General features: G+C 36.8%; 7 protein-coding genes and 1 non-coding gene across 11 annotated transcripts; 6 read left to right on the plus strand and 2 right to left on the minus strand.

The window, feature by feature from the left end:
* Nucleotides 1-3,496: 3,496 nt before the first annotated feature.
* Nucleotides 3,497-8,733, minus strand: LOC134792340 (thiamin pyrophosphokinase 1). The gene is made up of 6 exons (XM_063763609.1): nucleotides 8,508-8,733; nucleotides 7,908-8,064; nucleotides 7,406-7,572; nucleotides 6,539-6,629; nucleotides 4,494-4,766; nucleotides 3,497-3,660 (listed from the first exon to the last, which is right to left on the minus strand). The coding sequence occupies exons 1-6, from the start codon at nucleotides 8,688-8,690 to the stop codon at nucleotides 3,497-3,499; spliced, it is 1,035 nt and encodes a 344-aa protein (XP_063619679.1). The 5' UTR covers nucleotides 8,691-8,733.
* A 692-nt stretch (nucleotides 8,734-9,425) lies between these two features.
* On the plus strand, nucleotides 9,426-20,040 carry LOC134792185 (charged multivesicular body protein 5). Its single transcript, XM_063763422.1, has 5 exons — nucleotides 9,426-9,613; nucleotides 11,104-11,255; nucleotides 16,947-17,112; nucleotides 17,506-17,629; nucleotides 18,219-20,040. The coding sequence occupies exons 1-5, from the start codon at nucleotides 9,545-9,547 to the stop codon at nucleotides 18,386-18,388; spliced, it is 681 nt and encodes a 226-aa protein (XP_063619492.1). The 5' UTR covers nucleotides 9,426-9,544; the 3' UTR covers nucleotides 18,389-20,040.
* Nucleotides 12,584-12,687, plus strand: LOC134792558 (U6 spliceosomal RNA). Its single transcript, XR_010144454.1, has one exon. It is a non-coding gene; the product is annotated as a U6 spliceosomal RNA (small nuclear RNA).
* Nucleotides 20,041-20,651: 611 nt separating the features above from the next.
* On the minus strand, nucleotides 20,652-37,176 carry LOC134792186 (synaptic vesicle glycoprotein 2C-like). Of its 2 annotated transcripts, none has more exons than XM_063763424.1 (11): nucleotides 36,978-37,176; nucleotides 29,766-29,819; nucleotides 26,787-26,948; nucleotides 25,581-25,743; nucleotides 24,596-24,717; nucleotides 24,018-24,259; nucleotides 23,561-23,766; nucleotides 22,867-23,126; nucleotides 22,221-22,380; nucleotides 21,837-21,964; nucleotides 20,652-20,801 (listed from the first exon to the last, which is right to left on the minus strand). In XM_063763424.1, the coding sequence occupies exons 1-11, from the start codon at nucleotides 36,979-36,981 to the stop codon at nucleotides 20,746-20,748; spliced, it is 1,557 nt and encodes a 518-aa protein (XP_063619494.1). In that variant the 5' UTR covers nucleotides 36,982-37,176; the 3' UTR covers nucleotides 20,652-20,745. The 2 variants fall into 2 exon arrangements, with proteins under 2 accessions (XP_063619494.1, XP_063619493.1); XM_063763423.1 differs by lacking the exon at nucleotides 36,978-37,176 and adding an exon at nucleotides 29,945-30,118.
* A 20,985-nt stretch (nucleotides 37,177-58,161) lies between these two features.
* LOC134792506 (proton-associated sugar transporter A) lies at nucleotides 58,162-77,228 on the plus strand. Its single transcript, XM_063763779.1, has 9 exons — nucleotides 58,162-58,399; nucleotides 60,153-60,415; nucleotides 60,745-60,984; nucleotides 65,020-65,121; nucleotides 67,795-68,051; nucleotides 68,935-69,135; nucleotides 73,224-73,354; nucleotides 76,084-76,258; nucleotides 76,972-77,228. Exons 1-9 carry the CDS (start codon nucleotides 58,197-58,199, stop codon nucleotides 77,188-77,190), a joined length of 1,791 nt encoding a protein of 596 aa, XP_063619849.1. The 5' UTR covers nucleotides 58,162-58,196; the 3' UTR covers nucleotides 77,191-77,228.
* A 15,876-nt stretch (nucleotides 77,229-93,104) lies between these two features.
* LOC134792187 (uncharacterized) lies at nucleotides 93,105-107,755 on the plus strand. 3 transcript variants are annotated; one of them, XM_063763425.1, is made up of 10 exons: nucleotides 93,115-93,466; nucleotides 97,121-97,308; nucleotides 97,663-97,826; nucleotides 98,277-98,530; nucleotides 99,208-99,304; nucleotides 100,221-100,320; nucleotides 102,249-102,356; nucleotides 105,058-105,222; nucleotides 105,942-106,404; nucleotides 107,327-107,752. In XM_063763425.1, the coding sequence occupies exons 1-9, from the start codon at nucleotides 93,349-93,351 to the stop codon at nucleotides 105,996-105,998; spliced, it is 1,251 nt and encodes a 416-aa protein (XP_063619495.1). In that variant the 5' UTR covers nucleotides 93,115-93,348; the 3' UTR covers nucleotides 105,999-106,404; nucleotides 107,327-107,752. The 3 variants fall into 3 exon arrangements, with proteins under 3 accessions (XP_063619496.1, XP_063619495.1, XP_063619497.1); XM_063763426.1 differs by lacking the exon at nucleotides 102,249-102,356 and having other exon boundaries at nucleotides 93,105-93,466; nucleotides 107,327-107,755; XM_063763427.1 differs by lacking the exon at nucleotides 97,121-97,308 and having other exon boundaries at nucleotides 93,334-93,466; nucleotides 107,327-107,746.
* Nucleotides 107,756-117,212: 9,457 nt separating this feature from the next.
* LOC134792190 (uncharacterized) lies at nucleotides 117,213-125,753 on the plus strand. Its single transcript, XM_063763430.1, has 9 exons — nucleotides 117,213-117,441; nucleotides 118,636-118,826; nucleotides 119,386-119,549; nucleotides 121,380-121,633; nucleotides 122,653-122,749; nucleotides 123,667-123,766; nucleotides 124,376-124,483; nucleotides 124,992-125,156; nucleotides 125,681-125,753. Exons 1-9 carry the CDS (start codon nucleotides 117,324-117,326, stop codon nucleotides 125,735-125,737), a joined length of 1,254 nt encoding a protein of 417 aa, XP_063619500.1. The 5' UTR covers nucleotides 117,213-117,323; the 3' UTR covers nucleotides 125,738-125,753.
* Nucleotides 125,754-125,848: 95 nt separating this feature from the next.
* Nucleotides 125,849-128,129, plus strand: LOC134792507 (uncharacterized). Its single transcript, XM_063763780.1, has 2 exons — nucleotides 125,849-126,199; nucleotides 127,606-128,129. The coding sequence occupies exons 1-2, from the start codon at nucleotides 126,080-126,082 to the stop codon at nucleotides 128,017-128,019; spliced, it is 534 nt and encodes a 177-aa protein (XP_063619850.1). The 5' UTR covers nucleotides 125,849-126,079; the 3' UTR covers nucleotides 128,020-128,129.
* Nucleotides 128,130-141,164: the final 13,035 nt, after the last annotated feature.

The raw sequence follows: 141,164 nt of genomic DNA on the forward strand, positions 1-141,164 counted from the left end.
GTTTAACCGCTCGTGCTAAGATTGATACCCGAGCAAGCGAAAGATTCTAAAATTGAACCACGAGCGTAGCGAGTGGTTCGAAAAATGGAATCTTGAGCGTTGCGAGGGTTTCAAAGCACGAGGGTTAAACAAAATTTGCCCCCGAGTGAAACACAAAATTTTTCACCACACCAACCCGAAGCAAATATTAAATGTAAAATATCAAACAAAATCAAACCGAATCAAATCCAAATGAATGTTATTAAATATTTGTTATCCAAAATCATCATTTAAAAGTCAATTCTACCAGCAAACATAAGAAAACAACTCAAAATTTGCATTTGATTACTTTGCCTCACATGTGAATAAAATGCAACTTTGTTATCAGTTTTTGAAGTGCATAGTAAGCCTTTACGGGCTGGTGTGGTGAAAACAGTATTTAGTAGGTTGGATATTTTTTTCTGATAAACCGTGTGGTAATGATATGTCAATGACTTAGATTTTATCATTGTAATTGCAAAAGCCTCTTGGCAATGTTGTAGCTATGTTATGCATTATTCATAGTTAATTATTCTCATTAAAGTGGCAGAGGACACGCAATAAAGTCATGTATTTTTCAACTGAACATATTGTTTTTATTTGCTAAGGCAACTAACATTACACAGTGTGGTGGGAAACATTAGTTAAATAGGTTTTAGGTAGTTAAACAATAGGAACTAAAATAGGTATGTGTAAGTATGATTGACAATATATGTATAATGCTAAAAAATCCATGTAAATATCAACCTTACTGTATATGCAAGAAGATTCAAATTGGTAATTCAGTTTAGAAATTATGGTGATCTTAATAATTTTAATATGACAATCAGTAAGTAGGCATTTTAAGTAAATACGTAGATGAAACACTTATAATAACAAGTGTACAATAAAAATATATATGTTTTATATGTACTATTAAGTATTTTCTATTGCTAAATCGCTAAACATTAAATGCAAAAATATAAGTAACAAAAACACAAAACTATCTAAAATAAAATAAGTAACAAAAAAAAAAAAAACACAAAATACATCAAATCAACGGCTTAGCCGCCTCTATTTTGAGCGCTTAAATATTTGAGCCAATAGGCAAATAAAACATCTTTGATTTACAATTATACATTTCATGTAAAGGAGAGAATTTGTATATTTAAAAGGAGGAAGTTTGTTTTTGAAAACTATAACTAAGATCTAATTACCTACCTACTATAACTCATTTACATGTATGAAATAATTACTATAACTCATACACATGTAGGGGAGGTAGGGGACCATTGGGCATCGGGACGGTTTACAAGGGGGTGCCCGAGCCTCCCGTCTGCCCAATGGCCCCCTTTCTCCCCTATGTTTTAATTACTATAAGTACATAGGTACTTATTTCATGACTTACTAAGACTCACTCACTAACCAAACCAAACAAAACAAGCACAATGTTCCTGGCCCCTTAAAAGTATGTATAGGTTAAACACTTAGCTATATAAAGCCCCTCATGTATTAGTTGTGTAATATAAATTTAAATAAATGATATTAACATTGACAGCTATTCCTGTGAAATCTTCGTTACAAATATTTAAATACAAGATTGATCAAACTTCTTAGCATATTAAATAATGAGCCTGCAAACCTTATGGCATATTAAAAATTTCAACCATGTAAGGTGTATCCAAATACTTGAAACACTTCACTGCTACATAAATAAAAAATGGGCTTGAGCTAAGTTTTTTACCCAAACATTATTACTATTAAAACTATGATAAGTTAATCATAATAAATATTGGTTTATAACTTGTCATCAGCGAACAGAGCTGTCGATTTGGGTAACCGAGACCATACAGCAAAAACGTAATTTCTACCTCTCTATCGCTCGAATATTCAAGAGCGATAGAGAGACAGATAATGTTTTTAGATTTTGGCGACAGGCCCTCTATTTCTTCAACTATTAAGGTTTCAAAATAGACAAACTGGTACATCGTAAACTGATCAGCAAATGTTTGATATTTTGAGCTTTGCGTTTATCTTTCGTAAAATAAAGCACCTGTACGTAAATTACGTATTAATTACGTATTCAATTCAAGATTAAATTACATTAGCTTTGGTAGTTATTGTGAAACAGGAAATTATAGGACTCAGTCCAAATACTACCCGTAACTATACTAACTATATTTTATGATGCATTAACTATAGTCTGTATCTTTAGGTATTTAAATAAAAGTAAACAAACAATTTGTAAATTTTCGGGTAGTTATAACATTTATTGGTTAACCGACCAATTACAAAACCGCCTGGATCAGTCACTGAACGACCTGTATTTAACCTACATTATTTGATCGTGTAATGTTTTCATCTACCCTCAACTGGCTTAAGGAGCCATTGGAGGTAGATCTTGTTTAATTTTATTTAAATACCTAAAGATACAGAGTTATAAGCTACAACCCTAATAATTTTTAATTAGAATATAGAATAAAACTACTTACAAGAAAAGCATGGTAAAAATAATATACCATAACTATAGACGAATTAACTATGTTCTGTAGTTGATTTACTCAATTTGGTATCTTCCATGAATCCTTATGGACTTGTAACATTGGATAAAAACTAAAAGTCTACTTCTACTTCTATATCTAGTAGCACTTTGACATTTGTTCCTTTACTAATTTCTTTTCAATGTTAATGTTGTTTCATGAACCTGAAATAGAAATAATGTAAGAAACTTAGAGTAGGTACAGTCGCCATCAGATATATCGGAGCGGCCAAGGTGCTCACAAATATCTGAACACGCCTCTATTGTCAGGGCGTTTAGTGCGTGTTCAGATATTTTTGAGCACCTCGGCCGCTCCGATATATCTGATGGCGACTGTACCTGGGTGGATCAACTAAGTTCTTATTTCTACTTGTTATTCTGTCCACTCAATCAGGGAACAATATTATAGTAGTAGGTAGTAGTATGGAATGTTGTACAACGATCTACTAACGTAAGGAAAGACCTTTTACCACAAAAATTCATGATTGGGTAATTTAAATATCATAAAACCGGGGTTCCTAACTAAAAGTTCCGATTTTTATTTATTATGAGATCGGTCGGGACGGCACAACTAACCCCGCTATGAGCTGGTTGTTCCGTCGTTCCAAATTCTAACTTATCCGTCAAAAATTACTTTTAGTCAAATATTACGCACGCAAAAAAAAACTGAAAAAAGTGTCTTGCAATTCATACAAATGCGAGATTATTTTTTGTGTACAATTAACAGTTAATAAAAAAAACCGTAAATATATATGGCTCGGTCCTTGTTTACCTATTCTCATTCCGGCACTTTTAGGCCCGCTCTCCCCTAGTTTATATCGCGGGCGAGATACTTATGCGGCGCTCCTGTGCTAGGCCTACTTGAGTACTATTCATAAACATCTGTCAAATGTTACAAGCCGTTGATAATCGATTTGTGTTTGTTATAAAGAGACAAAATTATCAAAGGTTTGCTAAGTTTTATGCATAACGGGGGTATAGCTTTACGTGTAAGTACTTACTTTGTAGACTGGGCACTTTCATAGACCACAGAAGGGGGTGGCTGCATTTGACCGTCACTGTGTCCGATTCCGTGAACGTGTTAGACGAACTGACTAGCTTTCCGAACGCTAAGATCTGATTGTCTGAAACAATAGATAGGTAAAGTTAACTTAACAAATCCATCAGACATATACATATTAAAAATTGGATGTACGATAAAAAAAACCACCGAGGGTTCCGTACCTTTTAGTATTTGTTGTTATAGCGGCAACGGAAACACATCATGTGAAAATTTCAACTGTCTAGCTATCACGGTTCATGAGATACAGCCTGGTGACAGACAGACGGACAGTGGAGTCATAGTAATAGGGTCCCGTTTTTACCCTTTGGGTACGGAACCCTAAAAATTAGAGAACTAACTGATCAAAAAGTATGAAACTGGGAAAGTTTTCGGACGTACATGTTTTACGTTACTCACCCAAGTATGACGCGTTCGTAAGAAAAATTCAACAGGAAATAAAGGACACCAGGGTGTCTTATTAGCCGGGTCCACACAGAGCGAGCATTTTCTCGCGCACAAAACGGCCAGTGTAGACGTGCCTCGCGCGCGCCGCCTCGCCCACACCACGTCACACTACACTAACAGTACACTACATCACACACTACACTAGCCGTTTTGTGCGCGAGGAAATTGCCTCGCGCGTATGCTCGCTCTGTGTGGACCCGGCTAATAACTATCATCTGCGGGCTCAGCACGGTTCCATTTTTATCGACTATCACTATGCGCGTCCCTTTCGCACTTACATACTTGTTAGAACGTGACAGGCATGGTGACAAGAGATAAAAAGGCGACCGTGCTAAGCTGCCTGATCACCCGGAGATATTGAAGATACATTCATCAGGGAGGGACGTATTGTGAGTGCCTCACGATATGATAAGAAGACCCAATACATTAACTACCTACTGTGGTACTCACTCAAATTCCATTTCAGTCCAGTAGTAGTAACAACACAAGGCTCTCCAACAGGCACCAAAGAACACCAAGCTTTTTTATGCTTCTTTGATTCTTGTGGCACAGCTATGACGTGATCTCCCGGAGAAAGTAACCAAGATACAGCATCTTCAGATATCAGGTACAGTCTGGTTGTAGGACTGAGGAGCTGGTTCTCTTTAGCCAGGAACAATGTTTGTACGTTGCCGAATATCTGGTCTATCCTTCGGGACGATTGTGCTATTGCTATGACGTGTTCTACCTAGAAGAAAAATATTAATTTGATGTGTAAAATTATCAAAGTGAATTTAACTAGTGAAATTCATGAAATACAGCATGTGACATTAGGCAGGTACAAACAGCGGAGGTTTCCTCCTCTCATCCCAATCTTCAGTATTTGGGGATGGATTAAAGGAGATCGTAGCCAATCAGGACATCAGTTTCTCCTATAGGTACGATGTTATGCAATTTATTCCGGTTTTCGGCAGCATTGACTGAGGGCCTACCGCGAATCACGTTTGACGTGTTGCCTCTCTGTCGCACTTGTAAATTCGTACGTAAGCTTGTGACAGGGAGGCAACACGTCTCCTCCGTCCCTCTGCTTTGGAAACTTTAATGTTGAGTGTGATGCGGACCTAATCATTCCAGCGCATTGGACTCTTTTTTTATACCACATCGGTGGCAAACAAGCAAACGGCCCGCCTGATGGTAAGCAGTCACCGTAGCCTATGGTCAGTCACTCTCCCCTCCCCTCTCTCAAAGCTGGAGTAATAGGTTTATATTTCTCACCCTTGGGGTACAGAACCGGTATCGTCTTGGGTCGTCCCATTCGTTTTTCGTCAAGTTCTTAAATTAGTCCTATTCTGCTTTCGTCACTCATTCTACATTGAAAGCCACCGACGATTGTGACGAATGTAGAATAAGTGACGAAAGCAGAATAGGACTAATTTAAGAACTTGACGAAAAACGAATGGGACGACCCAAGACGATACCATAGAACCCATAATATATAGTGGCCACGTTTTTATATGAATGTTGTTCAAAGGTATGATCCGATCCCTTATACACCTTTTTATGGACAAAGTAGCAATTTTAAAACAATAAGCTATTTCTTAGGACTCGATTCTCAAGCAATATGACAAGTATAATTAATTAGAGTCAGTATATTCTACATACAAAGTGTGAAACAGTAGAACACGATTCAATCGCGAGCCTCGGGAATGTCGTGAGCCTATAATTACGTCCACATGAAGCGATAATGCCTGGAGGTCACGCATTGGATATGTTGTCGCAAATGGATCTCAAATCACTTACATCAATATACGACATCTATTTATAATATACTTATACACAGATTTACATAATGTTACGACATAGTAAGTGCATTTAAGCTTACCGTACGGCCACAGTAATTCTTACACCACGTGATAGTTTAGTTTAGGTATTTCATCCATTAATTAGGTACATCACACGCTTAAGGGGAGGGAGGGGTGCAAGAAAATGTAACATGTTGTGACAGGGGGGTCAATTCTTGAATTTCGTGTTACGTATAAAGTATAGCGCCATTTACTTTTCACCCTCTCAAAGATATCAATATACATCCCTAGAAAATAACTATAACTTTCGTTGACCGAGCGAGCGTAAAGCGTCTCCGTTTCAGCTTGGTTTACAATGCTTTCGTATGTTTTGTCTAAAAATCACATTTCTCAACTGATTCTTGTAAAAGTTTGTGAGCTGGTTCGATAGTTTTTTTTAATTCAGTTCTTAGCTTTCAAAATGGCATAGCCATGGGTTTACACCTGTGGCAGTGGTAAGGCAAGGCCAGTTGTAAGATTTAACTTACTTCTCTCTAACTAATCGGAATAATTAATCAGAGTAGGTAAGTCACGATTTAATTGCCCATCTCTCTTGAAATAGTTTTATTTTATTTGAGTTAATAAAATAAATAAGAAGCTACCAAAATGTTACTAAAACCACGATGTGTAGTGATAAATTTGGCATTTTGCACGAAATAATTATAAATGCTGCACGCACATCTGTGTTGGTTTCCCGGCAATGCGTGGATAATTCCATCAAGGCCTTCGTGAAGTCCGTGTGGTTCTGGTCTGGCGTGTGGCACACCTGTAAGACAATGGCACGTTAATTTCGCTTACAATGAAGGTGGTGATTGGTAACACATGTTGGATTTAATGACATAATTTAGAAAATGAGCAGGAAGAATTTATATACTTAACTAAAAAGTGGTCGTATATTTGAGTTTTATATTATAGGGTATAAACGGATTAAAGGTGTAAAAGTAAATTATAGGGCACATTTAATTATTTGCATTACAGTGAAATAAAAATAAACTATATGACAATTATATACTAATACATAATGTATCATAATCGAATAAGCATTTATTTTTCATACATTCTGACTTGAATAAAAATAAATGCTTATTAAATAAATGAATAACAGAATTTAACTGTAATTTTTTCAACTTTTATATATTTTAATTGACAAATAGTACTGCAGTTGGTCCCAGATACACACAATGTAAATAAAATAGTCAACTAGCCTACTGAAATTGTCTGAAATTCCCACCATGCCTAGTATTCAGATAATTGAGTTCTACTGCTTCAGCAATTTAACAGCTTCACAGAGAAAATGATAGTCAAATTAGCTACTTAACTGTTATAGGCTTATAGGCAAGGTGGGAATCAAGCTCTATGGCCAACTCACTGCTGCAAATATGACTAGGTTCATGACAGAGTACCTTGTCCTATTGATCACCCATTTTTGATGGTGGCTGATGTTTGATGTTAGGGAAACAGTCAAGGTCATCTACTTTGTTGTAAAATTGTAAATAAATAAACATTCAATAAATTAGTAAGATTATTGTCTAAATAAATCACCTTACAACCTTTCTTTCTGTATTTCTCTAAGTCATCTTGAGAAACTGAATCAAAGTCCCCTGTCACAAGGTCTGGTAATTTAATGTCATTTTGTATTTTTTCTGGACAATTATTAATAAATGTCTCCCATCTCTTGATACCACCATCCACTGTTATTCTTAGTTTTGCTAAAAATAAAGAAGTTCATTAGACTATGTTAACTTAATATTTTGTTTAACACTCATCAAAGAAGGCTCTGTCAATATAAACTGTCTTTATTTTTTTTGCACATTCATCAAGTAGATTATATCAATCAACCCAATACAATTGTTTTAATTATTACATTTCTTCAGGTTATATTATGACTACAAGATAAGACCAACTATAGTGCATTATTATCAAGTTTGATTGGATATATGTAATAATAAATTGATTGATTAGGTCAAATAAACAACGGGTGAACTAAAAAAAAATATATATGAAACATGTTCAGATTGATAATTTTATAAATTGCATAACTTACCACTATTCCATAATTGTGTGAAAAATGTCTGACTCTGTGTAATTGGAGTATTAAGTACTAGGACCGCATAGTTGACTGGTTTGGTGTGATATATAATGGGGCTGACATCCCATTTCCAGCACTGTACAGGATTGCATTGAGAGTTGCATGGGTTATGCTGAGCATGTAAAAAATAGATTAACAGAAATTAGACTCAAAATAGCACCATAAGCCATAGACGGTTTAGATTATATAACAGATAATTGACTCAGGATAAAACACAATGTTCAATGTAGGGACACATATTTTCATGTATGAGGCGTGAATGTACAAATGATTCTGAGTAAAATGAGCCCAAGAAGTCAATATTTTGAAGACATGAATGAAATGTTCAGTTTTGGAAAACGCTCCTTTATGTATACTGTAAAGTAAAGAATACATACAATAGGTTACATAGATATATTGTAAGCATGTTTACGTCCTACGCACGTGGACTTGCGATAGAAATTGGTAGCGTAGGCATGCTTAAAAGTACTTCATTTCCCAAGTGTTTTAAGTTTATTTTCGTTTCAATAATAATACCATAAGAACTAGCAAGAAAAGGTTCTAAAGAGTACTTACTATACCATTCACTGTTACTCCTCGTAGAGCCATGCCAAAATGTTTGCGTATTACGCACGCTACTTCACGCACTGCAAGTTTCTGTATCATTAAAACAATTACAATATATTTAAGTAATAAAGCTTGATAGTATATCACCTTTGTAACTCGTAAATTACGATAACGGATATCAAATATAGGCATATAAATCCCTCGATATTTACAATTTAAGTAAAGTATGAATGAATATAGGCCGGTTATTGTTTTGACTTCGATATAGTGACATATGACATTGACACTTGTTGGTTATGTTGGCTACCCTGGTGCTGGTGTTTTCACTGCAAAAATATTTTTAAGGGTAATGTTCGAAAACTAATAGTCTCTCTAAGCGTTTTCTACAATCGCATGCGTTTTGCAATACATCGTATTGCAATATAAACTTGGTCAAGCAGATCTTGTCAGTAGAAAAAGGCGGCAAATTTGAAAAATGTAGGCGCGAAGGGATATCGTATCATAGAAAATTTGAATTTCGCGCCTTTTTGAGAGAGAGATTTGCTTGACCATCTATATTTATACATATTGCGGCATTTGATCGATGAATTAAATTCGTTCTACGCTACGCTCCTACCCTACTTTGCCAGCATTTTTTTTAAATCGCATGGAATTTGTTGCAAGGTCTGTAGAAGGCAGTTTGCGTTGAGTCCATTCTAAAAGTGATAGCCACTGACTTAATATATCAATGGTGATAGCACACTATCGCACCGCGCCGCTAACGAGAAAGAGATATCTGTTTCTCGCTCTCACTTATGGGTGCGACGCACCAAGGTCGCGGTGCGGTGCGATAGTGTGTTACGGCTATAAAAGCATATTTGGATTATCTAGATGTACATTATTTGGCTGGTCATTATACAGACTGCGGAAATGTCAATTGTCAGTGTCATTGAATAGGATTTTGTTATGTCGATTATTGGTTGAGTGAGATCAGGGAAATTTTCGTACTTAGATACTTTGTGACCAAGAATTTATCGTAAGGAAAAAGTTCTTGAAAACTAAACAAAATGAATAGAATATTCGGCAGAGGAAAACAAAAGACTCCGGGTCCAAGCATAACGGACTGCATTGGCACTGTAAGTAACGTTTAATAGGTTTGTTGTCATGGAGGTAGGTAGGTCTTAGTACTCTTGTTGATGATTCATGCGCAAAAACGAGTTATTATTATTAAATCACTCGCCAGAGTTAATATTATTATTTAGTATTAAGCTTTATTTGCCACTTTCATACCATTTATGGACAATTTACACAAATGTTGCATCACTAAACTTAAATTACCTATTAGACTCTAATACACAACTACATAATATCTGTTTGTAGACTTGTAAAATGCATATCTACTAACTATTTCATGATTTCTATAAGAAAATTACCAGACAAAGAAAAGATCATGTTTTTTGACAACTAAGGTAGTGTTTTTTTTATAGGTATAGGTACTGTCTAATTTTAGCAACCTCTACCAACAAATGGCTTGATAAACTTTAATGTAGTGTGGAGCTGTTGCTGTTAATGTTATTAATTTCACCTTATAACACTTAAAACTCGCGTTTTGTACACATACAGTGTACAAAACTCTCGCATTTTGTACACATACAGTGTACACTCCATATGTCACTCAATATAATGATTCACTCCCAATAATGTCGACATTTGCTGGCTATAGTTGCTTTACTTTCATATTAATTTCTCTCTATATAACTAATTTTCTCTATTGCGTCAAAAACGTCCGGTCCTTTGAGTGTAGAGTATATAGAGTTTATATAGAGTTTACACTGTATTTAATTACACAAACGGGTCCCCCGCAATATTCATTGTTTTTGAAATGATGTTATGAAATAAATAAAATGATATAGCGGTAGACCCGTTTGTGTAATTTTTTACAGTTTAGTAGATAGTTTCACCTTCACCACAGAATAACTAATAGTACTACCGTACAGAAAATTCACTCCTTCACAAAAGTCAGATTTAGGTATAAAATTATACCTATACTCGCTGCCTGCAACAAAATTGAAACTTATAACCGCACACGAACGGTGAATCTTCTTTACGCGAGCGCCACGTGACACGACTATCGTGCGGTCGAGCGGCAGCCCACTATACCTGGCGCGCCGGCCAAATGTACCTAAACTGCGTAGTGACACCCCCCTGCCTTCACCTTAGCTGTGTGAGCCAAACTTCTTTCTTGTTTCCACATGATTGAGGGCCGCTACCACAGGAGGTAGTTGTTTTGTGCACCAAGGCTCTCATTTCTCCATTGTGAGCCAAATTGGCTATTTCAAAATAACACTATGTATGAGATTTCTTTTCATTTTACTCCCTAAATTGTATCCCGCTTAGGGATAAGTTCGCCCTTGTACAGTCACCTGCAATATTATGTTACACAACGAAGGCCGCAAAAATATCTGACACGATCTTGTTCGTAGAGCCATAAGAGTGTGTCACATATTTTTGCGGCCTTCGAAGAGTAACATATTATTGCAGGTGACTGTACTATATTTATGTTCTATCTGATGTACCTGTATTCCTCTCTTCCGTACAATAAAGTGTTACTTACTTAAATCCACAGGTGGATGGTCGAGCAGATAATATAGAGCAGAAGGTCAATAAGTTGGAGACAGAACTGAGGAAATACAAAGACCAAATGGCTAAAATGAGAGAAGGACCGGCGAAAAACTCTGTTAAACAAAAAGCTATGAGGGTTTTAAAGCAGAAGAAAATGTATGTTTTGATACACAATATTGCTTTCTAAATAATATTATCCTCATTATCCTGATACTTGGTCTTTAGAAACATTCAAAACCCAATCTGAAAATGAAGGATTTTTTTGTCACTGTAATATTGTCACTTGTAAAAACACTTGTCAGTTGATATTCTTGCGAAATGAATTGTAAACTGACAGTAGAAAGTAACGTAACCTATGTTAGATTACTTATAAATAAATTAATGACTGCACAATCTCAGGGTGTCATATTTATTAAGCTTATTGTGGGATTAGGTTGATCTGTGTATAATAGGGTATTTTCCTACTAGTCAGTATCAGTATCAAATCAGTAACTTTTTTAGAACTGACAAAACGATTTACTAATATGGAATTTATATTAAACAACTGTACCGATATTCGAAACCTAAGAATAATATTGAGAATGGCAACATTGTGTTGTCGGTCGTATTGTCCTTTTCTAGCATATACGTCCCTCTCTCTCTCTCACATTCCCACCACAGAGCAGTTGGTTTTGACAGGTGTTTGACAGTTACCGCCAAAACAAATTTCCAAGTCATTGGCTTGCTGTTTTTCCATCTGGAAGGTCGTGAAGCTAAACTGCTGGTGAGTTTTTGAATTTGTACCCCAGTTTAGCTGACTATATTGAAAAACAGTTTCTAACGGCTTTTGCCGTTCGAAATAAATATTTAAATTTAGTTGTCCGTTAAACTATCTAGCAAATAAAAACGATCCGGAATAGTGATGTGCAAGTGTTTTCAAAGGCTGCCTGCGCGCACCGTGGCTATGCCAATGAAAATACTAAAACACATGTTAGAAAACACATCGAGCTGGTAAAGCGTGCACGTGTCACCATTATAATTTAATTTTATACCTACATTAAGTCTCTTGAGAGTCTTGTTAGTTTAAATCTTTGTGTGTGTGTGTATAATAACTAATAACGGTTGAAATTATAATACTTAAATGGTGATCTGTGGAGGCATACCCTTCAGTTTTCAAGTGATTTGTGTTTTCGAATACGAAAGGATCGGATAGTTAATACGTGTTACGTAGAACCTACGTATGAAGGTAGAAGCTTATAGACGTGTGTGTAGGTTTTATCTGTCCAAGTATCTATCAGCAATTTGTCTTTTTATCCCGTTCCGGGTTAATATAATATTTATTGCAAAATTTATTTTTTGGTAATAAACTTGCTGATAAATAATGTGTACCCGCTATAGGAGTCGACGAAGCCCCGCTTCGCGGGGCTTCTATTTCCGCTCTGAGGGACACAAGGTAACGAACAAACCTACATCGCAAACATTGCATCTATTTTTGTGGAAAGTGAGTACTTCGGCAGTACATAAACTTAAATCTGACTAGACATAGAGAGAGATTAGCATGGCTCTGCGCAAGAATGACATGCGAAATCGTGAAGTATTTCACTCTTTATCTACCAACTTATATCTCTCCAACTAGATCTTTGAAAAAAAAAAAAAAAAAAAAAAAGGTTAAAATGTAGGTAGGTACCTACTTAAATAAATAACTTAGCAGGTACTTACAGCCTAAAAAGGTTAAGGAAAGAACTATTGCATGTAGATGCTATATGTGCTTGTGTTATTTTGGATTTGAATAATTTGATTATTAATTCTATACGTAACTACATACAAGATGGTCAATTCTTAAGCCTACCTACCTACCTACATAAATAGTACACTTGTAAACGTTTCAAATAAAATCGGAAGCCTGTGATTTAGAAGGGCATTAACGATACGGGAATCTTTAGATTGATTCATTGACGAAGACGCATGGTTTGGTTCATATTGTCAAATTATATTAGTTAACTGTAGAGTTAAAGTTTAGTTTTGGCAAATCTGCGCGTCACCGTGAATGACACTCTCTAAAAGTGCCTGTTAAAGCCTGCTTAAAGCCTTTCACCTTGTCGAGCAAGGAACCCGCAACTAAGGGAATATTACCCACAGGGTATTTGATTTGAATGATATTCTTAAACCTACGTCTGTTATGGTTCCACCTGCGTGAGGTGTGCCTAAGAGAATCTTTTATTCGTTCACAAACTAACGTCATGTTATTTGTGATAAAACCAATATATTATGTACCTATCTAAGCCTGCGCAAGGCTGCCATGTTTCCACCTGCGTAAGGTGTGCCAAAGAATCTTTGATTCGTTCACAAACTGACGTCAAGTTATTGATGATGATATTATAACCTATGTAAGCCTGCGCAAGGCATGTCAGACATATTCACAGAAATATAAATGATATGGTTATAACACAATTAAGCGAGCGAGTAGGCCACAATCAGAAAAATATTACAAAGATGAATTTGTAAATATCTCCTCTTAGAGAAAGTAAAAAGGGCGACAGAGCTTACGATTCCATTCTGAACTAAGCTATGTTTACAATATATATTACTCATAGTGTGAAACAAACAGCCGGCTCAAGGTGTACAAAAGGTCCGTTTAACGGCCCTATGAATATCTAAAAACCTTTGAAGTCTAGGCCTGCTAAGGCAGACTAGAAATAAATACATATGATCCCAATGTAAGAGCAGCTCACAGTTGCATAAATTATATTTGCCTCGAGAGCACTAGTCTTTCAGTTAACATGTTTACGAGTACCTACCTATGTACACGATATGACCAAGGTTACCTACCTATTTAATTATTATATCTCTGACTGCCATGGTATGGGAAATTATTATGTGCTGGCGGTGCTGCACAAGCATGTTTGAAATAAAATATAAAAAACTGGCCTAACGGGCGTTTATGAATTATGTATTTTACACCCTTATGTCTATATTGTGACCCTGGAAGTTTTAAACCACCTGTATCGTAAGTGCTCCCATACACGGATTAAGTTTATTATAAACTACCCATGCCCTAACCTCAAGGGCAAGTGCTTCTATGCACGGACCAGATACTGTTACCACTTAATTCACTTATCATGACTTGTCATAGTTTGATACTACACGTTTAACAAATTTAAGAACGTGGAATGTACCCACTACAAAAGGTTTTTAAAAACAGTGACTGAATGGTTTGCACGAAAGGTTCTAGCACAACTTCTGGGCGGTCACGCCTAGGGCATGACCCTCTAGTTCTCAATTTATACAAAATTATAGCATTGTGATACTGTTCGCTTGCACAATAAAATAGAGAAACAGGAGCACGCCTTGCGAAAAGGCGAAGCTATTTTGAAACGCCAAACTTTCAAAAATGGATTGAAATATATAAATATGTCTTTGGTGTGGAACATGTACACCCAAACAAATGCAGTCATTTATTATATGTTGGCAAAACTCTGCCAAAGTGTTAGTCTGTCTGTACAGCGTAACCTGAAGGCATCAATGCACATGAATCTCTTGAAACATGGTGGATTAATTAATTTACACCCCGCCTGTGTCTTGCTCTTACCAAATCCACAAGTTAAGGACCTCAACCTATCTAGGTACCCTTCTTGCCCGAGACCTGAAAAAATGTTCAGTATAATCTCATGCAGTCAAGTGTCGGAAAACTAGGTCCACACACTTAGCGCTACTGTGAATATATATCTAAAAAGTCTGTAGACTGCCTTCCAGGAGGCGGGATGCTAATAGACTAGCCTATATAGTAGGCCAGAGATATAGTATTCAAAAGCACACTGGTCCAAATCCAGTTATATTATATGTATTTCAAAATATAAAATAATTGACAATTCGGCGTATATCTGATATCAAAAAGTTACAATTATCCTTAGTTCATAAGGAGGATAAGTATACATAAATATCAAATAGATTCGACAAAGTGTTGACTCTAGCATTGGATGAAATAGGTCCCTCTTAAAGGGCCTCTGCGCTGTTGGCTTTGGGCCCACGGGTGCCCGGCAAAAGGTCGGGGACCCCATGGTCCGCACAGTTATTGCAAATAATGTATGATCACTAAATAAACACACAAATTTGCATTTTGGTTAAAAACACATATGCGATGAGCTAAGGTTTCGAATTAAGTACCTTATTCTTAATAATTTACACACTGGAAAGAGGAAACTGAATATTCAGAATTAAGCAATGCTATGAATGGTTTACAACAATTAAACCACTTTAGCGTTCAGAACCAATCAAGCTTATGCCTACTAGTAGGCACCAGATAAGGTAAACTAATCTTACTGCATATATAGAAATTAATGAGTACAATTAAGGTCACTTGATGATAGCTAAACATGAATATAAGCAGAATGAGCCTGCACCTTTACAAATATCATTGATAAGGTTCTGTGGCATTTCTATATTAACCATTTGAACGCCAAGAGCACCAAAAAGCGTCATAACTAGGCGTGCCTACATGAGTGTTTAAGCTCTCAAAGTAACCTTCACAATTTTAAGTAAGGTTTGTTTGGGTACATTAGCTCGCGTTCGCGTTAGTAAAGCGTACAAAGGATTAAATGCATTTTATAGCTATAACCAAGTATATAGCTCACACTGACTCACGGTCATTAAAGGAATTCAGTAATTCCCTATGACATTTTAGTAAGTAGGTACCCAATATTAACTTTGTGGGTAGTGATAGTGAATTATAACGAATATTTAAAATATTCGTCTACTTAATCCCGAGGGATTCTGGAAATAAGAAAGGTCTTGTCTTTGTTATATTCCTGCAACTGCTTACTTTACTAGATAATTATTATCAAATTTGTTAATAATTGGGAGTTATAAATAAAAACTACTCGAGTACTTTATGATTTTATTCTTTTCATACTTGAATTCCATCACTCCTTATCACAGATGTTGTATGCTCCTTGAAGAGTAGACTGACTTATGTCATCTTCTTTTACCTAGTTTTCATATGCATATAATTAAGTAAGTATAGCACCATGTGGTGACTCATTTTTTCTCTTTGAACATTTACATTACATTAAGTACGTATATGAAATGTAAAGTTAGTAACATAATATAATGGTATATCAAATTGTATGCTTTACATAATACCTCTCTCCTCACAGGTGTTAAAATAAAGGGTGTACTACATAATTAATTAAACACTCGTAATATAATAATATTACATATACATAATAAGTACATGTATAATCACATTGGCTTGGCGTCTTCCCACCACCAGGCGATAACAAACACGTCTCAATATTATTCTTAGGTTTCGAATATCGGTACAGTTGTTTAATGACAGCGTTTTACACAAAAATAAAACGCTAATTAAATAACTTACCATATTCGAAACCTAAAGTTTTAATCCTGCCTGGTGTAAATATGTATAATTTTGAGACAATGACTTGGAAATTTGTTTTGGCGGTAACTGTCAAACACCTGTCAAAACCAACTGCTCTGTGGTGGGAATGTGAGAGAGAGAGAGGGACGTATATGCTAGAAAAGGACAATACGACCGACAACACAATGTTGCCATTCTCAATATTATTCTTAGGTTTCGAATATGGTAAGTTATTTAATTAGCGTTTTATTTTTGTGTAAAACGCTGTCATTTATGAAACATTACATTGTGACGTCAGGGTCAACTCACCTACTTTTTATATTTCTATCCGATTTATTAAATAGAACTTGTGATTAAAAATAACTCCTATCTGTGTTTTTCTAATAATTATCTGGTGCTTTATTTCATGCATGGTGTAAAGTAATTTTATTTAAATACAGTATAACATCCTATCATACTTTTTTTTTCTTGATTTTGTTATTTATTAAATTCAGGTACGAACAACAGCTGGAAAATCTCCGAGCTCAATCATTCAACATGGAGCAAGCAAACTACGCCACACAAACACTGAAGGACACACACGCAACCGTCCAGGCCATGAAAGATGGCGTCACTCAGATGAAAAAGGAGTTTAAGAAGATCAATATAGATAACATTGAGGTAGTGTGCTAGAGTAACTCATCAACATCAATGCTGCTTTCTTCTGTAAAGGCCAATTGTCATAAAAAAAAAGTAACCAATGCCATTTAAATAAGTACCATTTAGAATATCCTATCTGTATTGCTATACAGGTTTCAAATTACACATAAAAAACAGCATTGATGTTATGTCATCTAAGATCTTAATCCTATTAGGGCATTTATTGCGCCCAACCAGGTCAACCTTATGTTGTTGGTTATACGGTTTATTATGGCTATGAACTTGTGGTGGTAATTAGTGAGTTTGGGTCAGTGTTGTCACAATTAACTATAAAACTATTCTTTCATCACAAATCTACTTACTGCCCAGAGCTTAATATTTTTTTTTAACAAATATCAACTATGTATGTTTCAGGATGTGAACGACGATTTAGCAGACATGTTGGAGCAAGCTGACGAGGTGCAGGAGGCGCTGGGCCGCCAGTACGGCATGCCGGAGATCGATGACGACGAATTAGCTGCTGAACTTGATGCCCTAGGTATTTTGTTCATATTTTTCATCAAATTTATAGAAAGCATTTTTGAAGTACAGTCAGGAGCAGAAGTTGCTAAGCGGGTCAGCTGTTCAAAATGATCTTGACGCGACTTTATTGTTAAGAGAATAATATCGTGTCAAGGTAATTTTGAACACCTCGCCCGCGTAGCTACTTCTGCTGCTGACTGTACAAGTGTGTAAACACCCAGGGGCCTATCTAAAGTTACAATAGTTATAGAGAAAACACCTACATCCCCCGCGCACCCGCAACACCAGAGGGGTTGTAAGCGCGTTGCTAGAAGATTCCCATCTTACTCTAATCCCTCCCATCTTAAACTCTAGCAACGCGCTTACAACCCCTCTGGTGTTGCGGGTGTCCGGGGGATGCATGTAAATGATTAAGTAACTTTTCGTTCGCATTTGTAATTCCGGTAAATGTTTACTTTTCGATTGGAATTCTTCGATAAGTGATTGTAATTTGGGCTATGAGTTACAACCCTAGAGCTGAGAAAGAGTTCTACGTATCGCTTGGGTGATCTAAAGTTCTGGTGCACTTTTTGAGAACACATATCAATTTAATTTTATATTTCTAGGCGACGAGATAGCCCTGGACGACGACACGTCGTACCTCGACGACGTGGTGAAGGCGCCGGCCGCGCCCGACAAGGAGCCCGGCGCGGACAGCGTGCGCAACAAGGACGGAGTCCCGGTCGACGAGTTCGGCCTGCCGCAGGTGCCCAGTGCGGCGCAGACCTCGCGCTAAACGGGACAAGTGAGCTGTAGATGTTGCTCTTGTATTTCAGGAAAGGGGAGTGAAGGGTGCGTACAGATCTGACGAATGCGACGCTAGTACATTATTCGCGAACCGCTCGCGCTGTACGTACGTAGGTACAGATGTAGTGCGTAATTGTTTTCCTTCTTATTTTCTCGGAAACGTTCGTATTCAGTCAACATCAGTACTTTTTGTACTTAGACTGACTGAAATAGCAAGACACGTTCGTACGTTTGTCGTTTCCGTGAAAATACGAAGGAAAACAACTATGCACTACATCTTTACTACCTACGTATTTATACTCTGACAAGATTTTCAGTGGTACTAATTTATGAGATTCTTTGACAGGCGTTGAAAGTCATCGAATGTCTCCAATGTAAACAATAAACGATTTCAGAATTCGATGCGTATTATTGTCATATGTAAGCTGCTTGTAGCGAAAATATAATATTGTCAGGCTAAGGGGTTAAATAAAATATTGTCAGGCTTTACGTACAGGTCCTACAATAAGGAAGCATCTCACCACAAACTGCCTAGGAACAGTTAGTAATCCTGTCGCAAAGAGCGCGCGAGCGTCGCATTCGTCAGATCTGGACGGACTTTAACCAAGATAGACTTTAATATGATAATAATAAGAGTTGAAGTCAACAAACACCTCTTTGAAATGCAAGATCCACCTGTTTCATTTGCATTAGCCTTCACTGATAATCGTTTTCGTTGTCATTGTTAAAAGAAAGAATGAAAGATAAAAGAAAGAAGATACAATTACATAACTAGCTCAGTGGTCCTACTAGGCTAGGCCTGTATCGTGGTATTTTTGATAATGTGCGCGTTTTGGTCTATAAACATGACCTATGAATACAATCTGTTAGTTTTGGTACTAGGACACAACTTACAATCATTTCAGTGAGACCTAATAAGTTTTTATACTTAGTCCATATAAATCAAAGAAAATTATAATAAAAGTTAAGTTACTCGTTCAAATGATAATTCGCTTTCTTGTATGTGTACGTCTAATACACGTTTATTCCCAAATAACTTTTCTAAAACAGGGAATAGCTATATTGGCACATGCTTGCACCTTACTTGGCTGAATGGTTATAAGACTGTTCTCAATCTTTAAACGGCACCATCGAACCACACCACACAAATGGATATGTAGTATCATATAAGAATCCATCAAGCTTAATAAGATGTGCTAAATATTTAATAATAAAATATTTTCTGTTAACTGCAGTATCAAGTGTAGTTAAACTTTATAAACGTAATATAGCTTCATTTATTGGGAGCGGATTTTTATTCCAATTATTTTCTTAATTATGTATGTAGGTACTTTGCTAATGTATAATTGTCGACTCATTTAACTAACCATTCGTGAACCTTATTCCAACGATTTAAGGTTCATAGATAGTTAAGTATGTTGCTCTTAGTAGTTTACTGCATTCGTAATAAAGTGCATAGTATCGTTCTAGTAATCGCCTTTCACAGACATGTTGCGATATTGCGTCAAAAATATTTAACTTGATTAACATGTAATATGTTGAAGAAAATTAATGTTTAATTTTGTTGCTGTATGTCTGATTTTTATAAAATATTGTATAATCTAATGTATTTTAAATAAATGTAAGTTGTTTAATATACAAGATACTTTTATATGGAAACATAAAACCTTATTCCTTCGATTCCAGGGAAATTTGTACACCCTTTATCTTTTGATTGAGATATGGTTTTATAATTTGATTTCCTACCTTATCATGACAACAATCAATCACGACACTATTATAAGGCTATTGGGTGGAATATTTTAATTAAAAATCGACTTTCTTATATCTGTGTTAAGGTAGAAATTCAAATGGAGCTTGGTTGCATAGATCTAAATATAGAGATAGAAATAAAAACAAAAATATAATTATAAGGTAAATTGACCTTTAATAATAATAATAATTTAAGGGCACTGTAATATCAGTCAACTCTAAAATACTGTTACGTTCATTTCATACATTACATTAATAAGGCATTTTAAATACTGCATTCAATCACAGTAGTAGGTAACGAGCGTCGGATAGGTACCCATTCGAATCGCGACACAATATTCTAAGTATCTCGATAATAAATAATACTTAAGTCCTCAATATTTACATCCTAAATGATATGTACACTAAGGCCCTTGCCTGACTTGTCAGTACGCTATGCAGTGCTCAATACTTCGCCGCGATTGGCCAAACTGTTTTCCTACTATTTTGCGATTGGCCAAACTGTTTTCTTACTGGCAAATCAGGAAAGGGCCCAACTCCGGAGTGATTTCTACACAGACAGTCTAAGTCACTAATTGATGGCACGTTGGTAGTTTAGTCCAGTGCCTCTTGGCCTGTCTTTGGCAAGAAGAAGCAGAGGAACGCAGCCACTGTAATAGAAAATAAAAGTTAATATTTTTATTCATAAGAGTATTTTTAGCAGTAAATACAATTAAATCATAGACTAACGAATAGACGTGCAAAGTTAGACAGGAATTCATGACGTTAGGATTGGTAATAGTTTAACTTAAATGAATGTTTTTTTTAAAGTAGGTAATGTGATTTTCAATAATGGGGTTGGCCGGTGGAAGTTTTTAGCAGATGGCGCCATCATAGCTTGCCCCGTCAATCCCTAGAATTGTGTCAAATTTTTGTTTTTTTAATACCCTGGATGCCAGCTCTTTAAGCCAAATCTCATAGAAAAAGGGGCAAGCTATGATGGCGCCATCAAGGCAAACCTTTGACAGTTGCCAACCCCATTGGCGTTAACCGATTCTACGACTACTACTACGGGCATAAAGGTACCTAAATAAAAAACCGGACAAGTGCGAGTCGGACTCGCCCACCGCGGGTTCCGTACTTTTTAGTATTTGTTGTTATAGCGGCAACAGAAATACATCATCTGTGAAAATTTCAACTGTCTAGCTATCACGGTTCGTGAGATACAGCCTGGTGACAGACGGACGGACGGACGGACGGACAGCGGAGTCTTAGTAATAGGGTCCCGTTTTACCATTTGGGTACGGAACCCTAAAAATACGTGAGTCGCCGCGCCGCCTCATTCAATTTAAGGAGAATTAACTAGCAGAGGTAGGTACCAGACTGATTTGTGTAATTTACTATACAAATATATACTGTTCTTAGTTCTGAATAGAAAGTCTAATCTAAAATACTGTAAGTCGCCTTGGACCTTAAGATTTTTTCTGACAGACATAAATCTCGTCACTGGCACTGAATTCTTTTATATAATGACATATTCACACAGTTGACAGATAGAGGTCGGGTTTGAGCCATTCCCCCCTCGAGTTGTGAATGTATGCGTACCGCACGTAAACACAAGGAATTCGGAGTTTTGAAACTCGGTTAGCGGCATAATGTATTAAACTCTATGGACATAGTGCTGTCTCTTGTTAGCTGATACTTACTGAAGAGTAGGAATGCGAAGAGCGCGATGGGCACCACGCAGTTGATGTCGATGAGGTACCCGAAGGAGAGGTTGCCGATCAGCCCACCGCCTCGGCCCGCCGTCAGAGATAGCGCGGCAGCCATTACCCTGGGACAAACGGATTTTTATTATAATTTATATAACTAAAAGTACTAAAACTCCACAAGTTCAGAGTCATAGTGAACCGTACTAGTAACAACACTAACAACGTCTGATGTTACAGAAGACATAACATGCTGAACAAGACATAGCGCTTATGCTGAGGCCCAACTCTCCCCACTACTTTTTGATATATTTTATATCTAGTAAATAGGTAACTAAGTCTTTAGAATCTACAGCCTAAGCCTTTTTTTAAAGATCTTACCTAAGGTTCGTAGGGAACAAATCGACAAGCACGCAGAAGACGAGCGAGATGGCGAGCGAAGTGAGGGCTTCAAAGATGCAGGACATCACCAGGTTCTGGGTGGAGTTCTGCACGTAGTACATGGCGACTGTGACGATGCCGGCGACCGTTAAACTGAAGACTGCAGGGTAAAATAACGCGTTAATTACGTTTATACAAATATAACAGTTAAAGGTGCGTCCAGACATGGCGAGTTTTTGTGAAAGGCCTGCTAACTGCACGCGTGCATTACGCAGTGGGTGCACAAATGATGCGCAAGCGGCGCATTCGCCAAATTTGGACGTAACTGTGATGTTCAGTTGACACAAATTCTTGGATACGGGCCGCTTAGAATGTGAGGTTCGATGACAATAGATAAATAGGTAAGATACCATACCACATAGTTTCAGGTGTTTTAATCTATTTTCAAAGTTGCCCGTTGTTTGGGTGGTTATATTTAGTCATACTTGAGGTACCTGTCTAAGTTGGTACCATTAATTTATAGTGGTTATTCTAGGTTTAGAGGTATGTAGCTCCTGTAAACTTGCGGAAATTCCGCAATTAACTTATGAAGTAACGAGCAAGAAAAGTATAAGAATGTACGAGCGTATGGTCAGGCGATACTCACTCAAGAAGAATTTAGCTCCAAGCTTGTGGACGCATAGGGGCAGCCAAAGCGACGTGGGGATGCACGCCAGACCGACGATCAGAGTATGCATGTACACGCTGGATTCAATGGTCTTCAGGCAGTCGAAGGGATCGTCGTTGGCTTCCTCGGTGACGATGCCAGATACGTCGCAGACGGAGGCGGACACGTTGGGAAACTTGTGCTCGAATTCCTCGTAGCGGTTGAACAACTCGGGGAACCAGACCATGAGGGTGTAGTAGCTGGAATAGATGACGTAGATGAATTGTACACGGATAAGGTCAACGTCCGAGTGCTCATCACTGTCGCAGTAAATTTCATGTTTTAACTTGAGTACATACGTCATTAGCAATAGAGGTGACGGTTAGGTACCTTACAAGCGTTTGTTTTAAACCTTTGTGCTGTGAGTAAAAACCTGTGGGTATGGGAGTAGATAAAATAAACTTATTGCCTACACACTGAGCTTCGCACGTTTGTTAGACAGCGTAGCTCTTTTGTATGAGGGCGCACTGTGAAGTTGAAACCCAAAGCTTTCGATTCGATTCAAAAGTAACTTGTAAGAATGGGTTAGGATTGGCCGCTACAGGCGTAATGCTGTTGGGATCAAATTCAGTGAAATTGTTTCCCAAGTTCTTATGTTTGATGACTGGTTTTATGAGAAATAGCGTTAACTTACGCCGTAGTGAGGCCGAACTGGATAAGGCAAGTCAGCACGGTGTATTTGAGGTAAGGCGGCTTGCAGAGCGCCTTGGTCTGGGCCCAGATCTCGCTGAACAACCTCTTGAGGTCCTTGGGTTTGCGCATGCTGAGGCTGCGCACAGACTTCTGTGAGTGCTGGGACGCCACCGATATGGTTCGCACTTTCTCCTTGAGGCTCTTGATCTGGAATTGAAAGACAGTTACATAATTACATTTCTTCGTGAATTTAAGATCTCTTCGTCGTCTCTTCATGAAAATCATTAATAATAATAATTCCCTCCATGCAAGGAGGTCGAAAGCAATGTGAGCTGCCATTTGCACACAAGCCTGAGGCCCGGCTGTATTGAGGTGTGCAATAAAGAGTATTTGATTGTAGTGTGTATACTTTTGACTATATTTCTGAATGGAAAGCTAGAGAAAGTAACTGAACTTACGGGATAGTTATCGGGGTCGTCGCCGGTGTTCTGCTTGTAGACGCTCTTGAGGCACTTGAGCGCGTCATCGTAGTCGCCGCACTCGATCATGAACTTGGGGCTCTCGGGGAAGGTCAGCAGCCAGAAGCCCAGGAGGAGGGACGGCACGCCGCAGGCGGCCACGAACCAGTTCCAAGAGTCGTAGGAGAAGGAGCCGCTCTCGATGCGGATGCCGGTGATGGGGATGATGGCCCAGGCGATCACTGTGGGAGAGGAGTTCATGTTAGGTGAGTAAATCTTTGAGTAAGGGTGCTTCAGACTTCAACTTTAGGTAGGAGTTTCTGATAGAAGCGAGTATCAATCCATATAAATTATCAATATTTGGAATTTTTAGTCTGATAAATATGGCGTGTATAAAAGTTACAATTATTTGAAAGTATGTTTTTGTTTTAAAACCGTTAACTTTGGAAACTAGTAATTGTTTTAAACTATTAAATACTTGCACTGCACATTGTTTAAAATATGGATTTATGAAATAACAATCCTGCAAAGTTAACGCCCCTTTATAGAACACACGGTAATAATATATATATACGTACAAGGAAGCAAGATGACTCCTAGAGTCCAGAACATTTCCATCCAACAGAGGATCTTCTCTCTGTATTTAGTTTGCTGGAACTCTCCCAGGTACGGGAAGCAGATACCCATGGCGCCGGCGACACTGGAATAAACCAGAAATTTATTAGGAAAACAAATAGGTATATGCACACCCTGGAAATAGAAGTCAGATGCTCAGATGTGAGATTGTTACGAAGCGTGATAGGCTCACTAAAGGCACGTGAGAGTACCCTTGTGATCCTAAATTAAGAAAATTAGGTAGGTATTAAAATTGATACCCTATTTTTAATAGCGTTTTGAAATTATGAAAAACGCTTTGGACATTATACATTTTTAGCGGCCACGATCGAAAGAAGATGTCGATTTTCAGATGTCACAGACTACGAGTATCTACAGTCAATGGTCAAGACCTATGTCATCTCTATTCCCATTGTTTTTCCTTAATGCCATCAATTAAAAAAACGACGGTCTATTATTTTACGATCTAGTAATGGTCGTGGGAACTCGGAGAGCGATGTTCAATAGAGCAGATATGACGCGTGAGTGTTCCCTTCGCTCTCTGAATACAGCGTTTCAGTCGTAACAATATAAGTAGTATCTCGAGATCCGTAACAATTATGTGCAATCGAGGATCACATAATAGTTCATCTGAGAAGCTCTTAGGAATAGCCGTTTAGAATTTGCAGGCTCATCATTGTTGCGAAGTGTCAAACGTGACATTTTTCCATCGCAGTTAAGCTTCGGCAGGAAATATCACGTGTAGATCTATCGATGCTACCTACGATGCTAAGTTCCTAATGCTATGACGCATTTTCTGCAATGCATTTTTGTGTTTGACCCAATGGTTGAATAGCCATCAAGCTGCATCCCTAATAAGGTCGTCATAGGAACGGCTTAGATACGATCTAGCCGTTTTACTTAGTAAAGGAGGTTTGTAATGCAAAAGGCTTATAAAAAAAAACATACGCAAAGCCGTTGATGAACCGGCAAGCCATGAAGATGGAGAGGACCTGCACGAAGGACGAGACGATCCCGCAGAAGCCGTCCAGCATCAGCGTGGACACTAGCACGATCTTGCGGCCCTTGGTGTCGGCCAGGCAGCCCCAGAAGTACGAACCGATCACCATGCCTGCAATAGAGTAATACGACTTAGAAATATCTAGTGATTCAAAAGACTCGAGCCTTTTATCTCTTTTTTTAGGGCTCGCCTCATCTCTTGACGCCTAAAAGGCTAAAAGCCTTTTCTATTTAATTAGTAATATAGGCTTTTAGCCTTTTAGGCGTCAAGAGATGAGTCAAAGTTCTTTTGGATCACTAGAAATATCTCATATGCCTTTAGGTAGGCCACCCAGAAGATGCTACTCATTTGTCAGCATTGTTAGGACTTGGTTCGACCTATGCACACGATCATTAGCGCGGTTGTATGCGTCTGTGCCTAAATATAGCTCTTATGATAGCCAACCGGTAAAAGATGGCACAAGAAGACGAAAAAGAAATGTAGGGACCTATGCCTTTTAAAGACCTCTCTTTGATACGATTTTATTATGACGTTTAAAAATTCAGGCTGCGATCACACATTTGGACTATGCCTACTGGTAATAAGTATGCCATCTACTAAATAATTGATATAATTTTCTTAAGTAAGTAAAAGTTCACAAATTTCACGACTCCGGAAGAATAATCCTCTAAATTCGCATTTCAAATCTCATTTGCAATTCAGATTCAGGTACATTATGCAGATTTGTTCGCGCGCTTCAAATAAGACTGTAATAACCAAAATACCTATGTATGTTTTAAATAAGTACCGACGTGTCAGCAGAACACTTCGGCTAAGCCACAGCTGAGAATACATTTGTACCTATTAGTCAAAGTCTTGACTGGAATATGTTGCTGATGACGAAATTTAATAAGGTATTTTTCTTGTCGTAGACTGAATTAGTATCACTCCAGTTGACAATATGTAATTATATTAATTATTAACAGCTTATGTGCATTAATGAAAAAGGGGTCCTTACCCCTTTATGTAGATAAGGATCCAATCAGGAAATTAGGCTGTATAGCCTTTAACCTAGTAAATATATGGCCTCAGGAGAGATCCCACCGACCACCGACCGTCTCTCCTACCTACAGAGTTATATGACCCATATACATATACGTACAACCGGCACTTACCCAACATGGGGGCAGCAGTAAGCCAGCCCTTATCGGCGGAGGTCATGCGGAAGTCGCAAGTGGCCGCCGGCAGCACGAACGACACGATGGTGATGCCGATGGCCGTGTTGGCGTAGATCAGCCCGGTGATGGCCAGCAGGCAGAAGTGGAAGCGGCCGAAGCCTGGCCAACAAAAAAAACATTTAGGAAAAAGTAAGCAACGTTTACAATGTATACGCGCGGAAAATATTTTTTTTTTTGTGTTTGAGAATGAACATATAGACTTGCGCCGGAAAATGATATAAGTACCTATGATAAACAGGGTATTAAGTATTGCTGAAATGGGATGGTACCATCCCGGTTTTATAAGTTGGTAAACATGAACACTAGGCACATGTTTTATTTTTTGGCAGAATGTATTAATGTAACTCGTTGGAAAATGTTCACCTATACTTTTGAAATTTATTACTTATCTATCAACTCTATTATAATAAGACTTAGGTAAGAGTCTTGTTAAATAGATTGTGCTCAGCAAGGTTAATTATTTACACGAGGGCAGTAATCGTTGGGACGAAATTATATATTTGAACAGAAATGTCACAAACCTTATCCCATAAGCCTAACCTATATCATATAAGTATGTAAAATTACCGGGATTTGAACCCAGGACCATCGGATTCATGTTACCTAATGTTTTTGATAAGTACATACATAAACTTAAAGGACCTAAGGTAAAGGGCCCCTGAGGGCCTACCGCGAACCACTTTTGAGGTGTTGCCTCTCAGTCACACTTATGTACGAATTTACAAGTGCGACAGAGAGGCAACACGTCAGACGTGGTTCGCGGTAGGCCCTCTGTTTCGGCAGGTTAAGGCTCTTGAGAGTTTGTATATATTTTTTTTAAATAGTACTAAGCATATCAATACCTTGAAAGCTTTTGAGTAAGTTATATTAGTTCTTTGTTAATAATTTAATGTATAAACTATAGGGTTTTAGTTGAAACTTTTTTTTATATGAATTTTTTCGTGAACCTCTTATTTGGCTCCCATTTCGTGATACAAATTTAGCTCAGCTCCTAAGTTCGTGAATTCGTGTCCCCTGTTTCGGAATACATTTTCTTAGAGTAATTGGTGATAATTTGCTGATAATCATTTTAAATATTTAACGGTCTTACCTACTTACGAATAATTGTAAGGTCAAATTAAAAATAATATTTTAAAAATATGTTAAATTGAGAGCTAAGCTTAAAGTTTTTTGTACTCGTCGACTTTAATGGTTGAATTAAGACTTTGTAAACCATATGGGTAGTTTAATACTTGATTAAAAGCCGAACTATATAAAAAAAAAAAAATATATATATATATTTACTTATAAAAAAAAATTACTATCTTATACGTTAAATATAAACATACACAAAAATAAATCAAATAAATTGAATTATAAATAAAATTGTGCTAGTAGTTAATATGAGAATATACGTGAAATATACCTTATAAAATTTTACTCGGGTCACATTTAAACTCGTTTTATGAGAATTCTAGATCTTCGTTGTTATATTTAAAAAAATCGGGCAAGTGCGAGTCGGACTCGCGCACGAAGGGTTCCGTAGCATATAAAAAAAAAACAAAAAAAAAGCTAAAAAAAAAAACGGTCACCCATCCAAGTAGGTACTGACCACTCCCGACGTTGCTTAACTTTGGTCAAAACTCACGTTTGTTGTATGGGAGCCCCATTTAAATCTTTATTTTATTCTGTTTTTAGTATTTGTTGTTATAGCGGCAACAGAAATACATCATCTGTGAAAATTTCAACTGTCTAGCTATCACGGTTCGTGAGATACAGCCTGGTGACAGACGGACGGACGGACGGACGGACGGACAGCGAAGTCTTAGTAATAGGGTCCCGTTTTACCCTTTGGGTACGGAACCCTAACAAGCACTCAAAATGTATCTAGAAAATCCTTGATTCGTTAGTGGCACGAAATAGGAGACACACGTAAAATAAAATGACCGCTATTTCGTCAGTCGATTTATTGAAATTTTAAGGTATTTCTATGCATATATTCAATATTTTTTCTTATCAAATCAATTACTAAGGAACCCACAGAAACACTCCCAAAAACTTTTATTCGAATGGGTTTAGCTTTTCCTTCCTATAAGCTTAACAAGTCAGAGCGCGCACCTTACGCCTAAAAAAAGTGCACGCATACAACACAGCTGTTCGCGGCCGCCTGACAGTTTCGACCGTCGTATTACTCTCAGTTTAATCACTAAAATATTGGTTATTATTTTATTGAAGAGATTAAATAATAAATATTTTTTTCATATGTATAACTTGAATAAAAAATATTTGAATTCCTTATTATTTGCGCCAGAAACAAAACTAACGAAATAACGTACTAACACGAACTTGGGGCCCGTTACCTTACAACGATTTGCGTTAACAAAGTACAAAATAATACATTTTCAGAGGAATAAACATAATATTCCGAAAGACAAAAAGACAATATAAGTATGCCTAATATTTAGCCTCCAGCCGCATTAGTTTTGGTAGTAGGTAGACCACCTCCGATTACTTCGTACATTTTCTTAAGGTGAGGTGTTATAATTTAGTGTTTTGTTTATATCGATAAACTTTAAAGCGGATTGTATATTTATTATAATGTCTTTATCACATAGTGATTGTTATTCGACAACAGGAAAAAAATGCAAATTTCACAGGTAAGTAGGTAGATCTATGATCTTTTATTGAGTACAGTTAAATTAACGCGTTAAAAATATTGTGCTACTCGTCTTACCATAATATTCAATCTAATTTAATATGTACCATACTATGTATACATTAGATATAATATACCTACATATACAATATTATTATTATATATATAATATTAATATAATATATATATTATGCCTAATGTATACATATATGTTGCAGACAACAATAAACAAAAATAACAACCAACAACTTTTTTTTTTTGTAATGTCGTGTTAAACTAACCTGTTGCCGAAATGGCTGCCTCGAAGTCCGCCCCATGCTCTAAAAAGTCTAGACCTGTAAGAAAAAAAAAGAATTATAATTTACAGCCAGTACGAATTCAGGTTAACGATACGGTTAATGTTAATTAGTAAGTTTATGGAATACGGGTGATAGTATTTATTTAACGCCCGGACACTTATCTACTAGAATTGGCTTGTCAACGTATGTAATCACAGTGGTCACTAACTCCTCGCTCATTTTCGATTGTAAATCGCACATTCATGATGCGGAAATAACACTAAAACGCCCGATCCAATCGATAGGTGTAAAGTTATTAAACAACACAATTTCTGTGTACGTTTATTGCGAGTTGTTGTTAAATTACACTTCATCCACAAATAACTAAATAATTGGCACGACGCTTCGGAGTGCTTCGCGTTTTCTTACAGCCAATATTCGATGACACGAAATAATTAGAATTCCGCACTGCAACATACGCCCTATTGTGTTGTTGTAACGTCTGCTTTTGATCAGCTAACAGGACTAGATATTTAAAAGCATTTGTGGGTAGGAGTTTATCAAAGTAAATTAAGCTTTGTGGGGGTTTCCAAACAATTTCACATAGCTGTACCTAACCATGACGAGAAAATTTCTATACTTAGTTACTTCGGTATAATTGGGAAAGTTATATTTAATAAGTAAGCTTTTAAAAATGTACAAAGTGTATTTTTAGGTTTAAAGAGAACAAAGGGTAAACAATAATTCTATTATCTTTTCCAAGGTTAAACAAAGGCAGTTGAGGTACAAGAAAACATACGATATTTATCCGAAATCTATGACAGACTGAAGAGAGACTGAAGTATTTATGTACTTAAAATTTATCTTACGGAGTGTAGATAATGTCATTGTTCACGTTACGGATAAATATTTATCTTTTAGCCAAAAGTAGAAACCGCCATCCCTTAGCCATTCTACCTGTGTACCAAGCTATGTCGTACAAACAGACAAGTAAAAACACTGAAAAATATCAGATCTAGAGTAGGTATAGCACATGTAATGGATATTATAACCTTCTCAAAGAGTATCATACATTCATCATTGACTTATTTCGAAGTTACTGTTATCTAAACATTTACTAATGTATTGGTAATAACCATAAAAATTGTTTATCTGCCAAAAGTATGCTATTAAGTACATAATATATGTTGTTAGCCCAAAACTATAACAAGGAAAATACTTACAGAAAATATAGCCTAGGTACTTACATATTTAATTAAACTTCTGCATTTAAACCAAAAGTAGGTTATCTCGTTTAATTAAAGTTATTAAAAATAAAGCCTGTGCAAATATGTATAAACTTATTAATTACATGCGTACTACACTTATATAGGTACTTGTACAGCTTCTTCAACGCTCTTATCTTATCTTTACGAAAATAAACGGTAGCGGTATTTACAATACGGAGTGCATGATTAATCAATTTTAAAATGAATGCGAGATGGGGCTTTTGGCGTCGTAAATAAGTCAGCAGTGACATGTCTAAACACGGGGTGTTATCAGTGTGGTAGTGCGTGCGCTGGCAAATATGCTTGACTGACAATGACACGACCGTGTGGCATTGTCAGGCTAAGGTTACCATTTCGAAATACTGCGGAGTGATAAGGAATAGAGCAGGAAAGGCTCACGTTAGGCACCGTGGGTGACCGTGGCGAGTCCGTGTCTAACAGATGATTTTGACTTGGTAGATTCATCAGTTAAGCCGGGAAGAGCTCTACTCTGGAGTAACATTAGAGGTTAATTGACTTTTTAGCAATTAAAACTTTGCTTGTTTTACAAGCTACTAGCCTTCGTAAATCGGTCCTTGATGGTCGGTTTGCCACCTATCACTAGAAGTTAGGTAAATGGTAGCCATGTCACCTTCTGTCTCTTTCTTGAGTCAAATTGGGTTCTAAATAGTTTCGAGATTCCAAATTCTCTGGGCAATCAATCGTATTGAATGTGCTCTGTCTGCAAGTGTTTGCACAGTTGGATTCGGCTCGTTAGCAGGGCAGTTAATAAAAATTATGTATCTAAAAGTGTGTGTATGCATTTTGCAACTTACCACCCGCGTTCAAGGTGAGTCTAGCAATAAACGAGCCAAGTACGGGCGCTGAATGGGTCATCATCATCAGATAATTAATTACAAAGTACCTAGACAACACGTGAGATCCCTGTAACGCCATCTACTTGTAGCCTTAAGGACATATTTAGATTGTAAGTACGTACTTTAATTTCAGATTACATTAGAGGCGCTATGCTTGATAGCTTGTATGACTGATATGGTAAATTAAATTAAATTAAAATTAAAATTCATTTATTTCAAGTATCTGTGACTCATAAATACGTAATTCAAATGTAAAATGTCCATACATCAGCCACTTAATTTTAAATAGGTATATCTGATTTTAGGACATATTATCACCACACTAGCGACCCGCCCCGGCTTCGCACGGGTTAACAAATTATACACCTCAACCTTCCTCAAGAATCACTCTATTGATAGGTGACTCTCGTATGAAAATTCGTTCAATAGTTTTTGCGTTTATCTCGAACATACAAACAAACAGACAGACGCGGCGGAGGACTTTGTTTTATAAGGATTAAGGTGTAGTGATAGCGATGTACCTAATTTATTTTTCATCCTTCGTTTTCAGTAGCAAATACTTTATTATACCGCTGAAATAAAAGGAATCATGTTATGTTTAAAGGTAGACGTCCACAGGGTCGCACGCCACGCATTGGACGCATCGCACGCAACGGATTTTAGTATTCTTTGTATTAAGAAAGAATAGAAAGTCACACAAGTGCGTCCACTTATTCGCACCGTGTGGCCACCGTGGGAGTAGTGTCCCACTGATGGGCAAAGACCTCCCTCCTCCACGCGTGACCCATTCTAGACCCGTCTCCCACCAGTTCCTAACAAAGGTATACAGCTACCTAGGTGGGTACGTTAGTTGGTAACACATACCAACACTTCTTTGTTTCAGTACTTTGCCTGAAGATTCCCTGTCTTATTATTAACATGTCTCTGCCTCGGATATAAATGATACTAATGACGACTTATGGTTCTTGATTAGCTACGGGGTCTCGTGACGGCGGCGTAGGGCTTTGCGCTGGGGTTGGGACAAACACACGCAATTCAATGGACAAATTAATTTGCAGTCTCCTTGAAATAATTGACGCTTCTCAGAGCTTTAGGGCAAGTATGAGTAGGATCATGACTCAAACATTAATTGATACCGACTCTGACAACTAAAAGGCGCACCACACATTCTGAGTAACGATCTACAAGTCGATATACATATACATATATATTATTATTTACTACTACCTGACCTTAAAAATATACATATGTATTTTTTTTTCTGATTGCTGGCCTAAACAAGCGTCCAGGTGTCTCGCATACTGTGAGACTGTGAATAAGTGAAGATTTGAAGAATAATTTCTACACCGTTACTTATAAACAAGTGTGTTAATTAATATGAATAAATTGCAACTGTAACTGGCGTAAACCGTTCTTGTAAATAAATATTATGTAGGCTAAAATTATCAGAAATTACTTTACCGGAATTTCTATGGCCACGGAATAACATCAGATTATCTATCTATGGCATCTGATACCCGAAAATTATCTGCCATAGACAATATTTATGCATTTATTTATTTTATGTTTTTTAGTTCGTGTGTAATTCGTAATTTGTAATGCGCCTAACGTATGGTTCGCGTAAGATCTTATTAGGCTTAACGTCACGGACGAATTAAGACAAATTAGGATTACATGAATACCTACATACGTTAAATTGAACAAGTTATTTGGCACGAAGGCTGTGAACAATAGTTTTGCATATGAATATAAAAATTAATGATATCTCTTTGACAATTAGCAACGACGTTTTTGGGCTTTGTAAGTAAACTTGATTGATGCGAAAAGAATACGCAGATTGTTCATGGCTATGAATTTATTATTAGGTTTGGTGACTGCTTTTAGTAAATTACAATTTATTGTTTTTTGATTTACAATTCAATGAATCAAAATCTAAATTGCATTTTGGAAAAAAAATTATCTAGTATTTTCTTCTATATAATACAATTTATTGTTTTTTGATTTACAATTCAATGAATCAAAATCTAAATTGCATTTTGGAAAAAAAATTATCTAGTATTTTCTTCTATATATATATGTACTAGATTAGTTTTTAAATTGCTAGTTTTTATCAGACTATCCATTTGACTACAATATGCTTAATTAAGTATCGTGTCATATTAAACAGATACTCAACTTCGGAGCAAACAGTTGTTTCATTAAGTGCGGGTCGAACCATGCATAATGGAGGGTTCCTTACCGTAATACCAACAATATAAAAAGCCACTTCGAGGCACTTACGTCGTTTTAATAAGAATATAAGTTTTTGGAAAAATACAATATATTCAAAAAAACGCTCTTTAAAAACCTTCATATTATTTTACGTTTACTTTACGTTTTAGTTATATGTTTGGAGTCCCCCCCCCCCTCTAAATATATATTTTTTTATAAATTTTAACTTCTAAACTAAGTAGCGTACTTATTACAAAATACACCTACGTTTAAAATTTCATTAAAATGTATCTTAGTTTATGAGTAAAATGGCTGTGACATACGGACAGACGGACATGTCGAAACTACAAGGCCGTCAGCAGGGTGTGAGGATGAATATCCTCACACCCTAGAACCTGGGATGTAACACAATACCCCTGGGGTTGCAGGCGTCCATAGGCTACAGTGACTGCTTAATATCAGGCGGGCCGTACTAATTTACCCCCGACGTGGTATTAAAAATAGGGTTCCGATTTTGCCATTTTGGCTACGGAACCCTCAAAATTCTACATGTGTCAAACTCTATTTATCTAAGTATGTAATTACGAACGCTAGTAACACTTAATAGATAATTGTTATCAATTTCGTGACAAATAACACTTAATATGACCCATACGAAACGGTTTACCTGGTTCTAGTTTAGGCGTCCTATTTATCCACGTTTTATTACCTAAGTACAAATATAAGTTTTTACACTTACCTAATTATTTATTATTTTAACACTTTTAAGTACTTTTTAATTTTAAGCTCCATTTTTTTTACTCGTATGTACCTAAGTTAACCCAAACCCAAAGCAACCTCTTTAATATAATGTATATTTTTTTATTATTATTTGTATCTCCTTGGATATCACGGGCCTATAATCCCGGCTTTTTGATAGGCTTGCGTGGGGACATAATGTATATTTTTTTATTATTATTAGTTAATACAGCATCCTAACATGTGATTAGTTCTGTCTAATGTGTTGAAACTTGCGGTGAAAGCATATTTCCTGTTACAGGTTAATACATTTTAGTAACTATCGAGAGCTTAAAATTTATCATTCATTATATTTAGAATACAATGGATTTATATGTTTTTAACTTTTTATGTTAATATTCTGTTTAGATGTCCAGTTATGCCAAAAATTTCTATATACTTAATTTTGGCTGACACTTGAAGACAATATCACTTCCTCAAAGCTGCATTGTTTTTTTAGCAAAAAATTAAGCTAATGCCATGTTTAAAATCGAAACAGGTGTCAATTATTTCGAGGAACAGTTAAAATTTTGTCAATGTCCAGGACAGGAGATGTCGCGATGAACGACAACCGAGAAATCGTTTTCGGTTCCATCGATCCATTGCTCTGCTTGACTCACCGTGTAAACTTCATTACAATTTAAAACTAAATCATGTAAAACAAGAACAGGCAACAATCGACTTTGTATCTATTAGATAACGTCCAAAGTTAAGAGGAAACATGAGAAGGAGGTTACATGAGGAAAAGATTTTCCTGCTACTGTTAACCATGCTAGACAAGAACTGTTCGTGTACAAAAGCCATTGTACACCAAAATGTTTAAAAAGTATTAAGTATAATTGCTTTGAATTTTTTTTGATGCTAATGTTTGGTATATAATATACGTGATTGTCTAAGCGTAGCTAATAGTTATTCATCTAAACTGTGGTCATATACAGACATTACCTACTACTAAAATGGTCAGGTAGATGAATATTTTTTGAAAATCACAATAAGTTTTACACGTTCCCTGGCCGGGTGCCCCCAATTTTTTCAGGAGTCTGTGCTTCCACTATGGGTTCACAACTTCAAATTGGTAGCACACTTGGACGTGCATTGGGACAGTGAACGTGTTAATGTTATGTAATAGACAAATTCTTGAATGAAATTGGTAGAAATATTTAGCAAAACGATTTGCAATAAATACAGGGCATATTTTAAGTCTACGTAATCACCGATCAGTCGTCATAAAAAATGACGTCGGACGCCTCGACCTTCCCGAGTCATCCTTAAATCGCTACTCTTCTGTGGTCTGTACCATCTTTTGGATGTCTTACATTATTTAATTCACTTAATTAAATTGGAACTGTGCTAATTTTAAGCAGAACCAAGACATACATTCCTAAATGAATATTTTTTGCGTTGTGACTTAACTCACAATAAAATGTATAAAAATACCTTTACAGTACATATGGTCCTATTTTCCCGCACTAATGCGAAAAATAGCACTTTTCGTGCGATGTCAAAAGTTTAAAGGGCCATATGTACTGTAAAACGTTGTACGATACATGTGCGAATTTCCTCTTTTCCGCACTTGTATCGTAAATAACTATTATACCCTGCAAGTTCAAAAAGTGAAATGTAATAATAATGAATGAAACTTTCATGAGTTGTTTCACACAATATGTTAACAAAATAGAACTTGTCCCGTAAACTTAGAACATTAATTTACTTGAACGTGATGTTTTTCGTTTATTATTTGACGCTGGAAAACTGGCATATATATACTAACAACGGCGGATTAATATCTATTTATACGCATGAGTTTGCATTGACCTACCCTCATCATGCTTAATTAGTTTAACCTGTTCGTGACCTACACATAATGATATTTTTGATGGAAACTCGCTATTCGCGATTACTTAAATATTAAATGAAGTTAGTTTTTCGATATGTGGGTAGGGTACCAATTCCAATGATAAATGTGGAATTTTGGAGGTATCGTTTATTGCTTTCTATGAATTTCGGAGGTACACTTGAAGATGTAAATAATGAATACATATTGATGAAAGTGATATGTTCGCGTTTCTCATTAAAATGTGATAAATTTATAGACTGCTTACCCATTTTGATTCACACGTTTCACTTCACTTTTATAAACGTCCGATATGAGATCACGTAATCGAGATATGTCGGCACTACCGTTGTATCATCATCACCCTCGCTACATAAGAATGCGCGTACGCCGGTACCTCGAGAGCCTGCCTCAAGGGTGCGCGTGCAGTCTCCGCAGACTGTCCTATGCGAATGCGTCCCGAGCTACCGCGGCCGTCCAAGATTCCTTCCACACGTGATAACGATAAGGCCCGATCGCTCATCTCGCTTATCTCGACGGTGACCATCGATCAGCGCGCTGACTTCTAGGCCGACATTGTAGCTGTGCTGGGCTGGCTGATTTTGTAACGTTGCGTAACGGTGACGTCACGTACCCTCCCGACATTAAAGGCCAAGCCACACCGGATGCGTATGCGTAGACGTGCACGTGCACGTACGCGTCCCGATGCGTTGTATAATACGAAAACTCATACGAGAGGACACACCGCTTGCGTGACGTGTGCGTGACGTGCGCGTACGCGTGACTTGCACGCAACGCAGCTCCGACGAGACAAACCGGCTGCGTGCTGCGTGCACGCGTCCACGCACCGGAGCGGCAACGTCGCTTCGTTGCGTGCAGTGATGACGTTGTGTTTAACTGCGTTCCCTATGAGAGGGCGAACCGAGCAGGTTCGGACACGCACAGCTCGGTGCTGCATAGGTGCTGTGCGTGTACACGCGCAGCTCGCTTGTATTTATTTACAACTCGGCCGGTGCGCGTGCTGGTTTTTAATATGGATTCAGTGATAAAAGAAAAACTAATTAATATATTCGTCAATACGAATGTATATTTACAACATATAGCACAAAGATTCCAAAAAAATACGTCTTATAAAAATTTGGCCTGTGGGAACAAATCGATGTTAGGTACTAATAATACTATTGGAAAACAAGGTTGTTGTATTGTGAACTGAATAATAATATTATGTACTCTGAATTATCTCGATTCAAATATGAGACATTTTTTTCCTCTAATTGCAATGTCGGCATTCTGTGAGCTGCTTCCATTTGCAACAGGAGTATAATAGAATAGAATACCATTTATTTCAGTATAAGTAACAGTATAATAACATGATGTACTGGCGCAGGAGTGTATTTTATTTTACTGCACGCATGACCGAGCTGCAGCGTGCGCTTGCGTGACGTGTACAGCACACTGCGTGGCGTGCGCTGCGTGACGTGCGCGTCACCCGGTGTGACAGGGGTGCTGCGCACGTCTACGCTTACGTCGACGCACACGTGCTGCACACGCAGCCGGTGTGGCTCGGCCTTTATCCTTTGAAAGAGCTTGGTCGTGACCGTGACAAGGTACGAGTAGCTGCAGCAAACCTTTGTAAACGTTCAGATAGCAGCTTCAGAATCCTCTAGCAATTTGGCAAACCAATCAGAGAATGTTAACTTTTGTAGTACTTACCTCAGGATATGACTTGTGTATTGTAATGTAACTAAATTGCTGATCTGGCGGTCTAGCATGAGTTGCGTTCTCGCGCGCGACTCCATACATCAAGCGCGACTGCAAGTATGGACTCCGCGCGAGAACGCAACTTATGCTAGACCGCCTGACTGGTTCGCTGCTGGACGACCATTAATGAGATCCAGACGGAACAATTTTTTGCACATTCTGATTAAATTGGCAATTTGATTGTCCCGTCTGGACTGGCCTTTGGAACCGTGAACGTGTAATTTGATTTCGTATTATCTGATAATAGCATGTGCAATGTTTAGGTAAAGATGTTTAACCTAATATGTCCCTTCACAAGTTCTTTTGACTTCCAACATTTAATTGGTGAATACAATATATATACAGTGGTACTACTAAACGAAATTAATAACTAGCTTAAATCTAAAATAGGCCCTTGAGGCATTGTACCAAGGATGCTGGCGGCATTTCCTCGCTGTATCGCAATGCTGATACGTTGTGCGAGGTAGCCGCCAGCTCTTCGGTCACCAGTTACGTCAACCAGACGCTTCGCGATTTCTGCGAACAACTTATGCGCGCTGGGACCCCATGGACCTAGAGTTTCAACACCAAATGGTACAAAATGGTACTCTCTACCGAGGCTCTTATATTTGTTACGTTTTAGAATTTCGGCGCTTTCCGCCGCTCCGCCCGCTTTTACAGTAGTCCGTTGGAGGTGGGACGGTGCCAGTGTGTCTACGCAGGTAGCATCCCACACCAACATCCGTCCCAAGCTCCAAGGAACTAAGGACACTCCATCGGGCCTCTTGCCATCATCTCTGATAATGCCAGTCGGCTCAAGAAGAGCAGGCACATTGATGGTGGCAAGAGACCGACGGACTATGTCATTAAGCGACGCATGTCTCGAAAAACGGCCTGCACTTTTTTGACAAGATAATCCGTGGTGTCCCAGTCGGTCCACGTCCGTGCCACAAGAGCATATGTGTGGCGTACACACCGAAACCCCGAGTCGCAAACCAGTCGCCAGTCTAAGGGAGGCCGGATCCAAGAAAGTACCAGTATTGGGCGAAGGATGGGCATGTAGCCAGTAACCGGCTTCCCGGGCTCCGACCGCCAAAAGCCTCGCGCGGTCTGGACCTGTACAGTTGTTTAGGAGAGTATTGTAAGTTAAATCACAGTAAACATTATCCCAACTCCTTTGTGAATTTGGGTTGTCTGGAAATTGTTTGCCTGGGCAAGCAATTTTAAAAGCATTTTTGGCGTCCTCAGAGCCCGCAATCTCACAGTTTGTGGGCAAAGCCCTTAAGATATTTCCTATGAGACCAGACGTGCTATGAGTGGACGCCAAAAAGGCTGGGGAAGCCACACTGGAAATTTTGCGAATTCCTAAACCTCCAAACCGAATGGGGAGGGACGCTTGAGACCAGGAAGGCTCACTTAGCTGAATGTTTAGAATCGTCTCTAAACTAATTTTGATCAAATCATCTATGGGCGACAATAAATTTTGATGTTTCCAGAAAGGACAACAGCGGAGCACATACGTAAATTTAGGGACAAAAAGGCAGAATTTAAGAATCACAAGAGCATAATGAGGGCTAATTTCGAGTAAGCGATCCGTGTGACTTTTGAATTTAGTTATGGAGTTAGAAATATAATCGGGAAAAGATTCTTCGAATATAGGAGAACCCAGGAGGCAAAGAGAATACTTGTCTACTGATTTGATATTGGGAGTCAGATCGTCAAATTTGGGTTGTATTGGTGAATTAGTACATCATGTTTCATTTAAGTTTGATACGCCTGAGAAAGTACTTATACGTCATTTATTCGTTAGAATCATTCGAGTATTGACTATGTGCAAATGGTTTGGTGGTTATCTAATTGGTGATTACACGTATTGGTTATGAGCTAAACTAACGGTTTTGTTACTGCCTAGTAAGTGCGAACTTAGTGTGGTCGGAGTCTTGACTCACGGCACGCCTAGGTCCTAGGTCCTAGGCGTGCCCCTGATGGCTGCTCTACATGATAGGCCATCATACTGGCCCACTAAGATGGGCCATCGTGTAGAGGAGAAATCACCATCGCATGGCCATCTCGCTGGTCCCGCGCTGGGCCATCGTGTAGAGGAGCTATGAGGCGAACGCTCGCACTGTGTAAGCTACGACAACAACAACCCCCTGACGTTGAGGGCTCGTTACAGCTGTCGGCTGCTTCAGATTGTTATTTTCCTGCGTCCCTCCCGGGGGCCCTCGCCTAATGAACTGCTCATAAAATCCTGCGCTAAGCTTTCTTTCAATAGGATTGAAAAATGCTTGTCATCTATTTAATTTAAGAGCGTTAATTTTGATTTGAAAACGTTTCTAAGGCAGAATTATTATTTTTCAGATTTTAATAGTACTTAAATCTAAAATAGATAGTGGTCAAGAAGTGGCAGGCAATAATAGTTGCCTTATGTGACATAAGTTATGTCCCACAAGATTTTTTTTTTGGTTAGGTGGGCTTTAGTCATTATTTGTATCGCATACAAATAAATAAAGTAACAAAATACATGGCACCTCTTTTTCTACTACACAAACACTGCAATACAATATTTTGAAAACAGTATTGTTTTGTGGATATCCCGTAACTCAAGGCTATTAAATTCAATACTATCACACGAGCTGGCTTGCTTAAATAATGGAACATATACATGAAGTGCCACTTCAATATTTCAGTATTAGTGCCTTGTCAAAATGCACCCACTAATCCTGATATGATAGTGTGCAGCTATCGTTTTTCAAACGTTGCCGTTTTGTACTTATATTTTATCATATCTTTGACTACTTACTTGTTTGAGTAGGGCAGGCAAAGTTGTTCCTGATCATGAATCTAGCAATCGGGACGTACGTAGACAAGTAGGGAGGGTTTCCTAGCTTGGCCCTGCGATAGGACAGACGAAGTGCAAAAGCTTTATAAATCAGCTCCCTGCAAAGTCTGTCGACCTACTAGGTTGCCAAGAGTGTAGTGCTAATGGGGCACTTTCTATACTGGTCCTTTGAGGTTGTGGCATATAAGTAGGCCAAGTGTCACAAGGTAGTTAAATAAACCACCTTGTGACACAACCCCTGTTTGTGCTCATGTGCTCTGCCAGCCACCCATTCGCCATGACACTTTTCAACGGAGTGAAGCTGGCGGGTAGTTTTTATTGTACCCTTATTTTGTATACGTCACAGAGCTCGTCATAAGATCGCAACACTGGACGTGTTTTCAGCGTGGCGTTCGCAAATGTTGACGATGACAGGTGGGTGTGTAGTGAAATCCCGAAATCGCACCCGATATTGGCTCTGCGTGAGGTGAGTAGCCGCCGCCGCCGCAGCGTAGCTAGCTTACGGCGCGATTCGGGAAATATTATTGCGGCGCTATGCGACGTAAGCGCCAGCCGCCATAAGGTAACTTTTGCTGTGGAACGTCACAGATCTTTACTATTTCATATCTAATTCATTTCCCGAATCGCGCCGTTAGTCTCCGCTTCTAATTAGCGCAAAATCAAAACAAATTAACCTGTTGAATAGTTGGTAGGTATCTAAGCTTGGTATTAACATATTGTTTGCTGTATTTTATATGGTAGTACCTATAGAGGGGACAGGCGGCACTAGGAGTCAAGTGTTTCCGTAGACAGATAAATATACCTTATCAACTTGAAGTCTGCTTACCTGTTTGCAGACCGATCGATCACAATAGTGTGTAAAATAATAAAGTCAGTGATTTGGATAGTACAGTACCTACGTGCAAGTGTTATTTTAAACGTCAAACTTCTAAGAAATTATGATGTTTATTAAAATAATACTTGCACAGTCTGTGCTATCAAAATCGCTGCCGGGTTAGCTTGGTCTGACTGTAATACATTTTTTGATATGGACAATATCAACATTATGAATGCCCATTACAATCAAGCAGCAACTACACCTTGAACCGAAATGATAAGGATACATATAGTTCAATTTGAAGTGAGTAACAGTCCTCCGTACGGTATCGGCCTGTCAGTTGTTCGGAACTGTCAAAATTTTGTTCTAACTGACAGGCCGATACCGTCCGGCAGCTTGTTAATCAGTGGGCCCCTTAATGTTGCCGCCGGGCGCGTCACTTCTTTCTGTCAAATCGAGTCTTACTTTGCAACCATCGCAGCCTGCAGTTCGATATGGATTTTATGTAAGTATTTAAAAAGAAAGACACAATTGATAGAAAAGGAAACAAGTGAATTATTTCAAGGCACCTTAATTTAGAATAGCAAATAGATGACCCGTTTATCCTGTGCCACGAAAACATGATTGTGTATTCAGAACGTCACTTGTATGGCCTTAGGGGGCGATTACGATATTTAATGGAATTCTTTGCCCAAACCTTTCAAGCTACAGATCTCTTGGTCACTAGATGATGTACGACGACTCGCACGCACCACAAATTGGTACCTAATCTAAAAAGCATGAGAGACTCGCCACTGTAATCGCTAATTATAGCGCGTAGTTAAAGAAAAAATATTAATGATATTCGGTTCTAGAGATAACCATGGAATGTTGTAGATGTAGAATAATATCGCGTCTCTCGCCGTAGAAGTTTACAAACATGTTTAGGGTCCGCAGTCAAAAGGAGCGCCAATGTGTCTCATGTGTGTCCTTCAGAATGAGAAGTCTATTGGTAGGTAATCTTTTATTTCAACTTGGCAAGGTTCGGTGAAGGTTAGGTTATGTTAGGTTATAATAAACTTATAAACTATTATATAGCTATTTTGGAAAGTTTTGACTACCCCGACAAACAAATTAGTGTATCTGTGCAATGCTGAAAGGACTTTAGTCTAAGGGACCTTTAGAATACTGTGTGAGGGCTAAAGTCTAGAGTCTTTTCACACTGCTTGATAAGATAGCGAATTCGAAGTTAGTCTCATGTCATGGTAAAAGTAGCTTAGGTATGAGCTATATTTTACTTCACAAGAGATAAAGTGTTGAACAAACATCCTGTATAAAGGTATAGTTTCACATTGCTGCGACGATGCCTATAATATGTAAACCATTCATCAAGATATCACAATACATTATCTAACAAGAAACCACGTAACAGAGGGTCGCCTGTTCGCGGTCGCCTAAGTTCGCGCCTCGAATCAATAATTTGATTTGAGGAAATACGGCGGCAAGTGTAGACCTCGACCTCTTTGCATAATATTACCAAGGAAATAAAAATGACTTATGACCCACATAACAATCGACAATAGGTATCTTCTTGGTATTTCGAGAATGTAGAGGAAAAAGGGTTTGCGAAAATAAAAGTTCAAAATAAATTATTCTTCGAAAGATACGGGTAGGTACTTACTTAGTAGTAAGTGTCGTAGTGAAGTACAAGAAATTAAAAGATTATTCGCATTAGGTGTCCACGCAGTAGGCACGCGATTGCACCTTGGACTAGTGCAGAAAAGACACTTTATAGTTTAGTTTGCGGCCATTGCGAATAGTATCGCAGAGTGAATTAATGTCACATATTTGAGTAACTGAGCATTCCGCTCACGTTTCCTCAGAAATTTGTCACTAAACATAACTCGATAGCGTTGTTTGTGCACAATATAATGTCCGCAAACAAGAGACACAGAGTTCCGGATAGTTTCCTGCACTGACCGGAAACCGTACTGGGTTGTCTATTTCCGGAATTCGATTGACAAGTAAAATCGCCATAAATGATATGGCGGGTAATAAGGACGTGATAACTTTCGTGATTTATATATATATATTTAATAGTTTTTCTATAAAGGTGTTAATTTAATATAATTATATTGAGAACTGGCATGAAACCTGCAAGGGCGCAGGAATTCTATTAATAAATAATAAGTTGTATGGGAAGTATGCTAAAACGTCACGTAACGTAACGTGATTCAGTTTAAAACTCGCTTATAATCTTATTAAAAATATTAAGTTTTCGCAAAGCGCGCTTAAAACTTATTTTAAATTGGGTTTAAATCTACAGGATGGTCCAGACCTTGACGACCAAAATTTTTTTTAGATCCTTCACGTCGTGGGCTATCAGAATATACCACATGTCTGTTAGCCGATTTTCTGTAGTTTTCGATTTATGATTTTTTATACTTTTAACTTTTGTTATGAAAAATAAATTTACCCTCCCTTAGAAAATAGACCAGCCAAAATGTATGAAACAGTGAAATTTTTTTTTCGCGATTTCGGGGTTGGCCCCATAGTAAAAGTTGCTCAGTAAATAAATCCCAAAACCTCCCTGGCAATGCTACCTACAACATGGCCTACGGAAAATCCAAATATCCTACGATACCTATTGATATCTTAGATATTTCCGACAACTTAGATATTTCCGACAACATGACAGATAATTTGTCACTGACGTCGTCTTGAACATCGAAATTTTATCCTTATCGGTTTTGAATAATGTTGGCCTGAAATAAAATCGAGATGTAGGTACCTACCTACTATAATAGGTAACGTAAATTAATTTTCGTAGGAGTAGAGTAGTTACCGCGGTTCGATATATTCTTTTGTTTTTAACGACTTTTATAACATAATTATTAATAATAAAAACACTAAGTATCTGTGGAAAGCTATAAATAACATAACAAATCGTAAACCTAAAAACACAGAGAGCAATCAACTACTCGATATCAAAGACTCTCCAACTGATGCTGTGAACACGGTAAATGAGTATTTCGCCGGTATCGGAAAATCTTTAGCTGAAAACATTTTAACAAACAATTCTAATATTTCTTACAATTTTAATCAGCCGGTAAACCCCTTACTATCTTCTTTTGTATTATTAGACACTGACTCCAGGGAAGTTTACACGACTTTAATAAGTTTGAAATCAAATAGTGCCCCGGGTTGGGACAACATTTCTGCAACTTTTTTGAAAATGGCCAGTGCAATAGTTGTTCCTATTATAACTCACCTTATCAATCTCTGCTTTAAGACCGGAACCTTTCCAAACGCACTTAAAAAGGCAATAATCACTCCAGTGTACAAAAGTGGAAATAGAGATGATACATCCAACTACAGGCCAATTTCCGTTTTACCCGCTATCTCTAAAATATTAGAAAAACTACTTAATAACCGCATTCTAAACTACCTCACAAACTTCAAGATACTATCAGACAATCAATATGGCTTCAGAAAAGGACTATCTACAGAAGATGCAGTAACAGCTCTCACGTCTCTGATTGTAGACAAAATAGATAAAAATAAAAAATGCTTAACAGTATTTTTAGATTTAAAAAAAGCATTTGATAGTGTTTCCATTCCTACCTTGGTGTCAGTTTTAGAAAATATAGGTATTAGAGACGTCCCACTACAACTTTTTAAAGACTATCTGCAAAACCGTACGCAAAAAGTAAAAATAGGAACCTACATAAGCGAAGAATCAGATATATCTTTTGGTGTGCCACAGGGGAGCGTCCTTGGGCCAACCCTATTTCTAATATATATAAACCAGCTCTGTAATATGCACATAAACAGAGGACACATTTTTACCTATGCCGATGATACTGCCATTGTCTTCACTGGAGATACTTGGGAAGACGTGAAACACTCTGCAGAGTTAGGTTTATCAGAAGTTGCCTGCTGGCTCCGCTCTCGTCTCCTTACATTAAACACAACAAAAACAAACTATATTTGCTTCACAAACTACAATAGCTCACAACCTGGCCCCATTTATAATATAAAAATCCACACATGTAATAACAATATACAAACCTGTGCCTGCTCTATTATAAATAAAGTTGAAAGTGTTAAGTATTTAGGGATACTCGTTGACCAACGCCTAACATGGCACTTACAAATAGAGCTGCTCATGAGCCGAGTCAGGAAGCTTATATGGGTCTTTAAAAATTTAAGACATATCGCTAATTCACAACTTCTTAAACAAATATACTTAACCCTAGTTCAATCAATTATTAGTTACTGCATACCGGTCTGGGGAGGCGCCACTAAAACCAAATTTTTAGAGCTCGAAAGAGCCCAGAGATCACTATTAAAAGTTATGCATTTTAAACCATTCAGATTTCCAACCGTACACCTATATAAGCTTTCTGATGTATTAACAGTAAGAAAACTGTACATATTATTTGCAACTTTAAAAATACACAAATCTAAACCATTTACACCTACCATACGAAATACAAGGAGAAACGGTAACATAATTCCAACCACTTCAATAAATACCACATACGCTAGTAGACAATTTGTCTATAAATCTGGCAAACTATACAATGTCATACATAAGCACTTAAATATATATCACTTACCATTTTATGAATGTAAAAAAATGATTACAGACTGGCTTAAATGTAAGAGTTATTATGACACAGAAAACTTAATCCAAAGTGTTTTAGGACTGTAAACACACACACATTCACACACACACACACACACACACACACACACACACACACACCGCACACTCATTAGGACTTGCAAGTCCATATTCTCATTAGGTTAAATTAAACTTACTTAGTATAAGTAATTATTTTTGTTATTCTCGGTGCGTAAATTTTATTTCATTTAATTTCTATGTTAATTTAATAATATACATATATTGTTGTTCAATTACCGACTAAGGAAGAGCGGTGCCTCTTAACACAGGTATTTGTTACTTAAAAAGAGGCGCCAACACTTACAACTGTATAAGTAATTCTTAAACTGAATAAATATTTTTTCATTTTCATTTTCATTTTCATATTTATCTTTTATTCTTTTTGACTTTTTTTATTTACAATAACGGTGGTGATGATCTGATGATAGGGCATTTTCACTTAACTGTGCACCTTTAACGGCCGGTTAGCAATCGTTACAAAACTGACGGTCAATGTCAAATCCCATACATTTTGTCAGGAATGTAACGGTTAGACGTTACTGAAACACGACTTAAGTCGCGCTTTAAAGTACAAGTTAAATGAAAATGCCCGATAACGGCATCACCCCAAATATATTTGTTGTTGCCTACTCCTATTTCTTATACTAGTAAGCACTACTTGTATCAAAGTTCGGCTCAGGTTTTACCATTTTCTAATTAAGTATTTCATAAGATATCCTTTGAGTGTCTTAACCTACCCATATTTGTACGTACAGGTTGTGTTCTAGTATAATTTGCATACGTAAGTAGTAGGAGACGTCAGTGACGTCGAAAGCCGAGTTTAGCCGGGTCTGATGAAGCCCCGCGATCAATCCTATTAACACGCCATCGCTTAGCTAACTCTGTGAGTAAAGCCGGTGCCTTAGCGAAGTTACGGAAATTGTAGATTGTAGAAATGAAATGTTTATTCAAGAGAGACGTTAAATCCAGATGTGGAAGTTTGAGCGTGGCGAGTTGGCGAGGGATTCAAGTACTTCATGTCGCTCTACATACTCTTTGTATGTTTGTGTAAAAATAAAAACGTATAAAATTTAAATTGATAAGTAGGTATGTTTGTGACCTAAAAAGCAAATATTAAAACAATAAACATTATAATTAATTGCTGCTTTAAAATGTTTTCGGCCGATTTAATGTTTTTCTTTTAAGGTATATTTTGGGGTTTTCACAAAGTTAGTTAATCATTATAGTCATTATGTTGTGAAAATTCGTACCTATTGACGGACAAGATAATAGATAACATTGAGTGTCGCTACAAGTAAGTATGGTTTATCTAGGTATATGTACCTATTGTATTTACCGCATTAGATACTATACAATATCGTGATTTGCTGTCAAAAGGTTTTTAGTCTTTATCAATTAACTATAACTATCTACCTACAAATGCGGCTATACAATTAATTAAAAAAATTAAAAATGCGAAGCGTGATGTAAAACTCTATGCTTTGCGAAGAAAAAAAAAGGTCTCTCTGTGTAGTTTGCGAAAAACTGCAAAAAAATATTTTCAGTTATTGCAGTTTTATTTAAAAACTAGGTAAGCGTTTTTGACATAAGTTGCTTTGCAAAGTTGAACGCTCAGTATCTTTGGAATGCTCTAGGAGCTACCTACGGAAATAGGTTTGCAATTTATAGAGCAATGTAATCCCTCAAGTTAGTGTGCCATACTATCATTATTAATTAATCCGGGCGCCTGGCAGCTGTTCAGCGGTGGGTGTGACAGTGGTTGGGCAACAAAGGGGTTGTAAAAACAATTGAAGGTGTGCAATTAATAGAGGGGACCGAAAACGGGACCTTATAGTAATAAGGTCCCGTTTTGACCCTTTGGGTAACGAAACACGATAAAATTGGTACCAGTAAATGACTTGACTTGGCACTTCTTGGCGCATCTTGGACGTCACCTGGCACTACTTTTCCCCCAATTAAAACGCCTGGCAATGTTATATTCGAATTAAATACATAATTAGCTATTATATTATATCACACCAAACTCAGAGCTCTATCAATTGTACACCTTCAATTTATTTGACACCTCTCACACCCACCGCTGAACAGCTGCCAGGCGCCTGAATTAAGTAATTAATAATGATAGTATGGCACACTAACTAGAGGGATTTCGTTGCTCTATAAATTGCAAACCTATTGCGGTAGCTAGCTCTCCGTCTAGAACAGGAAGCAGCTTATGCCTAAAATCCTAAAAAAAAAAAAAAAACAAAACTTATTTTTACTTGCAAAATATAAATATCATCCCTCCACGTACCTAGTCACAATAACATTCCAAAATACACCTTCACATCACGCTTGCATTTTAAGTAAAATTTGACTGGCTAATTAAGACAACAATGGATGACCGCTTTTACATACAAACGTAGCCCCATTTTCCTCCCGGGATATTGACTTTATGGAAAATATTTATACACAATTTATTGTATATTCATCATAGCTATTTAGCCTCTTCGTTTGACTTTTTTCGAGTTTTTTATTACCTTGAGAAAAACCAAATTCCATACAATTTTTTCCATACTCTAATAACAATTATCACACCGAAAAAAAAATTTAACATAGCTGTGGTTAAATTTACCTACATCAAATTACGTATTTTTTTAAAATCCTGAGTGTAAAACGGGATATTTATAAGAAGCCGGATATTCGCCAAAGTATATTTTCCCAAATGGCGTTATAGTACTAATTGATATCCTCGAAATGAACTAAGTAAATATACCTAACAGGTAAAATACAAGCTAGTTCCAAATAAATCAAAAGTAATAAGGTATAACATTTTTACTGTCGCTCTTTCTCAGGTATCCGTGCCATTGAATAAAAGGCTTTTCGTAACTAGATATAAAAGCACAGAACACGAGAAATACAAATCACTGATCTGCTTCGTTATTTTAACCTACTTACTAACTATAAACTAATTCTATTTTTATTATAATATATATTTATTAGGCATTATAAGCGAATAAGTCCCGTGTAAGTAATTAATAATGTGTAAATATTTTGAAAGTTGAAATCAATGTTTAAATCTTACCTACTTATAGATATTTGTATGAAAAGTCGACAATTCTTTGATATCTTTATGAATTTTGTGGCCTAAGATAGAATGCAACATATATTCAGACAGGTTGGAGAGAGTTATGCACACCGGAAGCTTTATCAAAGTTAAAACAAACTTTAGCTGATCCCGCTGACGTGACGTTTGATTCGCAGAATGACAGTGACGTGATACACCGTCGTAATGACAGTGATGACACAAGTACTTACCTACAGTATAAAACTGCTGATACACAGGTATATGATCTCACTTAGACATCGGTTACACGCTAATTCTGGCGTCATCTCAGTCCATCAGTCTGGTCAGAATGACGGGAGAATTATCGTGTAACACGCGGACTGATGGACTGATGGTCTGGACTGATGAAAATCTAAAATTTTACATAATATTCGTCAGTCCATTTAGAATGACAGATAACTGATAGGAGACTGATCGTGTAACCTGTTTGTGTCATTCTCGCGTCAGTCACCATATTAGACAAGACTAAACGGCGACTGTGTCGTAATTTTATCAGTCTGTTGTCAGTCTGGACTGATCGTGTAACCGTGTCCATTTTCCATCATTTTGGAATCTATAAGACTTATGACTGAACTGACGCCAGAATTAGCGTGTAACCGATGTCTTACGTGAAGAAAAATCTTCATGTACCTACAGCCGCCATCAGGTATTTGGAATAGCCAGGGCGCTCACAAATATCTAAACACGCCTCTATTGTAAAGACGTTAAAGAGCTTGTTCAGATATTTTTAAGTACCTTGTTTCCAATATATTTGTCGGCGATGACTGTACATACAGGATCATACACTGTACTTACATTTGTATTTCTGTACCTACTCAAAAGAGCAATATTTCTATGGAGGCAAATTAATTCAGTTAATGTACCGAGATCCATAGAATCTTAGAAAATGTAGGTAGTAGGTATATAGTTAAATAACCTGAAAACAATTAAGTAACAATTTCTATTTTAGTATCTCTCCAGAAATCAAGATTGAATTTCCCAAGCCCCTTTTTTTCGCGGGACTCGTGTAACGTCTTTGTTTGTATTAAAAGCTTAAAATATCTACGTAGCAAAATTAGTTGGCAGTGCTCCTCCCTATGAAACTAGTGGTCTAGGTCCAAATCATAAAGATGTTTGCTATCAGCCGAGGACATAAAATGCGAGTGCAAGTGCAAGTAGGAGTAAGTACGAATGCTTTACTCGCACATAAACACGATGAATTGTGTATTAAATGCAAATAATTTATTTGAAGCATCAAAACTAAGTGTAGGTTTTATCTCAGAACGAGTTCAGTCGGATAAGGCTGGCGTCGTTATCAGTGAGATGTTTTTATAAGAGTTACAACCGACTGTCACCTGTCGGCTTGATTGATACACGAGGACGGATGATATGGAAATAACCGCAGGGTTGTACTGGCCTTGAAATTTCACTAATCTTCCCATTATCTATTGTATGCCGCTGATTGTTTATTGAGTCGAGTGAGCTCCTTATGTAGATCATTATTATATAACATCATACCTACTTTTGCTAGGTAGGTACCGAAATTTATTCAAAATAGGTAATAAAACTGTTTTTCAATACAAAATATGTACAACTTTTTTTGCTAAGTAAGTTTTAGGTAGGTAGTTAATTATTTGTATACCTATGCCTACATAGGTATGAGCGTAAACAGTTGGATTTGGGCTGTAGTGTAGTAAATGAAGCAAGTTGTTGTATGGAGACCCATGCATTAATTTCTCAGTCGATGAAATTTAGCTTGGTTATTGTATAGTATGAGCCGAGACTAACATTATAAATATCCAAAAAAAAAACACTCCTAAGTTAGGTAAAAACACAAATCTGATTATATATTGAACCGAGTAATTCCTCAGTCCAAAATTATTTTACAAAATAAGTTATTTGTATCAGTATGTGATACTAGAAAAAAATCTAAAAGTTTTGTCAAACATGTGAATATTTTTTTATGATACTTCCTTTTTTTGACGCTCATTTTCATCGGAAAATTGCTCTGTCATTTTTTTTTTCTTATATGATCTTAGAATATAATTTGGCGCAGTGAGTAAAAAAATCCAAAAAAAATGCGTATCGAAATGTATGTATTATAGAACTATTAAAAACTGGGAGTGGAAAATTTTTAGATTTTCATTTTGTAGGTATAAAACGGCAATAAAATGGCATTCCAGTGAAAAAATTAGACTGAGCAATTTTCCGGTCCAAGACACGCAAAAAAATTTTATTTTCTTAATACTGGTATTTCTGCTGGGATATTTTTTTGATATTTCATATATTGTTGCAATACGTTACATGAATATGTCTTGTGAAGAAAGTTTGAACGGAGCATTTTTCCGTAAAAAGATATTAACGATTTAAGACTGTAGGTATTTACTTTAATTCTATTATTATTATTCTTTGGAAATTTATACAATACTTTTTATTTATTGATATTTTATCATACTGTAAAGTTTTTTCTGGCTGAGGAATTACTGCGGGGTCCACTACCTTTATTTACTACACTACTGCGCTGCACACGACCGGTCTTTGTGGTGACCCATATGAAACAAGGATGAAATAAGTAATGAGGCAAGTAAACACATCGTAATTAACATTAAAAGCTACTGTAACATCCCCACTGCAAAAAAAAGTAAAAATATTCACGTATTTTTTAATACCCATGGTAGGTGGTACTTCTAGGGTCATATCATATCACTCATATCCGATTTGACATTGATGAAAGTGGTACACCTTTGACAGCAATAAATTAAACTGAAACCTTCAATACAGTGCTTGTTATTATTAGGTAACCACTTCTTCAATTAGTTGACTTTGTTTTTCCGAATTTTCAATGCGTGACCACAGCCTTTATCTCATACAAATTCAAGGTATAAAGTGTCAAACGAGACTGAAATTAATCAACTTTTGTAAGAAAACCGCGAAAACAAAATTTGCATCTACATACGTAAAGGTCGTAACGAATGCTGAATGCGAATTTAATCTATTTCAATTTATCAGCTCGTGCGTTTGCTTGCGCATTTCCTACTCTAGAAGCTTCTGTCGGTGTTCCTCACAAAAGTATTTAAATGAGTTGTTCTCTGTCTTTTTGTGTGTGTGTCACGAAGCCGTGCAGTGGGCAGCCTTGTCACGTTCGCGTGACACTCGCGCTTGTTCGTAACCCATTGTGACACCCTCACAATGTTCTGTTTATTTTCCTCACTAAACAAATAATATAATTTATTAACGTCCACATTAATAGCTATTTGCAACATGATATTTTGAAATGGGAAAATATGTGTTTTCTGATATCATTGATTTAAACAATGGTTTGTGTGCTTTGAAGATTAGTTTTACCAATATTATGATGCCGGCCCGGTGCCAGCATACTAATTATACAAAACAAAGTAGTACCAGTTTAAAGCATAACCTTTACAAAACCGCTACATTATAATCTTTATAATCTTTGCAGGAATTTTGTTACTTAGTTATTTTCGCATGCATATAATACGTACCTACTACATATAACGTACCCATTGAAAAGATACAGCGTAGTAAATACTAATTCTACTACAATAGGCTAGATGACAAATTTTCATTTACGATATCAATCGATCAAGTTTGTTTTTAGGATCAAATGTCTATATGGGACCCATTGCAATAAAGTAATACAAAAGTCAGAAATGATAGTCAAAATCTGACAATCGTACTTCACTCGCAAAACGCCCCTAACAAAACGATAAGTGACCGTGACGTCAAGGTCACTGAGAGTCCATCTTGAAGTATGGACTGTATGGAAAAAACAAGATAATTGCGTTTTTGTCGGTGAAATATTGCGTTTATGTACATAGTTGCTGTACAATCTTTTTTTGGATAAAATTTAAGGAATCGAATGGTATCCTTACTTATTTCCTTCTTGGAAGTTAAAAAAAAAACTTAAATTTTGGAACTTTCAGGTGCTGTATTTTTGTATTATTTCCATATATTATTTTAATATCTACAACCACATTATTGTGATAAATTGCTCATTTGCTATCTATTTTACTAGGTTTTTGTTATAAAATTCAACATGTGTCATCATCCCAGGGGATTTTTGTGTTTACTCGAGCGCATCAGATTAAGATATGAGTGACATCTTGCTACCCCGTGTACCCCTTTTAGCCATCTATGTTGAGCCCTTGGTTGGTGGGGGGTTGGTGGGGGGTTGGTGGGGGGTTGGTGGGGGGTTCAACAAAATGTTAAGCAGATTGTGGATTTGGTCATATTAGTGCAAATTAACGCTATAATTGTGCTATTACTAAATCTGATAATTATTTGCACGCATTTCCTTAATCTGACGGTTACAATGTAAAAATTAGGCGTCAAACTTGTGTTCGTCAGATTAAGAAAATGCCTACAAATAAGTGTTATATTAAGATATAGAAAAAATATAGCATTAACGTGGACAAAAACGACCAAACCCACAAACTGCTTAACGATTTTTTAACCCTCCACCAACCCCCCGAAATTAAAAAAAAAATTGTAGACGCTTTCCGGCTCGCTGGAAAAAAAACTTTATATAACTTTTTTTTCTTCTTATCATCGAATATTTCGATTCCAATAGGTCTGTACGACGCTCGAGTAAGTACGCATTTAGCATCGTCGGCTCCCCAACTACAAGATCAACAGGCGGAAAACCGATTAAAGTTCCATTTTCACGAAGCACATTGGCACACAGCCTAAGCGAGAGACTTTTTGTAGTTTTTCATGGGGCGTACTCGTATTTCACGAATTTGTCAAACATGCCAAACAATCCATTACATTAAATAAAAGTGAAAATTACTTGTACCTATATGAATATTAGTTATAGAAAATAACTTGATTGAAATGTATTGCATTTATTCTAAGCAGATTGTGTATTAGGCAGTTATGCCTTTACACAAAATCAGTACCAATCGGGCACAAAAGTCACCCCGTAAATCGTTTACGTACATTACATTTGATCTCACCCAATAAAGCGTGGATTCACATTTGATCGTGTCAAATGGGCCGCGAGGGCGTGGGAGTAATAAGGCGATCTGTTTGTTTATATACGGTATCGGAGGAAACAATCAGCCGCGAATCGCGTCCTGGGACGCAATAAGCGTAATCCCCGAGGCGGGTTGCGCTGACAAACATAGATGATGCAGAAGTGGCTTTTTAAAGTGTCTATTTTTATTTCTCCCTGGATAGGACCACGGGGCCATGCAAGCGGATGTCAAAGAGCATGCGACGTAAAGAAAAATATTAACTATGCCAGCAGTAGCTAAGGATAAATCAGAGATAAAAGCGTAGACAGAAATAGATCAATTTAATTTCATTCGGTGACTTTCATGCTTGGAAAGTATGTACATATCTAGAGTCTGTGCGGAAAGAGAACAGTAGTGGAATGTATTGGGCCCCATACCTACATTCCACGACTCTTCTCTTTCCGCACAGACTCTAGTAGGCGGGCGAATTAACTTTTAGACCGACACTTTTCACGTCTCTGGGCTGAGTTACCAAAAATGTTTCTGGATTAACCAAAAAATCACGTTTCCAATTTAATATTTGTCCAAATTTTAGGTCTATCCGAAAGCAAATTGCTTGTTTTAAAGTATAACTCAATAACTATGTACCTAGTACACTTATTACGGATAGCTAAAAATTAAAAGTACATACTGCGTATCTTTAGTTTTAAAAGAGTTTTTTCGCCTGTCCGTGTAATAATTATTAGATTTCTTATCGTCAATATCTTTATCTTTTGCTAGTTAAGTGTCTAGTAATGTCTTTCTTAACGATAATGAATGTTGTAGAAAGGCACATATAAATTGTGTATCAAACTATACACAATTTATACGTACCTTTAGTTATGGTACAACCTACCATATAAATTCAGATAAATATTAGAGATTATATGATACGAACATAGCATAATATTATCAGTGTTATATGTACGAATCATAGATATAGAGAATATAAAAATTTCCAAATTCTGGCTCTTATAGCGTTATAAAAACGAAATTTTAGAAGACGTTACATAATGAACCCACTTCCATGGTCTAATAAAACATGGTCTTCCATTCCCAGAGTGACACGGGCCTACGTCACAATAACATTGCCACTTTATTTCAACATAACATGTTACATGGGTACATTATACCTATGGTTAATAAGTTAAAATATTTCTTTATAATTTTATAATTTTCATTTATATGTATTTTAGCTTAAATTTTACAATAACACGTCATTTTTAATTACTCGTTAGCAATATCTTCCGATTCACGAAAGAAATTTCAGACTTTCGGGTAATTCTGTTTATACTACTAGCAACACAGGATAGCGCTGTGCACATTTGACAATTCGGAACTAGATAACTTTATGCCCTGACCGTCATCCTTGTCGAACGCGTGTTAATTGTTATTTCCTTCTCGCTCAGTGTCAGCAGTCGCAGTGTTTTCCAAACTTTTCACGTCGTAAGCTTGGTAATTAATGTGTAACTGTGAATTAGTTTTTTAAACGTTTGTCTTGTATAGATAAATAAAGTTTAATTTAATACATTAGATTTGTTTTATTTTACTATGTTTCTACATGAGTAACTTAAAATTAATGCCGTTAAAATAATTTTCACCGTTGGTTAAAATTCTCCCACATTTCAAAGTTTGAGAACCTGTAAACAGCATGATGACGTAGGCGCGTGTCAGTTAGGTCATACGCGAATCTCGGAATGGAGTACCAGGCGGAGTATATTATTATACCATGCCCACTTCTATTTAGAGTTACTTTCAACTGACACATAGTTAAGTTTATTGTACTTAAGTAAATATTTAATATTTAACTGCGAGCTGCGTGTTGTTATTGTATGTTGTTCCTAAAATAAAAAGTTTACAAAAAAATGACTGAGAGCCAAATTAGTTGAAATAGCACGAATGGCCGATCACAAAAAAATAAGCTCTTCTATTTAAGTCCCATGTCTTAATTTCGGTATCTGTTAATAGCCATAAAGCTTAATAAGATAATAAGCAGTAGATAGAAATTAATCGTCTGTTAAAATTTACAAGTCACTATACCCCAATATATTGATTTAAAGTTTAAACTAACACGATTTTCACTCATAATTTTATAACCAACACGGGACTTAATCGCATAAAACTTACGTAATAAACGTAAGTTTTAAGAAGTCCGGTGTTAGTTATAAAATTATCACTATACTCCTTTTTTTTCAGATTAGAAATTTTATACTTAACCTCAAAGTAGTGGTAACTTTTTTCCTCCAAAATTAAATCTGAGTAACTATATGCACTAAATTAGGTAGGTATAAGGTAAACGTACTGGTGCTCGTCGCGGTCCCAGTACATGTCATCTTGAAACTTAAGTCATTGTCAATAGAGGTGACAGCAAGGTGTCATCTATTAGGCATTAGCATGTCGAGCACTAGTACGTTTACCTTAGTATCGTTTACATATTATTGGACCGCAATATTAGATATAATAGGAACCCTAGCTTTTCAGAAGAAAAAGCAATTACCTACCACAATTTTCTTTGGTTCGAAAAATTTTAATCTATAAAAATAGGGTATACAACACGGCTAATAATGGAAAGGTTATTTGAAATTGTTGTACGGAATCAGTAAATAACAACATTTTAAAATCAAGTCACCTTCAGCACCACTGAAAGGCGAATTCTCGGAGCTCGTCTGAAAGCGGAAAGATGTAAATAACATAAATAAAGCCTATTCACGCGCCGAGATTACTTTGTGGAATATTCTTACACATTTGTGCTCTACAAACCTAACTTTATTTTTCAAATAAATTATTATTTCCGCAGTAATGTAGCGTGACCTTTTCGCTTTTTAGATATATCAAGTCAAATAGATAAACCAACATATCATAACACCTATTGTTTAAATAATATGCTATCGAAGTAATATTCCGTATATGTATGTATGTGATACGCATAACTCTCGCTATATGTAAGATCTTCAAAACTGAGATTTTTTTTGGAAGTTACATGATATTTACTAGAACTTGGTAGGTATAACGTATTTGCATTTAAAAGTTGAATCACCAAGTCTTTTCCAGTGCACTTATACATCTTTTGTAGTTGTCGCGCAGGGCGGGCGGGCGTCGGCGAGGGCGGCGCGCGCGCCCAGTCCACTTCCGCTCGCCGGCCGCGATAACTACTGCCCACTGCCCAACTAAACTACTTCCAAACTTACCTCGTTACCGACTCCAAGTGTTATCAAAACAACAGTTAAAATCTTCCACAAATAAACACCAAATCATTCCAAGGTTTTAGGGACATTGTGTTGTTGGAAATTCCCCTTTCATGAGATAGTGAGGACTAGTTATGGCTGATAAGTTGCATGAGTATCAGGGGGTAACAGGCCGACTGCACGGGGTTAGGGATAAGTGTAAAGAAAAGTGGTCGCAATGGAAAGAGGAGCATCCTAAAGGAGTGAAGGAGACTTTTAAGGATTCTCTGTTTGGGATCCCTCATTCTGAAGGTCCAGGGAGAGTTTGGCAGGAAAGCGTGTATAGCGACACATTCAGGTAAGTATTATAAAAACTCTTGCTAATTTGATTATCCATCTAGAAATGCCATGACCTATATAAACATCTACTATTATCTGTCCATGAGTTTACAAATCCTATAATCTTTAAAAACGTATAGCAAGTCTATTTCATTTCCAAACCAAAACGACGTTCTATTCCACAATAATTAAATTTAATATAAAAAGGTCGTTTCAGTTTTAGAAAGTAAACAGGTATATTTCGCAAGAATAAAGTCATTCTATTGAAATCAGAACAAACTTTAATATAGTTGAAGAGGGTTTGGCGTTCTACTGAATAATATTTAAGGCAAATTTGGAAACTCGAATATCTCTGTTTAAATAAACGAAAAGCAGAGTTAACGTTTTAACCCTTAGAAGAGAAACGTTTCATGTGCTTATGTGGTCCATAACCTGTGAGCCATTTTTGTACCGAAGGTTGAGTTGTCGAAGGAGTCGGTCCCCCTTTCATACCTATAATAACTTTGCAAATTGACTGAGATTGATAGCGGAACCTGAGAGCACCCGAGAGGGAGTTTTATAAAAGTCAACACGTTTACTTTCCGTAAGTCGTATATTACACAACTGCACAATTATAAAAGCAACCTTGTTATCTGCTATATAAAATTCACGGTCTAATACAGATAAATTATTGATGCAATAGTTTTATAATCCCTATAATAAAATATTTATTGTAGGTACCATGCGCTTCTGTTATTTTCAAGTGGAAATCATTTTAAAATAATAATACCTACCAGTTTAAAATGGAGTAGTGCACATGTTTATAGGTAATTTAATTTAATCATGTGTTTAAGTTTTCAAGTGAGTAAGTGTAACTTTTCAAAGGTGGCTAAATACTGTTATTTGTTTGTTTGGTGTGACATTGCGAGGAGGGTTTTCGCCTTTAATACACCTACACAATAAGTTGTCAGATATGTTCTGGCGGTTTTGGTATTCAGCTTTTTAAACTTATCTAGAAATACGCAGCGCAAATACAGCAAGATTGAGTTAATGACAAACTTATGAGATGAGCGCAGCGCGCGTTTCAAGCCTATAATTAGGTTTTTAGCTATTTCATTACTTTCATTGTCTGAGATGACGTCTAAAAGGGTTCCCGCAGATATAAGAGACGATATCGGTAATGCATAATAAAGTAGATAGGTCTACAACTCAACAATAATTATACTGCTTAGTCCTAGTACCTATGAGATAAACAAAAACAACACTTCTTCGGCACAAGGAGAATATGTAAATAATGTAAGAACCAAGATTTTCTTCTTAAATTAACTCATCCGTCCTGCCCGAGTCTTTCCTCGTGTAGGCAGTTGTTGTCTCTGATGTCCTTACTTGTTAGCGACGCATTCAGAGAAAAATAATACCTAACTTTAGTTTGGCCAGGGACTGTCTCATTTCAAACATAGATAGAGAGAATCATACTGTCTTTGTCTTACGCTAGTATGTAGGTAGCACCCAAAAAAGGGGATGGTATAGTTTTTTTATTCTTATTTACTAACCAATTGAGTTTGCCAGACTATATAAACAAAAGAAGTAAGTTGTTTTTTTCAGAAACGTGTTAAAAGGAAAATCACAAGCTTAACTCTTAATATATGCTTTTTTTAATTGAATAAAAGTAGGTACAGTTCTACTAGGTATTTAAGCTTGTGCTTAACTTCATTTTATCGAAAGTTTTTACTTGTATCTAATCGAAAGCACCTGATAAAAAATGTGGTAATTTGTAAATATCTGATATACAGAAGGAAAAGTCGGATCGAGCTGATGAGGATATCAGCGGCCGTGATGGGCATCGAGTTCTCATACGCCGGAGAGACCGCGTTCGTCTCCCCGACCCTCCTCCAGATCGGGGTGCCGCACCAACAGATGACGCTAGTGTGGGCCTTGTCCCCACTCGTGGGCTTCTTCATGACGCCGCTGCTGGGCTCCATCAGTGACCGGTGTCGCTCACAGTTCGGGAGGAGGAGGCCGTTCATTGTTATGATGTCTATTGGCGTTTTATTAGGTAAATATTTTGTGTTCACTTTCCGCTCTTTGTGTTTAATTTTTGAAGTATCAAGCGGTCTAAATATCTGACTCAATAGATGACAATGCTGTTAAACGGTGAGATAAAAATTTCAAGGTCGTAGAATGGCTATGTAATATTAGATAATGACATTAAGATTTCACATCTATGCACTATTAGTTAAAAACCTAGCACGTCGTTAAATTACTATTAGACCTAAATAACCCAATTTCAAAGATACTGATATTACTGTCCTTTGATTTAACCAAAGGCGCATTTTTTTATTTTTGGCAGTGTGCTTATACTACCAAAAATCCCGTATTTTTCAGGGTTAATTTTAGTGCCAAACGGCGAGGCCATAGGATACGCGCTTGGCGACGAGAGGCCGGCCAACCGCACGGAAGCACCCTCGGTTCTCGGCCCACGGAGTTCCATCCTGGACTCCACCGACACCAACTATCATCCCTGGGGCGTGCTATTTACGGTGCTTGGAACGGTCTTTTTGGATTTTGACGCTGATGCCTGCCAAAGCCCCGCAAGGGCTTACTTGCTGGATGTCACGGTGCCAGGTATGTATAAAATATTGAAGAGAAATGAAAATAAGGACTTTTTTTATCAATACGGTTCCTGGAAGTAGGTATCTTAAACGGATATGAAATAGCGATGTTAATTATTGAACTGGATTCATAATTAAGAAGTATGAGAAATTAACATTAGTTAATGTCGAAGCATTCGAAGTTATTAATAGAATAATTTACTTAAATATAAAACATGTCTAATAATACCTACTGCTACCGCTGCTGCAGATAATAATACAGCTACAATCACATCCTTAAAGTTATGTAAAAAACATAAATAGTACCTAACAAAAACTACTGTTAAAATAAATAAAATAAAACAATGTTTCGTTTTAAATAAAATCTTGACAGTTAATGTTAGGCACATGGGTAGGTACTGTAATGTAACCCTGCTAGTTAAATTCTTATTTGGGGTTTTCCATGTAGTTATCTATTATTAGGTATACTTAAACTTGTTTTATGTATACCATCGTTTAGAAAATAGGATGGGATTATTTCATTTTAATGTAATCAAAGAAAATCTATTAAAACTAACACAATATTCTGAAAAATCCAATGCACTACTCGACCACGATGATTAGTTCTAACATTTTTTAAGTAGTTAGGTACCCTACTTACATATAAATTATACGTATAATAATATAGTAAGTCTTAAGTATTCACGTACCTCAATCGTATGTTAGGTATGGTTAGTTTACACACATATTAAATTTAGTTAAATCATTCTTTTTCACCTATGGATTTTCCGTCTCGTTCAGTTTTCTCAGTAACGGAGAGCCTTATAATATATTATAACAAAATATACCTAACACTGAGTAGTGCTTAAAATAACCCACTTGATACACAATATTGTAGATAAAAGCGGATTACTCACGAGCCAGTAGTGCCACTGACACTGCTTATATATAATGTAGCTACCTACTTACCCCCTTATTCATAAACGCACTACAAACCTCAATTAACTAATAATCGTTTGTCCTTATCTGTCATTTTGAGTTATATTTTTGTAAGGAAGGTATAAAACATAATTTACTTAACTAAATCAGTCCCGTAAAGTTTTATGAATAAGGGGGTTACTTCGTTAGATCTGGAATTATATCAACGCCCGTGATAAATTAAACGTTATAAAATATGTAATATGTATTTACATAAAAAACTGATCTGTGTTTATCCTAAATATATTTGTTAACATATTGAAATAGATTATATTTTGGTTGCACATGCTCGCTATTTGACATTGTCTGGGAAACCTAACTTGTGATAATGATACGAAAATGTCGAGTTTAATGCATTTGTTTGTTCGAAATTAGGCAAAAACTGTAGGTACTGACTAACGCAAACAATAATACGTACCTACAGATGTCCGTATACTATTTAGGTACATATGTATCTGGCAAAAATACCGGGGAAAGAAAATATGGAAATTCAAACAAAATATCTAATTATCTATACTTACGCAATAAACCTTTAAAAGTAAATAAAATTACCTATCAGTACCAAAGTCAGGAGTGCCAAAAGTAATCATCTTCATTTATGTAAATTACTTGCGTGATTACGCTTAGAATAATTTTCTCCAAAATTCATTACCATCCTTCACCTACTTTAATTATTACAATTAATTTTAATTCAATATTTGTTCGGCTGAAACGTCATATCATGTGACTCTGTTATGTAGAACATAAGACGAGACAGGCAAAAGCGTGTGTTAAAAAGATATTTGGATGGTCGCAAAACTAATGTTTATACGCCTTTCTAGATTACAACGTTTGAGGCTTTAACCGCTTATCTGTTCTGTCTGTCTGTGATTGATTTATCTAGACAACATTTTTTAGTACGAGACCATAGTACCTACCTTTAGTAGCTTTACTTTGCTAAAATTATAAACAATTGTGTAAGTCTAATATATTATGTAGCTATACCGAACCATTTTGTCTTTGACATGACATTTGAGCCTAAATAAACACGTGCAACCGGCAACGCCTATTACTAGTAGCTGAAGCATTTTGTACATGGACTATACTATACTCAGTATAGAGTAAAAAGAGCGAATTCTCATATGGTAGAACAGTTGTAAAAGTGTCCAGCAGTCAGCTGTTAATAATAGTTCGAAATCTCTCCAGAGTAGCGCTAGAGTAGCTAAGGACTTAGGCGTTATTGACGGAGTGAAGTGCGCTGTCAATGATTTGAATTTTTTTATCTAATATTCTAGGTATTGTAGCGCCACCTATTTAAGGTTTTTTGACGCACACTTTTTGATACATGGAGATTGTTTTCCTTACCTTATTTAATTACACAAACGGGTCTACCGCGATATAATTAATTTCATTGTTTTTACCTTTAATTCCGACGTTTCAGCTGAGTTGCACCAGCTGTGGTCACGGAAAGACCTACCTACCAACTCCTTACTTTTACCAACTTTACCTTCTATAGATTTGTGTGTATCATAATACTTCGGGATCAATGAGCTCACACCGCTAAAGCTGTAGTCCTGTCTATTAAAATTAGTTGCGGCATGCTTCCTCAAAAGTAGCATGACGTCGCTCGGATCACAGTTGTCATTATTTAACAAACACAAAGCAGAGTTTCGGCGTATGTATTAAGTACCTACCTTGAAATGTCACTTTTGACACTGACAGATCAGTATCATATTGGAAATAAATCGAATAACTAAAACTAGGACTGGCCTGTTGTACGGTGTATGTTGTAATGTATAGGTACATATACTATTTAGGTATATGTTCTGTACTGGAATTCAAGCCAACTTTCCTAGTTAAATTAATCTTAACAGAACTTATAAAAACCTGAATACCATTTGAAAAGGTTATTGTATCATATGTATCCAAATTTGTAAATAATACTAGAATAATATAGAGTTTCCTTAGATATTAAAACAGGTTCGTAGGCTGTATTTTACTTTCTTCCTCTGGGAACTTACATTAATTTGAAAGGGGAATGGGCTTTTCAACAATTACGCCCTTAGAGATTAAGCCTAAATAAACATGTTAGTCGAAAATATGAATTCAGATAATGTTTACGCAATTAATGCAGATTTAAATTAGTAATTATACGTTCGTACCATCACGCATGAATAGAATAGAATAGAATAGAATAGAATATCATTTAATCAAGTAGGATTTTACAATCGCTTTTGCATCGTCAAAGTACATTATAAATTAATTAAAATTAAATTAAAAAAATTTAATGGATAATATAAATAATTCTACATAGGTACTTAGATACTTTTCGTACTTAAATATTGCTTTTTCTGCCTAGAGCGGCTATCTTGACTTTGTTTTGAATAATTCCTAGTCACACATACAACGAATATTTCGCATACAAATATATTAATATGTCACCACCTGGTAACTAATAAGCAAGTTTATTTTTTTATTATGTCGGATTTACGTAGAAGCAAAGTAAATATTTAGTAGGCCCAAATATTTAATGTACCTAATTGGCTGATAATTCTGTTTAACTGTGGCCAGTGCTAAATTCAGGACGTCAAGTCTTCGCATAAAAAAAATATGTACTCGGAAAATCCCGTCTTTGATAAAAATTATTTGCCTTTTACAAGATTTTGGTGGCAATTTCCCTATACCGTTCCCTAAAGTTAATGACGTCGTGGTTTAGGTTGATATAATATTGACACTTTCGCTGCGGCATCGGATCTATTCAGCCTCGTACAAGGCTACAGTTTTATGTTAATTAATTACCGTCGCCAAAGTGTAAACATTGAAAAAAGAGGCCTCTAATAGTTTGATTATTTATAACCTCTCTAGAACCCGAAGCTATGAGATCTAGATGAACACAAATAAGACCTAGAAGCCATTTGTTTGGTACCTTGTATGTATTTATTTAATAAAACCTAAAATTAAATAAGGAAAATGACCTTTATAAAGGCCTCTGGGGCCCAGGAGGATGTAATAAGAAGAAAAACACTCTTACTGTATGACCAACGCGCATCACGCATTTATTGATGCATTAAAATGTAATGTTTTATTTAAACTGGAACCTTTTTTTTTACAGAGGATCATGCAAAAGGACTTAGCACATTCACGATAATGGCCGGCTTAGGCGGCTTCATGGGCTACGCCCTTGGCGGCATTAACTGGGATGAAACGCGATTAGGTAATGTGATACTGGTACTAAAACCTACCTGTTTCGGAGTTTTACCCTAATAAAGGCTGATGAACTTTGTTAAATAAAACAATTATGTTTCTCTTTTCGATCAAAAGTCAACCTTAATTGCAGATTATGTAGACAAACGAAATGTAGGAGCTTTATAAACCTAAGGTATGTTACAACCATACTCAATACGATTTGCGTAGGTACCTGTAACTAAATGAACAACATTATTTGAAGGAGAAAAAATATGTTTTCCTCAATTTACTCCGTGTCAATGGAATTAATATTTCCTCGTGCCGCCCAAGAAAAAAATCGCAATATCAGCTAAACGCCCAGTGTGCAATATAATAGCCATAATATTACGAAGTCGTAACTGCCCACGCATTTCAAATTTTTTTTTTATGGAAAACGCAAGCTGGATTTTTTTATTTTTTTCTGGGTACTTATATGTAAATAAAAATGAATACATTAAACTGAATTCCACCTTCGTATCTTTTGTTCATTTAAATGCACATTGGGTTTTTGATTGTTATTATAAATAATATAAGGTTTACTCGGGTAATTCCGAATGTCGAAAACTGTCGGATAATTCCGAAAAGAGACTTTTATTATGATGGAATTAAGGGTGATTTTCATCTGAATTTCGGAATTATCCGACATTCGGTATTACCCGAATACACCTTAATTATTTTTTTTAAATCAAATTTTATTAAACTTTAAGGCACGTTATCATAAATTGATATAACGCAGCCTCTGACTATTATAAATAGTTACATAATAAGCAACAAAAGTAATAAAATATTTAAAAAAAATTTTTTTGGTAAATTTATGTATGTTAACCTTCATATCTGACACTAAAATGCTTTATAAAATGCTCCGAAAATTTTATTAACAACTTGCTTAACATAAAACTTAATATCCTTTTTATTTATATAAGTTACTAGACGGGCCCGCGGCTCCGCTCGCGTAAATTAAATAAAGAGTTTGTCTTAAGTTTAGTTAAATACCGACATTATTATGTATTCAACCGTGCCAGGGTTCATAACTGTGATGGGGACTTCTTATTTGTAACCGTTATTTGGATAAATTAATTCGCAAATTTCACAATAAATGATGTGATTTGATAAAAGGCAAGATTGTATTGTTTCATCTACGTAGGTATTTATTTAAAACTTGATTCAATAATATTATTTATTTTTATAAGCCCAGTCCAGTCAGCAAAAACGTTCATAAGATTAATTTCCGCCTTAAAACAAACGTGGCCGACCACCGCCCATAAATCGCCTTTTCATACAAACGTAGGTAGTCCCCATTTTCCTTTCTGGATATTTTTAACATTACTTACTACGGTGACGCAGCGACCCAAAAAGACCGCTTGACCACTGTAAAATGCCACCCTTCCAAATTGCTTGCAAATTAGTAATATGTTAATACTAATAGAAAAGTCATAAATATGACATTTTTTTTTTCATCAAATATGACATAAGTCACTCGTATGGGCATAGACTAAGGTTGACATTTTTATTTTACTTCGAGTAAAAAAACGCCGAAATAACTGCATACCAACATAACAAACATAATTTAGGTTACTTGAACTACCGAAATGAAACCACCCGAGAGTTGCCGAAAATAGCCGATTATCGTAAAATGAAGATTGTTATGAAAATTTCTTTTGCTTATTGTAAATTAAATACGCATCGAAAGCGATAGTTTTTATGCTCTAGTTCTATTCTCATATTTAGATAATAGATTGGAACAGTGTTTTCTTATCATACGTGCGTCGTATTCGAGAAACGTGTCAAAAACTTTTTTAAAAATTTGTAAGGCGCCATCTCGCTTCTTCCCTCGTTTTTTATCCCGTTCTGGTTTTTCAATTTTATATATACCTATGATTGTATGTTTGCTGTATTTCAGTATCACTTTCTTCGAAACTTAATTTGTTTCACTAAGACTGTAACAAATATTTGGTTCATCACCAGGAAGTTGGTATTCAGGATCGTAAATTTTATTTTGTGATGGCAAAAAGTCTTTCAGCTTGTATTCAACAAGTAAATCATCATGCAGATCTAAAAATTAATTCTCAAAGAAGAACCTTGAGTTGTAGGTTATAATATAATAATATGTATTTTTATAACGGTAACGCCCAGTGTGCAATATGATGTACATAATGTAACGATTAAGGAATAAAAATATTGATTAGTGCCTTTGTAAAAAAATAACAGTATATTATATTTCAATAAAACAAACACGAAAAAAGTCATGATTCGTTTAATAAATCAAGATTACATACCCATGTGTCGTGCGCGATGGCGGCATGTTTGAATAATTGCGGAAGTAGAACACTTGCCTATGATAATATCTGTCAAACGTCAGCCGTCAAAATAATCGCGAATGAACCTACCATTTACAACCTTTAGGTGAATTCCAATTTAGTGCAAAAATTTAAAACTGACATCTGATAAACTTTTATGTACAACGTATTGCACACTGGGCGTTTAGCTCTGAATGTAATTTCTAAAGTCTGGGCAGTTATGCTGAGTGTCACTTTGTACAATGTATTGCACATTGGGCGGCACGAGGTTAAGTAAGGTATAAAGTAGGACAAAATCTGCTTAAATTATCTAACACAAATGAGTCTTTGTAACGAAAATCAAAAATTAAAATCAAACCTTTTAGGGGAGCTATTTGGAGGCCACGTCAGAGCAGTGTTTTCGCTGATCACCGTGATCTTCGTGGTGTGTGTAACAGCCACCGTCACCAGCTTCAAGGAGATTCCTCTCGACGAGCTGCAGGAGCAGGAGGAGTTCAGGAAGCTGGCGGAGACGGAGAGGGTGCAGGAGAGCTTTGATGCTGGAGACGAGCCCGTGAAGAGCTTGAAGCGAGACAACACGACGTATGGCTCGTTGAATCAACCGGCTGAGGGAGATGACCAGGTAACTTTATTAATCCGTCTTCGTAACTTATTAGGTTTAACGAATAGAGCCACTACCAAAATAATAATAGTTTTGGTGCATGGCCATACTTTGGGAGGGAGTTGAATTTACAACTGTCGGTTAATTTCCCAACAAAGTACAGATTTGCTTGGGTTGACAAAAATATGCAAATAGCGCAACCAAGCGAGTTTCATCATCGCAGTGTATCACGAACTTTCATCAAAAACTGCAGCCAAAATCGTCAATCTTTTGGGGATGTGAAAACATTAATTTGTTTGCATAAACACACAAACAAACAAGCTCTCAACCTTCATTGCATAATACCATCTCTGGGACAAAATCGTAGCATCAAAGAGTGATTCCAAAATTCCATTAGGTTCCAAAAATATTCTCAACGTCAAAAATGTTTCTCGTAACCGGCTACCTGCCAGTAACACACTAGCTCTACACGAAGTTACGAAATCCAATCTCTCTGCGTGACGTTAATAAGCTTGTGACCTGTCACATAGGGTTTCGCTAGTCTAGGATATCTGCTACATCTCTGATTTCATTGTAAATAACCTTATTGAGTCAGCCAGAAGCACACATATTATTTACTTAACTAAAAGTGCGCAAGGAATTATTACCTACCTTCTTTCAACAAATATAGAATAGAATTAAATTTAGTAGTAAGGAAAGAAAAAAAAACTGTTGTAAAATGAAATTTAATCGAATAATCATTTCTCTCTATCAGTCAATATATGCTGTTTCAGGATCGCTAAAAGTGGCCACTTTTGTCATCTGTGACGTTTTATAATAATTATAATGAAGTTACTGTTAACTTATAAAAATTAACGTTAGTCATATACATTTCGAAAAATAACCCTTATAATGTGTTTTACAGAACGGTCCAAGCACCAACGTACCCGAAAGCAGTCACGGCGAGCACTTGTCCCTGCGGCACTACCTCCGCTCCATAGTGGTGATGCCGTCCTCACTCCGCGTGGTGTGCCTCACCAACTTGTTCTGCTGGATGGCTCATGTCTGCTACTCACTGTACTTCACTGACTTTGTTGGTGAGGCGGTGTTCGGTGGGAACCCTGCTGTAAGCATTAATCGACGAGCTAAAGGCCTATTATATTGGTTTTCATGAATTTCATGGCAGCTCGTGACATGACGGATATAATGCCACTTATAAAAGTGGCCAGGTTATTAGGCATTAGCACGCAAAATTTTGTTTCAAATACTTAAAGGTAGTTAAAGTTTCATTGTAGATAGTTTGCATAGAAACAGTTTAATTTATGCATTGGCAACTCTATCGTATCATTGTACGCGCACGTATTCATTTGTATCTGGCGTAGGCGTAGGTAAATCTGCAACATTTGGCGTTCCGATAATAGGGTGAATATTATTTTTGTCAACCGGAGATATTGTCAGCTCTTATCGAGATTTTCTGGATTTTAGGTACACGACACGTTTGGATGATTTATCGGTGTCGAGATTTTCACGTGTCATTTTTGTTGGAGATAAAATTCTAAAATTGAAATTGATTATGAAACTACAATACGTCATGATAAATATCTTGTGTATATTTAGAATAGAAAGAATAGAAAAAGTTTATTTGGTGCAAAATAAAACCTAACCTAAAAATACATCTTATTCTAATACATACTAACACCAAAATGGATGCCACTCAGCATTTGCCGATGGCTAATATACTTAGCCATGGCGCTGGTTTTCAGGGCAACCAGAGAGAAAAACACAATAAAATAGAAAATCACAATAAAATAAAATTAAAAAACAAAACTAAGCTAACACGTGGGAGAAGGTGAGTTTAAACTATAGCATGATATTAGCCAGACAAAAAACAGTAAATACGTACATAGTATGTGCTTTGCACAATTAGACAGTAAAAATACGTGTCTGTAAACATAAAGCAAACTTAATAACTACCGAAATACAAGTATTAATTAATGATAATGGGTCAAACAGATCACTGTGTTATGTCTTTCCTGTAGACATACACAAGAGTTAAGGGCTATAAAGGTTAATTTTCTTATTTAACCCTTATCCACGTGAAAAGGTCCTCCTTTTATTTAGAGAACTATGATAAAATCATTGCTTACACGCCCACAAGCTGTTAACTATAGCCCACAGGAGAGAAAAATATGCTGTTCGCGATAACACACTAGTTTTCTCTCCTGTGGGCTATAGTTAACAGCTTGTGGTCATGTAAGCAATGATTTTATCATAGTTCTCTAAATAAAAGGAGGACCTTATCACGTGGATAAGGGTTAAATAAGAAAATTAACCTTTATAGCCCTTAACTCTTGTGTATGTCTACAGGAAAGACATAACACAGTGATCTGTTTGACCCTAATAACATCTACTTAGCACAGTACATCAGCTCATGTGTTGGAAGTTTGAAGAACGAGTAAATACTTCTTAATTTTACTTTTAAAAGTTGCTATCGACGTAGAATTTCTAATAGGTGGTGGTACATTATTTCAACACTTCGTGGCGGCGTAACGGAAGCTGCCACGGAAAGCAGATGTACTGTGTTTTGGGGCAACAAGCCGTTGAGAGCCCCGCACTTCACGCTTGGAGCATTGTAACTTCTTAAATAGATATGATGGTTGTTTGGTATGCATAACCCCAAAAATTAACGAAGAAAAGTGCAACGTTCGCCTGGCCGACATATTTAATAGTTTATTGTTGTTTAAAAATGGCGTGATGTGGGAACGGCATGGTACATTAAAACAATATCGAGCGCAAGCATTTCGTATACGCTGTACCAAAGTAGAAGTACGCGCCAGCAAGCAACCACCGTAGACAACGTCGGCATAACCCAACTTCGATAAAATTAGTGAATCACAGAGATTTATTCGCAAGTCAACGATGATAAAGTCACGGAAACGATATAGAACACTGAGTCGGTAAAAACAATTTCGCAATAGTTCCGTGACGTGCTCTTCAAAACGCAGCTTACCATCCATAATAAGGCCTAAGTTACGAGCGACGTAAACGCGCTCTAAAATATCACCCATGATAACTACCTGTGGCACGTAAGTCTCAAGGTCACTTAGTCGCTTACTTGAACCAAACATCATTAGTTTTGACTTATTTGCGTTCAAAACAAGATTATTTGACATACACCACTTACGCAATGCGTCCTAAATCTGAATTTAACTTGTCAACTGCAGAGTTAGTTTCATTAGGCATAAAAGAAATATACAATTGCATAGCATCGGCGTACAAGTGATAATTACAATAATTTATATTATTTATAACATCTGCACTATACAAAATAAATAAAAGTGGTCCTAAAATAGAGCCTTGCGGAACGCCCCGTGTAACAGCTAGAGAATTAGAGGCAGTCACTACACCATTAACATCACGTACCTCAACACATTGTGTGCGTCCTGTAAGATAGCTCGAGAACCAGCCAAGAGAACGTGTGTCTACTCCATAGAAGGCCAACTTAGACAGTAGCAGTGTAGTGTTTATGGTGTCAAAAGCACGTGAAAAATCTAACAATACAAGCATTACATATTCACCGTTGTCTCGGGCACCCAGAATGTCATCGATTACATCTAGTAATGCAGTTGTTGTGCTACGCGATTTTCTAAAACCCGACTGTTTCTTCGGCAGAATGTCATTAATCTCTGCATATTCTGTTAGTTGTAGGCACACTGCTCTTTCCAGGATTTTTGATAAAAAGGGAAGAATACTTATCGGGCGAAAATCTTTGAAACTGGTTGGATTCGATATTTTTGGAATAGGTTTAACAACAGCTGACTTCCATGCCTCAGGAAAGACACCTTTTTCGATTGACTTATTAATTATATCCGTAATTAGTGAAAGTGTATAAGGAAGCGTCAACAAAATCATGTCTAGGGTAATTCCGTCGGCGCCTTGTGCATTAGTGGAAATGGACTTTATAATGTTGAGTACACTTGTTTCCGTTACAGGTCTGAGAGAGAATACAGAGTTACTAAATCTACTGAACTCGTAATTAGTTAAAAGAGAGATGTCAACGCAGTTATCTCCAGGCAGTGCTAAAAAATGCTCGTTTAATTTTGTAGGGTTGTTTAACTGTGCTGGTAATTCATAACCTTTACGTTTAAAGTCGGCCACGTTGTTTTTAATGTTTTTCCACAGAATTCGGGGATTTTTTTTTAGATTATTATTAATGTGATGGTTGAAATAAGCAGTTTTTTCGTTGTAAATGGCTGTATTAACAATATGCTTTAAATCTTTATAGTATTTAATATGAGAATCTAACTTTATCAATTTACTCCGAGCATGAGCCTCATCTCGAAGCTTCATCATCTTTTTGATAGTGTACGTTATCCATGGGTAAGATTTATTTTTTATTCGAACTGATTTCATTGGAGCAAATTCATTAAACAATTCTAACAAGGAAGAATTGAACATATTCACCATATAGTTAACATCGTCTGACGCAAGACTGTCCCATTGGATGGATGCGACACGCTCGTTAAATTGTTTGAAGTCAATGTCTTTCAACGGTCTGTATGTTACCCATTGAGGAGATAGCTTTTCTTTCTTAACAGAAACTTCAAACGTTATAAATGCATGACTACTAAGTTCCGGTATATGGTTGACGTATAATTCTGTGACACACGAATTCGAACAAACTAGGTCTATTAAGGTTTCACTATGATTTGTAAAGTGAGTCGGTCGGTCTGTAAATTGGGTGAGATTCATACACTTAAGAAAATGAGTAGTTTTTTTGAATCATTGCTATTTGCATTTAATAAATTAATATTAAAATCACCCATTAAAATAATAACATCAACGGTTTGTGTCGTAAGTAATTAAGTATCGTAAACATACGGTTTGTGTCGTAAGTAATTAAGTATCGTAAACATATTTTTCTTTCGGGTTTTAGATTTATTCTTATTTTGTCAAGGGCTATTAAAAAAAGCCGATAAGTGAGGTGTTGCAAAAAGCCAGAATAGCGTGACCCTTAAAACAAAGCAGAGATCAAAGGCTCATCTCGAACTATTTTTGAGGATTTTTGAGCCAAGATGTTTTACCTACTTTATATATCTTATTTTAGGAGTCATTTCCATCAGTAGCTTCCTCCTATATTTTTATATGATTTGCTGTCTGTATAAGATTGTTTGCATAAATAGACTTTTTGTAACGTGCCGCTTATTATTATAGGCTCCAGTCGGCTCAGAAAGCCGTGTGCAGTACGAGGCTGGAGTGCGCTTCGGGTGTTGGGGCATGGCTATGTACTCGCTGTCATGCGCCTGCTATTCCACCGTCATAGAGAAACTCATCAAGAGACTGGGGTGAGTCTTGTTCAAGTCCACAGGCTTTCGGGCCACATTGAATTCGGGCTCGTCAGGTTACTCTAGAATCTTGATGGGTTGTAGACGACTGTCTAAAGAAAAGTACAGTCGACGCTGAAAACATGTATTAGAAATTAATTTGTTTTCAAAACTTAAATAAAATATCACACTTCGACTACTGTACTGTAACTATATATCCTACTGTGCCTTCCAATGTATCACGTGTATTTAGGGTTTAAACAGTACCTAGAGCGTCACCTACACCCCCAGGTGTGCAATGCGCAACTCATGCCCACTGAGCCGTGTTATTGCGCGGCTGCTGATCCTTGTAAGACGATTTGCGATGCCGACCGTATGGGTCACTGCCGGTGCACTTCGTAAACACATTACGAGGGGATTTAGGGGATAGGGGTTAGTAAAAACACGGATGGTAACACTAACGTTAGGTACATTAGGTTTTATTCAAGAAGTGTTTGTATTCATAGTTTGTATTTTTATTCACTGTTATAATTACTCTACGTCTAATAAAATCGGTCAATTTATAGAAATGTAGAAATGATAGATTGTTTTGTTAGTAAGTACAAAATAAGGAAAAAAAAATATTGTAACGCATTTTTCCAGACTTCTGCAATGATCGTAAATAGCTAAGACCAATCCAGATTCATTTCAATGACATAATTATTAACACGGACTTCGAACACTGTAGCTTTGCCCATGACATCGAACCATATATTTATTTGGTACAGACTTCTGCGCTGTTTCTTATAAAATATATGTATATGGTGATCGTGCCATAGAACTCGTTTATAACGTAAAATTACGTGAAAAACAGCTATTCAAGTCAAGCAAAAGACGTTTTTAATCAACAATATTAAAATATAAGTAGTAAATATAAGTAGGTATATGTTAGGGGTTTAGTGTACAGTGCCTGCATAATAATAGTAGCAAGTGGTCTCGGCCGCGTAAATCGGACTTGCTTTAGGTTTACTTAGGCGTCGGCAGCACGTTTCAAGGTTTGAATAAATTGAATGCGACGAATAGAATCCACTGTTTTTTACTTTTTAAGTAGGTTAAGATAACGCTGAGATTGACTCTAATTCTATCGTACTCAAAAAAGAAAAGAGAAAAATATAGAGCTTTAACTTCATTTAAAATGGATTTACTTATATTTTTCTTACATTTAAAATTAACATTTGAGATGAACGGCATAGCTAATTAATTATACAAGCCATTGGATCCCCTTTCACTTTTTCCCGATTTCTCATTTTGCAAACCAGATTGCTAGCTTTATTCCATAATTAACTATGGCAGGTTAAAACTAACACACCTATCTTCATTTGATGTTGAGTTGGTATATGATCCACCTATCCACAAGAAATTATCAGAAACTAAAATGTGTCTAGATAAATAAAACCTTTAATGTTTCACTAAAAGGTACAAACATATGAAGATAATTCCATTGTATTACGACATTTTCTAAAAATATTGCTTTTCGAAATTCTGAAATACCTAGGTGATAGGAGTAGCTATCAGTGGTAATACCTATTTCAGAGTGATAAGTCTCTTGAAGTTGTCAAACGGCCCAGATACCGCAGTTATCTCGCTCCGCCCTTCAACTTGACTGAGTAAACATTTCCTAGTGCTAACAAGATCAATCCACCCTTGACTTTCAGCTTCCTGTTGCACTTGCTCGGCTTCCCACTGATATAATATAATCGATAACCGACTCAATCGCTAAGTTGTACAAATCAAACATTACGGGACTTTGATGGTTTTTCATTATATCTCCAATCACACACGCAAAAATACCTATTCATAAAATATAAATATTAGGTATATAAATATTATATTCGTCCGTATTTCATTTCGCTAGATGGAGTAGATCCGTATTTTATCACGAGTTATGAATTCTTGTGAACGTCGTTTTCTTTAATTGAATCTGCAGGTCGTTAAACCGAGTTATTCAGGTTTAAATTTCCTTATTGGGCAGGAAATTTGCGGGTGCAAGATTTTAATTAAGACTGAGACGGAGGCTAATCAGGTTTTTAACTCAATCTTTTATTTCATCTATTCTTGATTCCCAAAACTTAATAGAAATTGAAATCAAATATGATCACAAACAAATGAAGATCAGAGAAAAGAGAAAAATCAAAGAGAGCTCTAGTTTAATGGTCACAGTATAATAAAGAGTACTAACGTACAGTATGGACACTCCCTGCCTCCCGTTGAAAGTGCCGCCCACCCGCTCTCGGTTACCTCACAGTTACCGGCAGGCAAGGACGCGACGATGCGGTGCGCAGAGCGGAGGCCACGTAAAATATTCAAATATTTACAAAACCTATCAGATCACACTGAAAACAACACAATATCTATATGAACAAAAAATCATGTTTTAGGTGGCCTGAATTTCCTTAAAAAAATATTGTTACTTCGTTTATACTGATTCAAATTAGGAAACTATTGTATAAATCCAGCTTAAATACCCACCTTACAGCATAATACGATTCTTATTTTTTCCTAATTCGCGCAATGAGTTTTGAGTCATTGAGGTCATCGAACTTGACAACAAAATGGCGAGAACCCTAGCACGTCTTATCTCACTCACACAAGCATGGTACGCGGTCACCTACACGAGCTTAGACTGTGTGCGTAGGAACGCGTTTGTTTGATACATTTGATCGCCAGTGTCCGAGGTGTGGTCTGGTAGTAATTGCAGTATTTTATTTCAGGGCTAAGAAAGTGTATGTTGGCGGGCTGTGTACGTACAGCTGCGGGATGTTCATGCTGTGCGCGATCAGGGCACGCGCAGCCGTCATACTGTTCAGCTGGACTGCGGGTGTCATGTACTCTACGCTTTTTACTATGCCCTACCTACTGGTGGCGCATTATCACGCCACGGGCACGGTAAGAAAATTTCACTGTGTGGATTTATTTATAAGATGGAAATGCCTTAAATATTTATTTCCCCCTGGTGAGAAGTAGGTTAGAAATATTTAGTGTTCACTGTTTGTCGTCATATACAATTTGTTTCACCTTTTTCATTCATATATTCAGATTTTCGCGAGCAGAGGTCTTGGTTCATCATCATCATTTCAGCCTATATACGTCCCACTGCTGGGCACAGGCCTCCTCTCATGCGCGAGAGGGCTTGGGCTATAGTCCCCACGCTAGCCCAATGCGGATTGGGGACTTCACATACACCTTTGAATTTCTTCGCAGATGTATGTTTTCCTTCACCGAAAAGCTAGTGGTAAATATCAAATGATATTTCGTACATAAGTTCCGAAAATCTCATTGGTACGAGCCAGGATTTGAACCCGCGACCTCCGGATTGAAAGTCGGACGTCATATCCACTCGGCTACCACCGCGAGGTCTTGTTTAGCCAGGAAATATATGCTAATAAAAAAAGTTTCTCATCTATTCTTCGCATGATATCAATGCTCCCAAGAGTGTTTCCATGAAATTCTTCTTGTTAACATAAACAAAATCTACGATTCTACGCAAGTCTCAGCTGGCTACAATACGCGAATGCGCGCTCTAAAAAACCTATCTACTCACTCGTTCCCTTTAGTGGAGATAACTAGTAAACTATTACTTTTATCTTTTCGTGTTCCAGTGGGACAGCGCCGGCGGCGGCAGCGGCGATGCTCGCGGGCTAGGCACGGACGTGGCAGTGGTGAGCAGCTGTGTGTTCGTGGCCCAACTGCTGGTGTCGGTGCTGATGGGCTTGGCCGTGAGCGCCTCCGGATCCACAGCAGCTGTCGTCGCCGTCGCCGCCGCGCTAGCCGCCGCCGCCGCCTTCACTGCAACCAAAATCACTTATATAGACCTATAAGATTATTAACGCATATGCATAAAAGCTGTCTTTGACATTGACGTTAACGCATAGCTATCTTTGATATGGACGTTGCCTGAGAAACCGGTTATTTAATTGTAGGTATTTAATACAGAGTCCATATTCGAATGCTACTCTTAAGGGGCCCACTGATTAATAGTCCGCCGGACGGTATCGGCCTGTCAGTTGTTTGGAACTGTCAAAATTTTGTTCAAACTGACAGGCCGATACCGTCCGGCGGACTGTTAATCAGTGGGCCCATTAATAGTCGATTAATCCTTGCTATTAATGCTATTCTGGCTAAGGCCAACTAACAAGGCTGTAACTTATTAGTCTTTTGTATGTATTATATTAATTTTGTTGTTATATTCATGTTACCTGTCGTGATTGTTTCACCGGATGGTCTCATCGGAAGATCAGCGCTGGAAGTCGCCAGCAACACGCTGAGGTGAGACCATTTCGTGGCACTTTCTCCTTTTTTATGTTTCTCTGCTTGTATAATTGTCTTTTTTGTGTTTGTGCTCACAAATAAAAATATTTCTATTCTATTCTATTCTATTAGTTAATTAGGTACCTACTCATCATTGGCCACATCATCTGTTGTAGATGTTTGTTGCGGCGCTTGTGTGTTTATGGGGTCCCGCATCGCGGTTGATGGCTATAAAGTACTTATACAAATACAAGTAGGTGTATGTACATTAGGTACTAGCTTAAGAAATATAAGGAAAGAATCCAATCAGAAATTGTAAAACTTATCAATCTCAGAGCCAGGTAATAGAATTAATCATTTTATGGCGTGGCAATCATCAATCGGTTGGTCACATAACAATATTCATGAACTGGGTATTCAATTCTAAAATTGATTTAATAAAATGATTAAAATCTATAATCTGGCCACGACATCAATATAAACTCAGGGATCAAATGGATCCATTCCACGGCATCTAAGTAGATCAAGTATCCTGTTAAACCTACTCATTTTGTATTTACGCTGCTTACGTCTTAATTCTGGAACACTGTAAAAAAAATGGTCAGGATTTCTGCTTACAGCATGAAAATAAAGTATTCAAGCAAACTCACATTATTAGAATTCTTGGGAACATGTAGTCGCTGTAACTAAGTTGCGGAAGAAGATTTTGTTAAAGAGCCTTCTGTAGATTTTTCCTAACATAATAGTAAATACCTATAGTTAAGGAAAGGATACAATATGTATATATCTGTTGTTAATAACATGATGTATTGAACGCACTGTACAAAGGAGTTACGCACTTTGTACCAATATTTACTTTCTAAGCAATATATGTCAAATCTACCTAAGTACTAAATCCTAGAATAGCATATTTTCTACTGTTCTACTATCAGTCTGTTCCCTTGCAAAACTTGCCACTACGCCATGTTGTGCTGTTGAGGGCTTCAACTCATAAGAATATATTTATTTTCTGTTTTTCAGAACTAGCCCCACGGGTTTCGGAATAACTCCGTTAGTATTAGAAAACACTAGTCATATTTTTGGTTTACTAATATGTGCCCGAAAATTGTATGGCAAATTATCACTTCCCAAATTATTTTTCCCATAGTTTCATTTGGCAAAACTATCACATGGCAAACCAATGTTTCGCATATATAACATGTCGCAAATGATTATTTACAATATTATTGTATGGCATAATATTTAGTTGGTCATGTTTCAAAATGTCTTTTATTGTTATGTCGAATGTATTGATAGGCATAAATTATTTTTCGCCTAATATTGTGAATAACCTACCTATCTCTGGGAGCAGTTTCGTTTTACGGGTCATAAATAAAATAACCATAACCTACCTATCTCTGGGAGCAGTTTCGTTTTTAGGGTCATAAAAAAAAATAACCCTAACCTACCTATCTCTGGGAGCAGTTTTGTTTTTACGGTTATAAAAAAAATTACCCTAACCTACCTATCTCTGGGAGCAGTTTCGTTTTTAGGGTCATAAAAAAATAACCATAACCTACCTATCTCTGGGAACAGTTTCGTTATACGGGTCTTAAAAAAATGTTAAATATAATTGTGATCAAATAAAAAGTATGCAAAGTTTCAATTTGGGCAAACATTATTTAACAATAAATAGTTAGGTATAATAAAACATTTGCTTAGTGACTATTTTTCTAAAGAAATCGTGGTAAAATGAACATCTGCTAAATAAAATTATGATCAAATAAAAATTATGCTAAATAATAATATGCTAAGCATTGGTTTGCCAACTAAAAGTACTGCAATAAGTTGGTTGGGAAGTGAAATTAGGCGAAAAATATTTCGGCGTGATGGCAGTACACCCATATTTTTAAATACGAGACAATTTTAAATACAGGGAATTCAGTGATATTTAAAATAGTGCTTTCATTAATCTGGGGTCCATATTTTAACAATAAAAGAATCGGTTGAATGGAAAAACTCATAACTTCGTTACTCTTGAATCCAGCCTAAACCATTACTACTTACTGGCTCAATTGGCTGAGCTTTTGACTAACTCCATCTCACTTTATATAATAAAATCATAAGTAGTAGGTAAATTTTCAAATTAAAACCAATAATAATAATGTATGCACATGAAATACAAAAATATCACAATGTATCTAAAATCAAAACATAATTATTACAGTAAAATCATTCAACATGTATTTACGCATTTATAACAAGTAGCAATTACTCAGCATATCGTTAGCATGAAAGGAAACCGAAGTCCATTAAGGGATTATCTACCCTTTACATACATGTAAATATCTGTTCCATGTAATGCCTGAAAGCTGTTGTAGGTAGGTAGATACTCAGCAGATAGTATTTGTTCATGTGAGTGATATTATTCCTCTTAATGTTTTGATTGCAAGGCTTTACGTACCTATTATAGTTAGAATTATTTAAGATGTACAATTACTAGGCAGAAAAGATTAATTGTTTGCATTAGAAGTATTATATCTAAGAAGACCGCAGGGCCCCCCACCAACTAGGTGGTCCGACCAAGCTAAGGAGGCCACCTCAGGCAAACTCCATCAAGCGGTGAGGGCTACAGTTGATCGAGACCGATGGAGACAAATCACAGGAGCTGCAAAACCATGTGGTCACGGTCCTCAGTAATGAGGAACCGACAAACAAGGAGAAGATCTAAGAAAAACAACCATACCATGTATCATCAAGGGAATAGTAAACCAGCGAAACAACCATACCATGTAGGTATCATCAAGGGAATAGTAAACGCGATGCGGTATGTAAAAAATATCGTTGTAGAAAGTATCCCGTAAAGAGACCCTTTTACATAATCAGATAGCGGCAGCTTTGAACGACCCAGCCATCTGGCCGACCGCGGTTTCCCGAACAACCCGACTTCTTTTCATTTGGCTCAGGCAGTTCATGTTAAATGGACAATAAAACTCAATGTCCGCTTCGATAAAGCCAACCATTTCGTTTCTGCGGTCAGGCATCGTTAACAATAATTCTAGCTGGGGTCCAATTCTAATTGAGAATGTGAGGTTTGGGGCAAATAGGTTCCCTGGAATACTAGCAGATGTTTTATTTGTGCCTAATACAAATACATTTACATATTATGTGTACATGTGCAAGTTGTGTTCACGTAAATATCATGAAAATTTTGCTGTTAAAACAAAATAAACAAAATCAAATTTTTTGTAAGTATATAAAGTTCCATTTCCCAGAATAAAATTTACCCCCTCGGCGTCGCATGTCGCGAAAATTTTAAATATTGCTTTGTCGCCCGAGGGGATATAAGAAGTTTCTGATAATTTTCCATGTGGAAATTAAATAATTTTGGGAACTTTCCGATATGGCACATCGCATACCAGAGATTGTGCGTTTAATGATAACACAGAAATTATAATATATACTTAAATAAGATTGTTCGATTCACCAAACGCATAGGCTAATAAAATTTAACATACTACTATGTTACTAAGATTGTTACAAAGAATCTCGATGCTATTTTGGTGAAGTTATGTTTACTTAGGTATATAAAATATAATATATAAAAGTTTAAGTATTTAAAATGTTTAAATGGGATTTACATATAAACTAAATACAAAAGTTATGCTAAGTTACAGCTTGGCAAAAAAGAGTAGAAATTAAAAAGTGGCAACACTGTAGTGTCGTCCCTTTCAAACCATAAGAAAACGGGACGACACTACAGTGTTGCCACTTTTTAATTTGTACAATTTTTTACCAAGCTGTAGAATTAATTCATTTATTTATTTAGCGCCACTCCACTAACGCGGGGATAACCCATTAACCGTAAAACCAGTGTCAAATTGTATACTGGACCACTGTAACCATGGTAACTCCAGGTTCAACCGGTTAACCCCGGGTTAGTGGGATGGTGCAAGTGGCGCTTAATGTTACCGTGTATATTGCTGTATATATACATATTTTCTAAGACTAAAATGTTTGGTGAAGGAAATAAACATAGGAGCTTCCTTATTGACATATAAATTTAAACCTTTTCCACCTCGGATACCTTAGTTAGGTACTACAGTCGCCATCAGATATATCGGAGCGGCCTAAGTGTTCACAATAATCTGAACACGCACTCTATCACCCTGACAACAGAGGCGTGTTCAGATGTTTGTGAGCATCTTGGCCGCTCCGATATATCTGATGGCGACTGTACATAGTTCTTGATTTACTTCTGTTTATTTAAGATCTACTTCTGTTTATATCTTTTATAAAATGTCACCAATCTTTGATGGCATTAGTAAATTGACTAAAAATTTCTTTATGTCCATGAAATCACACCGACGTTTATAAGACTATATACCTGCCCGATTTTCGATCTTTAAGATACGTCAATTAATAGATCTATGGATTAGATATGTCAGTGTCAAATGTGACGTTTCTTCAAACAAAAACGACACTTTTAATACTGACACATCTAATCCATATCGTGTCTTCAAAACAAAAACGTCACTTTTGACACTGACACATCTAATCCATATCGTTTCTAGATCTATTAATTAATATATCTTAAAGTTCGAATCGGGCCGTAAGGGCCTGATTCTAATTTTAATAAACATCAAAAATATGATTTCGATACGATATGGATCGGATCTGTCTTCAAACAAAACCGTCACTTTTGACGGTTTTGTTTGAAGACAGATCCGATAGTCAGAGCTCGAGTTCCGATCGCTTGTTGTAAATTTTAGGTTTAAATCTCAGACTTATGACTCATACTTCTTTAATATCATAAATGAATCGCGGTAACCGAAGATAATATTATATTGGACTAAATTAAAACTTGACAATAATAACTTTGTCTAAGTAATACATAAGTATATGCACTTTAATACATAGCAAGCTGTCCTTGTATATAATAAATGTGTAACAGGCTCTCTGATTTTTATTCTAATTACTTATCTACAGAAAATAAATGTCAAATAGCTATTCTATACTTTCCTTTACCTATAATATGGACCATATAATAAGTAAGTAATATTATAATGTCTATTTAAATGAAGTTGTTAAAGATAGCCTATTTTTAACTCTGTTTACTTGAAAGTAAAGCCTTATTACTAGACAAGAAAACTATTGCATATAATAAATAATTTAAGTAAGCAGCTGCGCTCTAGAAACCCAGCTTTTATTCCTACTAGTATTCGCTCCAGAAACTTATTAAATCTGAATAGTCGGAGTTCTCAACAAGCTCGCACAAACTGTAAGGCAGGATAGTATTGTACGTAAATGCTAACATACATTGTAAATTGACATTGCGTATTTCGCTATTGAGTATAAGTATGATATTGGGTATGAGTACCGAGAGTACCAATTAGGTAATACACAAAACTCGACGCATTTCATGACAAATTGTCTGAAATTTATGGGCTATCTAGAAAGACAATGCTGGGCAAAACCTAAGTTTTATAAAAATAACGACTTCGCTTTCTATGTCAATGAGAGCCGAATTTTTAGCCCACCGTGGCCCTCTGGTTGGGGGTAACTACGCCTACAGATGTGTAAATTGCGGAAAGTAAAGAATGGATTTTGAAGAAAAAAAAAAACAACATATAAAAATGTTTTCATTTTCGAAATGGATAACTGGCTTGGTTCTTCCTCGCAAACTGCCCCTCTCACTCTTTAAGAGATAAAAAGTTGCCTAATTTTACTCTAGGTATATAATTTCACTATTGGATTCAAAATTTTCTCCTAAATTTTACCGATATCAAAAGCGTCCCTCGTCGTTTAAATGTTAATTAGCATGAGAACATATTCCAGGGATTTAGGGATTTTTTTAGGTGGCCACTGACGAGCCTTCCAACAGTCCAAATAGCGTGACTGCAATCCAAAATCGGTCCGTGAATGTCAAAAACGTACAATGTTTAATATTAGGATGCCGTCCATTTGGATGAATCCATTGTAACGGCATCCATTTGGAAGGCTCGTCAGTGGCCTGCTTTAGGGAGGGGGGGGGGGGGGCTCATTAGAGTATCTATTATTGAGCCGCGAGCGCGAGTAACATTTGAATTTCGTATAATTCAGTATATCAGTCAGTAGGTACAATTACAATAAGTAGCATAGTCATCCCGATAATTTTTCCTTTGGCGTCTGTCGATGTAAGATTGTCATCTTGGCGAGGCCCCCAGTGGTAAAATTGTAGGCGGCTCGGCTATACATTATTTGCAGCCATCATTGTAAAGACCAGCGCCTTACCATTACTAAATGCAATGAAGGATTATGTTGACTGGAAAATAACTACACTGCACAGGAGCAACATTTACGATGCACTGTGACAAATTGCAATTCCGTATGATTGGTTTCGTAGAGTCGGACCAAGCTTACCTACTCTGCATGACATTTGCAATAACAAAAAGTGGAACATCATTAATAATGTCAAATTTATATCAAAAAATATGACGGTTACATTGACATAAATCAGACATCGTAAATTTTATAGCATTTTTGGTGCAGCGGAGAGGTTTTAACGGAATTGGTATAAACAATTTCAACCCATTAGGGTTATCATTAGATTAAGTAGCGTTAATTACCTTAATATTAACCTTAATTTACCATTTCAGTTGGAATTATCTATACCTACGAATTCCGTTAACAGCACTCCACTGCACCAAAAAGCTATAAAATTTACGATGTCTGCATATAATATTCTTAACCTTATAGTCACTCGTTGATTAATACATGTATGTACTATGTAGGCATATAGTAGGTACCTGTATATTTTTTCGAAACCTATTTAAAATAAACATTTAATATTAAGTACCAATATTGTCCGTTTTAAAATGTAGGATGGATATATTATGCATTAAAACCCGATAGTTATGCACCTTTGTGACGGACGACAATGCATAATACATGTGACGCTTCAAAGAGATTCCTTGGTTCAGCGAAGCTCTGTAATTAGTATTCCGAATGCATCAAACAACGGGAAATGCAAGATAAACTGTGCCCATTTTGCATTTTGTCATAAAGATATTTGATTAAATACAGTGCTGCCAACTTAGAACTTTTTCTTCTTCATGTGCGAGATGCTCAGCATATGACATCATTAGAGTTCTAAATAACAACACAATCCTTGTATAGCTTTATATACCTACTGTGTGACTAGTCTAGTGAGGTTGATTAATGTAAGATTGTTGCATGAAAAGAAAGAATTATAAAGCTCAATGCTACTTTCGACCATTTGGAATAAGCATTATAATAGGCCAAATCTAGGGTGTAGCCAAATATACCAAAAGTATCACTACTAAATCAACTGTCACCACCAATCATTGTGGTTCTATTCTGTCGCAGGGAGAAATATCATGATTAGTCATAAGGCAATGACTAAAAAGATAGAGAGATTCAAATTATGCTTAATTTTGCAAATTATGTGATAAGTTGAGGTTAAAAGGCAACACTGATAAAAGGTTCAATATTGTATGCAGAGCTCGGCTCTGACACTACGTGATGATAACGTTGTAATACTTATAATATAAGATAATATGTTCTTTCCCACGCTTCTAAAAGCTTAATATAGTTATTTGTACAACAAGAGATCAAAGTTTGATATTTCTTCGAGTGCTTATTTTGAGTCCCGTGCAAGCGAAAGATTCTATAATAGATTCACGAGCGTAGCGAGTGAATCTAATTTAGAATCTTGAGCGTAGTAAGGGATTCAAAAGCGCACGAGATGTAAATAACTTTGATCTCGTGTAGTACACAAAAATTTTCACCCTAAGCAGTGAGAACATACCTAGTGGGACAGAGATAATAGAACCCAAGTATATCGAACTTGTATTAGACCCCGCATGTTGAAATGACATTTGACTATAAAGGTCACTTGAATGTCATTTTGTCTCACTCAGTGAGCAAAATCGCATTTTGCTCACTGTTTTTAAGAAGCAAAGTACCCTTGTTCGAGCTGCTAAGGTGAAAAGTAAATTATATATTAAATTATGGAGTAATTTTAGACGTTGTGCTGGTTAATTAAATGGTTATTTAGGTACGTAGTGGTCACTGACTGCTTATGTTGACGCTGATCTGATGATAGACTGAAAGCAGCCATAGAAACTGTGTTATAGATCAATCACAACCTCATCAGGTATGGGGATATTAATTAACGTACCTACGAAATTCCAAGTGGCGAATTGTTTTTTTTATATGATAAATTTTAAAGATGCTCCCACAACAAAGGTACGTCAATACGAGTGCAAACAAGAGTCATGTTGCCATGAGATTAATGTCAGTAGGTATCAATTTCTAAAATAATAAAATTAAGTAGTCGACTTTAAAATGTTCATTATTCTGAAGCAGATACTTAAGCGCGTGCTCCCGTTGATGCTACTCGGTATGGAGCGAAACATATTGAGCAATTTTTGACTTATAATACGTAATATATGTATTTAACAGACACATTTTATCTTTAACTACCATTCTGCCTACAAACGTCCTAATAAATGATTAAGGTAATATTATATAAATTGAGTATGTTGTACTTAAATGTAGTTATAGTCGTGTAGTCAGAGTAATTTGTCGTCTATCAAGTAGGTAATTAATCGGTTTGTGGCCGTAGGGCTAAGTTCCCGCATCAATTATAAGTTTCTGTTTGACAAGTTTGATTTCATCAATTTCGCATTCAATGTATAATTTCAATTTACACCGAATGAACGCGTGATGACTGATGACTGATGAATTAATCACATGCGAATGAATAGATTTATTTTATTTATTTATTTTATTGCACATAAGGAAATACACTGTACAAAAGGCGAAATTAATGCCATAAGGCATTCTCTACCAGTCAACCTTTAGGCAAAGCAGATAAGTTGTAGGCGGTGCAAAAACAAGTGGTATATTTAGATGATTATTAGGGCGAGCGAAGCGAGCCCTATCACTATTCGACGAACTATGCATTCTTGTGGTACATTTTACGGAAAAACTACTGCACTGTTAGGTTTGAAATTTAACATAGTAATTTAAATTAATGTGTAGATGTGTTATCAAACATAAAAATATCATTTTATAAACCTAAAAAAAGAAAATAAACTAATAACACTTTGTATTACTACTAGCGCCATCTGTTGGCAAAATGATGAATTAACATTCGTGCTAATGTTAATTATTTATTTCTCTAACAGATCGCGTTAGTAGTAAATAAATAAATAAATATTGGACATTCTTATACAAATTGACTAAGCCCCACAGTAAGCTCAAGAAGGCTTGTGTTGGGGGTACTCAGACAACGATACCTATGTGGTGTTTTAAATTTCAATAATGTCGATGGCGCTTACGCCATTAACAACGATGAATACAAAAGTGGGTTAAAATTTTGGATTCAGACCCACCTCGCTTCGCTTGGTTTGATTTCCAATTTAGCAATTAAGTTTCTGTGAATACCTACTAGAACAATCGATCTTGCTGTAGGTATATATTCACTGCGGAGGTCAATTTACTCGTATGTTTTGTGACGCTGATGAACTGATCAGTCATGTGGTGTTAGCAAACTTAAATCGGGTATTTTCAGTTCGAGAAACAGTTTTGGCGCCATTAATTTATTACGTAAGACGATTTTGGGGTGGAAGGGGATCGAACATATCTTATTTTTTCTTACAATGGGAGGGAGGGGGGTTTCATAGTTCTTACGTAAGATCACAAAGATGCGTTTTTTTTTTTATTTCTATGTAATTATGTTGTTTAAAATACATAATAATAATACTTCCACACTCTATATAAGTATGCTATGAAACACGGTGCAGAGTTAGCTTAAACGAGCTCAAGTACCTTTGTACAGGTACAAATATCACATTCGTAAAAATTTTTTTTTGCAAAATAATCACTAAAACAAACCAAACGTGTAGGTACTCATTCTTTAGATTCTTACGTAATATATGGTAATATAGGGGTGGGAGAAGGAGGGGGTCAGCCTATTCTTATTATTTAAAGATAAAGATAAAGATCATTTATTTGCATTAAACATTACCAGTTACAAAGATGTTCATAATACATATGGTAGGTTTACATGTTTAACCTCATTTGGTATGCAAAATGGTAACTAAAAACTAAAATTTTACAAATTAATTTAACCTGTGTCAAAAAATTCACTCATACTATAAAAGTTTTTGTTGTTAAGCCATTCATATAATTTCTTTTTAAATAAAATAATATTCATAGTGCGGAATTCGATAGGTATTTTGTTATAAACTTTTACACTATTAACCAGACAACTTTTTTCATGTTTTGCTAATCGAGAATGGGCATCAGGTAGTAGTCTGTCTGGGTCTCGACAAGAACGAGGATGACTGTCACATGCTTTTTTAAACATGGACTTGTACTTATGGACAAATATGCACATTTCATATACGTAGAGCGCTGGAAGAGGCAAAAGACCGAGTTTCTTAAATAGTGGTCGGCAGGATTCGTCAGGCCGCATTCCATGTATTGCTCTTAAACATCTTTTTTGTGCGACGAACGCTCGGTTTATGTCAGTGCTATAGCCCCATAATATTAACCCATAGCGTAAGGTTGATTCGACATAGGCATGGTAACAAGAAATTGCAGATTTAATATTTGTGATTTTACTGATCTGCTTTAGAACATATACATATTTATTTAATCTATTGGTTACACTATCGATTTGCGATTTCCAATCGAGTTTTTCATCAATGAGTACTCCTAAAAATTTGGTTTGTGGTACATTTTCGATGCTTGTGATATTGAGATTATAATTATAATTGTTAAATTGGATATATTTTGATTTGTCTAGGTTAATTTTTAGATTATTAGAATCAAGCCAATGCTTTATTACTTCTATTGTGTTAATGATATCAAGTTCGTGATCTTTAACAGAACTACTTTCCTTATTTGATGTCACTATGATGGAAATATCATCGGCGTATAAGATGCAACGGTGTCTTGTTATATCAGTTATGTCGTTTATGTACAACAAAAATAAAATCGGTCCCAGGACACTTCCTTGGGGAACTCCATATTTGTTGTGTCTAAAATCAGATGAGTAATTAACTAATTCATTATTTTCATTTAATTTACTAATTTGTACGCATTGTAGTCTATTGCTTAAGTATGAGGACATCCACTGAAGTGCCGGCCCTCTGATGCCAAGTCTGTCAAGCTTGGATAATAGTAGGTGATGAGAAACGAAGTCAAACGCCTTAGACAAATCAAAAAATAGTCCCGTTGTTATACAGTTATTGTTAATATTTGTCAATATAAGCTTAAGCAGAGAAAAGGTAGCCAAAGTAGTAGATTTATTATTTTGAAAACCAAATTGTTCTTCTTTAATTATATCATATGTTGTACAGTAATCAATAAGTCTTTTAAGCATGCATTTTTCAAAAATTTTGGAAATAATAGGTATTAAAGTTATCGGGCGATAGTTATTAACATCTTCTTTTTTACCTTTTTAGGGTTCCGTACCCAAAGGGTAAAACGGGACCCTATTACTAAGACTTCGCTGTCCGTCCGTCCGTCCATCCGTCCGTCCGTCCGTCCGTCTGTCACCAGGCTGTATCTCACGAACCGTGATAGCTAGACAGTTGAAATTTTCACAGATGATGTATTTCTGTTGCCGCTATAACAACAAATACTAAAAACAGAATAAAATAAAGATTTAAATGGGGCTCCCATACAACAAACGTGTTTTTGACCAAAGTTAAGCAACGTCGGGAGTGGTCAGTACTTGGATGGGTGACCGTTTTTTTTTTGCTTTTTTTTTTTGTTTTTTTTTTATATGGTACGGAACCCTTCGTGCGCGAGTCCGACTCGCACTTGCCCGATTTTTTAAATAGAGGTTTGACAATGGATATTTTTAGAGCTTCGGGAAAAGTGCCTGATGAAAAAGTCTCATATAGGTGAGGCAGGGGGTCAAAAACTGGCAAAAATTGTCTTACGTAATTAATGAATGGCGCCTTTAGTGTTACTATTGCTTGGAACTGCTAAAATTATAAATAAATATAAGCATATTAATACAAACTTCAGTGACTTTTAGGGCCGACACACGACTGCAACTTGTATGGGAACTACACGCCGACTGCACGCCAATTGCAACGTCGGCGTGCAGTTCAATAAAATGACCCAGAACCTGGCAGTTCCTAGTGGAACTCAGGTTTGGTGCAACAAAGGCACATTATGTTTTGGTCATCCGACTCATCTTTATGAGCACTTAGGAGAGTAGGTAGTACCCAAGATAGATGGTGATGCTGAACCCTGGCAGTACCTAGTGGAGCAGTTGGCATCCTTACAAAAAGTACTGGGCGACCGTGTAGGATGTAATAAGCGCTTATGAAATTGTATATTACGTGCATGTGGATGATATTGGCAATTTGATTTTGTCGTCTGGACACGTTTTTAATGGACAAAGTAAAAGCTGTAAAGCCCCCTCCAGACTATGCGCGTGAATCGCGGGCGAAGCCGCGAACGTGAGTGTGGAGTCGATTTCGCTGTCTGCGAAAATCGACGCCACACTCGCGTTCGCGGCTTCGCGCCGCGATTCGCGCACGAGTGAGGAGGGGGCTTAACAAACAGGCGTACCGGACCGCAACCGGGGTCCGGTTAGTATATTTATTTCTTGCTCTCACTTATAGTTGCGTTCTTAAAGGCCGTAACACACTATCGCACCCCACCGCGACCTTGGTGCGTCGCACCCATAAGTGAGAGCGAGAAACAGATATCTCTTTCCCGCTCTCACTTATGGGTGCGACGCACCAATGTCGCGGTGCGGTGCGATAGTGTGTTACCGCCTTAACGGACTTATTACGTACCTATCCACTCGATCGAAGAAACAAGCCTCGAATTGGATCAAAGTCGCGGTCCGGTACGTTTAGGTAGAAAAACTCCGCGAGCCCTTTACAAAGCTCTGCTTTTTGCTAGTATTATAGCATATTTAGATTGAGTCGAAATACTAGGTATTTTGTGAAACGAATATGTTTCTCCAATTTTAAACCTATACGGTATATGTGAAGTTGAAGTACCTATGTAAAACAAGCGGAAAAATGCGTAAATATTTTTGTTTGTTTGTCAAAAAAGAAACTAATAAATATTTCTCGTACACACATAGCATACTATATATATATATAGTATGCTATGTGTATAAGACAAATCTTATATATACAGGGTGGAAAGGCACGACGATCCTTTCCGGAAATGGGAGATAGTTTAGCCTAAGCTCTATATTTTCTCCATAGAAACTATGTTAATATGGGCAACCGTTTCTAAATTATGACCTTTTAAACATCCACGCAAAAAACTACTTTGTTCTAACCCTAACAGGTGACAGGGTCAATGAACTTACTTGTAAACAATCAGTATTCGACAGGAAATTATGCTAATTTGTTGCCATCTAACCATTTTTAGGTCTGCTTACAGCACGGTAAGAATCATTGCAGGATTTTCGCTTTCTTAGTGGTTCCACTTGTTCAATACTTGAATGAAATAGTTATGTTATTCCTTAATATTAATAATACTAACCACAACATTGTTTACAACGACAGTTCAAATGGTGACATTGACAACCACACAAAAGTACGCAATCGTCTTATAAATATCTCTGGTTTCCTTGACTGATAAAAAGGTTTTAGTTTCTTAACACGTTTCACAAAATTATTTTCGAATAATTGGAAACTATTTAAAATAATAAAAAATTACATGTAGGTTGTGTTAGTTGCAGCAAATGAACTTGCAAAAATGAAATACTAAGAATAAATCAAGAATAAATACTTCTTCAATACCAAACTAACAAACCTTCTTGCGTGGTAGGAAATAGACAATACGTCTGATGTTTGAAATTAAATTTTCATTGAACTATACTTATTGAATGTCATATTCTTCAAATAAAAATGTTAGATGCTCGTGGCTATTTAAATTTGTGGGGCTGTGTAAAAGATATGGTGTACCAAACCAAACGGAATGTGAAACTGCGGACGAAATGAGACAAAGGCTAATTGGTGCTTTCTGCGGAGGATAAATGACGAAGAGCATACACTATATCGCATGTGCATCGACATACTCGGGTACGGGCTGCGGCGGCGTTGTAATACACGGAGGTACATTTGAACACCGTATGTGAAAAGAAGATAGTATTAAATATTGGAAAAAAGTAATTATCTAAGAAAGTAATAAAATTGTTTGTAATATTTTTGCATGCATTTGATTTATTTGACATTTATGCGTCATTCATACATCATTGCGATACTGTCAACGATCGGAAAAAAGTGTAAAGTCCCGAGCTTTCCCGACGGAGATCCTTAATCTAGCCGTCATGTGCACATGCTATAGGGTTATCACCACAGTTAAAAAGTAGTATTTTTGCAATTTTTATTTTTTACTCAATTAACGATTCTTACCATTACCAATAGTCTCTGTATCACTTAAACGACCTAATACTTCCGGGAAGGATCGTCGTGCCTTTCCACCCTGTATATATATAAGATTTGTCTTATTATAAATATTTGAAGGAGTAACTAACTGCCTATACTATTATAATATGTTCAAATTGTTCAAGTAGTGCAGCTGGAGTCAGAAATGGGCTGTCACCTTAATGTAGCAGTAAATTTTCATAAATTCATTACGGAATAATGAAGTGTAACTTAAAAAATACTTCTTAATTATTGATTACACAGATAAACTCTATATTTAGTTTAATTTATCGCCCGTATTGGATTTACACAATGTATACCTACTTTAAATTGGTAGGTATCCTACCTATTTAGTTTTATTCAAATCTGGCACAGGGAAACGAATAAAACTTTTCCGATATCTAAAATTCTAGAGAAAACCAATGCCTCGCTTTAAATAACTTTTAACGAGGCAGGCGAATGCTGAAAAGTTTGTGGGCGATGCATCGATGCAGGTACAGGTACCTACTTTCTGTTACATTCCTCCTTTACATTCCTCGTTCAGATTTTCATTTCAGAAAACAGTCATACCAACATGATAGAATGCGTAGGGCATCCCTCTACCGTTAATACATTAGTGCGGGCGAGATATACCAAGATTGGTATCAGGTTTTTAGAATCAGAATATGGCTTTTTATACGGCTTCATACTTCGCCTACTGTATATTGAATCACTTAAGGCTAGGTTATTCGAAATGTGAACATTTAGAAATAGTTATTGAGCATTGTTCGCCTAATCATAGACCGTTGAGTTACCTAGCTATATGTAAAACATTGTGTAAAAAAGCAACTATTTAAAAAAAAGAATTTGAATAGTCTGAACTTGGTGAAGTTATTTTTATGGTGTTTTACGAAAGCAAAAGGTCCAATAATCAATCTAAAAACTATCAATTGTCGATTTACTAAACATTAACTTGTTTAGTAAATTTTCGTTGTTAATGCTACCTAATAAATAATAGGTATGTATTACAATTTACAGCAGGATAGTAATATATAATATAACATAACTAGGCCTTAATCGAAATTCTATGTAAAAGAACAAATCAAATAACGAGAAAGTATGTTACAAACGTTCGCAAAATGGTTTACGAAAATGTAAACGGCAAAGAGTAAATAAGCGGAGTGGGTTGCCGCAGGGCGTCGCGTCGGGCCCGAACCTAAAATGGAAACGCGCCCGTATCTGATCTACATTTAATCACTAACAAGCACGTGTAATTTGACTACATACAATTTTAAACGCAGTTGATATCTACATAGCACAGTATAGCAGGAGCTGGGTAGCGCAATGGTTCTCTTAAAGTCTCTCTGGCGGGCAATAACCCATACTAAAGCCTTAGAGGACTCCAGTGGCGAAATGGAAACAACATTTTTTGAGACCGTCTATCGCATCACTTATATAGCAGGTACCTACAATGTTGCAGTTTGCAGCAGAAATACCAGTAGGTAGCTAAGCGGGCGAGGCTGAGGTGTTCAATATGGTAGTAGAAGAGCTGGCCGCAAATTTTCTAACCGACTTGATACCACGATGAAATGTACAATGGTTTCCCATAAAAGTGATGCTAAGTCCGAATTCGATAGTCTGCCACGGCGGAACTTGCCGAAAGTACGAAAAAGAAGGCCACTTCCGGTGCGAAAAAAGGGGGCTGATTTAACCCATCTGATACCGAAATAATAGTTGTGGCAGCAGTTACAAATTTACATGTAGACACAGAAAAGCGAAGTCTGCCAGTATTTTTTTTTGCCGGAAGTGCTTGGCAGACGTTTTCAAAGGTGGCCACCGGGACCTCTAATTTAACCCATCTGATACCACCATGAAACCAATTCCAGTCGGTAGGTATGAACCCTCATGTCAGGAATATATAAGTCTGCCAAGGCTTTTCCTGCCGAAACACCTTGACAAACGAGATTATGTGAGCAAGGTAACCATCGGTTACCCTACACTAACTCATCTGATACCATCATGAAACCCATTCCAGTCGTTAGGTATTAACCCCCATTTTAGGAATATATAAGTCTGCCAAGGGTTTTCCTGCCGAAACACCTTGGCAGACGAGATTATAAGCAAGATGACCATCGGTTACCGTACACTAACCCATCTGATACCACGATGAAACCAATTCCAGTCGGTAGGTATGAACCCTCATTTCAGGAATACATAAGTCTGCCAGGGCTTTTCTAGCCGAAACACCTTGGCAGACGAGATTATGTTAGCAAGGTGTACATCAGTTACCCTACATCAACCCATCTGATACCACCATGAAACCAATTCCAGTCGGTAGGTATGAACCGCCATTTGAGGAATATATAAGTCTGCCGAGGTTTTTCCTGCCGAAACACCTTGGCAGACGAGATTATAAGCAAGATGACCATCGGTTACCGTACACTAACCCATCTGATACCACCATGAAACTAATTCCAGTCGGTAGGTATGAACCCTCATTTCAGGAATATATAAGTCTGCCAAGGCCTTTCCTGCCGAAACACCTTGGCAGACGAGATTATGTTAGCAAGATGTACATCAGTTACCCATCCAAAGTTACACATATCATATCGGCTTCTATTTACCTACCACCTAGGTACTCTAGAGTTTGGTATCATTTCCAGATAAATCGGGCATGAGGAATTCATTTTTGAGACATTTAATGTACAGTTTAATAGAAAAAAATAAAAATATTGACGCTCAAATCAAAATCGGTTTGCTATTTTTTTTATTCAACTATTACTATTATCAGCCAAAACTACAAATGCTAGAAAGTTGAAATGTACACACCAGGTTACATTTATAATGTCTACAAGAGATAAGAAGCGATTTTGAAAAATTCAACCCCTAAGGGGGTTAAAAAGGGGATGAAAGTTTGTATGGGGTTCATGTTTTATTTTAAGCTAGGAATTGCAAACTTCGTTAAAAGATATATTATTGAAATACAAGAAAACTAATTTCAGCGTTTTTGAAAATTCGTCCCCTAAGGTGGCGAAATAGGGGTAAAATATGTATGGCGATCAAAATTTTTTACGAGTGTGGGGCTTGAAACTTTGTATATGCATATTATATTATTAGAATACAAGAAAAGTAATTTCAACGTTTTTAAAAATTCATCCTCTAACGGGGTTAAAAAGGAGTTGAAAGCTTGAATCCATTACAAATTACTTTCACTGCCCCCCCTGCCTACCTGCCAGGGGGTGGCGGATGTCTACCGGGCTAAATTAGCTTAGCTTTACGTATATTACATCTGTGCTAAGTGAATTCATCCGATACCAAAATTTGCACCTTATGACACTACTTCCCGTACTAATAGTGTTTGTTACTGTTGTGTAACTCATACTTTAGCTACTTCTGCTGCTGAATGTAGATGAACTAGGACACGCAACTTTGTTCGAAAGAACACTGAGAAAATGAAATGGCTAGAAATAAATAAGTTTTTGCTGTCTACAACCGAGTGACTTGGCTCGGAGGGAGCCTGCAAAGTTCGTTGTCAAAATCAAAGAAGTCGACTAGGTTAACGTAAGTTGGTAAAATTATGCAATTAAATTTATTAAAAGTAAATAACACGCATTTATATTCACTAAGACTTGAAAACAAATTAGTACTTGGTTAAAACAACCTAGAACGTTTAGCAATAATTGCTTGTTTGACAATTACAAAGCTTAATTCCGCATTTTAAATAAGTCTCAGAGTTGTATTCAACTAAATAAATTTTAACGAAGCCAAATTGGTACTTTGCTAGAGCTTATTTTTTCCGTGAAGACTTCATCAGCTTATAATGAGGCTTACTAACTGCATAATTGTTTTCTCGATGGTACAATGAAAAATTCCCTCATTATGAATTTCTAGTATCGCGTATTATATAAGAAAGGATTTTTTCCTATCTGTCGCATCCCTAGGAGGAAAATCTGTTTGTTCTTGAACAAGCTCAGCAAAGAACGAATTGTTGAGTCCGAGTCAGTTATGTCGGCATCCTTTTACAAACGGTTTCAGTGGAATCCAATTACATAGGTACCTACTAAAGTATTAGTTTCTTTGAAATAAAAAAGCTCGCCGCCCTACCTATTGGTTTCATTGCAAATATATTTTATACGTTTTAGGTTTAGCAGCAAAAAATATAGTAGGAGCTGAAATATTATCCCTTTCTACACTTTAAAGAGGCAAATAATGTAAATATAATATATTTTTCTTAAAAAGTTCCGGAGAGGAAATTTTATAGCGAATATTCCATTGAAAAGAGCGTGCTGGGAATACGTATATAAATACAAAATATAGAATAAAATAGACCTATTTTTATACAGTGAAGTGTAATTAAACTTTTGATGATTCTGTCGGGATTGATCAATTTTGAGGAAAAACTTTAGTTTTATTTAATACCATCACGCTGTACTATTATAATAGAAACTAAATATAATTAAATAGATGCCTACCATTGAAAATAAATCTTCAATGGATAGAAGATCTCAAAATAACTGTAGTTAAAATATATAACAATATTTTTTAAAAGCTTATTGTATCCAAAATATTGTTTATACAGAAAAGTTTAAGGTGCGTACATGCTACTTTTATAGATACTAAGTTCAATTCAATTAACTATCCTGCTTAATCTTAACTATTATCCTGCGCAACTTCCTGCATTTTAAATTTGTATGTAGATATTATCGGGTATTTCAGAAAGTATAAGCACAAGCTCCAATCGATATAATACAATATTTTTCTTAAATTTTACAATTACTTATTAGTCAGTATTAAAACTATTAAATTTCTACTTATTTTGCAACAAATTCAGGTACACTGACATCGTCAACCGTAAGCCAGAAATCGCAACTTGGATGGAACCCTCGACATAGGTACGCTTCAGCACAGATTTAATATTTCTGATGTCTTTGGATACTTCCAACCAGTTTTATTGAAGGCCTCGATAGAATCTGGAAGCTTAATATTTTTTCGGAGATATATCCTTAGTAAGAGCCCAAAAAGTGTCGATTGAATGAATCCAAAAGGCAGCATCGCAAAGTTGTGCTTATACTTTCTGGAACACCCGATATATATAATAAAGTGCCTACTGCATTAGGGTTCTCCAACTCGGACCATGGCTTTTTCTATAAGCTCTACAGCAATACCGTGAAGCTAATGATAGCAACGTTCATGGTGGCCGAAGTGTGGTACATGATCACTTTCGCGTCCTCGCTGGACACCATCATCGAGCAGCTGAATGTCAGCCTCATACAAGTGATGGCTCTGTTTCGGTATAAGTACATGGTAAGTATATAAATGCAGAGGAGTTACGTTAGTTATTTCTAGTACTTTAAGATATTTAATATAGATTTTGTATTGAACTGGGAACATTATCATAGATATTCGATGCCAACTTTATGTAATTTCTTCAAAATATATTCTCAAATATTCTGGCATACCCCTACCCCCTACCACTCTCCTACAATCAAATTGAAATTATTTATTTAGCTTCTAATAATGCTGTCAAGTTGCATTTGAGTAGAATTAATGCAAAATTAATGAAGTCCTTATTATTTTAAAATAAATGAAAAACTCACAGACAAAATCAATTAGTCGACTGCTATTTTCAAAATCTTTATTCTAAAATAATGCATTCAGCGAATGCACGAGCACGTCTACAAGAACTTGGCAACGTCCATGCAGATCTCAAACCTAGACACGTCGACACCCGCGAGGAAAGCGCTGGTGGAGTACTGGATGGAGAAAAGCGAGACATACTTGAAGCTTATGCTGGGATTGGGCAGCCTGACACTAGCCGCATGGTACGAGGAACACATAAATATAAATAAATATACTGACGAATTGAAAACCCACTTTTTTAAGTCGGTATGAAAATATACCTATCTATTTTCTGTCCGTCTACTGCCCACGCAGTTACAGTGTAATTTATTAAAACAGAAACGAAAATGTGAAAAGTACCGATTCTAGTCAAATAAAGCTTAACACAGATTTAACTTAAATCAATACTTTCAAGAGAACCAAGAAAATCTGCTCCGCGGCTACTTTTCAGACTTAATTTAAGTCCAGTCGCCAATTGTTTTGAATTGAATTATTTTTCTATTTGCTTTGGAGTGTCGCCAAAATAACGAAGGCCTTCGTCAATGAAGATAGATTAAAATATTGTCACTTGCGTAGGCAATTTGAAATTCCGATTTAACATTCGAGGAATCAACATTCAAAAATAACACAGATATGTTTTCCCTCCCTGCCAGGTATGTTTACCCTTTGGTGGACGACATAGAATACAATCTAACCGTGAATCTGTGGCTAGGCGTGGACTGGCGCAGGTCCTCGCGGTATCCCATCGTGTACACCATTCACATCGTCGCCTTCCACTATACCGCCTTCTTCATAATGGTCAACGACGTCATCATGCAGGCGCACCTCATTCACCTCATTTGCCAGTATACGGTTCTGGCTGACTGCTTCGAGAATATTCTAGACGATTGCGAAAAGGACTTTAAAGGTAAATGAGCTGAGTTGTTTGCAAAGGGTGAGTGATTTAGATTTAGATTTATTTATTTCATAATATCAAATTACAATATAGATTATTTTACACTAATCTATACGAATTTATATTATGATCGTCAAGTAGGAAAATAACAATTGATAATAGTTATGCAAATGGCAAGCAATACACAATTTAAAACCATTATAAGCAATCGATTAATTAACTAAAGTTTTTAACATTGTCAAATAATATAAAAAGAAAAATAATATAAAAAACAATGTCAATACGGCTAAGCGTGGATATCTCATAACGATCGTCAAATGAGTAAACATGACGGATTTGTACCTTAGATACGATCCTGGCTGATGTTTTAAGTGTCCGTGAATTACCATTGCTAATTGAGATTGGTCATCAACATGCTCTTGGATGGTGTAGTTTCATTTGAAAAGTAAATATTAGTAAATTTAACAGAGTATCTCAATAAGGAAGGGTGCCTATAAAAAGAATCAGCAACACGAGCTTATCACTATCAATTAACAGTGTATGACTGTAATGTGAGATGTGAGTGAGTAACAGGTTGATGATCAAATTGGAAGCTGTCACTTGACTACTATAAGTAATAAAGGAAAAAAATATATTTGTGATGGTAAATAAAGATTTAGTTTATTGTGTATGCTAAATATCTTTTTTAGGTTTAAGCAGAGACCAACTTGTTCGTGACAGCAGCTTCAGAGAAGTCTATATTTCCCGGCTGGGCCTCCTGGTTGAACAACACAAAAATATTTTGATGTAACTATTATACCTACTACTTAATTATAATATCCCATTGAAACCTTCAAATACCTACTTACTTCTAAGTGAGGTGCCTACGGTTAATTAATCGGTTTACGTTTTATGTTTTCCTCACGTTCGGAATTTAATATTATCCATGACAAACAGTGGATCCACAAGCGGCACAAGTGGCACTAAAAGACAGGTCTTCATAAGGAAATTACAAAGGAAAATTAGCATTCACTTTAAATTAGATAACAGAGCTAATTATGAATCTAGTAACTCAAAAGTCAAATCCGTCCAATAAAATTATGCTAATAACCTAGATAAATCATGGCAAAACTTTATACTTAATAAGATTTGTCAAACTTGATGAGCTTAAAGTGTTTATCCCAATTTTGGACACTTAAATAATTTAGAGTTTCACGTCTAATAGAATTATATAGTTAATGTAACGTAGAGCCTTCCCTATCCCTATACTAGTTTTTTTAACAACCGAACACTCTGTAGGTATAAATCGTGAGATCTCTTTTTCAATTGTAAGTTTAGGAGGAAATTTGCAACTGCCAATTAATTTTATAACAGTAAAGCAGCTCTGCAGTTGCCATCCGAACGTCGTCTTGTAAATATAAATATCTGGGAGACCGAGCTTTGTTCGGAAATAATATACAAACTAAAAAAATGCGCGTTTTTCCAGAAATAAGACCTAGCTAGATCGATTTAACGTCCCCGAAACCCCCATATAGCAAATTTTATCGAAATCGTTAGAGCCGTTTTCAAGATCCCCGAAATATATATATATAAATAAACAAGAATTTGTATCGGTACAGCAGCAACAACAGCATACTTACCCGAGGATGACAGCGAGCGTCTTCAGCGCTTATATTTTACGGTTCAAAACGCTTCATACTTTAATATTCACTTATAACTTCAGGCACACTATGGAGCTCCGTAAGACCATCAGCCCACCGATGTTGGGACAAATGGCGGCAAGCGGCTTGCAAATTTGTTTCGCGGGTTATCAAGTCGCGATGGTAAGAGTTTATTAAACTGTGTTCGTAAATTAAATGCCTGTGTATTTTAATAATATTTCGCTACATCCATGTTATACCAAGGCTTTGCTATAAACTTGTTTCCCTGAAACATATGGTATAATAGTACATTACTACAGAGGCCGGGACGAAAGGGGTTGCCGGCCGAAGACATATAGACGGCCGAGCGAAGCGAGGTCGGGTATAGGTCTGAGCGCGGGCAACCCCATTTCCCGCCGAGGTATGTATAGTGCTTTTCTCAAACATGCAATGAAATAAATAAAATAAAAAATCCACGAAACCCAAGTTTTATTTATAGAAAAAACTAAAAGTAAAGTACACCCAAAATATAACCAACACGTACCTATATCATTATCACGCGTATGTTTTACACGAGTCGTGTATTTTTACTACCCGTATAGTTTCATGTATCTTTGATTTTTTCGCCTTGTATCCGTCTGACTGTCGTTTTCGTCACATAAGTTTACATTGTCTTTCATGTTGATATCATGTTTCACATACATCGTTGCTTTATGCACGGAGTAAATAAGTATAATTTCCACAGTGTTGACGAATTTGTAGTTACATCCATTTAAAATATGCCACAAAACTGTTTCTAATAAACTGTAAGCCATTTTTCTTAGTTTCTCAAATAATAAAATTGCCATAAGCAACCATATACATACTTCGTCTTTGACTTGGCGGCAGAGGCAGCAAGTTATTAAAATCAATTCTGCTTACGCTGCCAATTCCAACGCCTACGATTACAATTAATATTAATTTCATTATTTCGTCGGAACTCATATTAAAGTCAAAAAATCAACAACGTACCATAAATCCAATAAAACAGAATGAATATTTTTCACCTTTACCTCCATAACAATTTAAAAAATATAACTACGCGTGTTTGAGTAGACCTTTTTACCGCTAACGTTTAGATGAAATATTTTAAATGTTTTTATTTGTGTAGTTAAATTTATAATTTAAAATTATAGAATGTATTATTTATTAAGTTCATGTTGATTTTATACAAATAAAACTGCAAATTATAGCAAACATTGTTTTTTGTTTTTTTTTTTTTTTTATAGGCGTAGTGGCAGAGTGTCATTACGAACCATAAAGCAAATACTGCCTCTAATTTTTTTTAATGGATGAATGCCACGATGCTGTGTCACAAATATCTGTGAAATGAAAATTAAAAAAGAGGACTTTGCCGGCCTAGGCCTGCAAGATGTGTATGAAATTCCATTAACGACCTTTTGTCCTAGCCGCACCTGAAACGTCATACTTCGCAGCCTATTATAAGGAACATAACATCAATATTTCATTGCATGTTTGAGAAAAAAATAGTATGTCGTAGTCTCTGTATTATATGCAACTTGGACACGAGTTTTCGCATTTTCCGGTCAACGCTTGGATGCGACACGGGCAACTGTATATGTCTGTAGGTATCTGGCACAAACAAAATAGTTATAGTTAGTCGTTTTTAAACAGCTGGTGTAAAAATATTTTGACTTTGAACCTAACGTAACCTCCGAAATTGGATACCCAATAATAATAGAGGTCATTACAAATTCGGTATCCCCAATTTTCATTAGCCTTAAAATCTTTTATATTCGGTGTCCGTATTCTTTCCCCTATTTTCCTGATATTCATAACTTTTCTTTCTGTCTAGTGAAACAAGGAACCAAAATTAGAAAAGTGCGATTATCTTGAAAACCACGAAACTTTTACTAGACCTATATGTGCATTTTCTGGACCAGCTTAAGGTGCCCTGTCGGTGGTTAGAAGGTTATCCGTTAATTACTGGGCATCCTGTATAGGACAACGACTTAAAATAACAAACCTTTAAGTTCTAACTGTCCTTATATAGGGTGATTCACCCTGTATACATATTATTATGACATTAGAAACATAGATATTATTTTCAGACGTTGACCGTGAGTTTCATTAAGTTCTTCATGAGTCTGCTGTTCCTCGGCTACAACTTGTTCGAGCTGTTCGTAGTCTGTCGGTGGTGCGATGAGATTAAAATTCAGGTAAGACACCTGTTATTAAGTATATTTAATAAACTTAATACTAATGTACTGCCGTTAGAGTACGTTTATAAAAAATCATTATTACTCTACCCCAGTATTATAATAGTATTATGACGAGTATTGAAGTATGGTATACTTTAATAGTGAATACCTAAAATTACCAACGCAAAAACGGCCAAAGAGATTTTTTAAGTTACATTTGGCTTACAAATACCTAGCAGAAACCACTATAAAAATATGGCAAGCCTGAATAGCGCAACTAGCCATAAATTCCGGTACATAGATAGTTTATAGACTTTATAGGATTCTGCTTATTAAACCATAAAAAAGATTCAAACAAAACGCTATTTGTGCTAGTGGAAGACGATTTTAAGTGTCCGACGCCTATGAAATAGGTACTATAGTCTACGAGTAAGTCTATGGCTTCTGGCCGAAAGATGTCGTGTTTCGGAGAATCCGGGGCAAACTGCCGAATCCGACACAAGAGCAACCGATGCAACGGAGCCACGCCGTTTTGTCGACTAAATAGTGTTTAGCTTTAAGTTTATAAAATACATAAGTACAGTAAAGGGCCAAAAAGAATGCACATCGAGCTTTAGAAAGAGGCAATCGGCTAATTTCGACTTCGTATAGCGATATCTGTGTCGCACACACCATGACGTTTGTTTTGTCAGTCATGGTTCAAATGCGAGAGAGTGCAGTCGCCTATCTAAGTCAATATATATATAGAGCTGCAAAAACCCTATAAAATTAAATTTGTACTATGGCATCTATAGGGAAAAAAGGTAAGCCGTTACTCTACCAGTCACGCGAAATTATCCACAATGTTTATAAATATTTTTTATCTGAAGCCAACCAGTTTAAAAAGCATGAGGATGTTAATGTAAGTAATTATTTTAAGAAGGTTCAACAGAGAGTTGCAGATGCCACTGGAATTTCAAGAAGAACTTTGAACAATTTATTAAACGACGTCGGCACTGGCACTGATAATACACATTCCAGTGGAACAAAATCCAGCTCTCGAAAAAATGGGAGACCAAAAAAACAATTTCGTTTATGATTTGATTATGATGTTGTTAGAAGAATGGTGTACGATTTTCATCTGCGTTACAAAGAACTGCCGACAGTAAAATCATTAAAAGCTAAATTATCTGAGGCTATTAATTATAATGGGTCTGTAAAGACGTTGAGAAAAATTCTTTATGAAATGGGATTTGAGTTCACTAAAATGAAAGACAACAGAAAAGTGCTAATGGAAAAGCAAGATGTAGCTCTCAAACGAATTGAATATCTGGACAAAATACGCGAATTTCGCGAAGCAGGAAAAAATATTATCTATATGGACGAGTCCTACATACATACAACCCACACTAAAGGAAAAACTTGGAGTGACGATAAGCAAATAGGAGTAAAAAAACCGATTTCAAAAGGTCAACGTTTGATAATTGTTCACGCAGGTAACGAAAAAGGCTTTGTACCAGGAGCCTTTTTAACGTATAAATCCACGAACACTAAAGGTGATTATCACAACGAAATGAATAACGACAACTACGAGAAGTGGCTGGTTAATCAATTAATTCCAAATATACCTAGTAATTCTGTTCTGGTTATCGACAACGCACCCTATCACAATAAATATGTTGAAAGACCCCCCAACTCAAACACCAATAAACCGGAAATGATCAATTGGTTACAAAGACACGAAATTCCAGTTGATCATAAATTAACAAAACCCCAGATATATAATATTATATGTCAGCACAAGGACAGATTTACAGAGTTTTCCGTGGACAAGATACTAGCCGAACATGGGCACACTGTGTTGCGATTGCCACCGTACCATCCGGATTTTAATCCAATTGAAAATATATGGTCTCAACTAAAAGGCTATGTAGCCGCGAGAAATGTGGATATGAATTTAAGTTCAATAAAGACATTATTAACTGAAAAAGTAAACATGATCGGGGCTGATGAGTGGAAAAAGGTTTGCAATCATGCGATCAAATGCGAGAATGAATATCGAGGAATTCAACACGCTATGGACGACAGAATAGATAGATTGGATAGGCTAGTAATAAATACAGCTGATAGTGGCAGTGACACAGACCTCAATGAGAGCACAGATAGTGAAATGGAAGGAATTGAATATACATGATTTTGTTTTTATTATAATTCCGTATTTTTCCCCGTGCGGTGTTCGATTAGAATAACGCCAACCTTTTCTTTCCTGGGGTGTCGCATAAGTCGACTAAAGGTACAGGGTTAAACCGTGTTGTGGCCGATGGCCTAGCAATTTGTCATTACAATATTACACTTTTTGTCGATCTTATATAAAATATATATTTATGAAGATTATTTTTCCCTAACAAGAATATAGCAATAATTAAAAATAGTTACATCGTGTTTTACAGCTCTATATATTTCACGTGAAATCAAAACAAAACAACAATAAAGTATTTAGTTCTAAATTCAAATTCTGATAAATGACTAACCTAATAATTGATGTACATGGAAATGAGCATTCGTTTGTATTCGGAAATGCGATGATTGCCGATGTGCATTATTTATGGCCGTTTACTTATGTTAGTCTGTAAGGTATTTGTAATATGGGCCTTGTTGCCTGATTGAAATTTCTAAATAAATAAATAGCAGCATATATGATGATATTGTCATCAATGTCACATATTTTATTTTATGTCAGAGCGAGAACATCAGCAACGCGCTGTACTGCTCAGGCTGGGAGTGCGGGGTGGCTACCATGGCAGGAGTGCGCGCGCGCCTCATGCTGGTCGCCACGCGGGCCTCTAAGCCGATCGTGCTCACTGCGGGCGGCATCACAGAACTATCGCTCAACTCCTACTCTAACGTATGTGCCGCGTCAGTGTTTTATATGTCAGAACCAGAACATCAACTCGTTGTCCGCTCGGTCTGGAATGGATAGCCAGTAACTCCTACTTTATCGTTTGTTCCGCGTCAATCGGCATGCGCTATCTTTCTACGTCAGTCGGGTCAGTCCCTCACTGCCCAGGCTCGTGGTCTAGATGGCATTATAATACTAGGCTCCACCAATTGTATGTAACCATTGCATCTTTGCTTTGGGATACCCGCGTCAGTACTTTATATGTCAGAACCAGAACATCAATTCTCTGTGCCAGTAACTCCTACTCAATCGTTTGTGCCGCGTCAATCGGCATGCGCTAGTCCCTCACTGCTCAGGATCGTCAGGTCTAGGTGGATATATATCCACCTATTATATATTACTAGGATTCACCAATGTATGTAATCATTGCATCCTTGCGGTGCTGTGCGCTGTCTTAAAATCAGGGACAGCAATTTTTGAGCAACCGCTCATTTTTATACCAACTGGTATAATTATTCTTTAAAATGTAATGACGATAACGATTCGTAATTTGAATTAGGCCATATGAACGTTTGAATATATTAAGCCCTAGAATTGTCAATAGCGTCGTGTAACACATTGTAATATGAGTAGATATAAATATGCCGGAAGCTTTATACGATGCAAATATAAATATGTAATATTGGAAAAATCTTAAAATAACTTTATTATTTTTACATTTTCAGTTGGTGAAGACTTCATACAGTGCTCTTACAGTTTTACTTGGAATGCGTCACGAGTAAACAGCAGATAGTTTAGAATAATTCGACCGTAGCTAAAGTTTGAACAGGGAAACTGTTCTAGATCATTCACAATCTACTTTTCAGTCGCAAAAGACACCTGTCATCAATGAATTCCACTCATTACATTATCTCACAAAAATGACATGAAGAACACAAAACACGTAAAAATGGCACCTCCTATATTTTTATGTAAATTGGGACCAATTGTAAGACACTTATTTACATCTGCACAAAACAATTTGGAATAATGTTAGTGAACGTGGTCTCGTCCGAATACTAATTATAAATGCTGGAAGTGGACTCGGGCCTCAAAGTCGGAGGGACAACTGAAGTGAACACATCGCGCCATATTAGTTCAGACAAGATGAATGTCGTCGGATACTTGATTACGCTTGCTAATCTCCAGGTAAATATATAAGTAGTTGAAAATTATTAATCTGACCGTTCACAACTATGAGCTTTCATGGTCCTAAAAGATCAACTTAAAAAAAACGACTATGCAATGCGTTACTTTACCAGTGCCTAAGAGGTACCTATTTACGTATTTAAATAAAATATAATGAATGTGAATTATGTTTTGTTGAAAATTGATAATTGATATACTTAGTATCTTTGTAAATATTGTTAATGAACGTTATCGAATTAGCGTTTTCCTATAATGAGTGTGGTTGAATATTTGTAAATAGGGTAGAGTTAGGTACTTTTGAATTGCTTATAATAAGGTTTTAGTGACATCAACTTAAACTTGAAGACCTTTAAAGATTAGGGCATCGTGCTCTCATATAATTTTTGTGCAACCGAGATGTAGGTGCAACTGAGAGTGATGTCAAATCAAACCATGATTTGGTTTTGAAGTTACGAGCATGATTTCAATTTCAATATAAGTAAAAAAAGGCTCGAAAAGTATTTTCGTTTATAGGTAAAATACTTACTTACTTGTTTGACAAGGGGGCAAAGTTGTTGTTTAAATCCTCTTGCAAATAGCAACCGAGCAAGCGAAAAAATTCAAAATTGAAAAGTAAAATCTTGAGCTAAACACAATATTTTATGGGTCCCAGGCCTGAATTAAACGTATGTTTAATTTAATTTAAAAAACTTATTTTTTATGACATTACAAATCAAATCCAAATAAATGCTATAAAATATTTATCATTAATTCATTTCATCCCTTAAAATTCAATGCCGCCAGCCAACATGAGGAAGCAACTCAAATATTGCATCTAATTACTATGTTACTCTTGTAGACAAAATGCATCTTTCTCAACGGTTTTTTTATGAATAAAGAGAGGCCTTGCGAGGTGTCTTGAAAATAAGGTTTTGCTTTTCAGAGTTTCCCAAACTCTGGTGGACCACTAAAGGACTTGTCCATACGAGTGAGCGAAGTGCAGACACTTGCAAACTAGTTGAGGAACCACCCCGAGTTCACCCTTGAGGGCTTCAGACAGACCGGCTACTACCAGGTTGGCAACATCGGCAAGTACTTGTCTCAGAACCTGCGCAACTATCTCTTCCACGGCAACGTGAATCCTAAAGAAGATGGCGTCATTCTGACTCTTAACTACTCCAACCGAACTCCAGCGCCACAAGGCTCCATCACTGACCAAAAAGACGGGACCCTGTCTTACTACGTACATAAAACTGAGGATCTTAATAAGGACGAAAGGCAGAACCTCTACAGGTACTTGGATACTATCAAAGGATACAAGCGCAACAAAAGAGCTGTGTTTGACATGGTGAATTAACGTCACGTAGAGCTAGAATCTGTTTTAAAACAATAGTTACTTAACACTTGTTTGTAATAAGACCTTACAGTATTTTATAAAGCAGATTAATAAAAGTAGTAAGCACAACTACATGCAGTTTTGTTCATTTGGACCATTATAGTATACGTTTAATGTACTTACGTAGCTTTAGGTACCTCCAAATAACCGTAATTTTAAAAAACCCCGATAAAAATGTTGACAGCGCTTTATGATGAATAAAATATTAATATTATTTATTATCGATTTACCAGAATATCACAAACCCTTTACATAACAGATAACCGTATCAAAAGAGGTAGAAAAATTTGAAATATAAAATGGGCTAAACTAATTAGTATGCATAAACAACATGCTAACAACAAGCAAGACTCTCCGTCCTAATACTTAAGTGCAGTCTCTGTTACGTCTTCGGTAACGAAAATAAATTATTATATGTAATATATTTTTGTACATTAGGTACCGATATAATGTATAGTACTTCTAATTAGTAAATAAGCAACATACATGTACAGTCACCACACGGAATTGTTATGCCATTTAGAGTTCTTGCTAAATTGGAAATTCTATAGCCTAAAGTATTGATATTGAACAACCAATTTAGCTAGGACCCTAAATGGCGCAACAATCGCGGAGCGTGATGGTCTGATGGTACATTAGGGTGGGCTGATCATTTATGAAGATTTTTCTTTTCTTGCGTATCGTAACGTAAGAGGTGTCAAAAGTTGCGGCTTGTAATGCTGATTGTAATGGTATATTTAGTTTTAAATTAATTCAGTATCTTGAGCCATCTACCGTCTGTCAAAGAATTCACTTCTAGTTAGTTTTCCGCTCATATTCAGCCCCTCATTATAATGACTATTGATGCAGTTGTGAATGTTATTTTAGCACTAGGGTAGAAATAGAAGCATGTTTAATGTTAGAGAAATGAATTTTATTGTCGTTTTCCAAGCTAAGCATAAAATAATTCCATGAAATAGGTAGAAAATTTTTAGATTTGGACATATTGAAACTCTTTTTTTGAATCAAATTTCGGCATTACTGTACGAGATTTTAGCGTGTTTTTAATTAAACCATCTCTAGCAGATTGTCCAATAACACTTTCAGAAGCTTCAGTCACTAGTTTCACAGATCTTTCGACGGCTTGGGTGTGGCATGGAAATTCACAGGGCGGAAGTCGATTTGTATCTTCCATCATCATTTGCAGTTCTTCATTACTGTAATGTGAAAGAGCTGGAGGAGGAGTTATAGATATATTTTGCCAATATACTAAATCAATATAATCTTCCGCTAAAAAGTTAAGTGGTGGCGGCTGGAAAGTGCGAATTTTTTGGGATCCGCTTGTAGTCCTAGCTTCAACAATCCGCTCAACGGCGAGCTTCTGAACGTGTTTTCTTGAGTCGTATAACATTGCCAGCAATAGATTTTCTGGATGTCCAAAATAGGCATTTCTCTGTATCACTGGATCAATCACACTTTTCACGTTTTCAGGCAGGTCTCGAGAAAGTTTAATCATCATAAAAAGGTTGTGTGGTCCATCTTTCAATGTTGATTTAACTTTTATCAAAAACCATACAGGAGCGTAAACTGTCACGATGTATTTCACCATAGCTTTTAGATTTTTAGATGGTCTATTGGTACTAACTTAGAGTCTTAGTATACGATTGGCAAAGGTAAGCCACCTTGAATGTGCCATTTTTCCTGGTTGACGATTTGCTAATTCCTGTGTACAAATGCCCGATGCTACAGCTTGGCAAATCTCATACAGGTATTTTTGATCTATGCTCAGTTCATTTATAATCTTCTCCTCTAAGTTAGACATATGTAAAATAAAGCAAAGGGGAAGCTTTTTGCCTATAGGACCCGAGAACTCACGAGGACCACTTGTTGACCCATCTAATTTGGCGAAAAGATGTCTCAAGGGTAGCTCATTAGCGTGAAGCAAGCATACAGCCCATTGCAATGGTCTTTCTTGATGCTTCTCCAGATACTGTATGACACCACCCTTCCAATCTGTGTTTGTGGCAGTACCGTCGCAGCCAATACATTTAATGTCATCTGTATTACACTCTTTTAAGCTCAAGAAATCTGTTATTGACTTCGCTATTCCTAATCCCGTTCCTTTCTCTGGTGTAGTATGCCCTAAATAGAGAGCTCCCGGTTCGGACAAGACAGAAATATGTTCTTCAAGTATTTCCTTGCGATGTATGCGTCGTCCTTTCGTTTCAGATACTAATGTTTTATCTTTTCTCCCGTCAAAATAAATACTTTCTGGTGTTATCCGGTTTGAAGCTTCTTGAGTCTAAGATGGTACATCCAGAAACTGAGGAAGGTCACCATTTTCTCAGACTCCAAAGCAGTCCTGATGGAACTGTCTAACCGGAGCAGTACTAACCGGAAAATAAATGCTGTTCACAAAATAATAAATAACATCAGGGAGTCTGGGGAGATGGAGATCCAATTTTGTTGGATTAAGGCGCATGCTGGCCTCGATGGCAATGAGAGGGCGGACACCGCAGCCAAGCATGCGGCCGCACTCCATAAGCAACCGGATTATGTACATTTCCCGCTCTCGCACCATAAAGCCCAAATTAAGAAAAATTTACACACACTCCATAATAAAACATATATAGAGAGCAGAACAGGTAAACAGAAACACGTAAAAAACTGGCTACCCACATTGGACGATATATACTTGTTACGCAAACACACAACCATCACATTTCAGCTGACACAAATTCTAACCGGTCACGGATATACCAAATTTTATCTAAAACGTTTTCACAAAATTGACAATGACGCTTGTCCCTGTGACGACGTCACACAGCAAACAATTGATCACCTTATTAAAACTTGCCCAAGGTTCCTTTACGCAAGAACGATCCACGACACCATATGCACCAAGTACAACATAGACCCATTTAATATAAACAAGCTTACGGAAAAAGAAGAAGCCCTCAACTCTTTTTTAAGGTATACCAAATACATAATAGATAATTTAAAATAATTCAATAAATAATATAATATAAACTTAAAGGCAATCGGCCGCCCGTACTCCTAGCGAGGACCGATTGACCCTCACCAAACAGCAACAGCTATATGAAAAAAAAAAAAGTTGGAAGCGATACGTGATTGTAGTTCTGCGAAGTAGCAGGCACTGTTGCAACGGCGTCATGGGGATCGGTATTGTCTTCGCAACTTTTAGTAGAGACACTTTGCTTATTTAGATAACTTACTGGTATTGAAGAAGTTACACTATCTCGGATTGTATTTTGTGATTGTTTTTCTTTTCTTAACAATCTGTTTTGAATTTTCTGGGTCTCTATCTTATCAATATTTCCAATAATCATTTAAAAAAAAAAAAATTGCTTTTTTTTTTTTTTTTACGGGAACCTTTCTTTCTTTCGGGCAGTTACACTTAAAATACAAAATACAAATACAAATGCGTTTATTTCATTACTTTTTACATAAGTTCTTAGGTATAGTATAAGGGTTACACTTCTCGTCACATTTGCAGGAACTTATGTCCAATAATGTAATCAAACAGTAAGATTTAAAATCATTCCATTTTTGATCAATAGCTTCATTTTTTTTAGAATTAAATTATCTAAATGCAATTTCAGTAGCTGTTTTATACGGTTCTCAGAAACTGTCGGTAAAGAAGCTGCTTCCCAAATAAGATTGATTTCTTGAGTTACCAATTGAAAAATATCGGAGTTGGAAGGTTGCTTCCCGTTATTTTGTTTTTTTAGTTCATGTCTCTTTAATAATATAAACTTAATAACATCAGCTATTAAAATTAGAAAGCCTTCGACACCGTGAAGCCGTGAAGTGAAGCGCGCTGTGGTCCAGCCTTCGTCGCAGGGGTATATCCGAGTGTATCATCCGCATAATCCGCTCCTTGTATGAAGGGAGCTCATGCAGGGTGATACATGAAAAGGAAATGGGAGCGCCTATAAGTGTAACTGCCGGTGTAAAGCAAGGATGCCTGTCACCGCTGTTATTCATAATTCTTCTCGACGACGTGATGGAAAGTGATCGAAACACCAAGAGGCATTAACTGGGGTACTAAGGAACTGGATGATCTTGATTACGCCGATGACATCGTGCTGATTTCGCCATCGTTAGCCCATCTTAAAGCGAAACTTGAGAGCCTTCAAGAGGGAGCTGAAGCCATGGGCCTGCGAATCAACCGACGAAAGACTGTCAACATGAGAGTAAAATCAGATTGTACGGATCCTTTATTGCTCAAAAACGATCGCCTTGAATCAGTCTCCAAGTTTGTATATCTCGGCAGTGCACTAACATGTCGGGGAGGTGCAGACGAAGACGTCGAGAGCAGAATCAAGAAGGCAAAAGCTGCATTTGCTCAACTCAAGCCTGTCTGGGACTCAAACGTTCTCACTCGCCGCGTAAAAATTTCCCTCTTCGAATCCATCGTCAAGTCCGTGCTGCTCTTCGGCTGTGAGACGTGGAGAGTGACAAAAGGGCTGACACACAAGCTACAAGTGTTTGTCAATAAGTCCCTCCGGTCGATCCTCCGCATATTCTGGCCGAAGACTATAAGAAATGAGGATTTGTGAAGTATGTGCCGACAACCTCCGATCGTCCGAGAAGTAGCGCTGCGGAAGTGGAGATGGATCGGTCATACCCTGCGAAGAGGAGATACGAACAACGCCAGTATCGCGTTCGAGTGGCGGCCTCAGGGCGGGAAGCGAGCCCGCAAACGCCCTGTACACACCTGGAGGCGCAGCGTAGAGAACGAGCTGACAGCCGTAGGACTGAGCTGGAACGAGGCCAAGACGGTTGCTCAAGACAGGAAGGCGTTGAAGGATCTTGTGGAGGCCCTATGCACCTCCGGGGTGCCCTAGGACAGACAACCCAACAAACAATTAGGCGACACTTAGCACTTATTTTATCACCTAAAGACATATAACGGCTGGAGAATAGCTATATACTCTAAGCTTACAGGCTCTGGTGACATCAAGGTCTTTAAGAAGTCCATGTATAGCTTTAAGATCCACAGTAGCCGTTTTGGCCGCTATAATGGATCTTAAGCAGCTAGTGTTATAGCTCAAAGTGAATTCTACCACCTTAACATCTATATGAGTAATAAGCAGCTGCAATTTCACTTAAGGTTCTAAACAGGCGATAAAAACTCTTTTATAGATATAAAAGAGTTAAGAAGCGATTGCGAGTAACGGAGATCCGTTACTCGCAATCGCTTCTTAACTCTCTTGTCTCACTTACAGTCGAAAAGAGAAGTTATGAGTCACTTTTATAGATCATGTAGTCGCAGACGGGCGTTATTCAATACCTTAGTACATCTTATAGTGTTATTAGAGTCTTACTTACAACCTAAGCCTATAGCGCCATGTTAATATGACCGATGAATCAATAAGCAAAACGAAAACTGTTAATTAGAACGTAAATACTTAATAAAAATCGATAATTTTACTCAATATAGACATAATGTTAGTATTGTTGTATTTAAAACCGGACTTCACGTATATTGTGTAATTTTGCGAAAATTAAATACGGTGGACCACAATTTAAAAAATATTATATTCAGATAAATATGCAAAGGATCAGAGGCCCTTTAAAATTTTGTTAGTAATACATATAGTTATTGACAGTGTAATTAATTTCGCCATCATAAATCCGCAGATAACACCGGCATCGGTGAACTAAAATAATTATTTGCTTTTATTTATCCGCCATTACATTTCACTTCAAGCTGTCACAGTGCAAGCTTACAAATAATAATACAAAATGGAAACATCTGCAACCAAAGCAGTCAGGGCTAAGGAAAAAATGTGCAATTACCTTCTTGAGTGTTACAAATATTGACTTTAAATGCTAATATACCATCTAAAGCTGAAAGTATCATCTATATAGCTCTACACTACTACTCAAACAGTTAGTAGTCGCTTATTTGGCACCCTTTTAAATCCTAAGTTGTTAATCAACGCTATTACAGCACTACTTTAGCGCTCTTCTACTACAACAGTTTGTAGTCACCTATATGCAACCCATATAGCTCCTAAAGAATTAATTAACACTATTGTAGCTCCACTATACCGCTCTTATGTCTCTTTTTTTATCCCCTAACCCTACTGTAGCACTGTTATAAATCTTACGGTGATAAAATTTGTGCCCAATCCGGGGTTAAAACGGGGTTATAGCCGGCTATAACTCCTATTTTTAGAGTACTAACAACACCTAAAGAGTAAATAGGCGCTTATATAAATCTCTTGTAACCCTTAAATTTAGCGCCTAATGTTAGTTGGAAACAACAACATCATCTATTGTCGGAAGCTGCCTGTGATTGAGCTCTGCGAATGATCCAAACATGGGGCAGACGGTTTCACTACGTCGTCCCCCCGCGAATCCAAACAAGGGCTCCGTGTTCATTTTTATCCGAGCTCCAGCACTAATGCGATGTAAAAAATTTACAAATTAACTTCAAATACTATCTTTGCAATCAAAACACTTTCTAATCGCAAGAAACGATACTTATCTGTTCATCAGTTTAAAGTAACACGACGTACCTTAACTGGTGTTTTCGAGGCTCAAATCACGTTCGAACAAGTATAGTTTATTATTTATTAACAGGTCGAAACTTACTACAGTATAACAAATCAGTAAGTAGAATACAAGAGAGAGTAGGAATAGTCATGAAATGTTTACAAATATTTGTTTTATTCATAAAACATGAACTTAAAATTAAACCGATTTATATTTTATTTTTTTAATTTCAAATCTCGGTAGAGGGCTCAATATAGTACGAAGGATTTTTTGTTTTATTTTTCATAGAATACGCTATTTTTTCGGCAACTTTTGAGGGGTCTTACGATGCGAAATGTACATGGTACCTAAATAGGTAGGTGCCTGATACTAATAATCTTTTATCTGACATCTTTTTTCTAAATTAGGTATGCTTATTACATTTCATCCATATCAATGAAACATTTGCATACCTGCTTTGACAAGATCAATACGTTCGTCCACTACTTATTTCATAATAAATATCAAAATAATAAAATAGGTAACACCTTTTTGTTGCGTCAAGGGAAAAGCAATATTGTCATTGTGTTGTTTTGGTTTTAATAAAATATCGAGGTTCTGACAGAGGTACGCAACGCACATTATACAAATATTATACGAATTTATGCCTAAGTAAATACCCGAACCCGGGGAAATTTTGTTATGTAGTAAATAAATATAATTAATAGAAAGAGCAATGAAGACAAATTTGTAGTTATATCTATCATTACCATTCAAAATATACTAAATCTCATTGTTCCCTTGCAATAAAGTAGGTATTGCATATATTTGTTAGAGAACTTATTTGTAGGTAATAATAACTAACTTGAACTTATTGTAGATATTATTATCTGAATGCTAATAATACGTAACAAAGTAAACCAGAGTTCCACTAGGTACAGCCAGGGTTCAGCATCAGCTCTATCTTGGGTACTGCTCTCCCAACTGCTCATCAAGGCATGTCGGATAACCAAAACAGCGTATGCCTATGTTGCGCGAAACCTGAGTTTCACTAGGTACCGCCAGGGTTCAGCATCAGCTCTATCTTGGGTACTGCTCTCCCAAGTACTCATCAAAACGTGTTCGATGACCAAAACTGCGTGTGCCTATGTTGCACCAAACCTGAGTTCAACTAGGCACGGCCAGGGTCCAGCATCAGCTCTGTCTTGGGTACTGCTCTCCCAAGTGCTCATCAAGATATGTTGGTTGACCAAAACAGCGTGTGCCTATGTTGCACCAAACCTAAGTTCCACTAGTTACAGCCAGGGTACAGCATCAGCTCAGCCCTGTGTATACTAAAACCTTCTCCAGAATGTAACAAACACTTTTCTGAAGACCGCATCAAAATCGGTTCAGCCAAACGCGAGATATATATATACATACATACATACATACATACATACATACATACATACATACATACATACAAACATACGGGTCAAACTGAGAACCTCCTGTTTTTTTCAAGGCGGTTAAAAATGTTCATTATTCTGAAGCAGATACTTATAACCCAAGCAAATTAGAAAAATCTGCGGAAATAATTCGTGTAGTTTTGAAAATTAGTACAGGTATACCTTGTGGTGTCCAGATAAACATACTAAAAGTCCTCGAGGGTAGGGGGTATGCTGAGGGTGCAGGGGGGGGGGGGGGGTTGAAGGTACCTATTTTTCATATTTTTGCTCATTCATTTCCAGCATTTTTGGTGCAGCGAAGTGTTGTTAACGGAATTGGTATAAATAATTTCAACCCTAATGATTAATTAGCGTTAATTACGTTAATATTAACCTTAATTTACCATTTCCGTTGAAATTATCTATACCAATTCCGTTAACACCACTCTGCTGCACCAAAATGCTGGAAAATGTACGATCAGGTACAAATGGAAAATCGTCGACTTGAAATTACCATTTTGAAGTTGGATCAAAAGTAATAGTGTCCAATGTGAATCTTGTCAAAATGTAATTGTGCTAAAAAACATTTTTAACCTAATTTGTAATTGTCGTAAATTAATTAAGCCAGAATGGAATTTTGTCCATTATATATAAATTATGAGCAAAATGAAATATATTCAGTACCTACCTATGACATATTAATGTCTTGACATAAATGACACTAATATTTTATACTTAGGCCCCATTCACACGACAGCTTAAAAAGCGTTGCGTTAAAACCCGACGTTGGCGCTTTTTTACCGTTTCCAATATTTGTGTTCATATGAACGCTTAAAAATCACTTGTGAGTCGTACGCATCTCAGCAAAGCCATACTTTATTTGCTATTACGACGTATTATTTGAATATAGCTTGAATATTTCAGGAATTTGTAAGCATAAGTTGACATTTTTAAGGTGAAACTAATAATAATCTTGACGATTGACACCAAAAATTGACACTTGACAGCCAACTGACAGCAGCGCCGGCGCTTTTTTAACGCTTGTGAGAACAGATACACGGAGTTCCGTATGCTCTATTCAATTTGACGCCAACGCTCAACGCCGAAAATCGAACAGTGCTCGATAAAAAAGCGCTGCGCTTAAAAACCGCCTTCGTGTGAATACATACATGGTTATTCATTTGTGTCATTCAAACGCTTTTTTAACGCGCGTTGAAAAAGCTGCCGTGCGAACGGGGCCTAATATAAAACTTTCTTTTTGAAAATAGTAATCTCTTTTTAATAGTTCCAGGACTATGGCATTATAAACCTCTATAATCGTAAATGTACAAATTTTCAATTGATCATGATTTTTAGTGTACGCAAATACAAATGGACACATATTTTTCGACCTGTATCATATTTGACAGTTTGACTTTGCAAAATGTTTTACGAAAATGTAAACTGCAAAGAGTAAATAAGCGGAGTGGGTTGCCTCAGGGCGTCGCGTCGGGCCCGGTCCTAAAATGGAAACGCGCCCGTATCTGATCTACATTTAATTACTAACAAGCACGTGTAATTTGACTACATACAATTTTAAACGCAGCTGATGTCTACTTAGCACAGTATAGCTGGAGCCGCGTAACACAATGGTTCTCCTAACGTCTGTCTGGCGGGCAATAACCCATACTAAAGCCTTAGATGACTCCAGTGGCGAAATGGAAACATCATTTTTTGAGACCGTCTATCGCATCACTTATATAGCAGGTACCTACAATGTTGCAGTTTGCGGCAGAAATACGAGTAGGCAGTAGGCAGCTAAGTGGGCGAGGCTGAGGTGTTCAATATGGTCTGCGCATGCTGTTTTAAGTACTTAATAATGTTTGTTACTGTAGTGTTGACTGTTTAACTCGTACTTTAGCTACGCTATGCTGAATGTACGAATTAGGACACGCACACGCAACTTTGTTCGAAAGAAGACTCCATCACTTTATAATGAGGCTTACTAACGGCATAACGGTTTTCTCGATGGTACAATGAAAAATTCCCTTAGCTTTATTTGAAAATAAATTCCATTATGAATTTCTAGTATCGCGTATTATATAAAGGACTTTTTCCTATCCGACGCATCGCTAGGAGGAAAATCTGTTTGTTCTTGAACAAGCTCAGCAAAGAACGAATTGTTGAGTCTGAGTCAATTATGTCGGCATCCTTTTGCAAACGGTTTCAGTGGAATCCAATTAGTAAAGTATTAGTTTCCTTTAAAAAAAGGCTCGCCTCCCTACCTAGGTATGGTTTCATTGCAAATATATTTTAAAGGTTTAGCAGCAAAAAGTGCAGTAGGAGCTACATAAACATAATTAAGTTCCGATTTTAGAAACAATAGGTAATATAAAGGTTATTGACGACATGATAATTAACTGAAACATTATTCCTCCCAACACTTTAAAGAGGCAAATAATGTATATATAATTTATTTTTATTATAAAGTTCCGGCGAGAAAATTTTATAGCGAATATTCCATTGAAAAGAGCATGCTGGGAATACGTATAAATACAAAATGTAGAATAAAATAACCCTATAATTAAACTTTTGATGATTCTGTCGAGGATTGATCAATCTTGTGGAAAATTAGTGTAATTGAATACCATCACTCGAATAGAAACTAAATATAATTAAATAGGTGCCAAACATTGAAAATAAATCTATAATATCTTCTGGATAGATCTCAAAATAACTGTAGTTAAAATATATAAGAGTAATTTTTAAAAGCTTGTTGTATCAAAAATATTGTATATAAAGAAAAGTTTTAGGTGTAAGTACATACATGCTACTTTTTTAGATACTAAGTTCAATTAACTATCCATCTTAGCCTTAACTATTATCCTGCGCAACTTCGTGCTTTGTATTAGATTTGTATGTAGATATTATATATATATAATAAAGTGCCTTTTTCATTAGGGTGGTCGAACTCGGACCATAATAGCTTCTTCTACAAGCTCTACAGCAATACCGTGAAGCTATTGATAGCAACGTTCATGGTGGCCGAATTGTGGTACATGTTCACCTTCGTGTCCACGCTGGACACCGTCATTGAGCAGCTGAATGTCCTCCTCATACAAGTGATGGCTGTGTTTCGGTATAGGTACATGGTAAGTGTAAGTAAATGCAGAGGAGTTACTTTAGTTATTCTAGTACATACTTTTAAGATATTTAATATAGATCGATTGTTAAAAGCTGGCGCGAGATCTGTATTGAACTGGGGGTATCGTCTTGGGTCGTCCCATTCGTTTTTCGTCAACTTCTTAAATTAGTCCTATTCTGCTTTCGTCACTCATTCTACATTCGTCACAATCGTCGGTGGCTTTCAATGTAGAATGAGTGACGAAAGCAGAATAAGACTAATTTAAGAACTTGACGAAAAACGAATGGGACGATCCAAGACGATACCGAACTGGGAACATTATCATTTATCATAGATATTCGATGCCAACTTTATGTAATTTCTTCTAATATTTTGGTATACCCCTACCAGACCCCTACAATCAACTTAAAAATATGTATAATTAGCTTCTAATAATGCTGTTAAGTTGCATTTAAGTAGAATTATTGCAAAATTACTTTAAGTCCCTGATTATTTTAAAATAAATGTAAATATCACAGACACAATCAGTTAGTCGACTGCTATTTTCAAAATCTTTATTCATTCAGCGAATGCACGAGCACGTCTACAAGAAATTGGCAACATCCATGCAGATCTCAAAGTTAGACACGTCGACACCCACGAGAAAAGCGCTGGTGGAATACTGGATGAAGAAAAGCGAGACATACTTGAAGCTTATGCTGGGATTGGGCAACCTGACACTAGCCGCGTGGTACGAAGAACACACAAATATAAATAAACTGACGAATTGAAAACCTCCTTATTTAATTTGGTATCAAAATGGGTCAACCACAAAATGCGTACGGTTTTCAAAATTTTTATTTATTAAAAACATATCATGATTACTCCTACAAAAATAAAGAACGAGGATAATCAGAACCCACGTAACTGCCTGGCCACGACATCGCGCGACCAGCGGCAGCGGCGGCGGCGAGCGAAAAGCGAATGTTACAAAATAAGGCGAAAAGAGAGAGGCCACGACGCGCCGCTGCCAGCGGCGACTCGCGCGAATTTACTCGAAGGCACTGAAGAGCCACTTCTGACAAAGACATTTTTAACCACTTGAGTACGTCCCATTCGCTCGACGCCGCCGCCGCCGCTGCGAAGTCGTGGCATGCTCGCCGCGCCGCTCTACCTTGCCGCGCCGCCCGTCGCACCGCTTTTCGCTTAAGACCAATGTCGTGGCCAGGCCGTAAACGCTTCTCATATGCACGTGAAATGGCGGAGTTGTCAAATACTCGGTGCTATCAGTATTCGACGAAAAGTTTAAATGCGTTCAAGTTATGCTGATTTTTGTGTCTGTTTTATAAGACTACAGAAGAGACATAAAAACTTATAACGGTATAAATATTCGACTTAAATCGAAAACGCAAATAATTAATTTAGTTGTATTGGCGGTATATGAATCATTAACCATACTATTTAATAAACTTGCGTTTGTTCCTAAACTTGTGCATACCCTGGAAATAATATTTTTTTTACTTTGATTTGAAGTCAAAGGGTCTCGGTCTGAACAGTCTACAGAAGGAGACTTTCACATGTTTATAATTCAAGTTTTTATTAAAAACAGTAATAAATGTATTCTTCTTGTTAACAGACTTCGTTTTTTGCATAAGTAGGTACTTAAATCGGAAAATTAAATATATTATTATGACACCAAAGCCATTCAATATTTAGAAAGTATGAACTCTTTTTTGGGGCATTTTGTGTTTGACTCAAATATACCTATCTATTTCCTGTCTACTGTCCACGCACTTACAGTGTAATCTATCAATTTTATTTCTACAGCATGATATGAAAGCGTGTAGTATGTTGTGTTATCGTACCTGCCTTCCAGTACTACTAAAACAGAAAGGAAAAAGGAAAATGTTAAAAGTACCGATTCTAGTCAAATAAAGCTTAAACACAGATTTTACTTAAATCAATACATTCCAGGGAAAATATAAGAAAATCTGCTCCACGGCTCTTTCTCAGACTTATTTGGATAGAAATTGCCAGCAGTTATTTAAGTCCAGTCGCCAATTGTTTTGAATCATTGACATAGATATCTAGGGACTGGCTTTACGGACAATAATAATGAGGCATGACAGGGGTCAGTACAGCGGTGTGACACCGGTACAACGCGATTGGTTGATGAGTTCGAATCACGCGCGCGATTGGTTGATGAGTTCACATCACGCGCGCTATTGGTCGCAACTAGTTGCGTTAGACTGCACGATTGGCTGGAATTCATGAGTCACACCGCTAAACTAGTACCATTTTTAGTGCCCGTAAGGCCAGTCCATAGATATATACGTTAATGTTTTGAATTGAATAATTTTCTATTTGCATTGGAGTGTCGCCAAAGCAACGAAGGCCTTCGTCAATGAAGATGAAGATAGATTAAAATATTGTCACTTGCGTAGGTACCTACTTGAAAGTACGTAGGTATTTGAAATTCCGATTTGACATTGACCCAAGTTTTGCAAATTATTGAGCTTTAATATAGGTTCGAGGAATCAACATTCAAAAATAACGCAGGTATGTTTACCCTCCATGCCAGGTTTGCTTTCCCTTTGGTGGACGACATAGAATACAATCTAACCGTGGGCATGCGGCTAGGCGTGGACTGGCGCAGGCCCTCGCGGTATCCCATCGTGTACACCATTCACATCGTCGCCTTCCACTATACCGCCTTCTTTATAATGGTCAACGACGCCATCATGCAGGCGCACCTCATACACCTCGTCTGCCAGTATACGGTTCTGGCTGACTGCTTCGAGAATATTCTAGACGATTGCGAGAAGGAGTTTAAAGGTAAATGAGCTGAGTTGTTTGCAAAGGGTGAATGAGTAAACATGACGGATTTGTACCTTAGATACGATCCTGGCAGATGTTTTAAGGTCTCTGCCCACTACACCGTATCATACCATGACCGTGCTATGAACGTGTCAGGCAAAAAAATATTCTTTGTATTAAAAAGTATGAGACTATGCCCACTAGCCCGTTCCGTCACCGACCATACCCGTCGCGTGCCATGCACGGACCGTCAAAAATAGTCGGCGAGGATATTTTGCCGGTGCCGAAACGCTCCGTGCATGGCACGCAACGTTGCCAGAACGGTGCGTGCAGGCGGCGAAACGGTGGACATACGGGTTATAACCGCGTATGGTGACCGTTCTAAGCCCGTTATAAACGCGTTGCTATATTTCTTGCTCGCTCTTACCAGTATGATAACTATTCCCTCGCTCTTTCTGACGAGTCATGCTCTCGCGGATAAAACGCGGGTACTAAGGGGATGAAACGCGGATGCTACGGGGATTATTGATGGATGCTATGGGGATGATGCGCGGTTACTACGGGCACTAAACCCGTTATGTACGGATATGAAACAATGTGGACACGGTGTAGTGGGCATAGTAGTCCGTATCGCGTTACATTCCGTGCCTGATACGTTCATAGCACGGTCATGGTATGATACGGTGTAGTGGGCAGAGACCTTTAAGTGTCCCTGAATTATGCTAATTGAGATTGGTCATGAACATGCTTTTGTATGGTGTAATGTCATTTGAAAAGCAAATATTTGTAAATTTAACAGACTATCTTAATAAGGAAGGGTGCCTAGATAAAAAGAATCAGCAACACAAGCTTATCAATTAACAGTGTATGAGTGTAATGTGATATGTGAGTGAGTAACAGGTTAATGATGACGGGCCTTTTTGATGAGCCAAATTGGAAGCTGTCACTTGAATATTTGAATAAAGGAAAAAATACATTTGTGTTGCTAAATAAAGATTTAGTTTATTGTGTATGTGTATGCTTAATATCTTTTTTAGGTTTAAGCAGAGACCAACTTGTTCGTGACAGACGCTTCAGAGAAGTTTATATTTCGCGGCTGGGCCTACTGGTTGAACAACACAAAAAGATTTTGATGTAACTATTATACCTACTACGGCTACTACTTAATTATAATATCCCATTGAACCTTCAAATAGTTGTAAGTGACCGCTTACGGTTAGTTAATCGATTTACGTTTTATGTTTTCCTTACGTTCGGAATTTAATGTTATCCATGACAAACAGTGGATCCACAAACGGCACAAGTGGCACCAAAAGACAGGTCTTCGTAAGAAAATCACAAATGAAAATTTTCCTTCACTTTAAATTAGATAAAACAGCTAATGATTAATCTAGTAACTCAAAAGTAAAATCCGTCCAATTAAATTATGCTAATTTCCTAGATAAAAATTTATACTTAATTATAAGATTTGTCAAACTTGATGAGCTGAAAGTGTTTAACACAATTTTGGACACTAAGATAATTTAGAGTTTCACGTCTAATAGAATTATATAGGTAGTCATTTAAAGTAGAGCCTTCCCTACTAGTTTTCTGAACCACGTAACACTTTTTATACACATCATTGTATTTACGTCTAGTAACTTATTTAAGTTGGTATAAACCTTGAGATCTCTTTTTTCAATTGAAATTTTAGGAGGAAATTTGCAACTGCCGATTAATCTTACAACAGTAAAGCAGCTCTACAGTTGCCATCCGAACTTCGCCTTATAAATATAATGTATCTGTATCGGTATGGAAGTTGGAAGGTTAGATGGCAATCGCTTTCGTAAAAACTAGTGCCTACGTCAAATCATGGGATTAGTTGTCAAGCGGAGCCCAGGCTCCCATGAGCCGAGGCAAAAATGCCGGGATAACGCAAGGAAGAAGAAGAGTATCTGTATCGGTACAGCAGCAATAACAGCATCCTTACCCGAGGATGACAGCGAGCGTCTTCTGCGCTTATATTTTCCGGTTCAAAACGCTACTAATTTAATATTCACTTATAACTTCAGGCACACTATGGAGCTCCGTAAGACCATAAGCCCGCCGATGTTGGGACAAGTGGCAGCAAGCAGCTTGCAAATTTGTTTCGCGGGTTATCAAGTCGCGACGGTAAGAGTTTATTAAGCTGTTCGTAAATTAAATGCCTGTGTAATTTAATGATATTGCACGTTACACCCATGTCAGGTAGAATCGTGCTATGAACTTATTGCAATGAAAAATGTGTATAAAAAAGTATTTCGCAGTTTCTGTTCCACATTTTCCGGTTAGCGCTTGGATAATCAACATGGGCAACTGTATGGACCTGGCACAAAACAAAATATTTATATTGAGAGTCTGTTCGGAAAGAGAAGAGTCTTGGAATGTATTGGGCCCCATACATTACACGACTCTTCTCTTTCCGCACAGACTCTAGTCGTTTTTAAACAGCTGGTGTAAAATTATTTTGACTTTATTCCTAACCTCTAAAATTGGATACCCAATAACAATAGAGGTCATTTCGAATTCGGTTTCCCCAATAGCCTTAAAATCTCTTATATGTATTTGGTGTTCGTATTCTTTCCCCTGTTTTCCTGATATCATCACGAATGACTTACGAAAACGGGGAGTTTCATAACAAATAACAATTTATATTTAGGACAACCACTTAAAATAACAAACCTTTAAGTTCTAACTGTGCTTATATAATTATGTCATTAGAAACTTAGATATTATTTTCAGGCGTTGACCATGAGTTTCATTAAGTTCTTCATGACTCTGCTGTTCCTCGGCTACAACTTGTTCGAGCTGTTCATAATCTGTCGATGGTGCGATGAGATTAAAATTCAGGTAAGACACCTCTTATTAAGTACATATTTTTAATTAAATAAATCCTAATGTACTTTATGTACTGCCGTTAGAGTACGTTTATAAATTCATTATTACTCTACCTACCCCATTATTACAATAGTTTATGAATATTAAAGTATGGTATGGTACGCTTGAATATTTGATACCCAAAAATACCAACGCAAGAATGGCCAAACAGATTTAAGTTACATTTGGCATATAAATAGCAGAAACCTCGATAAAAATATGTTACAGGGCAAGCCTGAATAGCGCATTCAACTTTAGCCATAAATTCCAGTACATAGATAGTTCATAGGATTTTGCTTATTAAATCATAAACAGGTATCAAACAAAACGCTATTTGTGCTAGTGGACGATTTTAAATGTCCGACCTATGAAATACTATAGCAGCATATGTGATGATGTCGTCATCATAATAGTCCGACTAGATTACATAACCACAGCCGACATTAAATAATTTTGAAGTCTTATTATTTTATTTTGTCAGAGCGAGAACATCAACAATGCGCTGTACTGCTCAGGCTGGGAGTGCGGGGTGGCCACCATGGCAGGAGTGCGCACGCGCCTCATGCTGGTCGCCACGCGGGCCTCTAAGCCGCTCGTGCTCACTGCGGGTGGCATCACAGAACTATCGCTCAACTCCTACTCTAACGTATGTGCCGCGTCAGTGTTTTATATGTCAGAACCAGAACATCAACTCGTTGTCCGCTCGGTCTGGAATGGATGGCCAGTAACTTCTACTTTATCGTTTGTGCCGCGTCAATCGGCATGCGCCATCTTTCTACGTCAGTCGGGTCAGTCCCTCACTGCTCAGGATCGTGATCTAGATGGAAATATAACACTAGGCTCCACCAATTGTATGTAACTATTGCATCCTTGCTTTGGGACACCTGGTCGGACCGCTGGCTGCGCGCTGTCTTAAAATCAGGAACAGCAATTTTTGAGTAGCCGCAAGTTTTTACACGACTGCCCCAAAAAGGAGTGTTTTGCTTTACGAGTATGTACCTATTCTTTAAAACTTTATGTAGGTACCGTAAAATGTGTGTGTGTGTGTGTGTGCGTGTGTGTGTGTGTGTGTGTTGTATAATATGAGTATCTCCTATAAGTCGGAAGCTTTATACTTTTATGTAATATTGGAAAAATCTTAAAATAACTTTATTGTTTTTACATTTTCAGTTGGTGAAGACATCATACAGTGCTCTTACAGTTTTACTTCGCCTGCGTCACGAGTAAACAGCAGATAGTTTAGCTTTAAGTTTAGCAGATATACCTATCTATTTAGAACAATTCGACCGTAGCTAAAGCTTGAACAGCGAGCGTGTAAAACAGGGAAACTGTTCTAGATCATTCACAATTTACTTTTCAGTCGCAAAAGACACCTGTCATCAATTAAAAATTCCACTCATTAGATTATCTCACAAAAATGACATGAAGAGCACAAAACACGTAAAAATGGCACCTCCTGTATTTTTATGTAAATTGGGACCAATTGTAAGAAACTTATTTACATCTGCACAAAACAATTTGGAATAATGTTAGTGAACGTGGTCTCGTCCGAATACTAATTATATATAAATGCTGGAAGTAGACTCGGGCCTCAAAGTCGAAGGGACAACTGAAGTGAACGCATCGCGCCATTTTAGTTCAGACAAGATGAATGTCGTCGGATACTTGATTACGCTTGCTAATCTCCAGGTAAATATACAATGCATTACTTTAAAGTAAATGTTACCGAATTAACATTTTCATAAAATTCGTGTGGTTTAATATTTGTAACTAGAATTTTCAGTGACATCAACTTAATCTTGAAATTTAAAAAATACCTTAATTAGTGCTTCGTACTCTCACATAACGTTTGTGCAACCGAGATGAATCATCTGAGAGTAAGTAATGTCAAATGTCTGTGTCACTTATTTGAGTAATAAATAAAATAAATAAATAAATCAAACCATGATTTGATGCTACTGCATGCTGCACAAACGAATTCCCAATTTCAATATAAGTAAAAAAAAGCAACGGGTTGCACTCCGGGAGTGCCGACAGAAGTGAAAACTCAATGACTAGTCCAATATGTCTGCAGCGCTATGTATAATTGACCCGTCCTCCTTTCTATTGAAAAACTTTAGCTCCGAAATTGCTCGTCAGTGAACTTGTTTAAAATTCGAAATTCAAATTTGTAGCGTTAATTGTTTAAAATTCGAATAGAAATTGTAAAGTTACCTTGCAGACCTCGCATCTAAATATATTTGGTCATGATATTTTAAGTTTTATTCACCAGTACTAGAGTTCACTTTTATTAGCGATTTCATCATGATGTAGCTTTATTGAATTATATTTGAGTGATATAAAATTAGAATGTATAGTCGTATCATCGAGAGCGTGGAATTGCATATGTAGTAGTATTGTTTGTTTACAGGCATTCTATATTTGAATTTTCTATTTTCTTGTACTATCAGCATACAACCACTACAAATGCAATTCCATCTTCTCGATAATTCAACTATAACTGTGAGATCCTCATATTTCAACCCGTACAAGATTAGAACCTTTTTCATGTTATGTCAATGAGTTTTTCTTTATTGATTTAAATGCCATCTAAATGAGTGGCCATCTAATCGTTACGGTCACGTGATCGCGTTACGCTGTCTCGAGTTTATCATTTTTTCCCCACCTCAAAAAGTGCCCAGCGCCGCTAAAGAAGTTTTCACTTCAAAAACTCGAAAAGTATTTTCGTTTAAAGATAAAATAGTTACTTGTTTTACGAGGAGAAAAAGTTTTTGTTTAAATCCTCTTGGTAATACTGACACCCGAGCAAGCGAAAAATTCCAAAATTGAAAAGTAAAATCTTGAACAAAACACAAATTTTTCCTCACACAATTTTTGTAACATTACAAATCAAATCCAAATGAAGTTATTAAATATTTATCATTCAAAATCATCCCTTAAAATTCAATGCCGACAGCCAACATGAGGAAACAACTCAAATAATGCATCTAATTACTTTGTCACTACTGTGGATATAATGGTACTTTCTCATCGATTTCTGATGAATAAATAGAGCCGACGAGCTGGTGTGCTGAAAATAATGTTTTGCTTTTCAGAGTTTCCAAGACTCTGGTGGGCCATTAAAGGACTTGTCCATACGAGTGAGCGAAGTGCAGACACTTGCAAACGAGTTGAGGAACCACCCCGACTTCACCCTTGAGGGCTTCAGACAGACCGGCTACTACCAGGTTGGCAACATCGGCAAGTACTTGTCTCAGAACCTGCGCAACTATCTCTTCCACGGCAACGTGAATCCTAAAGAAGATGGCGTCATTATGACTCTTAACTACTCCAACCGAACTCCAGCGCCACAAGGCTCCATCACTGACCAAAAAGACGGGACCCTGTCTTACTACGTACATAAAACTGAGGATCTTAGTAAGGACGAAAGGCAGAATCTCTACAGGTACTTGGATACTATCAAAGGATACAACCGCAACAAAAGAGCTGTGTTTGACATGGTGAATTAACACGTCACGTAGAGCTAGAATCTGTTTTAAAACAATAGTTACTTAACACTTGTTTGTAATAAGACCTTACAGTATTTTATAAAGCAGATTAATAAAAGTAGTAAGCACAACTACAGTTTTCTTCATTTGGACCATTATACGTTTAATGTACTTACGTAGCTTTAGGTACCTCCAAATAACCGTAATTAAAAAAAACCCCGATAAAAATGTTGACAGCGCCTTATGATGAATAAAATATTAATATTATTTATTATCGATTTACCAGAATATAACAAATCCTTTACATAACAGATAACCGTATCAAAAGAGGTAGAAAAATTAGAAATATAAAATGGGCTAAACTAATTAGTATGCATAAACAACATGCTAACAACAAGCAAGACTCTCCGTCCTAATACTTAAGTGCAGTCTCTGTTACGTCTTCGGTAACGAAAATAAATTATTATATGTAATATATTTTTGTACATTAGGTACCGATATGTATAGTACTTCTAATTAGTAAACAAGCAACATACATGTACAGTCACCACACGGAATTGTTATGCCATTTAGAGTTCTTGCTAAATTGGAAATTCTATAGCGTAAAGTATTGATATTGAACAACCAATTTAGCAAGGACCCTAAATGGCGCAACAATCGCGGAGCGTGATGGTCTGATGGTACATGGTACCTAAATAGGTAGGTGCCTGATACTAATAATCTTTTACCTGACATCTTTTTTCTAAATTAGGTATGCTTATTACATTTCAGCCATATCAGTGAAACATTTGCATAGGTACCTGCTTTGACAAGATCAATACGTTCGTCCACTACTTATTTCATAATAAATATCAAAATAATAAAATAGGTAACACCATTTTGTTGCGTCAAGGGAAAAGCAACATTGTCATTGTGTTGTTTTGGTTTTAATAAAATGTCGAGGTTCTGACAGAGGTACGCAACGCACATTATACAAATATTATACGAATTTATGACTAAGTAAATACCCGAACCCGGGGAAATTTTGTTAAGTAGTAAATAAATATAAGTATAGAAAGAGCAATGAAGACAACTTTGTAGTTATATCTATCATTACTATTCAAAATATACTAAATCTCATTGTTCCCTTGCAAAAAAGTAGGTATTGCATAAATTTGTTAGAGAACTTATTTGTAGGTAATAATAACTAACTTGAACTTATTGTAGATATTATTATCTGAATGCTAATAATACGTAACAAACTAAACTAGAGTTCCACTAGGTACAGCCAGGGTTCAGCATCAGCTCTATCTTGGGTACTGCTCTCCCAACTGCTCATCAAGGCATGTCGGATAACCAAAACAGCGTATGCCTATGTTGCGCGAAACCTGAGTTCCACTAGGTACCGCCAGGGTTCAGCATCAGCTCTATCTTGGGTACTGCTCTCCCAACTGCTCATCAAGGCATGTCGAATAACCAAAACAGCGTATGCCTATGTTGCGCGAAAACTGAGTTCCACTAGTTACCGCCAGGGTTCAGCATCAGTTCTATCTTGGGTACTGCTCTCCCAACTGCTCATCAACGCATGTCGGATAACCAAAACAGCGTATGCCTATGTTGCGGGAAACCTGAGTTCCACTAGGTACCGCCAGGGTTCAGCAACAGCTCTGTCTTGGGTACTGCTCTCCCAACTGCTCATCAAGGCATGTCGGATAACCAAAACAGCGTATGCCTATGTTGCGCGAAACCTGAGTTCCACTAGGTACCGCCAGGGTTCAGTATCAGCTCTATCTTGGGTACTGCTCTCCCAAGTACTCATCAAATCGTGTTCGATGACCAAAACTGCGTGTGCTTATGTTGCACCAAACCTGAGTTCCACTAGGCACGGCCAGGGTCCAGCATCAGCTCTATCTTGCGTACTGCTCTCCCAAGTGCTCATCAAGATATGTTGGTTGACCAAAACAGCGTGTGCCTATGTTGCACCAAACCTGAGTTCCACTAGGTACAGCCATGGTTCAGCATCAGCTCAGCTCTGTGTATACTAAAACCTTCTCCAGAATGTAACAAACACTTTTCTGAAGACCGCATCAAAATCGGTTCACCCAAACGCGAGATAATCGCGGACAAACATACATACATACATACATACAAACATACGGGTCAAACTGAGAACCTCCTGTTTTTTTGAAGGCGGTTAAAAATGTTCATTATTCTGAAGCAGATACTTATAACCCAAGCAAATTAGAAAAATCTGCGGAAATAATTCGCGTAGTTTTGAAAATTAGTACAGGTATACCGTGTGGTGTCCAGAGAAACATACTAAAAGTCCTTGAGGGTAGGGGGTGTGCTGAGGGCCCTGCACCTTTACCTACCTACCTTTACCTTTTTTTTCATATTTTTGCTCATATCTCGAATATCTGTACCAATACTTTAGGAGCTACAGGCTGTTAAAGTTAAATAAGAGAAGAGATCAAAAACGGGTTGCACTCCGGGAGTTCCGACAGAAGTGAAAACTCAATGACTAGTCCAAAATGTCTGCAGCACTATGTATAATTGACCCAGCCTCCTTTCTATTGAAAAACTTTAGTTCCGAAATTGCTGGTCAGTGACCTAGTTTAAAATTCGAAATTCAAATTTGTAGCATTAATTGTTTAAAACTCGAATAGAAATTGTACAGTTACCTTGCAGACCTCGCATCTAATAGTAGATTGTACAACAAGGGCATAAAGTGACCCATTTTTACCCGAGGCAATTTTTTGGTCTGAGCGAAGCGAAGACCAAAATAGTAGACGAGGGTAAAAATGGACATTTATGCCCTTGTTGTACACTCTGCTTTTCACTTCGATTGCGAGGAAAATATACAAAAAATCAAATATTTTAGGTTATTTTAACGTATTTATTCAAGACTAAAGAAAATTGTTCTTGGGCCGGTCGGAGGCGCGGGGCACGCCGATCGGGAGAGCGCCGGTCGGGGGCGCGCCGGAAGGGCTGGCAGTTTGTATGGCAGAATTTGGACTTTATTGCTAAGTCAATATGGGTCGTAATAGATGATTTTACTTTATGCTCTAGAGCATAAAATGCGATTTTATGTCGTCTACGCACGACATAAAGGTGCACTTTTTGAGCATGAGAAGTGAAAATATATTTGGTCATGATATTTTGAGTTTTATTCACCAGTACTAGAGTTCACTTTTATTAGCGATTTCATCAAGATGTAGCTTTATTGAATTATATTTGAGTGATATAAAGTTAGAATGTAACTGTGAGATCCTCGTATTTCAGCCCGTACAAGATTAGAACATTGAGCTTTATTGCTTAATATAAAAGCCCAGTTTTAAATAATTGACCTGATTATGATACGTTATGACGAAAGTTCTTTGGTGATTAACATTGTCCGTGACACATGACGTCAGCGTTACGTTATGCGTTACGCTGAATCGAGTTTATCATTTTTTTCCCACCTCGAAAAGTGCTCAGCGCCGCTAAAGAGTTTTCACTTCAAAAATAGACGATTTAAGAAAACCTCGTTTTTTTAGTTTAGAGTAAGCAAGCTAAGCGACCTGTTGATAAAATATAAATAAAAACCGGCCAAGAGCATGTCGGGTCATGCTCAGTAGGGTTCCGTATTTACCCGTCTGTCAAAATTGACTATTTGCAAAAACTCAACAACAGCTATACCAATTAGGTTCGCTATATTTTTCCTTAAAAGTCTTTACTAAGCTATGTTTTTATGATTTTTTCATATTTTTGGACCCATGGTTCAAAAGTTAGGGGAACTAAAGGGTAAAAAACACAACTTTTTTTCTTTCAGATCGATTATTTCCGAAAATATTAAGTAGGTCAAAAAATGGTTCTTGAAGACCCTTATTCGTTCCGTATTCGCAAAAGACCTATCTAACGACACTACACACTATAGGGTGGAAGCGAAAAAAAAATTCATCCCCACTTTAATGTAGGGCAGCCACCATAAATTTAAATATTTGGTGAAATAGCATCTTACATCTGGGCTAACAAATTGGCAAAGCGGCAATCAATTTGGCTTCTGGGGCCGGTGCCCCATATAAACACGGCTATACCCTTTGTAGGAAATTTTATGATAAAACTTTTGTCCGAAGTAATTATAATGCTATTTGTGCAGATATTCGAGATATGAGCAAAAATATGAAAAAAGGTACCTTCAACCCGTGATGAACGCATAATGAATTAATCACATGCGAATGAATAGATTGAGTCAAAATACTAGGTATTTTGTGAAACGAATATATTTCTCCAATGTTAAACCTATACGGTACCTATTACATGTGAAGTTGAAGTACCTATGTAAAACAAGCAGAAAAATGCGTAAGTATTTTTATTTGACTTTTTATTTGTATTTTTATTTGGTTTTCCTTTCTTACAACGCTTAATTATATCGATATATTCTTCTGATTCGGTCAAGTTGTGTTCTAATGTATGGTGAAGACAAACAAATTATAGCCAGCATTAAATGAATGTAGTATGATACCTTTAGGTATGGTGCTTTACGCACACTAGTGTCCCATCCCCTCCCCCTGACGCAACCCCCCCTTTTAGCATGAAATATGTCCCGGTCGACGATTTTTTTGAATTTTTGAGAAAAGTATTAGAGTTAGAATAAAGTGTCTGTGACGGATTGTCACTTGGCCGTATCAATCTAGGTCATCTAGGAAAAACAGCATCTGCCTGGTTGGTGTGATCGATTGTTAAGAGGGCAATTAAACAAATGGATTGCGAGTACTCACATCATTTATTGTCTTCTTTCACATGGTGAAATAACACAGGAAAATATCACGTCATGTTTAAAGGTTGTGTGCTCGGCTAGGGTCGGAGCAAAAAGAGACGGAAGCATAGATAATGCAGATCTACTTATAATACATCATTTGTCATAGACATTACTTAAGGGCTATACAGACGTTCTAACACTTCCCCTTAGGCCTTACAGTAATAGTCAAAAAGAAATAATTTATCTAAATTATTTAACACTTGTACTAAACAATGCAAGTCTGTATTCCACAGAATAAAGTTAAGCTTCTCTACATCATAGAGACGTAACATCCATAATAAAGTATCATGTCATTATCACCTATTCAGATATAAACATAAATCTTTAAATTATAAAGATATAATTGTCAACAAATTTCACATGAAAGAATAGGCTCTGCAATATAGAGACATGTTAAATATGTGTATAACATTTATATGCACATCTATATACCAATACAAAAAAAAACTATACCAGTTTGTCATCATCATTACATCGTTATGCAGTCAAACATATATTCAATTGAATTAATAACTATACCGAGACATCATTGATTCTTTTCAGTTACATTCATATCAGAAATGAAGCTACAATGTTTCTGCACACATAATGGCTTGGTCAATACATCAGCTATCATCTTGTCAGTTGAAAGGTACTTTACCAGAATACAATCTCTTTTAATTAAATCTTTCACAAAGTGATACCTTATATCGATATGTTTTGTTCGTTTGTGACAAAATTCTTTACATTCTAAGAGTCTTTGCGCGCTCTGGTTATCGTTATAAACAGTACAGTCTATAGATTTATTCAATATTTCTGAAAGCAAATTTTTAATAAAACAAACATCCTTACAAACATCACCTATAGCCAAAAATTCAGCTTCAGTTGTCGACTGTGCAATACATCTTTGCTTACGTGATTCCCAGTTAATAGAATTACTACCAAGCTTTATGACAAAACCTGTATATGATTTTCTGTCAATTAGGTCATTACCATAGTCGGCATCAGTAAATGCCTGTAAATTCCAATTAACACTTTTTATATAATATAAACAGTAGTTAATTGTACCCGCTAAATACCTAAGTACACGTTTTGCCGCTACCCAGTGTGACCTGTCATAGTTATTGTTAAACTGTGTAACGGTTTACCGTTATTTCCAATTAAAATTCTACAAAATAAGAAATAAACTTAAACCTAAATATAACTATAAACTACTATAATACACATTTCATACTTATTATCTAAAAAAATATACACAAAAACCTTGAAAACTAATATATACAAAATAAATCTACGAACAAACAGAATTGACGACTGCATTTGCTATTAGGTAAAACTAGATGCGAATACAAAGGACTACGTCACCCGGCTCGCGATAAGCGATGTGAACCGGCCAGCTAATGAGACTCATACGCGTCCGAGACATTGCTACCACGGCTTTGACAGCGAGAGGTCAAATCGACTAAATTCAAAGATACAATTTTACAGTCATGATGTGACAAATTTTTAATATGGTGTAAAATTTATTCTAATATTAAATGTGTTAAGTTCCAGTATTTCCCCAAATAGGGTGAGTGTTTTGAATATTTTGTAGTTTTAAGAGAAAGGTAACTTTCATAGTAGTAAATTAAGGAATCATTTTCTTCTTGCCATCACATTTTCATTTAGTTCTTTCTGGGTACATTTGGCTATCACTATCTGCTTATTAACTGTAATTTTCCTATAAAAATAACGCTGGAAATAACAAGCTTCTCGAACCTTCTGGAAATATGAGTCTACCCACTTTATAAAAATCTTGTAGATTATAATCAAAGTTAGGCTTAATTCTAATTTAAATGTATAAAATTACATGCCAAATTGTAGTTGACATGCATTAATAAAGCTTTTAGTTGTAGAAGTACATTTAGTAAGTTTAACTTCACTTTCTTCTTTGTTTTAAATTTAAAACGATGATTCTACTTGTGACTGCCACATCATTGATCACCTTTTAATTCTTTGGGGTTCACTACACCAGCCTACTTTCTCATTAGCGCATTAATTTGGCCTAAAATCCGGATGTCGCAGTCACTTGTACAAAATTGGACTTTTCTTGAAATGGCCATTTTTACCGGAATTCCAGGGACCAAGTCTGGGGTTGGAGTCGGAACCTACCAACCTGAATTCGCATGCTCCGCTTCGTTCCGGAAGGTTCCCGTGCTGGATCCGGAATCCTTTTTTTTGAAGACGGCCACCTCCAAGTTCGACGTTCTGCGACGTAGTGCAGGGAAGTGACCCCTATCAAGGACTCGTTTCACCACTGTTAATTGCCAGCTCAGAAAAGATCCACGACCTTGTCTTTCCTTTAGTTTTTTTTATTTTTTTTTATTTATATTTCGTAAAATTTACTCTGGTTAGTTTTCTTTCGTCTCATTTTGCAATCTACCTACTTCATGCGACGCTAAACGTTACAACTGGCTCAGCTGGCTACAGGCAAACGATATGTCTGGCCTTGTACATACAGATAAGTACATAAGACTACCTACAAGTTGCCTATAGTCAAAGGTCTCATTCAGTATATGCGCACTATCGTTTACAGTCAGTTTACAATTTAAAGCCATAGGCGTTGCAACAGGTTTGCAATCTTGCATCTTAAAACGAATTAACAGTTTTTTAATATATTCTGTTTGATCTAGACACAAAGTACCTTTTGACTTATCTCTTGTAACCCTAATGCCCAAGCAATTCCTCAATGGACCCAAATTTTTGACGTTAAATTGTTTCTCCAAAACATTCAATAATTGGACTTTAATCGAGCTATTTTTAGAGTAAAAGACATAAAAATCGTCTACATAAAGTGCGATAACGACAAAATCAGTTCCAGACTTTTTGGTATATATACATGGTTCACATTTTGATTGATTAAAGCCATTGTTAACAAGTACATGATTTACTTTCTCATTCCACATTTTACTGGCCTGTTTTAAACCATATATACTCTTTTGTAACAAGCAAACCTTACTATTATTTCCATTACAAAATCCTTCAGGCTGTTCCATGTATATTACCTCATTTAGGTTTCCATTTAAGAATGCTGTGGCTACATCAAGATGATCAATTTCTAAGTCCATCTGATTGGCCAAGGAAAACAAAATTCTCATAGATGAATGGCGAATGACAGGAGCATATGTTTCATTAAAATCAATACCCTGCTTTTGAGTAAAGCCTCTGGCGACAAGCCTCGCCTTGTATCTATCGAAATTCCCATCCGCATCATGCTTTAACTTATACACCCACTTACATTTGATTATGTTTTTGTTAGTAGGTCTATCAACCAAAGTCCATACCTTATTTGAAACCAACGAATCATACTCAGATTGCATTGCATTCATCCAATCATCATGATATGGTGATGCAATTGCTTCGCGATAAGACTGCGGTTCTTCAAATGAGGCAGGTCGAGTCAACATTGAAAAATCATAATCACCATACCTTTGTGGCGGTCGCCTGACACGGACAGGACGATCGGACGTACCAACTGAGGCCTCATCCTCCAGTACCGCTTCCCCTCCAGATGACGCCTGCTCCGACGATGCATAGCGCTCCACGCGCTCATCGTCAGCAGAGCTGTCGCCGAAGTCGGGCTCGGACTGCACCGCTTCCCCTTCACAAGACGCTCGCTGAGACGGTGTAGGTCGCTCCATGCGCCCATCGTCGGCAGAGTCGTCGGAGTCGGGCTCGGTCAATGAAAGGTACTCCTCGTCACCTCCATCGGGTCCATCTGAAATTTCAGGAAGAGCATTGTTAGCTTCAAAATTATTAATATTAGAAATTTCAACATTATGATTTTCATGTGTCTCAGTATTTAAATTATCATTTATTAAATTGTCAGATGAAAATAAATAATAATTATCATTTAAATTATTAGGTCCATTTTTATAATAAAATTTATTCTCTAAAAATGCCACAGTACGAGACAATATCACAGTATTTGGACTAGAAGGTTCGCACAAACGATAACCTTTTGTAGTCTCACTGTAGCCAACAAATATAGCCAATTTACTTTTAGCATCTAACTTTTGTCGCTTCTGTGATGGATTCAGGTAGTATGCGGTGCAGCCAAATACCCGGAGATGACTGAGATCAACTTTAGACCCCGTCCATACCTCCTCAGGGCAACGACCTGCTAAAGCAACTGTAGGGGACCTATTCTTCAAATAAATGGCAGTCATTACCGCCTCGCCCCAAAAACGGTTGCAGAGACCTGACTCTCTAAGCATACACCTGACTTTGTCCATTAAAACACGATTGAGCCTCTCGCTCACACCGTTCTGCTGTTGGCAATAGGGAACAGACTTTTGATGTATGATTCCCTCCCTCTTCAAATAATTAGAGAATTTATTATTAACATATTCACCACCAAAATCGGACCTCAAAATTCGAATTGACTTCCCAAGTTGCTTTTCTACATGTGATTTAAAAGTAATGAAATGTGACATTACCTCCGATTTTTCCTTCATGAGAAAACCAAAAGATTTTCTGGAGTAGTCATCGGTGAAGCAGACAAGATACCTCTTGCCTCCCCAGCTTGGCTCCTGTACAGGCCCAATCAGTTTGTACAGACCATTACAACATGTAGCACATGCAACGGGGTTGTCAAAATCAGTGGCTTTGCTCTCATAAATACTACAACCTTTAGCATCAAACCAAACACTATAGCCAGACTCAACTAATTTTGAAATTGAAATTAAGTTACATGAAAGTCTTGGCACATACATGACGTTAGACAATGTCAATGGACTCACCTTATCTTTCAATGAGAATTGCAGCTTTCCTATGGCTTCACAAGATATCTTGTTATTGTCTGCGACAATGACATTAGACTGGCAAGGTACGGTACTAGACAGAAACTTCTTATTGTTAACCATACTATTTGTAGCACCAGAATCCAAGTAGAAGTTTTCTTGTTGATCTGGACATCTCGCCATAAAAGCAGCAACCATGTTAGTTCTGTCAGAATCCGAGTTCGACGCCTTCCTCTTCTTCGCTTTAAGCTTGAAACATCTGGCCTTTGTATGACCCTGTCGTTTGCAGAAATCACAGATGATAGTCTTCTTTGTTATAAGAGCAGTTGTAGTCTCAACCGAAGACTTTCTAGAATATTCTTGAAGTAAGCGAGATTTTATGATCTCGCTGGTCAAGTTGTCCGCTGCTGCCGCAGTTGATAGATTTGAAACCACAGTATCATATTCAGCCGGCAAGCCACTTAGCAGGATTTCAGCTACCTCGGCATCCTCAATAGTTCGCCCGATATCCTGCAGTTGTTGCACAATTGTAGTAACACTTTCAATGTAGCTCGCCATGGATGAATGTTCTGTGAACTGTATTCTGTGAAGTTTCCTAAGAAGCAGCACTCGGCGGTATAACCCTTTATCCTCAAAAATATCTGCTAAATTTTTCCAGGCTTCAGCTGGCGTCGTACAATTTCTAACATACTGGTATAAATCCTTATTCAACGAAAGACAAATGCGTGCCAACGCACGGTTATTCCGATCGCCATCCGCGTCACGGCCTTCGACGGCCTCCCATAAACCTTCGAGAATCATAACGTTCTTCGTTGTAAACTTCCATGAGAAGAAATTCTGGGATCCTTGTAGTTTCTCAAGTGACACGTGATGCGAGAGGTTAGGTCTCGAAGTAGCGGCGACGGAGTCCATTATGACGATGCAAATGATGTAATGATGGAGTATATTATTGCCCAAAAAATAACAATCGATCTATTTAAGCGTTCATGTGTAGCTTTTCTTAAATTTCCTTAAAAGCGGCGCTGTGCCCATTACCTGTGACGGATTGTCACTTGGCCGTATCAATCTAGGTCATCTAGGAAAAACAGCATCTGCCTGGTTGGTGTGATCGATTGTTAAGAGGGCAATTAAACAAATGGATTGCGAGTACTCACATCATTTATTGTCTTCTTTCACATGGTGAAATAACACAGGAAAATATCACGTCATGTTTAAAGGTTGTGTGCTCGGCTAGGGTCGGAGCAGAAAGAGACGGAAGCATAGATAATGCAGATCTACTTATAATACATCATTTGTCATAGACATTACTTAAGGGCTATACAGACGTTCTAACAGTGTCAAGGTAAGAAATAATCCTTAATAAATTTTAAACAAAAAAGGTTACATGCAACTTTTTGGTAAGACTCACCATATTCATGTATTAACTTGTTGAAGTTCAATATAACATATAACATAGTACGTGATAGTATTGAAAGAAATCTTATACGGAGAATAAGCTTGCAAGGTTATTCTCCGTGTAAGATTTATTTTAGTACTATCACGTACTATGTTATATTGAACTTCAACAAGTTTTTCAACGGTTAAATTTAGTCGAAGTTCATCTAGCCATAACATGAATATGGTGCGTCATATCAAAAAAATGAATATAACCTTTTTGTTAGGATTTAATAGGGATTATTTCTTTCATTGACACTTTTTTCCTATATTGTATACTTTCCAAAAAAAAAACTGCCAACCGGGACATATTTCATGCTAAAAGGGGGGGTTGCGTCAGGACGAGGGGATGGGACACTAGTGTGCGTAAAGCACCATACCCAAAGGTATCATACTACATTCATTGAATGCCGGCTATAATTTGTTTTTCCAAAAACACAATTTGACCGAATCATTCAGCGGTATGCACTCGTTGATAATGTTTGAGGGCAGTTTCTATTTTAGAAAAATCTGTGTCATTCGGTAAAAACGTATAGCCAAACTCAAGAAATCGAAAGGATATTGTTTTCAAAGTTGGATGGGACCTTAAAATTGTTTTCATCATCAGAACGATCTTGATATTTCTGTTCTGGCCACCGCAGCAATCACTCCATAGGATTAAATGTTCAAACGGTGATTTTAGTTTTTGCATTATATATTTTTTACCGAATGACACAGATTTTTCTAAAATAGAAACTGCCCTCAAACATCATCAAGTGTATACCACTGAAGAATATAATCGATATAATTTAGCGCTGTAAGAAAGTAAAACCACTTCCGGTATGTAAAATGCAGAAAACTATTTTTACAGTACGTAAAATGCGGTATGTAAAATGCAGAAAACTTTTTTGGAAAAAAAGATTATCAACCGTAAGAAATTCACGGACAAAACAAAGTTAGTTGGTTACACAAAAAATAAATTAAATTGGATAAAGATAAAATGTTTTCTATCTTCATGAGGTTATCACTGGAAGAAGATTTTAAAGAGTTGAGCATTGAAAAAAGAATAAAGCGTGAATTGCTATACATAAAAGAGTCTGATTTCTGTTTGTTGTGGCCTAATGGCAAACCAATTGCTCCAGCAACATTAGCTGATTTGCAATCAATGTACCAATTTTCATACCTGAGGAGAGTCTTCAGTTTTATAGAACCCTTCAAAGCTCTGAGGAAACTGTCGATGATGTTGATGGTTCGGCGGAGTGCCAGACTTTGACACAGAAGGTTATGAAGACGTATAATGATAAAGTTGTTAATTATATAGGTAGTAATCGTGTCCCAACCCTTTCTATATATTTTTCTTTCTTATTTTTTGCTTTTCTTTTGTTCTTATTAATTCTTATGTACGTAATGAAATGTTAAATTTTTCAAATAAAACAGGTAAAATACTTTTTGGAACGTTTCTGTAAAATCATTATGAATTAGGTTTCATACAAAAACAAATTTAGCAAAAACGTTCCAATACCGTTTTATCTAAATATATACCCTCGTATAATACATATTCAAAAAATACGCAGTAAACGTCAAGTAATAAGTATGTATTCCACAATAAAATCTATCCTTTTTGTCCGTAGCAGTTAGAGAGAAAAAGTGTATCTACTTCTAAAATGTTAAAATTGCGTTTATCTTAAAATGAGGTCTCTGTGGGTTGGAACGTTATTGCGTAACTACGTCCATTTTGGACTAAAAAAAATGTACCACATAGGTATTTTGAATCACTTACCGTTCATTTTGATAAATAGTAAAAATGGTACAAACATGTAAATCATTTTTAGCAAAAAAAACATGAACACATATTTTGTTCTAACACGTTCTAATATATTTGGAACAGTATTTGGAAGAATAAGAGGATCATATAGAATGATGAAAAAAAGTCCCAAAACTGAATGGATCATTATTGCAAAAATAAGAGCATCAGATAGATTGTGCAAAAACGATTCAATCCACATAGAACATTTCTTGAACAAACAAATGTACGTTTACGCATTTAGTAAAATGTTCCAAGATAAAATGAAACATTATAACAAAGTAATATTTCATGAAGTGTGTTTATTAAAACGTTTCAGTATGCATGTTATGTTTTATATTTATTATGAATATCCTTCCTTGGAAACAGTGTGGGGTGGAACATTGGGGTCTTAATTTATTTTAGAAAC

The sequence above is a fragment of the Cydia splendana genome, chromosome 7, assembly GCF_910591565.1.
Source record: "Cydia splendana chromosome 7, ilCydSple1.2, whole genome shotgun sequence".
In the NCBI taxonomy this organism is placed as follows: Eukaryota; Metazoa; Arthropoda; class Insecta; order Lepidoptera; family Tortricidae; genus Cydia; species Cydia splendana.

What these genes read in the sequence shown, in the direction of transcription:
- LOC134792506 (XM_063763779.1), top strand. Translation starts at nt 58,197, where the DNA reads ATGGCTGATAAGTTGCATGAGTATCAGGGGGTAACAGGCCGACTGCAC. An exon ending in GTCTATTGGCGTTTTATTAG is followed by an intron (nt 60,416 to 60,744) that starts GTAAATATTTTG and finishes CGTATTTTTCAG; the next exon opens with GGTTAATTTTAGTGCCAAAC. An exon ending in ATTATCACGCCACGGGCACG is followed by an intron (nt 76,259 to 76,971) that starts GTAAGAAAATTT and finishes TTCGTGTTCCAG; the next exon opens with TGGGACAGCGCCGGCGGCGG.
- LOC134792340 (XM_063763609.1), bottom strand. Translation starts at nt 8,690, where the DNA reads ATGCCTATATTTGATATCCGTTATCGTAATTTACGAGTTACAAAGGTG. An exon ending in GAGTAACAGTGAATGGTATA is followed by an intron (nt 8,065 to 8,507) that starts GTAAGTACTCTT and finishes TTACATGCTCAG; the next exon opens with CATAACCCATGCAACTCTCA. An exon ending in ACAGAAAGAAAGGTTGTAAG is followed by an intron (nt 6,630 to 7,405) that starts GTGATTTATTTA and finishes ATTGTCTTACAG; the next exon opens with GTGTGCCACACGCCAGACCA.
- LOC134792187 (XM_063763425.1), top strand. Translation starts at nt 93,349, where the DNA reads ATGGTTCTCTTAAAGTCTCTCTGGCGGGCAATAACCCATACTAAAGCC. An exon ending in AGCCTGACACTAGCCGCATG is followed by an intron (nt 97,827 to 98,276) that starts GTACGAGGAACA and finishes CCTCCCTGCCAG; the next exon opens with GTATGTTTACCCTTTGGTGG. An exon ending in CGGGTTATCAAGTCGCGATG is followed by an intron (nt 100,321 to 102,248) that starts GTAAGAGTTTAT and finishes TATTATTTTCAG; the next exon opens with ACGTTGACCGTGAGTTTCAT.
- LOC134792507 (XM_063763780.1), top strand. Translation starts at nt 126,080, where the DNA reads ATGCTGGAAGTAGACTCGGGCCTCAAAGTCGAAGGGACAACTGAAGTG. An exon ending in TTACGCTTGCTAATCTCCAG is followed by an intron (nt 126,200 to 127,605) that starts GTAAATATACAA and finishes TTTGCTTTTCAG; the next exon opens with AGTTTCCAAGACTCTGGTGG.
- LOC134792185 (XM_063763422.1), top strand. Translation starts at nt 9,545, where the DNA reads ATGAATAGAATATTCGGCAGAGGAAAACAAAAGACTCCGGGTCCAAGC. An exon ending in TAACGGACTGCATTGGCACT is followed by an intron (nt 9,614 to 11,103) that starts GTAAGTAACGTT and finishes TTAAATCCACAG; the next exon opens with GTGGATGGTCGAGCAGATAA. An exon ending in TGCTGAACTTGATGCCCTAG is followed by an intron (nt 17,630 to 18,218) that starts GTATTTTGTTCA and finishes TTATATTTCTAG; the next exon opens with GCGACGAGATAGCCCTGGAC.
- LOC134792190 (XM_063763430.1), top strand. Translation starts at nt 117,324, where the DNA reads ATGGTTCTCCTAACGTCTGTCTGGCGGGCAATAACCCATACTAAAGCC. An exon ending in TGTTTCGGTATAGGTACATG is followed by an intron (nt 118,827 to 119,385) that starts GTAAGTGTAAGT and finishes TTATTCATTCAG; the next exon opens with CGAATGCACGAGCACGTCTA. An exon ending in CGGGTTATCAAGTCGCGACG is followed by an intron (nt 123,767 to 124,375) that starts GTAAGAGTTTAT and finishes TATTATTTTCAG; the next exon opens with GCGTTGACCATGAGTTTCAT.
- LOC134792186 (XM_063763423.1), bottom strand. Translation starts at nt 30,023, where the DNA reads ATGTGCGATTTACAATCGAAAATGAGCGAGGAGTTAGTGACCACTGTG. An exon ending in GGCAGCCATTTCGGCAACAG is followed by an intron (nt 26,949 to 29,765) that starts GTTAGTTTAACA and finishes TTTGTTGGCCAG; the next exon opens with GCTTCGGCCGCTTCCACTTC. An exon ending in ACGACCCCGATAACTATCCC is followed by an intron (nt 23,767 to 24,017) that starts GTAAGTTCAGTT and finishes TTTCAATTCCAG; the next exon opens with ATCAAGAGCCTCAAGGAGAA.